General features: G+C 43.2%; 1 protein-coding gene across 2 annotated transcripts; it reads right to left on the reverse strand.

Moving 5' to 3' along the window:
- Window positions 1-43,106: 43,106 nt before the first annotated feature.
- On the reverse strand, window positions 43,107-115,785 carry MEI4 (meiotic double-stranded break formation protein 4). Of its 2 annotated transcripts, none has more exons than XM_033936087.1 (5): window positions 115,452-115,785; window positions 86,001-86,237; window positions 72,268-72,398; window positions 50,594-50,725; window positions 43,107-44,269 (listed from the first exon to the last, which is right to left on the reverse strand). In XM_033936087.1, the coding sequence occupies exons 1-5, from the start codon at window positions 115,474-115,476 to the stop codon at window positions 44,012-44,014; spliced, it is 783 nt and encodes a 260-aa protein (XP_033791978.1). In that variant the 5' UTR covers window positions 115,477-115,785; the 3' UTR covers window positions 43,107-44,011. The 2 variants fall into 2 exon arrangements, with proteins under 2 accessions (XP_033791978.1, XP_033791977.1); XM_033936086.1 differs by having other exon boundaries at window positions 43,113-44,269; window positions 71,827-72,398; window positions 115,452-115,781.
- Window positions 115,786-144,179: the final 28,394 nt, after the last annotated feature.

Consider the following 144,179-nt stretch of genomic DNA (forward strand, 5'->3'; position numbering starts at 1 on the left):
TGAAGAGTTCTCAGCCCAACCAAGAAGAGAATGATGTGAAGCCATGAAACTTACAATTTTGTGGCAAGGTGGTGCTTATCGAGAATGAGGCCTCCCTCTGAGTCACCACGGTCAGGGACTACACCCAGATGAATCAGCCCCAGGGAGAGTTCTACGAGCAGGGGTTGGAAGTTCTGTGCTTTCCTTGCAACCAGTTCAGGCACCAGAATTTTATGCCAAATTCTTGTATTCCATATGGTTCTCAATATGTGAAACACTGAGTATCCTGGACCCCTGAGGAAGAAGTGTTATTCGAAACACGGACCGTGTCAGGTCCTGTTTTCTCACAAATGAGAACCATCTAATAAAAGTTCCTGTATCCTGTACATTATCTCTGATGTTCTTCTTTTGGTTTTGTTGTTCACTGCAGACCTGTTGGATTCTTCTTTGCTTTGCCTTTTGAACCATGTCTCTACCACAACAGACTGTTGGTAGTCTGATTGAAAATTTTACATTGATACAAAATTTTTAACTGACCACAAGATTGATAGTTTTTACAGAGAAGTATGCTTGTCTAGCCCCAAGATTGAAGGGATCCCACACAGTTGATGTTCTTTCATCAGCTCTCAAAGATATTCAAAAAGTTTGATATCAGATGAAAAATTATTAGAACAACAGACAATGATTCCAACTTTGTGAAAGCCTTCTCTGTAATTGGCCAGCATGATGATGATGATAACGAAGATAAAGAAGATGCAAGTGATGAATCAGACTACATTGCTTGAGTACCTGAATGTAAGCCACTTAGGCTATCAGTGGTATATAAATACTTAAATAAATATTCTAGATCAGTGTTCTTCAATTTTTCTACACCTATGGACCGGCGGAAATAAAAGAGTTATTTTGTGGACCGGCACCGGTCCACAGACCGGCGGTTGAAGAACACTGGGCTGTCATAGGCCAGACCCTGCCCATCTCCGCCCAATCTCTACCCCAGACCCCACCCCCGTAATAGTACTAATTGTAACACAATTTCTTCCATTCAATTTCATATATACACATAATATAATCTTATTAACAACACATAATGGTTAACCACAAAATTAAACTACACAAAGCACACTGTATGCTTCTCAACATTAATTTCTACCAGAACACAGATAACACCTATGCAAATATGGGACCAAAAACTAAAAATACTAATATATACAAACAAAACCCTAAGATTCAAGGCTCTGCATGCAGTACAACCCCAGAGAAAAAGAACAGTGCAAAATACAGACAGCAGATGTAAATTCTGAAAATTGACATAATTCAATCACTAAATTCAAAAATAAAATCATTTCCCCTACCTTTGTTGTCTCTCTCCCTCCATGCTAGCCCTTCTGGCCTGCTCCTGCCTGGCCGTTTTATGCTGTCACCTGTGTTATCTTTGGGCAGCCTCCTTTTCCTTACTGACACAGTGCACAAAGCCGCGGGTAGCAGCTCCTCGCGCGTTCCGCGCCACATCTGAAAGCCTTCCCTCTGATGTTGCAACGTCAGAGAGAAGGCTTCCAGTTCAGGCGCAGGCTGCGCGTAGGAGCCGCTGCCCGCGGCTTTATGCACTGCGGCAGTGATGAAGAGGGAGCCGGCCCAAAGATAACACAGCATCGATCGCACTGCGGACCGGCGGTTGAAGATCACTGTCTCAGGCCAGATGCATGTGCCGGCCCTGTGGACCTGCAGGAAATTTCTGCTGACCAGCACCAGTCTGCAGACCGGCGGTTGAAGAATATTGTTCTAGATTATAATGAAAATGAAGATAATAAAATATTCTTCACTATACAGATATAGTGTTCCAGACAGAGATTTCCTTGATCAATATCTTCAGACTCAATCAAAAGATATCAGTAATATTGCAGCCTGGTCTGCTTTGAAGGAACTTTTTAATCAGGCTGAACACGGTACTTTCTGCCAGTACAGTTGCTGAACATCTTTTTAGCTGTGCTGGTTTAATAATGATTCACAAGCACAGTCATTTGTAAAATTTGTTTTACTAAAAGCCAAGTGGATTTGGGTATAGAGCAATAAAATTATTGTATTGATTGTATTTACAATACTTTTAGTTTTTCCTCAAAAAAAGTATTAGGCAATAACAGTTTTTATTTCTACTTAAGTAAATGTTTAAATGTATTCTTCACGGAATTTTTACTTAAGTATTTAACTAAGGGCTCCTTTTATGAAGCCGCGGGAGCGGTTTATTGCATGTAATAGCGCGCGCTAAACTGCCGGCCGCGCTAGCCGCTACCGCCTCCTCTTGAGCAGGCGGTAGTTTTTCGGCTAGTGCGGGGGTTAGCGTGTGATGAAAAGTCCCGTGCGATAAAGCTGCTAACGCGGCTTCGTAAAACGAGCCCTAAGTACTTTGAACAACACTGACTGACAGCTATGGAGCAGACTGGGGAAACGGTCACAGAAACACAGTTGCAGGAGAACTTATACGTGACTAGTAAAAAAAATTCTAGGTTTTTTAGACTTCCAGGTTAGCAAGATCCGAGATTTTCATACCATCAGTAAACATACCAATGTGTAGTTGATTTATCCTGTTATCCATCGAGAACATCTGTTACAAATAAGCACTTTTTTTTCCTTCTAGAAGTGAGTACTTTAATGAATGGCAAAAAGATATGAGGCACTTAGAAAATTTTGTTCAAAATACGGCCATTAAAATAATCTCGGGAGCAAAAAAATATGACCATGTTACCCCTTTGCTCCAAAAGGCCCACTGGTTACCAGTTTCACACAGGGTAACTTACAAAATCGCTCTTTTGGCATTTAAAACAATGCAGACCAACTCACCAGCTTTCATAGATAGACTTCTGATCCCATACGACCCCCCAAGAACTCTAAGATCCATCTCTCAATATAACCTTCATATTCCCTCTTTAAAAATCATTGGTACACGTCGCACCACTACGTTTTCTGTTACAGCCCCTACAATCTGGAACACTCTGCCTTTGTATATAAAAATGGAAAAAAACTTAAAAACTTTTAAAAGCAATTTAAAGTGCTTTCTTTTTAACGACGCTTTTAATTGAACCACTTCTTCTTAACTATTAATTTTTTACTGTTCCCCTGGTCCTAAGTGTTTTTCCCTTAAATGTTCCTCACTTTTCTATTACAAGTGTATTTCTTCCCACTTATCCTTATGTTTCTATGGCAAATAGGTCAACATTTACCCAGTTTGTACGGTCTGTATTCCTGTAGTTTACTATAGGAAAGTATGTTTAATCGTCATTTTTGTGAAATGTTAATACTTTTTACTCTGTACAACGCTTTGAAGTATCGAAAAGGCGTTTAATCAAAAATTGAATAAACTATAAACTATAAACTATTTAGGAAATCTGCAGGTTTTTAATCTCGTTTTGTTTCCCAGGTGTTGTCATTTCAGCCTTTCTTGCTGTTTTAAGCTATGTTATAAATACAGCAGCATAGACCCATCAAATCAATTAATTTTACATTCACAAAATAACAAAAAGTGGAACGAGAGACCCTAGATGTGACAGGGGTTGTCAAATTTAAAAGTTTATTGTATACAAAATATTTAAAAAAAGAAGTCTAAATCATAAATAAAACTGATGTTAAAAAAATTCTCACAATACACTAAGGAGCTCATAATCGAAAGAGAAAAACGTCCAAAAACTGGCCTAAGTCGGGAATTGGACGAACATTGTCCAAATACGTCCAAGTGCCGATAATAAAAACAGGTTTTGGACGTATTTCTAAATGACCTAGGCTTTCATAGTGCCGCTGAACGACCAAAGCTAAACGGGGCGTTTCAGGAGTGTCGAGGGCGGGAGTTGGGTATGACATGGGCCGGCTTAGACTTAGTCGTACAGCATATATAACCGAAAGTTATACAGCCCAGGATCAACGGAACTTGGATGTTGTGACTTAGACCATTTAAAACATGGTCTAAGTCACAAAAACCCACCTAAAGTCACCAGATAATCAGATAAGCACTGCAAACACATAAAACAGTGATCACTGAGCCCCCCATAAAAATATTAATCACACCTTTAAAATTCAGCCTCCAGACCATCATCACCTGGCAGCCTGGCATAGGAAAGCCTAGTCGCCAAGCACAGAGGCAGCATAGGCCATCTTGGAGGTGGGTTAGGGACTCATGGGAGGGAGGATCCATTACCCATAAGCCCCTGTAATCACTGCATTGATACTTAAACATGTGCCCTCCCCTATACACCCCCAAACCCCTTTTTTACTGTTATATAAGTGGATCCTACAGCCATAAGGACTATTAGAGTGGTAGATAAGTGGGTCTAGGGGATTCTGGAGGTGGTTTGGGGGGTTCACCATGATTAAGGTGACCACACGTCCCGTTTTCAACGGGACAGTCCCGTTATTGGACCGACCGTCCCGTTGTCCCAAGCCACCGCTTCGGGACGCTGAAATGTCCCGTTTTCAGGGACAGCGTTCCGAAGCTGTGCGCGGGGACAAGAGGACGGTTGGTCCAGCGCCAAACCCCTGCAATGTTCTCTGCGCCGGGTAATCCTGCTGCTGCCGCCGATGCTGACTTCTGCAATAAACTGAACCCATGCTCTGGGCTCTAACGTGTGCGTGCCGGCTTCCCTTCTCTTCCCTCCGAAACCGGAAGTTACGACCCAGGGGGGAGGAGAAGAGAACGGAAGCCGGCACGCACACGTAGAGCTTCGGAGCAGGAGCACATCACTATTTTTAGTCTCATAGGATTTTAAGTCAGATTTTTAAATCGGAGTTAATGAATGAGTTAGTCTTTCTCCTCAAGTATAAGCTAAGCGAGGCACAACTTGCTTCGGGCCTTCCTCGCTGCCGGGTCTGACTCCTGCCTACTTTCTATTTCCGTGAAGGCAGGACTCGGCAACGAGGAAGGACCGAAGCAAGTTGTAAGCTTCTCTCCATCGCTAACTTATGGAAGATAGGTCAGCGATGGAGGGAAACTTGTGACTCTGCCGATGGGAGGGATGGGAAGAGAAATGATGCTGCTGCACCCAAGGGGGAGAGGGGGAATAGAAAACATGCTGCTGCTGCACCCAAGGGGGGAGGGGGGAATAGAAAAGCTGCTGCATCTGAGGGGGGAAGAGAAAAAGCTGCTGCTGCTGCACCCAAGGGGAGGGGGAGGGGAAAAGAAGTGCTGCTGCTGCACCCAACTGGGAAGAGAGAGGGGAAAAGGAAGACCAGGGAAGGGAGAGGAGAGGAAAGAGATGCCAAGACCATAGGAGGGAGGAAAAGAAAAGGAGCTATCAGACCATGGAGGGGGGAGAGATGTCAGGGTATATGGGGGGAGGGGGAGGAGACAGATGCCAGACCAGGAGGAAGGAAGGAGAGAAAGGAAGAAGAGATGCCAGATAATGGAATGGGAGGGGAAGATGGAAGGAGAGGAAAGAGATCGGAAGGAGATAGAGATGCCAGACTATGGGGTGGAGTGGGAAGGAAGGAAGGAAAGGAGAAGAGAGAGATGCCAGAGCATAGGGGAGGGGGTAGAGACAAAGTCTGTAAGACAGTGATGGGGACATAGGAAGGAGGAACCGAGGACACTAAGGACACAGGAAGGGGCACTAAGGACACAGGAAGGGGCACTAAGGACATAGGAAGGAGGCACTTGAGGACATAAGAAGGAAGGAGGGAGGGAATAAAAAGGGACAATTGTTGGGTCTGAGTGCAGAAAGAAAGAAAGGATGCACAGTCAGAAGGAAATGCAACAAGAGACTCATGAAATCACCAGACAGCAAAGGTAGGAAAAATGATTTTATTTTCAATTTAGTTATCAAAATGTGTCAGTTTTGAGAATTTATATCTGCTGTCTATATTTTGCACTATGTTTATCTATTTTTCTATAGTTACTGAGGTGATATTGCATATTTTAAAGTCATTTGCCTTGACATCTTTGAAACCCCCCAAATATAAATGGCAATTAATATCTTCTCTGCGTATAGTGTGCTTTGTAGGTTTTTTTAATTTTAAGATTACCATTATGAATTAATATGAAGATATTATGTGTACATGAAAAATGAATGGAAGAAGTTGGGGCGGGGCTAGGGTGGGATTGGGGCGGGGCTAGGGCGGGATTGGGAGCGGGACTGAGAATTAATAGATGTTCCCTTTTGATGAAAAAAATAAATGGTCACCTTAACCATGACCTATAAGGTGAGGAGAAGACATGGCACCCTCTTTGTGAAGTTCACAGCAGTGCCCTGTAAGGTACCCCACTATTTAGGTGCCATGTCTGGGTGTTCAGTCCATCACTATGCAGACCCCTCCCATGTCCAACAGGGCTTGTTCTAGGCGTTTTTGACTTGGACGAAAGAAAAGTTGGACGGAAATGTGGTATAAAGATGGATGATTTAGTGGCTTGGACGATCAGATCGGCAAGACGTATAGTTAGACGATTTTTGAAACAAAAAAAATTTTGGATGTATTTTTCGAGTAGGCTGTTTTTTTACTTTACGACTTGCGACTTAGACTCCCTTTCGATTATGCCCCTCCACTTGCTTCCAGACCCGGACATTCACAAACTACAAATTGTATATATCAAATTTTGTGTGAATTCAATAAAATTATACAAACACACAAAAAAGTTTTGCTCCAAGTAAATAGGTTATGTTCTCTTTCAGAACACATGACTTTGCAATGGAATAGACTAATTCATTGATCTTAAATAAGAACATTCTTTGACTGTAGTAAGCACCGAATCAAGCAAGGTTGTCTTCAAAATGCTTGCACTCTATTTTTTTTTTTTTTATTGTCTGTGAAATGTGAGAACTAAATGTTCAGAATGAGTCAGTGATGAGGCCATGGCCCAGGCCGTCTTATCGTTCTTCATCTCCAGTGTACATATATCCAAGAATCCGTGACATAATGTTCATTGGTAAAGGGACTTTTATTTTCTAGAGGAGTGAGACCTGCTTTCCAATGAGCACTCCTGAAAGATTCAGCTTTTAAGAAAGCTTAGCCAACAGGCTCTTACCAGCAAAAGATCTGGACTGAGACCAGTGCTATTTAGCATAGTTATAAATGATCTGGGAATTGGAATGACAAGTGAGGTGATCAAATTTGCAGATGACACTAAACTCTTCAAAGTTCTTAAAACACATGCAGACTGTGAAAAATTGCAAGAAGTCCTTAGGAAATTGGAAAGCTGGGCATCCATAGGGTAGGTGAAATTGAATGTGAAGAAATATAAAGTGATGCCGATTGGGAAGAATAATCCAAATCACAGTTACCAGATGCTAGTCTACCTTAGGGTTCAGCACCCACGAAAATACGCTGAAACCATTTGAAAATTAGTTTGACCTTTAGGAAAAGCCTTAACATCATCTCTGAAATCCATAACCAATAGGAACTGTTTTCCCATTACGCTTTCCTTTATATATATATATATTTTTTTTTTTACAGTCTTATTCTGTATTTTCACAGCCCAACTATAAAATATTATAACCGAAAGTTAGACTTTCTATTTATTTTGTTCAACTATAAAAATAAATGAAGGGCTCAATATTAATTATTAATTAGATTATTATTATTATTAATTAGAACCTAACGGATGTAGCGGTATATAAGAAATAAATTACATTACATTACATTAAAAACAACTGAACCAGGCAGGACAGTGCAACTGAACTGAATATCACCACCAACCACCCCCTGCACTACTTTCTGGTTTCTGTGGAGCAGAGCTTGGGTGGAGCTACCGTGTTCCCCTGAAAATAAGACAGTGTCATATTACGGTAATTTTGGGTCAAAAAAATGCATTAGGGCTTATTTTCTGAGGGGGGTTCTTGTACAACAATTATCTCTCCCTTCCTCTCCTTTACCCCAATTCTTCCTCTTTCTTTTCTTTCCCCCCCCTGAACAGTATTTTTCCTCCTCCTCCTCCTCCATCTCCTTGTGTAGCATCTTTATATCTCTCCCTCCCATCCCCCTGTGCAGCAAACCACCTCCCAAGACCACGAAGCAGCCTGTTCAGAGTGCTGCTACCGCTGCTGCTTTAGGAGGCCTCGGAGCAGAGGTATGTCAGGTCTCACCGGGGTGGGGTGGGGGGGTCGCTGAATTGACGAGTCCGATTTTATCAGTGAATCGGGCAGCACTAGTGTCAGGGATGGAGTTGGGGAGTATCAGGGACATTCGGGGAGGGGGGTTTCGGGGGGGGGGGTGATCTTAACTAGGGCTTATTTTTGGGGTAGGGTTTATATTAGGAACATCTTTAAAAATAATGCTAGGGCTTATTTTCAGGAAAACAGGGTTGTACTCGGTCTGCTAACTAAGCAGTCAGATAAAATTAGGACAGCAAAAAAGGTTATGCTAACTTTATCCACTGAGCTGTCTGTACATAGACTGGGGCCTGGTTAACTTCCATGTGATTGCATACAGCTGGATATTCAATATTGGAGTTTGGACGTAGCCTATCAGTGACTATCCAGGATCAGTTCGGCCCACAGTGGTCAGTGGTTTAAAAAATGCTGACTGCTGTGGTCTGAATATTACCCCAAAAAATCACAGAAGTGCATACAAGCAGGTATTTATTCATTTTCTTTTCCCGATGTGGCGAGATCAACTCAACTCAGAAGGAAGGCTTTTCTAGCTTTAAAATCTCGAGTTGTGCACTGCATCAGTAAGGAAGAGGGAGCCAGCCCGAAGATAACACTGGGGGCAGCATAAAACGGCCAGGTGGGAGCAAGCCCGAAGGTAAAGCACAGTATGGAGGAAGGGAGCCAACAAAGGTAGGGGGAATTATTTTATTTTTGAATTTAGTGATTGAATTGTGTCAATTCTGAGAATTTACATCTGCTGTCTGTATTTTGCACTGTTCAGGAACAAATGCATTTGTTTCTTTTTCTCTGGGGTTGTACTGCATGCAAAGTCTTGAATCTTAGGGTTTTGTTTGTATATATTAGTATTTTTAGTTTTTGGTCCCATATTTGCATAGGGGTTATCTGTGTTCTGCATGTGTGATCAAGGCCAGGTGTTCTGGTAGGATTGAATGTTGAGAAGCATACAGTGTGCTTTGTGTAGTTTAATTTTTTGGTTAACCATTAGTACTATTATGAGGGTGGAGATTGGGCGGAGGTGGTATTCAAGCATTTTCCCTGTCTGTCCTGGTGGGCTCACAATATATCTAATGTACCTGGGGCAGTGGGGGGATTAAGGCCTAGATTAAGGCCAAGATTAACTAAACTCACTGATCCGATCCGATCCGTGGGCGATCCGTGGCCGAGTCTTCCCAGGCGACCAATTCACTACGAGTCATGAACATTAATGCGATCGGAGGCATGCCCCACAGCGACCCCATGGATCGCTGCAGAGCGCTCCTGATACATGCGCAGACCATATTCTCCGCACAAGTGAGGTCAAAACAAGGGGGGGGGGCTTTAATGGAACAGAACACGCTTTAGTCAGAACTATAAGGAACAGAAAATGCTGCAGCCAGGAACAGAACACACTTAACCTGTGGGTTAAAGCACAGGCTCGCTCTGCAGGGACAGGGCGGCAGAGAGCAGGAGAGTCAGCAGAGCTTGCCTTCTTGTGCTTTTTGCACAAGGGAGATGTGTTTAAAATGTTTTATTTTTGTTTTGATACTGGGATTTCAGGGCGGCATAGAGCAGGACAGTCGGCAAGGACGTGAGCAACTGGTCCTCTGCAGTCGCTTCTTTTTGGATTGGCCAGCCCAATTGGTGTTCCTTCTTCTGTTTAGTGAATGGCTGCCTTCCTACTTTGCATGCCTTTTCCCCTCATGTGCGGATCGGATCGGGTGTGGATCGGATCAGGCAGAAGGTTAGTGAATTGGATCGGGGTCAGAGAAAGCTTGCAAACTGGTCGGGACACGATCGGTGAGCTTAGTGAATATAGCCCTAAGTGACTTGCCCAGGGTCATAAGGAGCAGCGTGGGATTTGAACCCACAACGTCAGGGTATTAAGGCTATAGCTCTAACCACTAGGCCACGCCTTCCTTCTATAAGGGAAGACTAAACCTTTATCTCTCTGCCCTCCCAAAATCTCTGTCAGGAGCTGTCGCACTTTAATAAGTGTATGCTTTCAGTGTTATTTTGCCACTGTATCTGAAAAGTTATTTTGTTGTGCCAATTTAAAGAAACAAAATTCTATTTTGACCTCGTTTCAGATCATTGATTAAGCCGTATCCACGTCATTCTCGTCTTGGTTGGGCTGAGAACTTTTCAGCACCTCCTCGTGTTCTTCTCCTTAACATAGAGATGCTAAAAATGAAATGTCTATACTGGGAAATGCTGAATATTCAGTGAGAAACAATTAAATAGCTATTCCTGAGAAAATATATGAAAGAAGCAGCCTGATATTGCTTGACTTCGTATGTTCACAACAGGAAATGAAAGATGATTAGATGCCATTGAGCTAGCAGAATGTTATATAGATCTGTAGACTGGTCTCGGAGCATCCCACTACTTTGTTATCAGAACGGGATACATGGATGAAGCATCTTTTTATCGGTAGATCTTAATCTTTTCCTTGAGCTCTGCTGATGGCACTGCCTTTCTTTTGAATGCTTTCTCAAGCTCATTACCTTTCATCTATACAGAAACACTGTTTTTCCTTGATTTTCTTTTTGTTTTCTTACTTCCAATTGTTAAACGTCATACACTTATTATAAATGCCGGCTTTTTCAGATTATGACTAGGGAAGCCATACAGATGATAACTCGAAATTGGAAAAACTGTGATCATCGTAATTTTTCTTTTTGGTGGGCAAGCTTATGTTTAAACTATAGGTATGAGAAAATGAATGCCGACATACTAGGGCATTCTAAGATATTTAACTTAATTTGGGGTCCATTAACATATTTTGTACAATTGTTATAGTTCTTTTATCCTTCTTTTTATTGGTATAATTCAGGCATATCCAGGGGGGAGGGATATATCTTTAGTGCGATTCCTTGCTGTAATTGTGGGGTGGGGCTTATATTGTTGCATTGATACTGATTGAATTTAAGTGCTTATTTGTTATTGTTACTGATATGAATATTGTGTTGTGCTTTTTGTTAGTAAAGGAAAATCAATAAAGATTTATATAAAAAGAAAGTATGGGGCTCATAATCGAAAGAGAAAAACATCCAAAAACCGGCCTAAGTCGGCACTTGGATGAACATTTCCCAAATACGTCCAAGTGCCGATAATAAAAACGGGTTTTTGACTTATTTCTAAACGACCTAGGCCTACATAGTGCCGCTGAACGACCAAAGCTAAACGGGGCATTTTGGGAGGAGTGTCGAGGGCGGAAGTTGGGTGGGACATGGGCCGGCTTAGAATTAGTCGTACAACATGTATAACTGAAAGTTATACAGCCCAGGATCGACGGAACTTGGACGTTGTGACTTAGACCATTTAAAACGTGGTCTAAGTCACAAAAACCCACCTAAAGTCACCAGATAAGCACTGCAAACACATAAAACAGACCCCCACACACTACCCCAGTAATCCCCGACCCCCCACACCCCATAAAAATATTAATCACATCTTTAAAATTCAGCCTCCAGACCATCATCACCTGGCCGCCTGGCATAGGAAAGCCTAGTCGTCCAGCACAGAGGCAGCTTAAAGTCATCTTGGGGGTGGGTTAGGGACCCATAGAGAGGAGGACCCATGCCCATAAGCCCCTGTAATCACTGCATTGAAACTTAAACATGTGCACTGTCCTATACACCCCCCCAAACCCTTTTTAACTGACATATAAGTGGCTCTTGAAGCCATAAGGACTATTGGGGTGGTAGATAAGTGGGTCTAGGGGATTCTAGAGGTGGTTTGGGGGCTCACTGTGACCTATAAGGGAGCTGTAGGGAGGAGAAGTCATGGCACCCTTTTTGTGAAGTTCACAGTAGTGCCCTGTAAGGTACCCCACTATTTAGGTGGCATGTCTGGGTGTTCAGTCCATCACTTTTCAAACCCCTCCCACGTCCAACAGGGCTTGTTCTAGGCATTTTTAACTTGCACGAAAAGTTAAACGGAAATGTGGTGTAAAGATAGACGATTTAGTGACTTGGACGATCAGATCGGCAAGACGTAGAGTTTAGACGATTTTCGAAAGAAAAAAATTTTGGATGTATTTTTCGAAAACGTGTCCTAGGCTGTTTTTTACTTTGGATGACTTGCAAGTTGGACACAAACGGACTTAGACGTCCCTTTCGATTATGCCCCTCCACGTTTTTAAAAAATATTTGCTGCTTGGGATAACAAATGTAGTCACGAATATGATTCAAAATACAGCGATAAAACTCATACTAGGTCATTAAAAATATGATCATGTCACACCGCTACTCAAATCAGCTCACTGGCTTCTAATTTCACACCGCATCACCTATATAATTCTATTACTAGTATTCAAAATTCATTCGACAGATACTCCATTATTTCTCAGCAAATTCTTCATATCTTATACCCCTTCTTAAACACTCAGATCTTTTAATCAAAACCGCCTAGTTGTTCCAACATTTAGACAGATATTTCTAGATTCCATACATTTTTTCAATGCAGGGCCCGGAACTATGGAATATGTTGCCCACTCATCTTAGGCTTCAATCTTTCCTTATTACTTTTAAGAAAGACCTCAAGACTTTTCTAGCTACTGATGCCTTTACTTAGGCAATTGATTCTAAAATTCGTAATTAGAACATTCGGTCAATCAATTAACTTGCCCTTTACCCTTATGTGTTACCCTTACCCTTACTTTACCATCAAAAATATTAGTTCTCTCTTTCTCCCTTTGTATTATGTGATGTTTTATTAATATTTTAATTTAAATGTCATTTGTATCTACAATGATTTTATTGCAAGCCGCTTAGTTGTAAAACGATTTGCAGGACATCAAGAACTAATTAACTTGAACTTGTTTCTTTAAAGCCCACCATACCTGACTGAAATGTCTTGACAAGGATGACTAGTTCATTCTGGTGAGCATAGCCTTTATATTTTGAAATGACCCGATGACAAGAAAAGCAAGGAGTTCATTCCTCCCCTGGCAATTTGTGACCCGCATCTAACTTAATATGCTTAGCCAAGATAGTAGAAAGGGTGATCTTCATTCACTTGAGAGACAGAGAGGGCCATTTTTGATATGACATCCAAATCTGAGTTTGGATGTTATGCGGGAGATGCACAAAAATTCCATGCCAAACATGCCCATTTTCAAAATTGCAAAACATCTATCCTGTTTTTTTTTTTTTAAATGGCCATTTAAAACATGCCCAAAAGAAAAATGCACAAACCAAGACATTCAGATGTAGGAGGGGATAACATTTTTTGTAGACTGGCCACATAGATGTCCCAGCAGTGGGGCACCTTAGGTGGCATTGCAGTGAACTTCACATAAAAGATCCCAAGTACACACTTCACCGTAACTCCCTTATATTGCATGGTGAGCCCTCCCAAACCCACCAAATACCTACTCTATGCAACTGTGTATCACACCAATAGCCCTTATGCCTGCAGGTGTCATCTATAGCAGTATTCTTCAACTGCTGGTCCGTAGACATTTCCTGCCGGGCCGCATGGCCGTCGCATGCATTGGGCCCCAGACAGTATTCTTCAGCTGCTGGTTCAAGGTGCGATCAATGCGGCGTTGTCTTCGTGCCAGCTCCCTCTTCCTCAATGCTGCAGTGCATAAAGCCGTGGGCAGAGACTCCTACACGCATCCTGCGCCTGAACCGGAAGCCTTCTCTCTGACATCGCAATATCAGAGGGAAGGCTTCCAGATGAGGCGAGGTGCCGCTGCCCACGGCTTTGTGCACTGCAGCACTGAGGAAGAGGGAGCCGGCCCAAAAATAACACTAGGAGGAAGGCCAGAAGGCAAGGCACAGCATGGAGGGAGATGACAACGGTAGGGGGAATGATTTTATTTTTTAATTTAGTGATTGATTTACATCTGCTGTCTGAATTTTGAACTGTTCAGGAAGAAATGCATTTGTTTCTTTTCCTCTGGGGTTGTACTGCATGCAGAGTCTTGCATCTTAGGTTATGTCTGGATATATTAGTACTTTTAGCTTTTGGTCCCGTATTTGCATAGATGTTATCTGTGTTCTGGTAGGAATGAATATTGAGAAGCATACAGTGTGTGCTTTGTGTAGTTTAATTTTGTGGTTAACCATTATGTGTTGTTAATACGATTATATTTTGTGTGTGTGTGTGTGTGTGTGTGTGTATATGAAAAATGAATGGAAAAAATGGTGTTACAATTATGGGCGGAGTCTGGGGCAGAGATTGGGTGGAGATGGGCAGGGTCTGGTCCATGACTTAGCCCAGTGTTTTTCAGGTGCCGGTCCACAAAATAATTATTTTATTTCCTCTGGTCCATAGGTGTCAAAAGGTTGAAGAACACTGATCTATAGGATGGTGGAGTATGTTTTTGGTGGGCTCACACCTTTCACCACAAGTGTAGTAGTTAAAGAGGGATATGAGCCTGGGTCCCTTCTGCAGTCCACTGCATTGACCACCAGGCTACTTCAGACACCTGCTTGCTAGCCTGGGACAATCAGGCCTTAGGATTAGTGGGGATGGGTGGACCCGCTATGCTTGATTGGTCCAGGCTTCTAGAGCCTGGGCCAATCACACCTTAGACTTAGCGGGGATGGTCCAGGAAGGGGCGGGCTCATCTCATTTCGACGAGGCGGGCCTGTTGGCTGGATGGCAGCAAGACCCGTCCAGCCGGCCAACATTTAAAGGTTAGTTGGGGGGAGGGAGGTTAGTTGGGGGGAGGTCGTTAGCATGGGGGGTCCGGAGGGGGTCCAGATTTCCGGCAGGAGGAGTTGGGCACCCTCCTGCCGGCGATTACTAGTTTTTGGGAGGAGGGGGTTCCGGGGTTCCGGCAGGAGGAGTTGGGCACCCTCCTGCCGGCGATTACGAGTTTGGGAGGGTGTGTTCCGGCAGGAGCGGTTCGGCACCTTCCTGCCAGTGATCAGACAGGCAGCCGCAGCCACTATACTTATAGCGGCAGAGAGATCCCTTGCCGCGATAAGTATAGCGGCCGCGTCTACTTACAATGTAGACCAGCATTTTGCTGGCCTACATTGTAAGCGTCTCTTCCTCTACTAGGGAGACGCGTAGGGCCGTCTTGCTTAGGCATCTTGTGGGCCTCCCTGGGCTCCAGGAGGCGCCTTTAATATAGGCGGCCTGCCTAGGGAGCATTTTTTTTTTAAACGTGCATCCCAATTGGCTGATTAGACAGCTGTAGGACGCCTACAGCTGCCTAAAATTGGGACGCACTTTGTAGAATCAGGGCCAAAAAGTACACCAGCGTGTGACCCGGACCGGAGTCACCTTGCAGGAACTGGATTGAACAAATGGAACTCAAAATCAAAACACAACCACATTTGTACAGATGTTCATACTGCAACTTTACTCATCAAAATAAAGGTAAAGATGATCCAAACAAAGCAGGTAGTGCTGTTAGTAAAGTCTCATCAAAACTCCAAGGAAAAAAAAAACAACTTAGCTAACAGTTCAGGGTTTTCCTCTTTTCCAAACACTAGTCAATATTTCTCCTGAGGACTTGGTCTCCACAGAACTACTGTCCCTCAGGATTCTCACTGCCTGCTCTCAAGCAGGTGGTAATGCAAAAAAAAAAAAAAAAATATATATATATATATATAGTTCTCTGCTCTGATACTCTCAAAGATCACAGTTCCCAAAACAGAAGCCTCCAGCAGCTTCAAAAGCACCGCTGGGCAGTGGAGAGTGTCCAAGGTTTGCCTTTCCAAAAGCTTTACAACATAGCCTTCAAATTCCCTCCCTGGGTGTTTGCAAACCTCTCAGCTTCTTAAATGCCAACCAAAAATGCAGAGTTTCAAAAACAAAGTCCAAAACAAAACTCACAGTCTTAGGCTTCTTTCGGGCACCTGGTGATTAAGCCTTCTTCCATTGGTTCAGGAAATTCTCCAAACTCCTGTGGCAATACTCCTTGTAGATCCATAGGAGTTTCTTCATCCGATATTGGCAGATCCAGGGAGTCACCAGCTTCTACAACCTCCATAGGTATACAGCTATCATCCCTGCTTGGACTGGGGAGTTCATCGGGAGAGAGAGACCTCAACTATCTCCCTAGCTTGCTCACCTGCCTGTTCCAAGCTGCTGACTTTTCAAGTGAGGGACCACGCCCTGATCTAGCTGAGTCAGCCTGAAACTGCACGGCTCTTGAGCTCCCCTGGTGGTGACCTGGATACAGAATACCTTGAGAATTCTTAGTTCTCCCGGCTCCCCATGGTGGATGATCGGGAAATCACTGGGACCAAGGCCAGGACGGATCTTGCCTGGTCACAAAGTGTGGAGTTGTTGGCTAGGTCATTTGTTCCCATATGGATAACATCAGCTTTAGACTTTTTAGTTTCTTCCTTAATTATAGTATTTGTTGGGTACTACTAGTAGCCAAGGATCCTGGGATACACGCCACTATTTTAGGCTCCTTCTCTTGCATTTCAATGTTAATGCCTCTGATGATAGAATCCCCTAAAAGCAATAATTTATTGGCTTGAAGTTTCTTGCTCTTCCTTTGTGAGTGCTTTTCTTCATAAGTTACCTTCACCGATTTCAGTTCTTTCTTGAGCACTGCAATGCTCTAATGGAGCAAAGGAATTCTGTAGGTGCAATTGTGAGGCTGTATGTTTCTGTGTCACGTGTCGCAGTCTGCCTGACCCAACTGTGATCCATTTATTCCTTGATTGCATTATTCTTTGAGGCAGTGGTGGCAAATTGGTATGGTTCAGTGGAGTGTTGGAAGTTGCTTTGATTGCATTCAATTCCTGCTTAAGATTTCTGAGCTCCTCCTTAATACTAGAAAGCTGAAGACAGATGGGGCAAGCCCTAAGTCTCCAGATGTGCGCCTTATGAGACCAAAAAGAAACTGTTAAGTACTATGGGTGGCTTTGAACCCCATAGTACTTAACAGTGTGGATTTGAACCCATGATCTGTGGAAGGTGAAAAACTACTGAGCCACAGGAGCTTTTGATTAGGCAGCATTTCCTATTATATTTTTAGTGACATTCTGCCATCTAGGTGCATATTGATGATGTCACAATGATGTAAAGATTTTGCAGCATAGCAATCTAGTTGCATTTCTTTTTGAACCATTTTAGAAAAAAAAAAAAAAAATCCAAAAGAAAAGTGCACAAAACAAGCCATTGGGATGGAGGAGGGGCCAGCATTATTAGTAGACTGGCCCAACCTACATCCCAGCAGAGCAGTGAGCACTCTAGGGGGCGCTACATTGAACTTCTCATAAAAAAGCCCAGGTGCACATCTCACCGTAACTCCCTTATAATGTACAGCATGTAGTGAGCCTTCCAAAATCCATCCAAAACCTACTAGACCAGTGTTCTTCAACCTTTTGACACCTATGGACTGGCAGAAATAAAATAATTATTTTGTAGACCGGCACCGGTCCGTGGACTGGCAGTTGAACACTGGGCTAAGTCGTGCACATCTCCACCTCAGACCCTGCCCCCATAATAGTACTAATTGTAACATTTTTTTCATTCATTTTTCATATATACACACAATATAATTGTATTTACAACACATAATGGTTAACCACAAAATTAAAATACAAAAAGCACACTGTATGCTTTTCAACATTCATTCCTACCAGAAAACGGATAACCCCATGCCAATGCAGGACCAAAAACTAAAAGTACTAATATTTACAAACAAACCCTAAGATGTAAGACTCTGCAAGCAGTACAACCCCAGAGGAAAAGAAACAAATGCATTTCTTCCTGAACAGACAAATCAATCACTAAATAAAAACAATAAAAGCATTCCCCCTACTGTTGGTGTCTCTCTCCCTCCATGCTGTGCCTTGCCTTCTGGCTTGCCCAAGGGGTAATCAGCTCATAAATCCAATCTATAGTCCAATTATCCTGGGCGAAATGTACCCAGTAAATGCTAGCGTCAACCCGCTCTCCCTTTAGTTTTCAGGGACACACCATCACGTGCGGGAAATCAACCTGAGCCCCCAAAGGCCTTTCAATCCCTTTGCTAGCCATACCTGGCCAGGACAAAACTCAAAAACCGTGGTCAATGTATTTGGGATCAAGGGTGAGAGGGGGGGGGTTAAACCCAAAGGAAATGACCCCCTCCCTGGCCACAGTCAAGCAGTTTGCTCCATACTGGGGGAGGGACAGAGCTGCCTCCCAGGAACTTCAGGGGCCGCGCCCAGTCTGGCCCCTTTCAAAAGGAAAATGGCTCTTTGGGCTTTGAGATGGCGAGGGGAACGCGTGTAGTTCGAAGGAGCCTTCGTGCCCGGCTCGGTCAGGTAGGCCCCAACCTCTGCATTGAACGCCGACTGCCCGCCTTTGGTCTCCAGCTTCCTGAGGGCTGTGGGCAGCGGCAACTCGCTCCGGAAGCCTTCTCTCTGATGTTGCGATGTCAGAGAGGCTTCCGGGTCAGGCATAGGCCGAGCGTAGGAGCCTTTTCACACTGCACTGCAGCACTCAGGGTGCCGGCCCGATGGATGTGCTGGCCCTGCAGACCAGCAGAAAATTTTTGTGGACCGGCAGTGGTCCACGGACCGGCGGTTGAAGAACAGTGTACTAGACTCAACTGTAGACCACATGTATAGAAAGTGGGATTATATATAGTTCAGTGGGATTATGGTGGTTTTTGGAAGGCTCAAATATTCCACCATAAGTAGGGTTACCATATTTTCTTCCACAAAACCCCAGACACATGATGTCACTCTGTTCCGCCTCCAGCCCCACCCCATCCCAGCCCCACCCCATTCAGCCTCCAGCCCTGCCCCATTCTGTCCCAGCCCCGCCCCCACACAACCTCCTCTCTTCCCTAACAAGCTCCAGGCATGGTCATGTAGACAGGAAAGCAAAGATGCAAATGGAAGAAAAAATAGCTGACACGGTAAAACAGGGAAACAAGACATTTTTTTGATATATTAGTGATAGGAAGAAGTGCAAAAGTGGCATTATGAGACTCAAAGGTGAAGGGTAGGAATATATAGAAGCTGATAAAGAAAAGGCCGAATTGCTTAACAAATATTTCTGTTCTGTGTTCACAGCTGAAGTGCCGGGAGTGGTACTGCAGAAGACAACCGTGAATAGGAATGGAGGAGTAATAGACCCTAATCGATTTTCAGAGGGTTGTGTTCATGAGGAGCTAGCTAAAATAAAGTTAGACAAAGCAATGGGGCTGGATGGTGTACATCTGAGGATGCTGAAGGAACTTAGGGAAATTCTGGTAACTCTGCTGATTGACCTTTTCAACAAGTCTTTAGAGTTGGGAGTGGTATTGGAGGACTGGAGAAGGGCGGATGTGGAAGTAAGGAAGAAGTAGGGAATTACAGAAGTCTGACTTCTGTGATAAGTAAATTAATGGAAATGCTTTTAAAACACAGAATGGTGAAGTATCTGGAATCCTGTGGATTACAGGACATGAGGCAACATGGATTCACTAGAAGTAGGTCTTATCAGACAAATCTGATCAATTTTTTTGACTGGGTGACCAGAGAATTGGATAGAGGATGTGCAGTAGATGTGATGTATTTAGATTTTAACAAAGCTTTTGACAGTGTTCCACACAGACATCTAATAAATAAACTGAGTGCCCTCGGGATGGGCCCCAAAGTGACAGGCTGGGTCAGGAACTGGTTGAGTGGAAGGCAACAGAGGATAGTGATCAATGGAGATCACTCCGAGGAAAGGGATGTTACCAGTGGTGTGCCTCAAGGTTCTGTTCTTGGGCCTGTTTTTTTTTTAACATTTTTATAAATGATATTGCTGAAGGGTTGTCGGGTAAGATTTGCCTCTTTGAGGATGATACCAAAATCTACAATAGCGTGGACACACCAGATGGTGCGAATAACATGAAGAAAGACCTGGCAAAGCTTGAAGAATGGTCTGAAATTTGGCAGCTAAAATTTAATGCTAAGAAATGCAAGGCCATGCATTTTGGCTGCAAAAACCCGAGGGAACGGTACAGTTTAGGGGATGAAGAACTTATGTGCACGATGGAAGAGTGGGACTTGTGTGTGAATGAATGTGATCATCTTAAGGTGGCCAAACAGGTTGAAAAGGTGACAGAAAAAGCTAGAAGGATGCTAGGTTGCATAAGGAGAGGTATGGCCAGTAGGAAAAAGGAGATATTGATGACTCTGTATAAGACTTTGGTGAGACCTCATTTAGAATATTGTGTGCAATTCTGGAGGCCGCAGCTTCAAACAGATAAAATGAGGATGGAGTCAGTCCAGAGGAAGGCTACTAAAATGGTGTGTGTTTTCATCATAAGGCATATGGGGACAGACTTAAAGATCTCAATCTGTATACTTTGGAGGAAAGGCAGGACAGGGGAGATATGATAGATACGTTTAAATGAAAAATTCAAAAAATGTCACTCACCACCAGTGGGTTACCACAATAAGATCTAACATTAAGATTTAAAACAGGTAGAGAAAGAGCCTCAAAATCTTATATCACGCAGCAATTTTTGATGATTTTCAGCTGGCGTTCTTATTGTTATTGGCAAAAAACTCACACCCGTAAAACAATGTTGAAAGATCTAAAGAGGGTATAACCCACTACTGTGCACAGTAATAATTTTTTTACTTTTCAAATCATTTTAATACTTTTTATCATTTTTATAAATAGTTTATAAGTTATCAAGCTTCAAACTATAAAAATGTTAAAAAGCTGAAAAGGGCAGAAGCAAACTACTTAGCTCTGGCGCCAGAGAACTCTGCTAGGAGGCAGCAGCTGGTATTCAATCCACTTCTTCTTTTCAACAGCATTTAAATACCTATGTAATATAAATGTGTATGAATCGAGTTTCTTTCATTTGAAAGGAAACTCTGCAATGAGAGGGCATAGGATGAAGTTAAGAGATGATAGGCTCCGGAGTAATCTGAGGAAATACTTTTTTTACGGAAAGGGTGGTAGATGTTTGGAACAGTCTCCCAGAAGAGGTAGTGGAAACGGAGACTGTGTCTGAATTCAAGAGAGCCTGGGATAGGCACATGAGATCTCTCAGAGAGAAAAAGGGATAATGGTTACTGCGGATGGGCAGACGAGAAGGACCATTTGGCCTTTATCTGCCGTTATGTTTCGATGTGCGGATGTGTGTGACATCATCCGTGTATGCTCAGAGGCTCTCCAGATGCAGCCTTAGCATGTTGGGGCTTTCCAAAACCCGGACAAAATATTAGGTTTTGGAAAGTCCATCCTGGAGCCCAGACGGTCCTCTACAAAGAAGACATGTCCAGGTTTCCCCAAACGACTGGTAATCCTAGCCATAAGATTAATAGAGTGGAATATGGGCCTGGGTCTCCATCTCTATATTTCACTACACTGCCCACTATGCTATTCCAGGAACCTTCTTGCTGCTCTGCTAGGACTGACCTTAGCATCTGAAGCTATCATAAAGGCAAGTATTGGGGGGGGGGGGGTCATCCCTCCATCCCTCCAGTGGTCATGTAGTTAGTTTGGGCACCTTTTTTGGCACTTATTTATTGTCAAAACAGGTCTGGCCCCAAAAGTCTAAACTGTGTCCTGGACATCTGAGACTTAGAGGAGACATGATAGAAACCTTCAAAATCCTGAGGGGCATAGAGAAGGTGGACAGGGACAGATTCTTCAGACTGTGGGGAATCACAAGTACAAGGGGTCACTCAGAGAAATTGAGAGGGGACAGGTTTAGAACAAATGCGAGGACATTCTTTTTTACCCAGAGGGTGGTGGACACATGGAACGCGCTTCCGGAGGTTGTGATAGGCCAGAGCACGCTACAGGGTTTCAAGGAAGGTTTAGATAGGTTCCTAAAGGATGAGGGGATTGAGGAGTACAGATAGATGTAGAGGTAGGTTACAGAAATGGTCAGGAACCACTTCACAGGTCACAGACCTGATGGGCCGCCGTGGGAGTGGACCGCTGGGCGCGATGGACCTCTGGTCTGACCCAGTGGTGGCAACTTCTTATGTTCTTAAAAGAGAGAAGATTTTCTGTTTTGAAAATGGTCATGTTTGCTGCTGGATTTCTGTGCGTGTTTTGCAAGAAATCCAAACTCAGATTTGGTCGTCATTTTGAAAATGTCCCTCTACATCACTTAGATTTTGCTCATACGGTGCAGTCAATAGCAGAATCACATCAAGCAACCATTTAGCCTATTATTGTAAGATTTGATCCATTGCCTTTTCTGTTGAGCATAATAGGGGGTTGAATAGCTTTCTGTCAGTTATATATTTCAGTGATTCAGATGCCTTTCAGAGAAAAGTCATTTCAGGTGAGAACTTTAAACTTATCAGGCTATTTTCCAACTAGCGGGGTTAGCGCGTTGGACATTTCATCACGCGCTAACCCCCGCGGCTGGCTAAAAAACTAACGTCTGCTCAATGTCAACCCCTACCGCAACTTGCTAAAAGGACCCCTATACCTTGAATGTTATAAGAGAGCACACTAGATGATAACAGTTTGATTTTCTTGGAGCTGTTATTTAGATATATACTACATGCAAATGGCATAGACCTGAGGAAATATTTGTGTGCTGATATGCTCTAAAGAAAGGTCTTCTGAATTAAATCTAATCTAGTTTTAATTATTCGATTTTATTTAATTATGCTTATATACTGCAGATCTATAGCTGCGTTGTTAAGGAAAGTTTTTTGTATCTCTGCCTTTGTGTTTTTGAGGCTTTGATCCATTTAAGCTCATTGTTTGGCTATTGTCCCAATCAGCTACAAAGCTCTAACATACTTCCCTGTCTTCATAAGTAGCCTTTCAGCTGCAGGTTTCAACTATACCATTATAATTATAGCTCTCACACAGGATTGCCCCGGCTTGCACCTTTTATTTCTATTTTATTTACAGAGCCTGGTTTACCCTGATCAGTCTGTAGGCTTTTATCTTTTAGTCTTGGTGCACAACCTCTATTCTACAGTCTCTGCATTTCTCTCATGCAGTTATCTTTGCATTTCTGCTCTTCTCTCTCTTTCTCTCACATACACACACAGAAACATACCTACTCAACAGCACATACCCAGACACTCACCCACCCAATCGTCCTCAGCTGTTTACAGAAGGACCGACACATTCATTTACACACAGACAGAAGCAGCTCTGTAACACATTTCTGTGCTGTACATTTGTAATAATCCTATTTCTATATAATATACCTGTTTCCAAGCCACACCCACCTGTTGTCTTATTTTGCTACAATCTCATTGGCTCTAAAGAGTGAACCCGACTGGGAGAGAGTGACTAGTGGTGTGCCCCAGGGCTCGGTACTTGGGCCGATCCTTTTTAATATTTATATCAATGACCTGGAAAACGGAACATCCAGTGAGATCATCAAGTTTGCAGACGACACAAAACTCTGCCGGGCAATCAGATCGCAGGAGGACAGTGAGGAACTCCAGAGCGATTTGTGTCGGTTACAAAAATGGGCGGAGAAATGGCAGATGAAGTTCAACGTGGAGAAATGCAAGGTAATGCATTTAGGCAGTAAAAATAAGGAATACGAGTACAGAATGTCAGGTGCAACTCTGGGGAAAAGTGAACAAGAAAGAGATCTGGGTGTACTGATAGATAGGACCCTGAAGCCGTCGGCACAATGCGTGGCAGCGGCAAATAAGGCAAATAGAATGTTGGGCATGATAAAGAAAGGAATCTCGAGTAGATCGGAGAAAGTTATAATGCCGCTTTATAGGGCAATGGTCAGACCCCACTTGGAATACTGCGTCCAACATTGGTCTCCCTACCTAAAGAAGGATATAAAACTGCTGGAGAGGGTGCAGAGACGAGCAACTAAACTAGTGAAGGGTATGGAGAAACTGGAATATGAGGATCGACTTAAAACACTGGGATTGTTCTCCCTTGAGAAAAGGAGACTGCGTGGGGATATGATCGAGACCTTCAAAATACTGAAAGGAATTGACAAAATAGAGCAGAGAAGATTATTTACAATGTCCAATTTGACACGGACAAGAGGACATGAAATGAAGCTAAGGGGGGGCAAGTTCAGGACTAATGTCAGGAAGTTCTGCTTCACACAGAGAGTGGTTGACATCTGGAATACTCTCCCAGGGGAGATTATTGCGGAATCGACAGTCCTAGGTTTCAAAAGCAAACTAGATGCATATCTCCTTGAGATAGGCATATAAAGATATGGTTGGCTATAAAATAAGCCAGGTGAATACCTAGCAGGGCCTCCGCGTGTGCGGATCGCCGGACTTGATGGACCGAAGGTCTGATCCGGAGATGGCGCTTCTTATGTTCTTATGTTCTTATGTTCTTATGAACCCAGGAACAAAGAAAGATGAAAAATGACACATGGCCATTCTGGCATGCCAATCACCTTGTAAACACAACTATTTTTTTTAGAGCAACTCAAACCCTTTGCAGGGCCACATTTTGGATTTGTAAGTATTTGGAGGGCCGCAGCAAAAATAGTTAATGTCTTATTAAAGAAATGACAATTTTGCTTGAAGTAAAACTCTTTATAGTTTATAAATCTTACCTCCCCCTCCGAAGGCCTGCATGTTCCCCCTTCTCTGCAGCGTCCTCCAGCTTCCCCCCCCCCTGGTTTCCTGGTCTTAGTTTCAGCTAATTACCGCAGCCTGCAGAGAGGATTACCGGTGCTGTAGCGTTCCTTGCAGGCTGCCATCGGCCTCCGCAGCACGTTCCCTCTGCCATGGTCCTGCCCCTCCTCTGATGTCGGGGGCAGGATCACAGCAGAGGGAACGTGCTGCTGAGGATGACAGCAGCCTGAAAGGATAGCTACAGCACCGGCAATCCTCTCTGCAGACTGAAGGTAAGAGTAGGATTCCAGGGGGGAAGCCGGAGGACGCTGCAAAGAGCGGGCAGCATTAGTACAGACCGCGGGCCGCAAAGTAGAACCTGGTGGGCCACATGTGGTCCCCGGGCCGCGAGTTTGTGACCACTGTTTTAGAGGGACCCACCAGTCTTGACTAATAACAATTTTTAAATATATCCCTTAAGGAGATATGGGAGGTAACTAGTTAAACAGCATTCATAAGTTATATCAGTCATTAGAATGAGAACATTACCACATGGAAGGAATGGATTACTTTGGATTATTAAATTTCCCTGGCACATAATATAACACACTCTTATATACAACTTGCTCAGCAGTTTACAGTGATAATTTGCAATCTCTAAAATCTGTCTGCCCTGCTTTAGGGGCACCAGGTCTACTCTGGTCTCTATTGCAACCTACTTTTGGGATGCCCTATCTTCCCAGTTTTGGTGATATCTTTTAAATATTTCTTGATCCAAACCATGCTTTTTTGAGTTACTGCCAGCCTTCCCCCAGTTTCCAGTTTAAAAGGTGTAATATCTTCTAGTTAAGGTGGAGCCCATATTTGTGGAATATATTAGAAAAGCACTGAAAACCTATTTGTTTCAAAAAAAATTTTTTTTAAATAAATCTTTATTGATTTTTAATCTAAAAACAGTGCTAAACAAATAAAAGAACAGTAGATATTACATACTATTATCTGTACTGGTAACATATATAACATTCCAGATTTTCAGATTTCCTACATTTAATAATCAAGTTCAAGTTTCAAGTTTATTAAAAGATTTTTTAAACCGCTTAATCAGGTTTCTAAGCGGTGTACAATATAAAATTACATAAAAACATATTAAAACGTAAAAACATATAAAAACAAGGGATACTGGATAAAATCCAAGTGTCATAATAAAGCACAGATAAAACGTTTGGACCTACTTCAAACAATAGGAAAGTGGGGAAGAACTACAATCGTTATAGAAAAGTACAACATAAAAGGAAAGTACAATACGTTAGGGTAAAAAGTAACAGTTTACTTTAATTTTGTCCTTAAAAGGACAGTTGTTATCCAAAGGTGTCCTGGAACAAGAATATTTTTAGTTTTACTTTAAATTGTTTTAAATCGGATTCACCACGCAAGTGGTTAGGCAGCGAATTCCAGAGAGTATGGGCAGTGACGGCAAAATTATTGGAGCGCAACGTATTAATCAATTTTAAGGAAGGTATAACGAGAAGATTCTGAGACGTTGAACGAAGAGATTTTAATGTATTATAGGGAATTAAAAGTCTGTTGATAAAATCTGGTTGGTTGTTTGATTTTGTTGTGAATTTTAAAAGTAGGATTTTATAACTGATTCTGTGTTCAACCGGTAACCAATGTGCGCTAATCAAAAGGGGTGAAACGTGATCGTATTTCTTTGCGCCACAAATGTCACCATCAAAATTTATTTCCCTCCCTCCAACCCCCTCCCCCATGGATGTGTAAAAGTACATGAACAGAAAGAAAGATAGGTGCAGCCATACCTCTTTGTTATTAATTTATTTAATTTTTCACTTGAAATTGGTCTTTTTTCTTTTTGTGATCCACACTGAACTGTATAGTTGTGGAATACAAATATCTAATGAAATATTTAAAAAATGCCTTTACAAAATTACTCTAAATGTACATAGTTGGCAAGTTTTGAAAATTGCTTCCAGAATGACTTTATTGATTTTTTAACAACCTAAACACATCCAGCTTTTTTATGTACAAAAAATGAGAACCGCTCCCAATTATCCTGATAAATAGGGAGATACAAAAGTCTTAACTTAGGCTTTAAAAAATGATACGATCTGTGAATGAGTAAGGCTCATTAGCACAGCATTGCAATGTTGCTGATAGCCCAAATATTAGGAGGTCTTCAGCTTTAGTGGGCTTTAATAAATCAGTAAATAGGAACTGTCAAAAGCACTTATAGTGACATATGAGTGACATGTATTTTCTTACTGCAGTAGCTTCAATTAATGCCATAAATGTTTCTCATGCTGTGATCTAGATTTGTTTATTAAGTCTTGCTTCCCATCTCTGAATGTCTACTATAATCTTCTGATTTATACATAAGAAGTGTTTCATAATTTAAAAAAAAAAATTTCCACAAATCTTCAGTTAATATATCACAAAATGCAAACAAAATTAGAATGAAATATATTTCTTTATAACTCCTTCTCTTCTACCTTCTGTATGCACAAAGATCTATTTTCATCAAGTAAGTGAAGTTACAACTATCTAGGAAAATAACTTGCACAGGTAAATGTGTAGCTAAATCTGATTGCACAAAATCTGTGCAATTTGTTTTTGAACTGCACTCACAGCTGTGCTGCCAAGCAATGCACGCTACATGCCGAGTCATAGAAACATAGAAGATGACGGCAGAAAAGGGCCACAGCCCATCAAGTCTGCCCACTCCAACAACCCTACCCCCTTGAATTTACCCCCCTAGAGATCCAAGGGGGTAGGGTTGTTGGAGTGGGCAGACTTGATGGGCTGTGGCCCTTTTCTGCCGTCATCTTCTATGTTTCTATGACTCGGCACGTAGCGTGCATTGCTTGGCAGCACAGCTGTGAGTGCAGTCCAAAAACAAATTGCACAGAGTCACGCATAGGAATAGAATGGGTGGCTCGGTATTTAGGGCTCTTTTTATGAAGGCGCGGTAGCGGCTTAACGCGCGTAATAGCGCGCATTAAACCACCGGCTGCGCTAGCCGCTACCGCCTCCTCTTAAAAAGCAGGCGGTAGTTTTCCGGTTAGCGCGGGGGTGAGCGCGTGATGAAAAGTCACGTGCGTTAAACCTGCTAACGCGCCTTCGTAAAAGGAGCCTTTAATGTGCATTCCTTGGCAGCACAGCTTTGTAAAAGGACCCGTTAGTTATCGTGGCAGGGAGATCCCTTGCCGCAATAATCTCAGCGGCAACCCGATTCTCCTGTGACCATGGATGCCAGTTAGAGAATCAGGTTATTAGGTTGATGTAGGCATCTGTCCGTGAGGACAGGCGCGATTCTCTATAGGACGCCCCTATGCAATTCTCAAAAGCTGCTTAGGCAGCTTCTGAGTCTGGGCGTCCTATACAGAATGCGTATGCAACGTACATATCATCTATTCTAGTGTATACATATGAAGGGAATTTTAAAAAATAAAGTAAAATTCTGGAATCTCTCAGGGCACATCCGGAATCTCTTTGGAGCGCACCACTGTGTCGTGGCACACGGTTTGAGAGACACTGCCATACATGCTTAATTAGGACACAGACGATCACAACCTAAAAAGCAGCTCTCACTACTTAGAAAAAAAGGATAAAACAGAATTTAATTAATATTCCTTGCAATGATTGAGAGATCCTGTCAGTGGTTGCTATCCCATGTTATTATGTTATTGTGAGATCATAAGAACACAAGAATTGCCGCTGCTGGGTCAGACCAGTGGTCCATCATGCCCAGAAGTCTGCTCTCGCGGCGGCCCCTAGGTCAAAGACCAGTACCCTAACTGAGACCAGCCCTACCTGCATACGTTCCGGTTCAAGAGGAACTTATCTAACTTTTTCTTAGATCCCTGGAGGGTGCTTTCCCCTATAAAAGCCTCCGGAAGAGCGTTCCAGTTTTCCACCACTCTCTGGGTGAAGAAGAACTTACTTACGTTTGTACAGAATCTATCCCCTTTTAACTTTAGAGAGTGCCCTCTCGTTCTCTCTACCTTGGAGAGGGTGAACAACCTGTCTCTATCTACTAAGTCTATTCCCTTCATTATCTTGAATGTTTCGATCATGTTCCCTCTCAGGCTCCTCTTTTCAAGGGAGAAGAGGCCTAATTTCTCTAACCTCTCGCAGTACGTCAACTTCTCCAGCCCCTTAAATAATAACATTCTTAGGGACTGGATAGATGACTTACATCTAAACTGTGTATTTATTACAGAAACTTGGTTATTTTCAGATGAGGAACCTACAATCAAAGAGATTTGTCCAATGAGGTATAAATCAGTAGTTCTTTGTACAGACAAAAAGAAAGGAGATGGACTTGCATTTATAGTAACATAACATAGTAACATAGTAGATGACGGCAGATAAAGACCCAAATTGTCCATCCAGTCTGCCCAACCTGATTCAATCTAAAAAAAAAAATTTCTTAGCTATTTCTGGGCAAGAATCCAAAGCTCTACCCGGTACTGTTTTTAGGTTCCAACTACTGAAGTCTTCGTCAAAGATCACTCCAGCACATCTACACCATCCCAGCCATTGAAACCCTCTCCAGCTCATCCTCCACCAAATGGCCATAAATAGACACAGACCGTGAAAGTCTGCCCAGTACTGGCCTTAGTTCTTCAATATTTACTATTATTTTCTGATTCTAGATCCTATGTTTTTTTTAACTCCGTCACCATCTTCATCTCCACCACCTCTCTCAGGAGCACATTCCAGGCATCCAACACCCGCTCCGTAAAGAAGAATTTCCTTACATTGCTCTTGAGTCCTCAACCTGAAATTATGACCTCTGGTTTTGCCATTTTCCTTTCTCTGGAAAAGATTTTGTTCTATGTTAATACCTTTCAAGTATTTGAACGTCTGAATCACATCTCCCCTGTCCCTCCTTTCCTCTAAGGTATACATATTCAGGGCTTCCACTCTCTCCTCATACATCTTTTGGCATAAACCTATCATTTTCGTTGCCCTCCTATGGACCACTTCAAGTCTTTTTGTGTCCTTCACCAGATACGGTTTCAAAAATTGAACACTATTCTACAAGTGGGGCCTCACCAATGACTTGTACAGGGGCATCAACACCTTCATTCTTCTACTGGTTACGCTTCTCCTTATACAGCCCAGCATCCTTCTGGCAGCTGCCACTGCCTTGTTGCATTATCGCCTTTAGATCTTCGGACACTATTACCCCCTCTCCCCATCTGTGCATATCAGCCTCTCACCTCCTAGCATATACGGCTCCTTATGACTATTAATCCCCAGATGCATTACTCTGCATTTCTTTGCATTGAATTTTAGTTGCCAGATATTAGACCATTCCTCTAACTTTTCTAGATCCTTTTTCATGTTTTCCACTCCCTCCTCGGTGGCTACTCTGTTACAAATCTTGGTATCATCAGCAAAAAGGCAAACCTTTCCTTCAGCAATGTCACTCACAAACATATTGAACAGGATTGGCCCCAGCACCGAACCCTGAGGGACTCCACTACTCACCTTTCCTTCCTCTGAGCGACTTCCATTAACCACCACCCTCTGGCATTTGTCTGACAGCCAGTTTCTAATCCAGTTCACCATTTTGGGTCCTAACTTCAGCTCTTCAGGTTTGTTCAAGAGCCTCCTAAGAGGAACCTGTTAAAGGCTTTACTGAGATCTAAGTAAATTACATCTAGTACATGTCCTTGATCCAGTTCTCTGATCACCCAATCAAAAAATTCAATCAAGTTCGTTTGACACAATTTACCTTTGGTAAAGCCATGTTGCCTCGGATCCTGTAACCCATTAGATTCTAGGAAGTTCACTATCCTTTCTTTCAACAACACTTCCATTATTTTTCCAACAACCGAAGTGAGGCTTACTGGCCTGTAGTTTCCCACTTCATCTCTGTGACCACTTTTGTGAATAGCGACCACATCTGCTCTTCTCTAATCTCCAGGAACCACTCCAGTCTCCAGAGATTTGTTGAACAAGTCTCTATGAGCTCCCTCAGAATCCTGGAATGGATCCCGTCCAGTCCCATCGCTTTGTCCACCTTCAGTTTTTCAAGTTGTTCATAAACACTTTCCTCCGTGAACGGCGCAGAATCTACTCCATGTTCCCATGTAACTTTGCCAGACAGCCTCGGTCCTTCTTCAGGATTTTCTTCTGTGAACACAGAGCAGAAGTATTTGTTTAGCATGTTTGCTTTTTCCTCATCACTCTCCACATATCGGTTCTTAGCATCTTTTAGTTTAGCAATTCCATTTTTCATCTTCCTCCTTTCACTGATATATCTGAAAAAATTTTTGTCTCCCTTTTCTACATTTTTAGCCATTTGCTCTTCCACCTGCTCTTTTTCCAGACGTATCTCTCTCTTGGCTTCTTTCATTTTCACCCGGTAGTCCTTTCTGCACTCCTCTTCTTGGTTTTTTAAAAATATTTGAGACTATAATAGACAAGGAAGAATAATTTGAGACTTTTAAATTTTCCAAAATATCGTATTATATCACCTGTTGAAATTGCAAGAGAATACTTCCGTGAAATATTGACCATTCCAATGGAAAATCTTCCTCCAATAGTGAGAGCACAATACTTGACTATTAAGAGAGCTCCAGGGGTATCAACCCCAAAAGAAACTCCAGGAGATAAAGTAGTGGACATGAATTTGTCAACATTTTTGGAGAGTTCCCTGGAAGTTATTAAAGACAGAACAACCCTTTTGATAACTTTTGCCTTGGAGAGTGATAGAGTATGTGGCTCATAATCGAAAGAGAAAAACGTCCAAAAACCAGCCTAAGCCAGCACTTGGACGAACATATCCCAAATACGTCCAAATGCCAATACTAAAAAAGGGTTTTGGACGTATTTCTAAACGACCTAGGCCTTCATAGTGCTGCTGAACGTCCAAAGTTAAACGGGGCATTTTGGGAGGAGTGTCGAGGGCGGGAGTTGGATGGGACGTGGGCCGTCTTAGACTTAGTCGTACTGCATGTATAACCGAAAATTATACAGCCCAGGATCGATGGAACTTGAACGTTGTGACTTAGACCATGTAAAACCCTCCTAAAGTCACCAGATAAGCACTACAAACACATAAAACAGACCCCCCACACACTACCCCAGTGATCATTGACCCCCCTACCCCCATAAAAATATTAATCACACCTTTAAAATTCAGCCTCCAGACCATCATCATCTGGCCGCCTGGCATAGGAAAGCCTAGTTGTCTAGCACAGAGGCGGCTTAAGTCGTCTTGGGGGTGGATTAAGGACCCATACAGAGGAGGATCCATGCCTATAAGCCCCTGTAATCACTGCATTGATACTTAAACATGTGCACTCCCCTATACACCCCCAAAACCCTTTTTTACTGGCATATAAGGGCTATTAGGGTGGTAGATAAGTGGGTCTAGGGGATTCTAGAGGTGGTTTGGGGGCTCACTGTGACCTATAAGGGAGCAGTAGTGAGGAGAAGACATGGCACCCTTTTTGTGAAGTTCACATCAGTGCCCTGTAAGGTACTCCACTATGTAGATGCCATGTCTGGGTGTTCAGTCCATCACTTTGCTGACCCCTCCCACATCCAACAGGGCTTGTCTAGGCGTTTTGGATTGGACGAAAAGTTGGATGGAAATGTGGTATAAACATGGACGCTTTAGCGACTTGGACGATCAGATCGTCAGGACGTATAATTAGACGATTTTCGAAATAAAAAAAATTTTGGACATATTTTTTGAAAATGTGTCTTAAACTGTTTTTTACTTTGGACGACTTGCAAGATGGACGCAAACGGACTTAGACATCCTTTTCGATTATGCCCCTCCACATTCACAAAGGAGAAGGAAATAATTCTTGGCCTTGAGACCAAGAGTCCTAGCCCTGGGTGGTACATTTCTTTTGAAATTTCCAGCAAAGTGTTTTCTTTTACATCAAAATAAGATTTTTTTTTTTTTTTTAGCCAGCTGTTTGAATTCATAGGGGTAAAGGAAGGGTTGGTAACTATAACTAATAACGTATAACTTACCACATCTTAGCATGTGCCGGCTGTAAGTTGGGTTGAATTTGATGCTACTCAAATGTATTTTTGTGCTTTATTATATAGTATTTTCTTTTGACCTCGTTATTATTGTGGGCTAAATATTAGAAGTATCTTTAACTTTTGATATTGTTTTCTTATTATTGATGATCTAATCTGTGTCAAGTTTGAATATTATACTTGATTTGTAAAATTAAGTGTTATTAAAAAAACAACAACCCAGCAGAGAAATTCTGGGCTGCCAATTAAAATATAATACTTTGACAGATATTCTAACATATATGCTATTCTACTCCTCACCCAAAAAATTATTATTATTATTTTAATTCTATCTATTCATATAATTTGATTTTAGGTGATAATACTCTACACTTGGAACAGAAAAATGACGCTATTGTGAATGGAATGTACTCTTTTCTATCCAGTCTCTTTAGTCACCTTCTATGTCTATTCATAATAAGGGACATCAACTCGATCTGATAGCTTGGTCTTCTAAAACATCTTTAAATATTTCCATTCCAGATTGCCACTAATTCCAAGTTCCTTGGTCAGACCATTTATCGCTTAGTTTTAATTTAAACTGGAGTCAATTCATCAAGAAAAATAATGCTGCAACTATTCACTTTGAATGTAGAATGAAAATCGATCCCACTTATTGAATTGGATATGTAGTTATCCTTTTATATAAAAAAAAAAATTGGCAGTTAGTACAGAAGTTTTGGATACATTAGCATCTGTACGTACAAATGTACAGATTAATAGACCAATTAATAAGTGGTTCATTGAAGAACTACAAAAACTGAAAAAGCAATGTAGACAGAACGTAATTGGCAATTATATCAGCTGAGAATAAGATTAAATGGAGAAGAGCAATTCATAGTCTAAGTGCTTTGAAAATGAGCTCCAATGTCTCTGTATCACTCTATGATGAAACTGCACCTTGAGAAGGGCAATTAAAATGATGAAGGGGATAGAAAGGCTTTGATATGAAGAAAGCCTAAAGAGGGTAGGGCTCTTCGGCTTGGAAAAGAGACAGCTGAAGGGAGATATGATAGAAGTCTATAAAAGTCTGCATGGCGAGAAGTGGGTTAATGTGAAACAAGTGCTTACTCTTTTAGAAAATACAAAGACTAGGATATGCTTTATCTTTATCAAAAAATTGATAAATTATTAAATCATGGTACAACTAAGGGCTCCTTTTACAAAGGTGTGCTAGCGGCTTTAGCGTGTGCTAAATGCCACGCGCGCTAGCCACTACCGCCTCCTTTTAAGCAGGAGGTAGTTTTTCAGCTAGTGCGCGCTAATCGTGTGTGTGCACTAAAAACACTAGCGCACCTTCGTAAAAGGAGCCCTAAATCCAAGCAATGAACAATGGCAAAATCAGTAGACTCTTTGGGGTCCTTTTATCAAGGCACGGTAGGGGTTTAACACGTGGAATACCGTGCGTTAAACCGCCTGCCGTGCTAGTCACTAACACCTCCATTGATGAGGCGTTAGTATTTTGACTTGCCGTGGGGGTTAGCGCGTGATGAAATGTCCGACACGCTAACCCCCGTAGTGCACCTTGATAAAAGGAGCCCTTTGTTAACCGGATCTCAATTAATCAGAACTCTCAAGCAACCTAAAAAAGATACTGTAATACTTTAAAAAAAATGAAAATAAAATAAATTTCTAGTAGAAATTTAAGTATAAACTTGGCACGCCACACCTGAGTAGTTTATGGTATGGAACAGTATGGGGTATAATATTAGTAAGGCCTACTTTTAATAACTCTCAAACAAACATAAACTACATTTATCTGGCACCTATCTATCCCCTTGGGTGCCGGTTAACTGAGAGTCTACTGTATATAGAAATTTGAAATGGAACTCCATAATTTAAAAATAAAAGCACATCCATTTCAAGATCACTCGCACATATAAAACAATCTAACAAAAGCTATAAATGCTAATACAAATCAAAAGCTAATATAAATAAATGAGTTTTTAAATTTACTTTAAACTGCTTCAAAGATGTCTCTAGACATAAGTGAGAAAGTGAGCCATTCCAAGAACTAAGTGCTAAGAAATAGAATGTAGAATTACATGCCGTCTTCCCAATGTGCCTGGGTTGGTGAAGGGAAAACTAATCTATGATCATTTAATGATCAAAGTACTCTAGAGGGAAAGTACACAATTGTGCAAAGTAATCTGGAGTGTAGTGCCCGAAAAGTTAATAACAGGACCTTAGATTTACCCCCCTCTCCTTTCATCAAGCCATGTAGAGTTTTGTATTGCCGGCTACTGTGGTAAAAGCTACGATGCTCATAGAATTCCTATGAGCATCGGAGCTTTTACTGCAGCGGCTGGTGAAAAAAAAACTCTAACGCAGCTTGATAAAAGGAGGGCGTTAATGTGGTATTGTGTTGGTAGTCAATGTAACTGTTCAAACAAAGGAGTTACTGAAGCATGCATTTAGCTTTACATAAAAAACAGGCTGCCATATTCTCCATAAAAAGTTACGTCATATATTTAAAACAAGTAGGGGAAAATATTTTTCATTTGATGTATAGTTGAGTACTGGAACTCATTGCCAGAGTAAGCAGCTAGGTTTAAAAAAATTTTGGACAAATTCCTCAAGGAAATGTCCATAAAGCATTATGGGGAAAGCACAGCTACTTTTTAGGACTTTACCAGGTACTTGTGACCTGGACTGCCTATGTTGGAAACAGAATACTGGGCCACTAGCTAGATGGACCCTTGGTCTGTCCCAGTGAAGCAACTCTAATATTCTTCCCCATACATATAGGCCATTGTTTTAAAAACACATATATGTGAAAACAGCAACATTTACATGTATATATCACATACACATTTACGTAAATGGTGATTTCAGGAAGCTAACTAGAACGGGTGAGCTCTCAAAAAGCAACACCATGCAGAGATTTCAAAAGAGTTTGGTTGGGGTGGCTTCAGCAGGGCTAAAATTTACACATGTATTCTCCATTTTACAAAGGGAGAATATACATATTGGAAAAATATTCCATTATACAGTACACCAGCTCAAAGGATTGTATAGAATTATTTTTATTAGATTTTTACAATCAATTTGGCCAGAGCTTTACTTCCAAAATATAGGTAAAAAAATAACAGGTTTAAATTTAGGCTCCTCAGTTTTAGGCACCTAAACTTGGTTATATCAGGTATTGTAACACAAAAAGAAGACTTCTCAGAAGAAAGGTCACAAACTTATTTTTAGAAAAATATTCAGTTACTGTAAAGGACACTTAGGCATACACTCAGAATATGTGTAGTCCGACCAACAGCCAAAGCTCCTATAGCCGAACCCACCGTCCCATCACTGTGTATGGCTATTAAGTGTTGAAAATAAAGTGTTCTTCTGAAATATCTGACTAAATTTTTCAATGGCAGGAAGGAAAAAGAAATCCTACTTAACTTAAATTTGTTAGGAGGTCCCGACATGGGCCATGTTTCGTGGTTTTTTTCAAGGAACCCAGAGGGAAGAAATGGAAAAATTTCCAATGCCAGAGAAAAGCAAGGTGATGTAGACAAGGAGATAATTCATAAATTTAAGAAACAGCTTCGTGGCATGATGCCGAAGTTTCCAATCTCCTTGTCTACATCACCTTGCTTTTCTCTGGCATTGGAATTTTTTCCATTTCTTCCCTCTGGGTTCCTTGAAAAAGACCACGAAACATGGCCCATGTCGGGACCTCCTAACAAATTTAAGTTAAGTAGGATTTCTTTATCCTTCCTGCCATTGAAAAATTTAGTCAGATATTTCAGAAGAACACTTTATTTTCAACACTTAATAGCCATACACAGTGATGGGACGGTGGGTTCGGCTATAGGAGCTTTGGCTCTTGGTCGGACTACACATATTCTGAGAGTATGCCTAAGTGTCCTTTACGGTAACTGAATATTTTTCTAAAAATAAGTTTGTGACCTTTCTTCTGAGAAGTCTTCTCTTTGTGTTACATATTTTGCTTTGACTTCTCAGCCCTGAAAATTTAGTTTGTACAATCATCCTCACCTCTCCTATTTTTGACTATGTCAGGTATTGAACATTTTTTAAATTTATTGTTTACAACAGGCTAAATTACATAGAAAACTATAAAATATATTATGAAGCAACAGAAGCCCTTTTTTTCAATGAAGCAAAACATTTTTTTAAAGGTTTTTACCTTGATAGTATCTTTTCCAGTAGATAGGGATGGTATGCTGAACCATAGGGTTATCCATCTGTGCTCGTGAGCATATTACAAAAGATGTCTATCACAGTTTTTCAACTCCTCCTCCTTCTCCATGATCTCTACTGCCCCCTTCAGTTCATACCAAACTGGTGACAGCCCTACAGAAGAAGACAGGAGGATAGATACAAGGAATTCCCCCCAAACAGGTCTGATCTGCTCAGATGAAGTTAAAACAATCAACGAGGAAACAGTAATGGAGTTAACACATTAATAAACCTCTAAGAGGAACAATGAATTCAATAAAATACAAGTCAAGGAAGAAGCATAAACAGCTTGAACATTTATGGAGCTCAGCAGTCCTCGCTTGTAATCATATATACAATTTCTACCTAATCCAACAGTCTGACCTGACAGTGAATTCTTAGCTATGGAGCTGACCATTAAGTTTGAGTCAGAAAGCAGGTGCATCAGATAAATCTCTGGGCGGGTGGCTCAGCATACCATCCCTATCTACTGGAAAAGATATTATCAAGGTAAGAACAATCTCTTTTTCCAGTGCAATAGGGATGGTGTGCTGAACCATAGGGATGTACCTAAATAGTCCCCAAACTCTAGGGTGGGATAGATGAATCTGCGCATAGTACTGAGGACCCGAAAGCAGCATCTTCCTGTGCTGCTATGTTCACCCTGTAGAAATTGGTGAAGGAATGGAGAACCAGATTGCTGATTTACAAATCTCCTCAGGTGGAATTGCCTGAGTTTCGTCCCAAGAAGAGGCCACTCCTCTTGTGAAATACATCCGCAAAGAGACAGATGACTATTTGCCAGAATCGATGTATGCAGAGGATATCACTCTACAAATCCATCTAGAGATGGGGGCTTGGAAGCTGGCTTTATCGTCTTGCCTCATTGGTTAACATGAAAAGATGATCCAAGTGCAAGAGAACTCTCCGGACATCCAAAACATTTAAGGCCTTGTCTTCCTTCTTGGACCCTGTGAGATGAAATGCTGGCAGTCTAACCTCTTGGTTCACATGAATCACCAAGATGACTTTTGGTAAGAAGGAGGGACCCTTACGCAAGGTCACTCCTGCTTCCATGATATTGAGGAATGATTCTCTGCACAACAGTGCCTGCTCATATGAAGCCCTGCAGAGTCCTTCCAAGACCATATTAAGATTCCATGATGGAAATGGATCTTGAATCGCCAGCATTAATATCAGGGCACTTTTCAAGAGCCTGATAATGTCTGGAAGGGCCACTAGAGAAGCTATTTTCTCTTAGCTCCGGAAGAGTGAGATTGGGGATTTGCCTGGCTCTAACTTTTCTCTGCTGAGCCAATGCTGAAACATCTCCTAGCATTAGCATATGCTGAAACTGTCATTGGCTTTTAGGTTCTAAGGAGAGTAGCAATGACTACTTTTGAATATCCTTTTTGGACTAGTGAGCAAGTCTGGGAGCACCTGGAGTCTGAGAATTTGCTCCTTCTGCAGGCAGGTACAGGCAAGATCCATGTACCTCGGGCATCTCATCCAATCTGGTGCTACTAGAACTACTGTACCTGGGTGATTTGCAAGTCAGCGGACCATCCAGCCTATCATGGACCAAGGTGGGAACATATAAAGTAGCCTAAACTCTGACCATGGGTGAAGCAAGGTGTCTAGTCCTGTACTATCAGGGTTTACATCTTTGACTGAAGAACCGGGTCACCTTTTGTTCATTACAGCCGCCATGAGGTTGAACGTTGGATGGCCCCATCATCTCATATTGGTCTGGAACACTTTCAGGAACAACAACCACCCTCCTGGAACTAATGTCTGTCTGCTGAAATAATCTGCTGGAATATGAGAGCCACAGAGATCGCCTGCAGGTGAGTTTCTGCTGAACAGTACAACACTTTCACTTCCTGCTAGAGCAGAGCACTCCTAGTGCCTCCCTGCCTGTTGGCATACCGTAGGCCACTGCAGTGGCATAATTGGAGAAGACTGACTGCTTTTCCCTTTGACTCTCAGTTCCAGCCTGATAGACCATTTCCACTGAGATTGAGTTCATTGTCCTTGAACTGGGTGACTGCTGAAATGAGCCCCCTAGCCAAACAAGCTGACATCCGTTGTTAGGATGACCCAGGAATCGATCCAGAGAAGGATTCCCTCCACTAGCTCATGCTACTTTGGGCTGCCGCTTTCCAAGGGAGTGGAACTTGCAGGGAGTCTTTCTGAGGCAACCAGCAAGGCAACAATGCGTCCTGGAGGGGACACATATGCGCCTTCACCCAGGGCACCACCTCTATTATGGCCACCATTGACCCAAGGACCTAAAAGTAATAGCATGCATTAGACACTAGCTTGATCAATAGGTCTGTAATTTGACCACAAAGCTTCCATTTGCATGCTGCTGGGAGAAAAACTCGACCTTCTACCCTGTTGAATAAAATCCCCCGATATTCCAGGAACTGTGCCAGAACTAGGTGACTGTTTGAAATTCACAATATAGCTCAGCATTTGCAATGTATCCCCCCAACTGCTGCTAATGCTTTTGCTCCTTACATTCGGGACGGTGCGCTGATGAGCCAGTCATCAAAGTACCGATGTACTTGCCAACCTGCTCTGTGGAGATGAGCAGCCACTACCACTATAACTTTGGTGAAAGTTCGGAGTGCCATTGCCTGCCAAAAGGGAAGTGCTCAGAATTAGTAGTGACTCTCCAACATAGGAATATGAAGGTAAGTTTCGGTTAAATTCAGGGTGGCCAGAAATTCTCCTGGCTTTACAGCTACGATGACAGACTGAACGGTCTTCATTTGTAACTGAGGAACTCTCAGGGCAGCGTTGGAGATTCAGGTTGAGTCTATACTCTGAGCCTTTTCTGGGCACAACAAAGTATACTGGGTGTCTGTTTGAGCCCACATCTTCAGAAGGAACTGGTTCTATGGCTTGAATATCTACAACCTTTGGAACGGTGCTCAGAGTTTTGCCGCCTTCTCTGGATGGTCCGCTGGTGAATTCACAAACCAGTCAGAGTTTGTGTCCCTCTCTCCATCTTGTAATCCTCTAATAATCTCCAGGACCCAGCTGTCAATGTTATTTGGTCCCAGGCCTCCATATAGTCTGAGAGCCAACCTCCAATCTTCAGATAAGCAGCTTTTTGGCTGGCATTATGGAGCAGGAACTGGTTCCTGGAGAATTTCTGTCTGAAACCTTGATAGGTTCTCTGGTTAGAGGTTTCTGTTGAGTACTGGTGAGTGCATGACCAATGAAGGGACCCCGGTTCTAGCTTCTCGGGGTCTGTTGTCTGGTAAAGATCTTAGATGGCAATCTTCTACACTGGCCATAAGGTCAGCTAGGCTCTTCCAAAATAGCATCTATCCCCTGAACGGGAGCCTTCTCAGCATTGCTTTGGAGGCTGAATCACCCATTCTATTGTCTGATCCAAAGTATACAATGGGCAGAAATTGAATATGCAGCCTTTCACCATGACTCTGATTGTATCATATAGAGTACATCTGCCACATAGCCTACTCCAGCTAACACAAGCTGCGGCAGAGGCACAGCCTCTGCCAAGTTCTGACTTCGTAACCTGGAATGACAGGCACACACCACTAAAGAGGCCGTGGCTGCAGCCTTAATCCCTAAGGCTAGAGCCTGCAGTTTTGCATATCCTTTAAAACTATGTCTCTCTCATTTGACAGGGAAGTACGTTTGGTCACCTGGGCTGCCAGGAAATCCACCTTTGGAAGGGTAAACAGTTGTTGGAATTCCTGATCCATGGGATACAGCTTTTAGTCACCTATAGGGAGCTTTCAGGGGTCTCCCAGGGCTCTGTAACTGGAATACTCAGGTCCAGGTGCCACAGAAAAGATGTGGGTTGATCCCAGACCCCACTCAGAAGAGAATGCTGTGAGGATGGGGTTTGCAGGGAGTCTATCTTTAATTCTCGAAGGGACTCAGTAATGATCTCCAGTAACACCGAGGACTTAAAAGAGTTGGTGAAAGGAGGGAATCTTTCCCTAGTCTAAGGCCAATATCGCTTCCTGGTCCTCCATATGAGAGGATACCTCTCCCACCAGGGAAGCCTCACTTTGGGACAATAAGGGGATTAAATCTGACCCCCTCATCATCTGAGTCCCTGTATGATGGACCATCAGACTCAAGAATAGCCTCCATTCTCAGGGAAGAAGTGCTCTGAGCATTAAGAGGTGTCTGTGCACTGGTCTGCTCACCAACAGACTTAACAGACAAAGTTCTGCCTTTAGCATAAGTCTGCCAGAGGATATTATTGAACTCTGGGGTAAAAACCTGAGTAGGCAACTCTCCTGCTCCCACATAACAGAGTAATTGCCTTTTCTTAAGCTGTAACACATCTGCCCTTATGGTATGTAGGACTGCTGTCCTGGAGCTCCAGAAAGGGTTTCTTTTCTCCCGATGGGACCCTTTTTCTTTTCTCTGGCTGTAGAAGACTAAAGAGGGGCTAAACCAGAAGCTCCCACCCCTCCTTCCCATGTCATGCAGCATTAAGGTGCTCTTCAGCCACCCATATAACAAATAAGGCATAAAATAGGGCATTAGGGTTTTGAAGACTCCATCTCTTATCAGTTTTGAGGCAAAACAAGGTGTTTTGGAGAAGCTATAGAACTTAGAAAAAAATTTTGAAATCCAAGACAGCCGTTTTGGCACCAAAAATGGATTCCAAAACTTCAGGGATGACTAAAATATTACAAAAATAGGATTTTAGAGGCAAAGGACTAAAGACCTAAATGGTTTTTGTCATCTACCATGGAATGAATCGTTTGAACTAATGCTGAAATCTGATTTGACTTGGTATATTGACATCTTGTGTAGGGGGGATGTTAATGGTGTTGTCCAGTTATGTCTATGTTACATGTGGAAATCACAGGGAACGTAAGATATTATGTATGTGATATGTAAACCGCATAGTTGTATGTAGCATATACATTTTTAATAAATAAATAAGAAAAAGTCAAAACACACTTTTCAATACCCCCCCACCTGATTTTCCTTATTAGCTGTCACAGCCTGTACTCACAGATCATGTGCTAGGGAAATGGTGCAGCAGCCTGCTTCAGTTCACTTAAAGTGTAGCTGGATCTGGAGAGGTTCTCTACCTCAAACTGCTGGTCAGTTCCCACACTGAAATCTTTGGGCAACCAGTTGGACCTTGGTCGGACTGAGCTCTACCCTGACATACAATGTGGAAAGGGGGGGGGGGGGCAAAGCTGCAGCAGGTACCTGGAGTGCCCAGGTGGACCGCTATTGATGCCTAACAGCCTGCACTCAAGCTCTTGACCAAGTCAAGGAAGTGAGCAAGTGCTTAGAGCCTGGAACCCTGAGCTCTACAAATCTTCAGCAAGCTAGCTGTATAGATTCCCAAGGGATACACCTGCCAGCTGTAGACTTAGATTTAAACATCTGCTCCATTACGAGGAGGCAGAGCAGTCCCTTTGAATCAGGATCCCTGACATTGAGAAAAATCTGTGAATATGCCAAAAAACACTGCAAAATAATAAAGAAATAAACAGAGCAGATCAGAAAGACACCTTTGTGCTTGCTTGCAGAAGGAAGAACTGAAGAGGGCAGCAGAGATCATGGAGAAGGAGAAGAGTTGAAAAGCTGTGACTGACATAAGAAGTTGCCACCACTGGGTCAGACCAGAGGTCCATCGCGCCCAGCGGTCCGCTCCCGCGGCGGCCCATCAGGTCTGTGACCTGTGAAGTGGTTCCTGACCATTTCTGTAACCTACCTCTACATCTATCTGTAACCCTCAATCCCCTCATCCTTTAGGAACCTATCTAAACTTTCCTTGAAACCCTGTAGTGTGCTCTGGCCTATCACATCTTCTGCAATATGTTCGTGAGCATAGATGGATTACTCTATGGTTCAGAATACCATCCTTACTGCACTCGTTTATTTATCCAATTAAAAGAGGACTTTCTGCTCATGTATATGTGTATAAAAATCCTCCTAATACACTGCATACAAATGCACAATTTCATAGACATGCATTTGTATGTGAGATGGCTTTAGGTGTCTTTTTGAGAGGTTTTTGGGTGGCCTATGGGCAGAATTGTGAAATACACTTCTCCCTCCGAATCCGCAGTTTCAGTTATTTGCGATTTGTTTTTAAAAAAGCGATTTTAATTTTTTGGGCTATTTTTAAGCCCTCTGAGACGCCCCGGAACCTTACCTGGTGGTCTAGCGGGCTTTCAGGGTAGAAGCAATCTTCCTATGCTCCTGCCCTGTGCAGATCACTCATAGGAAATGGCTGCTGTGAGTGATCTGCATGGGGCAGGAGCGTAGGAAGATAAGCCCGCTAGACCACCAGGAACGGTTCCGGGGAGGGCTTAAGGTAAGGTCTGGGATTCCAGGGGAAGGCGGGGGTGGGTTAGAACCATCCCGAATATTATTCACATTTTTTTAATATTCGCGGGCCGGCTCTGCCCCTAACCCCCGCGAATATTGAGGGAGACGGGTATGCTCTTAGATTATAAAATATGCATCTATGTGTATGCTTCAGCTAGGCACCTTTTCATCTGCTTCTGAGTGACTGAAAATGTCTGCAGATGTATTGTAGCCAGAACTTTAGCATGTTTTGGGTTGCTATTTTAGGTGTCTATGGGACCCTTTATAAAGCAGTGCTAAAAAGTAGCCTGCAATTGCCCCAAAGTGGGTCTTTCCTATGCACTGAGGCTACTTTTAGCGCTGCAGGTAAAAGGCAGATTTTTCTATTTTTCCAATAATGGACATGTGCTAATTTCCCCTTTAGTGTGTGTTGCCGTTAATACATGAGCTCTTATCACTTATTTTGTAGGTGGTATGGGCTCACACACTATGCTAATCAATTAGCATGTCACAATGCCCATGTGTTAACTGATTAGCATAGCTGTGTCCATTCGCCACCCCAGCACTAAAATATAAATTTTATTTTTTAGTACTTGGATAGCACATGCCAATCCCGAAATTAACACAGGATGCCTGAGCTTGCTCTATGTTACTGTTTTTCAAATTGCGGTAAACATGCAATAGTGCTTACTGCAGCTTAGTAAAAGGACCCCAAATGTGTTCCTATAATACTCCAAAACAGCTAACTACATGGCCTGCACATTTAGGTGTCATGCAATAAAATTAGTTTATATTATGCTATTTAATGACCATCCATTAAGCATTTAGAAGTTCATGAAGCATGATAAGCTGAGTGAAAACCCCGACTTCTTCACTTCAAAAAATCCTGAAAATGTTGCTGTATAAATATTGCGGATCAACAGACTAGACGGGCCATTTGGCCTTTATCTGCCATCATGTTTCCATGTTTCTATCAGTTTGCATGTGCGAGTTAAAAAGAACTCCTAGTCTCCATATATATAAACAAAACAGTGGAAATTCGTCAGATAAATTAAGAATAATCTGATCTAATTTCTGCAGAAATGTCTTTATTTCTTCATATTTAGAGCTAGATGTATTCTTTTCCTCAGTTCCACTTTGAATAATCTGTTCCAATACCATGCACAGGGAGAATATATTCTCATAGCGTGCGATGTCATACTTGGTCTGATTCTACAATTAAAAACAGAAAACACAAGATAATGATAGTATGAATAGAGACAAGGGATCATCTTAAAAATCAAAGGTTCCTTTTACAAAGCCATGGTATCAGCTGCTGCTGTGGTAATCACTCTGACGCCCAAAGGGATTTAATGGGTGTTGGAGTGTTTGCTCATGGAGACTGCTACTGTGGCTTTGTAAAAGGAAGAGTAAATTCTAAGCAATTTCTTGCAGCACATGCAAACACATTTTTCATATTTAGTTTGTGTGTATTTAATTTTAATTTGTATTTTATACTAGGGTTACCATATTTTAAAAAAGAAAACCCTGGACACATCCCCGCCCAGTTCAGCCCTCCAATCACACCCCCAGAAAGCCTCCTCTCTTTGTGATGAGCTCTGGCTGCATCTGGAGGGCCTGAAGCATGTGCAGATGTGTGTGACATCACCCACGCATGCTCAGAGGTTCTCCAGGTGTGGCCACAGCTTGTAAGGGCTTTCTAAAACCTGGACAAATGCCAGGCTTTGGCAAGTCTGTCCGGTAGACCGGACAGTCCTCTAAAATGAGGACATGTCCAGGTTTCCCTGGTCGTCTGGTATCCCTAATTATACATTACTAATGCCTTGATGCTTTCAGTGTTAGGCAAACTATCAATTTTTTTATAATTCAATAAATAAACAAAATGATAAATACATCCCCTTCACCTTCACTTCCTCATGACCAAGGATCCTCTAAGATTATCCCATGTGAAATTTTACAGATGTGGAGGGACATTTTTGATATGATGTTTAAATCTGAAGTTAGATATCGCCTGGAAGATGTCCAAAATCTAACAGCAATAATCAAAAAACATCTAAAATATATGGCATGTTTCAAAAATCACTGAGATAAACATCTGGGAATCGGAGTCTACAGAAGGTGTTATTGTTCACTGGTAAATGTTGCCACATGTCAAACATGCAAACATCTTCTGTATGACCGGATTTGGAGAACATTAACCATGACGTAAAGATGGCACCGCGGTGGTGAAATGATTTTCTTGTGATGTGCCTATACAGCACTACCCATGGAGAAATGTTTCTTTGTAGGAGTTAGGAGTTATAGAGGAAGAGAGCTAATTACAGTAAAGAAGATATAAAAATAGAAAGGGGTGAGAGGAGAGAATAGAAGAGAAAGAGAGAGTAGAGGAGAAGAGAGAGGAGGAAGGAGAGTGGTACAGACAGAGAGAGAGAAAGGAGAAGGAAGAAGAAAGGGTCAAGAGACAGGAGCGTGGACTTAGTGCTTACAAACGGGGAAAGTGTTTCTGATGTTACAGTGGGTGATCATCTGGCATCCAGTGATCATTGCATGATACGGTTTAATATTAAGATGGGTATAGAGAGGGCTCATTAAAAAGCAAAGGATCTAGACTTTTTAAAAACTAACTTTGTTCGGATGCGGGTTTATGTCAAGGAATTGTTGTCTGGGTGGGAACATCTAGAAGGAGTGGAAATGCGGTGGGCAAAATTGAAAGGAGCGATTTTAGGGTGACAAACCTTTATGTTAGACAAGTAAGTAAAAGTAAATGAAGGCCACTTTGGTTCTCAAAAGTAGTAGCTGAGTAGTTAAGGAATAAGAGGTTAGCTATCATAAACTAAAAAAGATTGCAGAAAGAGGAAGACAGACAAAAATGTGTGGAAAATTTAAGAGAGGCTGGTCGTGTAGTCAGGAAAACAAAATGGAAGAAAAAATAGCTGACAAGGTAAAACGGGGAGACAAGACATTTTTTTAGATATATTAGTGATGGGAAGAAGTGCAAAAGTAGCATTGTGAGACTCAAAAGTGAAGGGGAGGAATATGTAGAAGCTAATAAAGAAAAGGCCAAATTGCTTAATAAATATTTCTGTTCTGTGTTCATGGCTGAAGCGCTGGGAGCGGGACCACAGAAGACGAATGTGAATAGGGATGGAGGAGTAATAGACTATGATTGATTTTCAGAGGTTGTGTTCGTGAGGAGCTAGCTAAAATAAAGGTAGACAGAGTGATGGGGCCAGATGGTGTACATCCGAGGGTGCTAAAAGAACTTAGGGAAGTTCTGGTAGCTCCGCTAACTGACCTTTTCAATGAGTCTCTAGAGTCGGGAGTAGTATCAGAGGACTGGAGAAGGGCGGATGTGGTCCCTCTCCATAAAAGTGGAAGTAGAGAATTACAGGCCAGTAAGTTTGACTTCTGTGGTAAGAAAATTAATGGATACACTTTTAAAACAGAGAATGGTCAAGTTTCCGGAATCTTGTAGATTACAGGACCGGAGGCAACATGGATTCATTAGAGGTAGGTCTTGTCAGACAAATATGATTAATTTATTTGACTGGGTGACTAGAGAAATGAATATAAGAACATAAGCAATGCCTCTGCTGGGTCAGACCTGAGGTCCATCGGGCCCAGCAGTCCACTCACATGGCGGCCCAACAGGTCTAGGACCTGTGCAGTAATCCTCTATCTATACCTCTCTATCCCTTTTTCCAGCAGGAAATTGTCCAATCCTTTCTTGAACCCCAGTAGCGTACTCTGCCCTATTACACTCTCTGGAAGCGCATTCCAGGTGTCCACCACACATTGGGTAAAGAAGAACTTCCTAGCATACGTTTTGAATCTGTCCCCTTTCAACTTTTCCGAATGCCCTCTTGTTCTTGGATAGAGGATGTGCGCTAGATGTGGTGTATTTAGATTTTAGCAAAGCCTTTGACAGTATTCCATACAGACATCTAATAAATAAACGGAGTGCCCTTGGGATGGGTCCCAAAGTGACGAGTTAAGTCAGGAACCGGTTGAGTGGAAGGTGACAGAGGTTATTGATCAATGGAGATCACTCTGAGGAAAGGGATGTTACCAGTGGTGTGCTTCAAGTTTCTGTTCTTGGGCCTGTTCTTTTTACCATTTTTATAAATGATATTGCTAAAGGATTGTCAGGTAAGATTTGCCTCTTTGAGGTCAAAACCAAAATCTGCAATAGAGTAGACACGCCGGATGGTGTGAATAACGTGAAGAAAGACCTAGCGAAGCTTGAAGATGGTCTGAAATTTGGCAGCTAAAATTTAATGTTAAGAAATGCAATGTCATGCATTTGGGCTGCAAAAACTCGAAGGAACGGTACAGTTTAGGGGATGAAGGACTTATATGCATGACGGAAGAGCAAGACTTGGGTGTGATTGTATGTGATGATCTTAAGGTGGCCAAACAGGTTGAAAGGGTGACAGCGAAAGCTAGGATGCTAGGGTGCAGTAGGGAGAAGTATGGCCAGTAGGAAAAAGGAGTTATTGATATTCCTGTATAAGACTCTGGTGAAACCTCATTTAGAATATTGTGTACAATTCTGGATGCTGCACCTTCAAAATGATAAAAAAAGGATGAAGTCAGTCCAGAGGAAGGCTACTAAAATGGTGTGTGGCCTTCGTGATAAGGCGTATGTGGACAGACTTAAAAATCTCAATCTATATACTTTGGAGGAAAGGCAGGAGAGGGGAGATATGATAAGAGACATTCAAATACCTATGTGGCATAAATGCGCATGAGTCGAATCTCTTTAATTTGAAAGGAAGCTCTGGAATGAGAGGGCATAGGATGAAGTAAAGAGGTGATAGGCTCAGGAGTAATCTAAGGAAATACTTTTTTACAGAAAGGGTGGTAGATGTGTGGAACAGTCTTCTGGAAGAGGTGGTAGAGACAGAGACTGTGTCTGAATTCAAGAAAGCCTGGGATAGGTACGTGAGATCTCTTAGAAAGAGGAAGAGATAATGGTTACTGCGGATGAGCAGATTGGATGGGCCATTTGGTCTTTATCTGCCATCATGTTTCTATATTCCAGTAACACTGTTCGTTACTGAATACAGTCTGTTCTCTGGTGATTTCTAGGGTACAGGGTGGGGGAGGGGGGGGGAGTGTGTGGTGTCTCTTTTGATGCCACCCATCCACCCTTTCCCAGAAACCTGATTTCACATACTAAAGAGCTCAATCTTATAAACCAAAATCCAGAAACCTAAAAGGTGTACTAACCCTGCCTCCTCAAGGAATGAGCAGTCAAAGGATAGATACAGTGGACCCAAGGTTATACAAAAAAGCAATTGGAAGTGTGGGAAGGGAAGGTAAAGGAAAGATATATGTGCAATGAGTTGAGAAAAATTATTTTATAAAGCTTAAGAAAACAGGAAATAAAGAACAGACATAGAAGGATATTAGAAATGGAACAAGACAATTTGATATAGATAAAGCACAAGATGTGAAAAGCATATTCATAAGAGATTTTTTTTCCCCAATAGTATCAGACTAAAAATCAGTGAAGTAGGAAATCAGAACATTATAGAATGGAAAAATCAAATCATATTGTATAAATGGAGGCTCATGTTACAATAACCTTTTTTTGCAGCTAATTTGGACTTATTTGGAAGCAAGGATGGAGAGAGGGGCGTTAAGATACCCCATGCTAACTTTCATTCTAACCCCCTCCCCTGGCTTCCATATCTACCAACCTGTGGAAACTTCAAGATAGCAACACCTGTATTTGACATTCCCATCTCTGTTCCTTTCTATTAGTCTGTTATATACCCCTTTATCCACATTGTCCAGCATTTCTTTTTTTTTTTTTTTTTCGCCCTCTCCAAACTCCTCCTCTCTTCCCTTTCCAATTCTTGGCCGGCACATTTGATCTAGAAGCTAGAAGGATGTTAGGTTGCACAGGCAGAGGTATAGCCAGTCGGAAAAAGGAGGTATTGATGCCCCTATATAAGATTTTGGTGAGACCTCATTTAGAAAATTGTGTACAATTCTGGAGGCTGCACCTTCAAAAAGATATAAGGATGGAGTCGGTCCAGAGGAAGGCTACTTAAATGGTGTGTGGTCTTCGTGAAAAGGCGTATGGGACAAATTTAAAGATCTCAATCTGTATACTTTGGAGGAAAGGCGGGAGAGGGGAAATATGATAGAGACTTTTAAATACCTATGTGGCGTAAATGCGAATGAGTGAAGTCTCTTTCAATTGAAAAGAAGCTCTAGAATGAGAGGGCATAGGATGAAGTTAAGAGGTGATAGGCACAGGAGTAATTTAAGGGTGGTAGATGCGTGGAACAGTCTCCCGGTAGAGGTGGTGGAGATAAGAGACTGTGTCTGATTTCAAGAAAACCTGGGATAGGCACGTGGGATCTCTTAGAGAGAGGTTACTGAGGGTGGGCAGACTGGATGGGCCATTTGGCCTTTACCTGCCAACATGTTTCTAAACTAAACTAAACCAAACCTTAAGTTTGTATACTGCATCATCTCCATAAAGATAGAGCTCGGCACAGTTTACAGGTAATTCAATAAATGAGGGAAGGACATAATAAGAAATTAGAGGTTAAGAAGAGGATAGCTAGGTTTACATTTTAAATAGATAGCTTTACGTTTTGGAGAAAAGCCAGGTTTTCAGATGCTTTCGGAATAATTGGAATGAGCCTAGGTTCCGCAGCGGGGCAGGGAGGTCATTCCAAAGCTCAGTGAATTTGAAGAAAAGGGATTTCCCTAATTTACCTGCATACATGATGCCGTTTAACGAGGGTAAAGATAGTTTGAGTTTGTGGGCGGATCTGGTAGTGTCTGGTAGGTCTCGAAGAATTCCAGAATAGTGGGATTAGGGGAGGAAGAATGCCATGTAGGATCTTGAAAATTAGGCAGGTACATTTAATCACCGGAAATCACCGGAAGCCAGTGAACTTTTGACAGAAGCGGGGAAACATGATCGAATTTGCTTTTTGAGAAGATCAACCTAGCCGCAGTGTTCTGGATCCGCTGAAGTCTTTGAAGATTTTCAAATCATATACAAAAGAAATGAAGCTGTTTCCAAAAGGAACAAAAAGATTAACTTCAGCTGAAGTGGTTCTAGAAATAAGCATCCACAAACAGCTTAGTTTTTAACATAAAACAAAACCACAAGATAAAACTAAATTGTTAGTCTCGTAACAACCTAGTCTAATTTGTGGTTTCCAATGTGTAACAAAACTATCCTAACATACACCCTAAATTTCGGTTCACATATTTGTGCCAAAAAATAGATTTCAGAACAGAATGTTTCAAATATACACTTTAAAATTTTTTAATGTACTAATTGACATTAGAAAAAGACTCAACAGTATGGGGTCCTTAAGGTGCGCTAACCAATTTAGCACGTGCTAAATGCTAAGGCATCCATTATATCATATGGCATCTTGGCATTTAGCATGCGCTAAATCAGTTAGCGTACCTTAATAAAAGGACCCCTATATTTTTAAAAAGTCATTCTGATTTCCATGCTACAGGACAGATGTACTGTATTTTAAATATTTTTATTACCTGGCATGTATGTAACAACTCATCAGCAAAATGGTTTATTTCACAGAAAAGTAGCTCTACCATGTGTTTTTTTAATAAGCTGCATCTTCCCAGCACAACAAGACAATTAATGATGTTGTGTTGCAACTGAAACTGTTTATAAAAAAGAAAAAAAAATATCAATGTTGTCATCTTATTTTTATTAGAACATATTCATTAAAAATGCTCAAATAAATTCTCTCTTAAAACACCAGAAACGGGTGGCATCATATAGATGCATATTTATTATGGCATAATGGTTCTACTACTACTACTATTATTTCTAAAGCGCTACCCGATGCACATGTACAGAGTCACAAAGAGTAAGAAATAGTCCCTGCTCGATAAAGCTTACAATCTAAACAGGCAAGACAGACAAACAAGAAATCATGGATATAGTTAAGGGGAACAGTTAATTAGCGGGCTGGGTTGGAGGGCAGAGGAGTAGGGTAAAGGATTGAAAGCTATATCAAAAAGGTGGGTCTGCTTTTAAACAAGGGAAGGGCCTGAAACTTCCTCTCAGACATCAGAATTGACGTCAGGAAGGCTTGTGGGCTGGTGCCTGGACCTTCCTTTCCTTCAGTTGCAACGGCGGCGGGCAGGAAGCAGCAGCGGGGGCTGGGTGTTTGAATCGATGGTAGGCCAGCTTCGGCACTGAAGGGAGGGAGGCAGACAGGCAGGCTGACTTTGGTGCGACATGGAGGGAGGTAGGCTTGCTGGCTTCGGGAGAGGGGGTGGGACAAAGGCTGGAAGGCAGTGAAGGGGACATAGGAAGGAGGGAGGGAGGATGGAAGGAGAGAAAGAGGCAGAGAAAGGGGGGGTTGTAAACAGAAAAAAAGACTAGAGAGAAAGGCCTGGACCAAAGAGGAAAGACAGGCGGCAGATGCAGGACTATGCGAGGTGCAGACAGAGGGGGAGAGACCCTGAGGAAGAGCAGAGAGATGCAAGTTCATAACAGAGGAGGGAGACCTAGTTGGATCTTGGGAGGGTAACAGAGCGAAAAGAGAGAGAGACCTGGACCTAAAGGGGATGGGGCTGGATTGTGAAAGAAATGTTGGATAAGAAAGAAAGGTCAACCAGAGACTCATGAAAATCACCAGACAACAAAGGTAGGAAAAATAATTTTTTTTTTTAGTGATCAAAATGTGTCAGTTTTGAGAATTTATTTCTGCTGTCTATATTTTGCACTATATTTGACTATTTTTCTATAGTTACTGAGGTGACATTGCATATTTTAAAGTCATCTGCCTTGACATCTTTGAAATCCCCCCAAATATACCATATTTTTCACTCCATATGACACATTTTTTCCACCCCCAAAAAGGGGGTGGAAATGTAAGTGCGTCTAATGAAGCGAAGATACACATTTAAGCCTGCTGGTACCGCCACTGCATATTTTAACCCCCCTGCTGCCGCCGCATATTTTTAAACCACCACCCCCGCCGCCACATATTTAAAAAAAAACCCACCACTTCTGCAACTTTAATCCTACCAATCCGCATGCTGCCGTCATACCTGGTGGTCTAGTGAATTTCCTGGCCAGAAACGGAGATCAAGAGCAAGCCCTCTGCGCTCCTGCCTGGGCCTGCGCCGATCTCCGAATGGCTAGTCAGCTCTCGTGAGAACTGACCAGCCATTTGGAGATTGGTGTGGGCCCAGGCAGGAACGCGGAGGACTTGCTCCTGATCTCTGCGCTTCTGGTCTGTACGCCACTGGCTGGTAAAGATGGGAGGAATTAAAAAAGGTACCGGAGGGGGGATGATTAAAGGTACAGGGAGAATGATTAAAAAAAGGTATTGGGGGTACGTGGGGGATGATTTAAGGTACTGTGGGGCATGTGGGGTATAGGAGATGATTTAAGGTACTGGGGGCACATGGTGCTATGGGGGATGATTTACAATGGGGACTGTGTGGGGCCTACCTGTCTGCCACTAGGCCTGCCTGCCTGTCACTAGGCCACCGGGGGGAGGGCAGTGTACAGAGCCTGGAAGGGAGGGGGGTCAGGATGCAGAGCCTGGCAGGGAGGATTTGGTTCAGAATGTTTTTTTTCTTGTTTTCCTCCTCTAAATCTAGGGTGCGTCTTATGGAGCTAAAAATACGGTAAATGATACTTAACATTTTCTTTGCGTACAGTGTGCTTTGTGGGTTTTTAAAAAAAAATTTATGGTTACCATTATGAATTAAAATATTATGTGTACATGAAAAATGAATGGAAGAAATTGGGGGTGGGATTGGGGGAAGGGCTAGGGCGTGACTGAAAATTAATAGATGTCCCGTTTTGATAAAAAAATTAAATGGTCGCGCTAATCATATCTCCCCTCAACCATCTCTTTTCCAAGCTGAAGAGCCCTACATGTTTTAGTTTTTATTCATACGAGAGGAGTTTCATCCACTTTATCATCTTGGTCGCTCTTCTTTGAACCTTTTCTAGTGCTGCTATATCTTTCTTGAGATAAGGAGACCAGAATTGACCTCAATACTCCAGATGAGGTCACACCATGGAGTGATACAGAGGCATTGTAACATTCTTTGTCTTGTTAACCATACTTTTTATTTTTTTTTTTAATTATTTATTTATAAATTTCAAAATTTAACACAAGAATCCTCTTGTTACAGCAAATCAGAGAAAATACATACAAGAAAATTATCCATTTGTTACACAACATAATCCAGTAATTCTTAATAAGATAACATAAAATAAAATAACAATAATTTCAATGTTGTGAATAATTTATCCTTTCTTAGACCACAATAACCTCCTAACAGGACAAGATATAAAGAGAAAGGGAGTTCTCAACCTATGTAATTAATTAAAAGGAAAAAGGCTTAACATGATTCAAACCAGTCAAAAAATAAAATTACAGCCATCACACTTATGTAAACTTTTTAGTGTCCAGAAAGATACGAAGCTGCTCCGGCATAAAGTATACATATTTAGTACCAGCATATCGAATCAGACACTTACATGGATAGCTTAACAAGAAAGTAGCTCCCAATTTTAATGTTTCGTCTCTCATATTTAGAAATAATTTCCTACGTTCCTGAGTAGATTTTGTAACATCAGGAAAAATCCATATTTTTTCTCCCAAAAATAAATTCTGGGAAAAACGAAAAAAAGTTTTCATAATCATATTTAAGTCTTGTTCAAAGACCAATGAAACTAAGAGAGTACCACGGTACTGAATCTCTTCCTGTGAAGTTTCTAATATCCCAGTAATATCTTTTAGATCCAATTCCTGTGGTTTATCCAACTGTTTGTCAGTATTGTTTTCTGGTCTTCTAGGAAGATAGTATATCTTATTTATAGGTGGAATCAATTCTTGAGGAATTTTAAGATTTTCCATAAGGTATTTTTTGAAAACTTCAATTGGTGAAGAAACAGAAAGTTTAGGAAAATTTAATACCCTTAAATTCAATCTTCTATTGAAGTTTTCCAGTTGCTCTATTTTATTCTGAATAACAGTTCTGTCCTTAATCATATTAGCTGAAATAGCTTGTAATGAGGATATTTCTTTATTCACTTGATCGAATTTCCTCGTTGTTTCTAATTGGTTATTTTGGACTAAATTAGACAAGTCATCAAGTTTACTCACAACTTTTGAAGTATCGTCTGCTGATTTTGTAGCTGCAGCTTCGAGTCTCTGAAGCACTTTCCAAATATTGTTCAGAGTCACTTCTGAGGAGTCGGTTCTCTCCGCTCCTAAAATCGATGTTGACTCGGCGTCCTGGGCTGCGTGGTCACCCCCACCGCAAGACAGCATCGAACTGCTCAGGTTCTCAGCAATCCCGCGCTCCTCGCAGTCCTGCGCCGGATTCGGTGGTAGCCTGGCTGCTTGAGGGGAAAGCGATGTCTCGAGTCCCATGGCTCCGGCGTCTCCATCCGTCGGTGCTACAGCGGGTAAGTTTCCCCCTCCAAAAAAGACCGGTGAGCTCGTGAGAAACCGGTCCATCTGTAATTGCCCGAGCTTGGTGGGGTCTGCTCGGAGAATGCCCTTGCGCTTACTATGAGGCATATTGGTATTAAATCAGGTACTACAGCCAATTTTAGTGACAGGTTACAGATCACCAACAGCAGGTTTGCAATTTCATGTTTGAGTTAATTTAGCACCCTCTGATGTATACCATCCAGTCCAGGTGATTTATCACTTTTTAACTTGTTGATTTGGCTTAGTATATCTTCCGAGATTTGTTTCAGTTTCTCCACATCATCACCTTTGAAAATAATTTCTGGTTCAGCTAGATCTTTTACAACTTCTTCCGTAAAGACCAAAATAAAGAATTTGTTTAGTCTCTCCACTATAACCTTATCCTCTGCTTATGGACTAGGCCTTTAGACCTTCTACAGGAGTTTACTCAGTATCTGAATTTATGCCATGAGAACATCAAGCTGGAAGTACATTATGATGAGAGTAGAATCACTTTTTTGGATGTAGTGGTCAAGATCACGGCGTCTCAGTTTGATACGTCAGTACACTCTAAGGAAATGGACAGGAACTCATTGTTGGCGTTCTCCAGCTTGATCCTTAACCAATGAAGGAAAATATCACCTTTGCGCAATTCTTGAGGTATCTAAGGATATGTAGTACCAATCAGATGTATTACAAAATAAACTGCTATCTAGAGGATATCCTTCAGGAATTGTGAGAGCAATGTTTAATCCATGGGAGGACTTGATTAAATACAGAGAGCATCAACAATCTAAACTAACAACCCATGGTTATCAAGTATCATGTACTATAGCAAAAAAGATGCAGGCAAAATTTATTGTGACAATAAAAATCTATTGAAATAAAACACCTTTTACCAAACAAGGGTCTCAACACGGTCCGTGTTTCGGACAAACCTTCGTCAGGGGTCCATGGTAATAAAGTGTTAGGAAAAATGCCACAAAAAATGTAGAACAAAACCAGTCTAGTTCACCAAAAATCGCCAATTGCTGTAAAGCGTCACGAAAGTGAAGTTTTTTTAACCTATGAAGCCAAACTGAAGGTTTTTTCCTCTACTCTGTGTGTGAGTCACCCAATTCTCCAGCTTTCCTAATCTCTGAAAACATTTCTTCATCTATCTGCTCATTTTGTCCTGGGGGACGGGAGTATAACCCTACCTTTATATTCCTTCCCTTCACACATGGAATTTCTATCCATATAGATTCTACACTGCTATCTATGTCATGCAGAATGTTTATTTTATTTGATTCAATTCCCTGTTTAAAATATAGCGCAACCCTCCCTCCAATTTGATCTACTCCCATTGATTGCCCTCCGTCCACCAGGTTTCTGAGATGCCTATTATATTATATCTACCTCACCATTCAGTGCTATATACTCTAATTCTCCTACTTTATTTTTTAGGCTTCCTACCGTTATTATTGAAGTGTAAAAAAACCCCCAACCATCCCTTTTTCTAGAAGGGTCTAGGTAAGAAAGAAGTCAGGCATATTTGCATGGTAGGACCTTTAGATTCTAAAGGCCCTACCATGCTAATAGAGCCTGAGATCTTTGAAACTCCTAAGACAGACAGAACCTTAGGGCCTCTAGAAACAAGGTTTCAAGTTTTTATTAAAATTTGATTTGATCGCTTATCTTTTTTACTAAGTGAAATACAATTAATTTTAAAAAAGCATAAAAAGACATACAAATGATGATTTGTTAACAATACATGAGATGAACAATACAAATACACAAACTAACTGGTACACAAGGGTAGAGGGGATAGAACTACAATCTGCTTTTAGAGGAAAAAGAGGTAACATACTCTTATATGGAATAAGGATGTGGTGGTAAAAAGCAAAAAAGAGTGCAGTGCTATCCGTTTAAAAGGACTTATAGGCTGTAGGCATCTTTAAATAAAAAGCTTTTCAAGTTATTTTTGAAACGCGCCACATTTTCTTCCTCTCTTAAGTACGTCGGCATAGCGTTCCAGAGCTGAGGCACAGTCATAGAGCTGAGGCGCAATCACGGAGAAAATATCTTATTGTCATGCCGTATTATTTTTACTTTTGATTCATAGACCAAAATGAATGCGAGATAGTGGTTCTTTTGAGGACAGGGTTTTAAATGATAAAAGTAAAATTTTGAAAGTAATTCTATGAGTGACTGGGAGCCAGAGAGATTTTTCTAACAACATATCATATGTGGATACTTATCCCATACCAATGGCAGATTTGGATAAGTAACACCAAATCTTAGACCACACCCCAGAGGATTTGAAAATTATAGGAATAAAATGTTTCAAATGGAAAACTTTGGTTTTCAAAGCCAAAGGAGGCTATTCCAATGTATCATACTTCATAGTTATCTAGAGCCAGGACAACCAAATTACTTATCTGTAGCAGGCATTCTTCATATACAGCAGGATAAATGTCCTCACAGATGGTTGACAAGATCCAACTGAGCGAGCATAGAGATTGACTAGAAACTATTGAGAAATAGGCACTTTCCTGCTTATTGCTGTCACATTAGACAGGCTTTCAGTCTCTCAATAAAGATGACGCCTTATAGAGATGTTTGAGAATGTGAGGCCTTGCATCAAATTGCCCAAGCAGAACACCTGCTACAGGTAACTTTTTGTTTCTAAAGTTCTTACAGATGGACTCCTTAGCTAGAAGGTTGCCTTTATCAAAAATAAAGAAAAGGGCAAATAACTCAACCCAAGTACTAATGTTGAGTGACTAAAAAAGGATATGACAACTGTTATAAATAGTCACTCTATGTACCTTTACAGAAAAATTCCAACAGATCTTAATCAACTGTTTTTGAAACTTATGCTCAGAGACATGAAGGCGAATGTACCGCCTCACCACCCAATCATCGCATTGTTCAATACAGTGTCAGAATGAAAGCAATAGTCATTATTGAATTTATTGAGTTTCAATAACAGTTGATTAAGATCTGTTGGAATTTTTCTGTAAAGGTACATAGTGACTATTTATAACAGTTGCCAGAAGGTTGCCTTTAGGCAGAAGAGATAAAAAGACAAAACAAAACACAAGTTGCTTCAATATATATCAAATACACTTCTCATGGAAAAAAAAAAGCCTTTTCAATTTTATAGTGTTTTAAATTTCTTATTTGGAAGGCAGTCAGAAAAAAAAAATGTGCCTAGGGTGAATGGAGCCTAATCCCTAAATAGATTCTTCAAGACCAACTGAACAAACTCATCATATCTGAAGTCATGTTCTAAACAATAGTGAGATGTGAACATACTGTGTCAAAGCCCTACAAATCTCCTCCAAGCAGGCCAATCTCAAGTAGATTATCAACACCTCTGTACCCCACATATTAAGAGTCAGATTCAGTAAATGGCACCCCAAATTAGACAGTGTTAAGGGGGGGGGGGACACGCCTGGTTCAGCAGCGGGTCAGACTCGTCACTGTGGCACCGAAAGCCATGGACTTGCTGCGGCCTGAGAGCGAGGGACGAGCGGGGTTCTGGCACAGAACGGATTTCTGGCGAGGGCCAGGCGGGTGCAGCGATTGCACGCTGCCAATCCAGAAACCTTTCCTCTGACGTCAGAATTGATGTTGGGGGTAAGGCTTCTGGGCCGGCAGCGTGCAATCGCTGCACCCGCTTGGCCTTTCCCTTCCTCTACTTGCGGCGGCGGGTGACGAGTAGCAGCAGTAGTGGCGGCGGCGGCGGCGGCCGAGAAACCCTGATCTAAGGTAATGGGGCTGTGAATGTGTATTGGTTTAGTTATTCACACCCTTTTTTCCAACCTACCTTTTGAGGGAAAAAGTGCATCTTATGGAGCAAAAAGTACGGTAAATTCTCATGCCCAATCACTGGCATTTAGGCGCATAAATCCAAGTATTCTATAAAACTGTGCTTATTTTCTAAGAATGACCCTGACCTGCTCGTCCCTTCCAAGGCCACACTACCTTTTGAGTTGCATGTTATGACTAAATTATAAATTTAAAACAAACCTTAGAAAATATTTCTTCACTCAGTGTACGAGTATAATTAAGCTCTGAAATTCACTACCAGAGAATGTGGTGAAAGCAGTTAGCAGGGTTTAAAAAAGGTTTGGATAATTTTCTAAAAGAAAAGTCTATCAGCCATTAAGATGGATTTGGGAAAATATTTCTAGGATAATAGCATAAAATCTTACCAGGTATGTGTGACCTGGATTAACCACTAAACAGGACCTTCAGTCTGTCTCAGTATGACAATTCTTGTGTTTTTTAGCCTGTTCGTTTAACATTTTTGTAAACAATATTGCTGAAGGGCTTTTGTATAAGATTTGCCTCTTTGTGGATGATACTAAAATCTACAATAGAGTAGACACCCCTGATAGTGTGAATAACATAAGGAAAAACCTAGTGAAGCTTGAAGAATGCTCTGAAATTTGGCAGTTAAGATTTAATGCTTAGAAATGCAAGGTTGTGCATTTGGGCTGCAAAACCCTGAGGGAATGATACAGTATAGGGAGTGAAGAATTTGAGTGAACAAATTTTAATGAATGAAAGAGAAGCAGGACTTGGGTGTGATAGTATGTGATGATCTTAAGGTGACTAAAAAGGTTGAAAAGGCGATGGCAAAAGCTAGAAAAATGCTAGTGTGCATAGTGAGAGATATGGCTAGTAAAAAAAGAAGGTATTGATGCCCCTGTATAAAAACCTGGTGAGACTTCATTTAGAATAAGAACATAAGAATTGCTGCTGCTGGGCCAGACCAATGGTCCATCGTGCCCAACAGTCCGCTCACGCAACGGCCCTTAGGTCAAAGACCAGTGGCCTAACTGAGACTAGCCTTACCTGCGTACGTTCTGGTTCAGCAGGAACTTGTCTAACTTTGTCTTGAATCCCTGGAGCGTGTTTCCCCTATAACAGCCTCCGGAACAGAGTTCTAGTTTTCTACCAATCTCTGGGTGAAGAAGAACTTCCTTACATTTGTACAAAGTCTATCCCCTTTTAACTTTAGAGAGTGCCCTCTCGTTTTCTCTACCTTGGAGAGGTGAACAACCTGTCTTTATCTACTAAGTCTATTCCCTTCATTATCTTGAATGGTTTGATCATGTCCCTTCTGTCTCCTCTTTTCAAGAGAGAAAAGGCCCAGTTTCTCTAATCTCTCAATGTACGGCAACTCCTCCAGCCCCTTAACCATTTTAGTCGCTCTTCTCTGGACCCTTTCAAGTAGTACTGTGTCCTTCTCCATGTACGGTGACCAGTGCTGGAAGCAATATTCCAGGTAAAGGCGTACCATGGCCTGGTACAGCGGCATGATAACCTTCTCTTATCTGTTCGTGATCCCCTTCTTAATCATTCCTAGCATTCTGTTTGCCCTTTTCGCCACCACCGCGCATTGCACGGACAGCTTCATTGACTTGTCGACCAGTACTCCCAAGTCTCTTTCCTGAGGGGTCTCTCCAAGTACTGCACCAGACACCCTGTATTCGTGTATAAGATTTTTGTTACCGACACGCATCACCTTACACTTATCCACATTAAACCTCATTTGCCATGACGCGGCTCATTTCTTGAGTGTGTTTATGTCACATTGCAGGTCTTCGCAATCCTCCTGCGTCTTCAATACTCTTAAAAACTTCGTATTATCTGCAAATTTAATCACCTCACTCATCATACCAATTTCCAGGTCGTTTATAAATATGTTGAAGAGCACTGGTCCAAGCACTGAACCATGCAGCACTCCACTCGTGACGCTTTTCCAGTCCGAGTATTGTCCATTTACCCAAAATCTCTGTTTCCTATCCGCCAGCCAGTTTTTGATCCATGCGAGTACATAATCCTCGATTCCATGTCTCGCAGTTTTTCAAAGTAGTCGTTCATGCGGAACCTTGTTGAACGCCTTCTGAAAATCCAGATACACAATGTTGACCGGGTCACCCTTGTCTATCTGCCTGTTTACTCCCTAGAAGTACAGCAAGTTCATCAAGCAAGATCTTCCTTTGCTGAAGCCGTGCTGGCTGATCCTCATCAGATTGTGTCTGTCAAGGTGAGCAATGATGCAGTCCTTTATCAGCGCCTCTACCGTCTTTCCTGGTACCAAGGTCAGACTCACTGGTCTGTAGTTTCCCGGATCTCCCCTCGAACCTTTCTTGAAGATTGGCGTAACATTCGCCACCTTCCAGTCTTCCGGAATCCTTCCTGATTTGATCGACAGATTGGCTATTAGTTGAAGCAGTTCAAGAGGAAGGGAGCCGGGACACGAGGCGGACTGTGGTGGCGTCTTTTGCTTTCTTTTGGCAGGTTCTTTTAGCTCCGGAGGAGGAGAGGGGAGGAAAGCCGGATAAGTAGAGGGAAACATCAGGCAGGCAGATCGGGGTCGCGGCGAGAGCTAGCTCCGCCCACCCCCACGCATCACAGGTCGCATCGGCCCGGGCTCCCCTTTAAGAGGAAGGGAGCCGGGACACGAGGCGGACTGCGTCGTCGTCTTTGCTTTTGCTTTCTTTTCGCAGGTTCTTTTAGCTCCGGAGGAGAGGAGAGGGGAGGAAAGCCGGATAAGTAGAGGGAAACATCAGGCAGGCAGATCGGGGTCGCGGCGAGAGCTAGCTCCGCCCACCCCCACACGTCACAGGTCGCATCGGCCCGGGCTCCCCTTTAAGAGGAAGGGAGCCAATGGCGCCCAGTCGTTCGGCGCGCGGCGAAGGCGAGTGGCAAAGGCGCTCGCCTTAGCGAGAGCGCCTTTGTGAAGGAGCCTTGAGAAGGAGCCCAGGCAGCCCAGCAGCAAACCCAATTTCTGAAAAACATAACTTTAACTTAAAAAAAAAAAAGTACTTTTCTTCTCTTCTCTTCTCATTCTCTCTCTCTACTCTTTCAGCTTCTCATTCTTCTCTCTCTCGCTACTCTTTCAGCTAGCTGCACGTCGGAAACTACTCTCAACCACCGAGGGACCATAGGAGCAAGGAGAAAGAAATGGAGGCTACAGGAACCCTGCAGAGCTACCCAGTTTACTGCATCGAATGTCATATGTCTGACTACCTCCCCTCCGGGAGGCGGGCATACATATGCAGTCGATGTCAGGAACTGGATAGCCTGAAGAAGGAGGTCGGGAGACTGCAGGTTCGAGTACAGGAACTGGAGGGACTGTGCACCATAGAGGAGCAGTGCTGGGAAACTGAAGACACCACCAGAGAGGACCACGTCACGGAACAAGTTAGAGAGCTCGAGAAGTTCATCGAGGAGGCTTGCAGGATGGTGGAGGCACAGGACGACCAGCTCATCAGGACAGATTCAACAGTCGGACGACAAAATCCACCAGACACCATGGAAGTAGGGCCTTGCGGGGAAACTGGACAGGCAGATGAGGAGGAGACCCAACAGAACAGAGAGGAAGGACTAGGTGACTGCGCCATTGACACAGACCTGAGACCAGAGAGACAGTTGAGGAAGGGGAGATCTGCTATCGTAGTAGGAGACTCGATCCTGAGAGGAGTGGACAGACAGTCACATAGCAGGAGGGAGAGAGGACCGACTAGTGACATGTCTCCCCAGGGCAAGAACAAAGGACATCATCAACAGAATTGAAAGGATCCTGGAAGGGGCCGAGACAGAGGAGACAGGGACTACAACAGGAATGCACTAACTGATCATTTCAGGATCCTGGGGAGGAAACTGAAACTGAGGGCATGCAAGATAGCCTTCTCGGAGATCTTGCCTGTACCGAGAGCAGACACACGGAGGCAGAGTGAACTACAAGAAATAAACGGTTGGCTCGGGAGATGGTGCGAGGAGGAGGGTTTCCTTTTTGTTCAGAACTGGCCAACTTTCATGGGAAAGAACAAACTCTACAGGAGAGACGGACTGCACCTGAGCACGACTGGGACGAGAATGCTGGCACGCAACGTCCAGAGCATCATAGACTTGGCTTTAAACTAAAGAAGAGGGGAAAGCCGACAGTCAATCTGACACATCGGACAATTGTATCAAATAAGGATACTGAGCAAGGACACTGTAAAAGAGGGCATGGGACTGAGTGGAAATTTTTGGAAAAAGGACCTAAGGAAGCAATACAAGGGCCTAGGGCCAGGGGCATTGAGCAAGGACATTGTAAAAAAGGGATCGGGGCCGAGTGGGACTTTTTGGGAAAAGGTCCTAAGGACGCAATGCGGAGGACCAGGGCCAAGGACATTGAACAAGGGCACTGTAAAGGAGGGCTCAGGACTGAGCTGAAATTTATTGAAAAAGGACCTAAGGATAGATCGCAGGAGTCTAGGGCACAAATGTCATTGGTAAGCAGGACTAAAAGAGAACAACAGATCCCAGAGGGACAACCAAAAATGGGGAACAGGCTGAGGACGAAACAGATACACCACAGAAGGAGGATGACCGAGACGAGGCTTGGGAACTAGCATCTTACAAGGGGGACGCCAGGAGTGCCAAACCACGAGGAAAACCAGCAAGAAAGGCGAACAACCGGGACTTACATTGCTTGTACACTAACGCTAGGAGCCTAGGGGCTAAAATGGGAGAGCTGGAAGTATTAGCCTGCAAAAAGGGCCTAGACATAATCGGAGTCACAGAAACGTGGTGGACTGATGAAAATAAATGGGATGTGGCCTTACCAGGGTTCAAACTCTACAGGAGAGATAGGTCACACAAAAAGGGTGGAGGAATAGCGCTATATATAAAAGATTCCATACCTTCAACCAGGATGGAAACAACAGTAAGAGCGGACGACTTGGAGTCATTATGGGTTAAACTACCAGGAGGAGCAGGAACAGACATAAAATTGGGTCTGTACTATCGCCCACCTGGACAATCGGAAAAAAATCGATCATGACCTGGAGGCCGAACTGAGGCAGTTATGCCAAAGCGGAAGTGTGGTGGTGATGGGGGACTTCAACTACCCGGGAATAGACTGGAGCATCGGGCACTCACACTGTACGAGAGAGACCAAATTCATGGAGATCACGAGGGACTGTTTCATGGAACAGCTGGTCATGGAACCAACACGGGGAGATGCCACTCTTGACCTAATCTTCAACAGACTAGGGGGACCCGTTAAGGAGGTGGCAGTACTAGCCCCACTAGGAAACAGCGATCACAACACGATCCAGTACAGGCTAGAAATTGGACCATCAAAGGTGAAAAGAACCACAACGACAACACTCAACTTCAAAAAAGGAAATTATGATGCCATGAGGAAACTGGTGGGAAAAAAACTCATCGATACCACAAGGAAGATAGAGTCCGTAAAAAAAGCCTGGACTCTACTCAAGGGCACGGTGCACGAAGCACAGAACCTGTGCGTCCCCAAGTGCAGGAAAGGGTGCAAGAAAAATAGAACAAAAAACCCAGTGTGGATAACAAATGTAGTGAAAAAGGCGATAAGTGATAAGAAGGCATCATTCAAAAAATGGAAAAAGGACCAAACAGAAGACAACCAAAAGGAGCATAAAAGACACCAAAAGGAGCGTCACCGAGTGGTTAGGAAAGCAAAAAGAGAATATGAAGAAAGACTGGCAGGGGAAGCAACAAACTTCAAATAATTCTTCAGGTATGTCAAGGGGAAGCAACCAGCTAGGGAGGAAGTAGGACCCTTGGACGATGGAGACAGAAAGGGAGTGGTAAAAGAGGAAAAGGAGATAGCGGACAGGTTAAATGGGTTCTTCATGTCAGTTTTCACAATGGAGGACACAACCAACATTCTGGAACCCAAGGAGATCGGAAAAGGAGATCAGGATGATAATCTGGTCCAACTAGAGGTGAGCAAGATAGATGTCCTCAGGCAGATAGACAGGCGAAAGTGCGACAAATCGCCAGGACCGGACGGCATTCACCCAAGGGTACTCAAGGAACTAAGGAACGAAATAGCTGAGCCACTTCGACAAATATGCAACCTATCCCTAAAAACTGGAGAGATTCCAGAGGACTGGAAAATAGCAAATATCACACCCATCTTCAAGAAAGGCTCAAGGGGGGACCCAGGAAACTACAGGCTGGTGAGCTTGACCTCAGTACCGGGAAAGATGATGGAAGCACTGATTAAAGACAGCATCTGGGAACACATCGAAAACAATGGGCAGCTAAAGTCGAGCCAGTATGGCTTCTGCAAGGGCAGGTCATGCCTCACGAACTTATTATACTTCTTTGAGGGGGTAAACAGCCAGGTGGATAGAGGGGAATCCATAGACATCATTTACCTTGACTTCCAAAAAGCCTTCGACAAGGTACCACACAAAAGACTGCTGAGGAAGCTATGGAACCACGGGGTGCAAGGGGAGGTCCACCGATGGATCAAAAACTGGCTGGCGGGCAGGAAACAGAGGGTTGGAGTAAAGGGCCATTACTCAGATTGGCAATGGGTCACGAGCGGAGTTCCACAGGGGTCGGTGCTGGGACCGCTCCTGTTCAATATATTTATTAACGACCTGGAGGCGGGAACAAAATGTGAGGTTATTAAATTTGCGGATGACACTAAACTATACAGCAGGGTCAAAACCATGGAGGACTGCGAAGACCTCCAAAAAGATCTGACAACGCTGGAAGAGTGGGCCAAAAAGTGGCAAATGAGCTTCAACATAGGGAAATGCAAGGTCATGCATGTTGGAAAAAAGAACCCGATGTTCACTTACAAGATGGGGGAATCACTGCTAGGGGTGAGCAACCTTGAAAGAGACCTGGGAGCGATGGTGGACACAACATTGAAGGTGTCGGCGCAGTGCGCCACAGCCTCAAGGAAAGCGAACAAAATGTTGGGCATCATTAAGAAAGGTATCACGACCAGGACGAAGGAAGTCATCCTGCCACTGTATCGTGCAATGGTGCGCCCGCACCTGGAGTCCTGTGTCCAGTACTGGTCGCCCTACCTCAAAAAAGACATGGTGATACTTGAGAGAGTCCAGAGAAGAGCAACTAAGCTGATAAAGGGTATGGGGGACCTCTCATATACTGACAGACTGAAAAAGCTGGGGCTTTTCTCCCTGGAAAAGAGAAGACTCAGGGGAGACATGATAGAAACCTTCAAGATCATGAAGGGCATAGAAAAAGTGGACAGGGAAAGATTTTTCAAACTAAGGGGAACCACAAGTACAAGGGGGCACTCAGAGAAATTGAAAGGGGAAAGGTTCAGAACAAACGCCAGGAAGTTCTTTTTCACCCAGAGGGTGGTGGATACATGGAACGCGCTGCCGGAGGATGTGATAGGTAGAAGCACGCTACAGGGCTTCAAAGAGGGTCTGGACAGGTACCTGGAGGACAAAGGGATTGAGGGGCACAGGTAGGAGTAGAGGTAAGGTTATAGGGACAGGATTAGAGGTAAATTATAAAATTGGTCAGAGACCACTGTTCAGGCAGTGGGCCTGATGGGCCGCCGCGGGAGCGGACCGCTGGGCGAGATGGACCTCTGGTCCGCCTCAGCGGAGGCAACTTCTTATGTTCTTCTTAAGTTCTTATGTAGCTATAGCCCCTTTCAGTTCCTTGATTACCCTTGGATGGATGCCATCTGGTCCTGGAGATTTATTGTTTTTAAGCCTATCAATCTGCCTGGATACCTCTTCTAGACTGACCGTCAACCCTGTAAGTTTCCCGTCTTAGTTTCCTGCATATAGCCTGACGGCTTCCGATATGTTGTGTATATCCTCTTCGGTAAATAGAGATGCAAAAAATGTGTGCAGTTTGTTGGCGATGGCTTTGTCCTCCTTTAGCACTCCCTTTATTCCCTGGTCATCCAACGGCCCCACCACTTCCTTCGTGGGTCGTTTCCCCTTAATATATCAAAAGAATGGCTTGAAGTTTTTTGCTTCCTTGGCTATTTTTTCCTCGTAGTCTCTTTTGGCCCATCTTATCGCCTTATGGCACTAGCTTTGATGTCGTTTGTGCTTTTTCCAGTTTTTGTCCGTTTTTGACCTTTTGCATTCCTTAAACGAAGTCTTCTTGTCTCTGATCGCTTCCTTCACCGCTACAGTGAGCCACGCCAGTTCCTTGTACTTTTTCCTCTTGTTGATACGCGTATAATGCTGGAGACCGCACCTTCAAAAAAAGAGAAATAAAATGGAGTTGGCTCAGAGAAAAGCTACTAAAATGGTTGGTGGTCATCTTAAGGTGTATGGGGACAGATTTAAAGATCTCAATATGTATACTTTGGAAGAAAGACAGGAGAGGGGAGAAAATGATAAGAGACTTTAAATACCTATGTGGCATAAATGTGCATGAGACGAGTCTCTTTCATGTGAAAGGAAGCTCTAGAATGAGAGGACATAGGATGAAGTTAAGAGCTGATAGTCTCAGGAGTAATCTAAGGAAATACTTTATTTACAGAAAGGGTGGTAGATGCGTGATATATTATCTTCCAGTAGAGGTGGTAGAGACACAGACTGTCTGAATTCAAGAAAGCATGATTTTAAACAGTAAGGACTGTTAGCTAAACAGTAAAGTCTTATGTGTGGGTTGTGAAAAACAGTTGGAGAGGTTTCTGTCTAATATAATGTTGGATAAGACGGATATTCCTGTTCTAAACCAATGTAAGTATTTATTTGGGTCTTGTTAGTGTCTACTTTATCATCTAAGCCTCATACATTAAGACAGTGGTATCTAAGGCATACTTTAAGCTTCGTTTGTTACAGAGGATGAGGGATCATCTTACAATGGATCATTTTTGCACGGTAATTAGTATGTTACATTACATTACATTAATGACTTCTATTCCGCCTGTACCTTGCAGTTCTAAGCGGATTACATCAAAAAGATAACTGGTCATTTCCAGGAAGAGGAATATAATTAAAGACGTAGGGCCTAATACATCAAAACAATAGCTGGACGTTTTCAGGAAGAGGAATACAATTAAAGGCGTTAGGTCTAAATCAAGTTTTAAAGGGAGGATACTAAGAGGGGGAGAGAGGGGAAAAGAGAAGGGGTTAGGAAATTAGGATGAATTTCTTGAATAGTATGGTTTTGATTTTGATTATGTTATCAACCTATGTATGATATTAGTACCATTAATTATTTCTATAGCGCTACCAGACGCACGCAGTGCTGTACAGTCATAAAGAGTAAGAGAATTGATACTGTAATTCACTTTACCTTGGTTTACCCAATTATGTGATTCATGCTTTACAAATTGCACAGAATGCTGCCACCAAAAAGCCTGCTGAGGAATTGCATGAAAAATTATATATTTTGAAAGAAAATATTTCTGGGTTATCCTTCTGTGTTATATATGTTTATACACACCCAGTTGAAAATTTAGCCATTGCTATTAATTTATGATGTTTTTGGAGACATTTTCTAATTTAGATGTCTTGCTGGTCATATGAATGAGCTCTTAGGAAGACAGACATTTTAGAAACTGTATAATCAAAAATCTTGGATGTCCAGTAGAACGGGTTTGAGACGGCAATCTTTCAGACATTCAGCTGCGTATTTTCAAAACATTCTCTTATTCTTGGATGTCTTTTCAATTAGGGGCTCCAGCTTTTGGATATTCAACTCTGGATGTCCCAATTCAGACTTAGATGTCCTATCAAAAATGGCCTCTCACATGTCCCTTCTCACCCTCACTCCAACGTTGTCAATGATCTCCTGCCACCTCTTCCTACTGCTGCTACTGTGCTATCTTTTTAGACTCATATTGCCCAGCACCCATTTCTACCTCCTGTGGGATATAAGGGGAATATTATTTCTAATTTTTGTGAGGAATTGGAACAGTGCTATTCTCCATCACCCTTCAATTCAATCCCTGACTGTAGCCCCTCTCAATACCACAGCTGTCAAGAGAAAGTAAGTTTTAAAAGGAAGATTTACATTTTATGGAATTCCATGCTTCCACAACCTCTTTCCCTTTCCCATCTTTCTAATGAAATACTTTATTTATCCCTGTGACTACAAGGTTGGAAGAAAAAAGCAGATACCCAAAACTGGCCCAGCTCAATTAGCAATTACAATACATTCCTACCCAGTGATTCTTAGGCTCGCTTAGTTGTGGAGCGCAGCTAATATATTCAAATCATGTCTCCAAAAATCTGAAAATTACTTTTCTTGATTTATTTTCTTCCTAGTTTCACCTGTCCTGCCACTTTCATCCCTCCCAACCTGATTCTTTCTCCTCAGAACCCTTTTCTCAGCCCTCTGATCTTTGAACCCCACAGAGTTCCTCTCCCTGTCTTCATCTATTTTTCTTTCTTCAGTCCATCCCTCACCCACTTAATCTTTGCATTATAGCCCATGCCCATCCAGCTAGAATTCAATTCAGCTCTCTTCTTCCTTTCATAGTCCATGTGTCTTCCCTCAGCCTCTCTTTCCCTCACAACCCATCTAGCTCTCAGTGCATGTGTACTCTTTGCTTCCTCATTCCTTTCCCAGAGCCTCCCTCACAGCACTTCTCCTGCTCTCTAGGGTAGACCTAAGGCAGGAAGCCTGTCTGACCTGCACTGCAGCTCTTCTCTGTTCCCTATTAGCCAATTGATCAGACATTTCTTAGCCAGCCCACAGGCTGCAGGGGAAAGCAGGAAAGGCAGTGTCTATGTAGCTACTGTTCCTACCTCCTCCTGCAGCCCATTGATCAGACATTCATTAGCTAGCCAATAAGATGCAAAGGAAGCAGGACCAGTAACTTAAGACACACCAACTTCTGCTCTGCTTTTCCATGCGGCCTACTGACTAGATAAGGAATGTCTAACTAATGGTGTCTCCTAAGTTACTAATCCTGCTTCCTTTGCATCTTATTGGCTAGGTAAGGAATATCTGACCAATAGGCTGCAGGAGGAAGTAGGAACAGTAGCTACATACTATACACACTGCCTTTCTTTCTGCTTTCCTCTGTAGCTCTACAAACTGAAGATTTCAGCTCTGATGTCTGAGCAGTGCTGGAAAGAATATGGGGGGTGTTGTAGTACCCACAGAACCGACACCTATAGAAAGATTCCTGCTTCCCCGCCATGACTCGGATCTCTAAGTTTTTGAGTCAAGCAGTGCCATAAGTTTGGATTGGTCTTGCGGTTTCAAGTCTTTTGAGACTTGAAACCATGAGACCAATCTGAACTTCTGACACCATGCAGCTCAGACTTGCAGAGAGGTGAGTCAAACTGGGGAAGCTGTAAGCCCATTGTTTTGTTCTGCAACCAAAGCCAGGTGAGGGGAAAGAGACTGGGTAAAGCCAGGGATGGGGGGTACATAAGAGAAAGCAAGTAGACTGGATGAAAGCTGTGGGTAGATGAGACAAAGAGAGAGAGACTAGCTGGGAGAAGACGACACACTGTTGTATTTTGCCACTATTTGACGAAGCACATGGCAACATACAACAGTGCATGTTTTGGTCCTCCGAATGTTACAAAATATAAAATGTGGCCCCTGATTTTAAAAAAAGGTTGGACATGTCTGGTGTAGATGTATCCTTGAGACTAAGGCCCTGATTCTCTAAAAGTGCATCCCGATTTTAGGCAGCTGTAGGCGTCCTACAGCTGTCTAATCAGCCAATTGGGATGCACGTTTTTAAAAAAAAAATGCTCCCCAGGCAGGCCGCCTATATTGAAGGCGAGGCCCGCAAGACACCTAGGCCCTGATTCTGTATAGGACGCCCAGGAGAGGCGTCCTATTCAGAATCGGCCTAAACTAAACCCCGATTCTGTAACCGGCGTCCATGTTACAGACACGGGTTAGAGAATTGGGTTAGATTAGACACGGCCCGCTACACTTATCGCGGCAAGGGATCTCTCTGCCGCTATAAGTATAGCGGGCCGTGGCCCCCTGACCGATCACTGGCAGGAGGGTGCCCAAACCCTCCTGCCCGAAGACGCACCCCCCTCCCCGACACTACCGACCGCCCCCCCCGACACTACCGATCGCCCCCCCGACACTACCGATCTCCCCCCCCGACAATATCGGTCACTGGCAGGAGGGTGCCCAATCCCTCCTGCCCGAAGACGCACACACCCCCGGCGCTAACAACCCCCACTCCACCAAACCTGTTCTTACAGATGGGTCTTGCACGTCGAGCAAGCAGGCACGCCTCGTCGAAATGAGGCGGGCCCGCCCCTTCCCGGCCCATCCCGCCGAAGCCTAAGGCCTGATTGGCCCAGGCTCTAGAAGCCTGGACCAATCAGGCCTTAGGAATAGCGGGTCCGCCCATCCCTACTAAGTCTAAGGTCTGATTGGCCAATCAAGCCTTAGATTAAGTGGGGATGGGCGGACCCGCTATGCCTAAGGCCTGATTGGTCCAGGCTTCTAGAGCCTGGGCCAATCAGGCCTTAGGCTTCAGCGGGATGGGCCGGGAAGGGGCGGGTCCGCCTCATTTCGATGAGGCGTGCCTGCTTGCTCGACGTGCAAGACCCATCTGTAAGAACAGGTTTGGTGGAGTGGGGGTTGTTAGCGCCGGGGGGGGTGCGTCTTCGGGCAGGAGGGATTGGGCACCCTCCTGCCAGCGACCGATATTGTCGGGGGAGGGGGGGGGCGGTCGGTAGTGTCGGGGAGGGGGGTGCGTCTTCGGGCAGGAGGGTTTGGGCACCCTCCTGCCAGTGATCGGTCAGGGGGCCACGGCCCGCTATACTTATAGCGGCAGAGAGATCCCTTGCCGCAATAAGTATAGCGGCCGCGTCTACTTACAATGTAGACCAGCATTTTGCTGGCCTACATTTTTAAGCTTCTCATCTATTAGGGAGACGCGTAGGGCCGCCTAGGTTCAGCCTAAGGCCCGCCTAAGGCCCTTAGACGAGCTTAGGCATCTTGCGGGTCTCCCTAGGCTCCCGGAGGCGCCTTCAGGCCTGCCTGGGGAGCATTTTTTTTTTAAAAAACGTGCATCCCGATTGGCTGATTAGACAGCTGTAGGACGTCTACAGCTGCCTAAAATCGGGACGCACTTTTAGAGAATCAGGGCCTAAATGTGCACAGACAATCTCAAGAAGAGGAGAATGGAAGAAGAGTGTGCAACCCAAATTTTCCATGCAGAAAAAAAAAGCTGAGATCCCTTAGATTTAACGGGATGAAACCTCTTGCTGTCTTAGGGATCAGAAGTGCCTGTAGTACAAGCCTTAGTTCTTTTCCCTTGATGAAGAATAAAGTCTTAAAAAGAGATTTTACTTCTGCATATTATTCATCAGGATAAAGTCCAATCTGCAGAGTGTAAAAACAAACTGAAGTGCCAAGCAAACCATTGCGGGTGGGAAGTCATTCATGCTCAAAACTATACACTTAGATCTATGCTCTGATACAGCTGTTCCAACTCAGCAATATAGACAATAACTGATTATGTACCTGATTCAATTCTACTTATTAATAGGAAACAGTTTTGTCAACACATATGAAAATAGAAAAAACGTTGCTTACCCTGTTGATGTCACAGTTAATTAAAATATACTGTATTACATTTGTTTCAAACTCTCTTAATTTCCTTAAGTGAGTTGTGAGAAGATAGTCACAGAGAGATGAATTAGTTAATACATCAGACAGAACACAAACTGCTTCCGTTTGTAAAGCTGAACATGGCGATTTTGGATTCTTACAAAATGTAATCAAACCATCAAGCAATCCAAAAACAGAATCTGATATTATAGAAAAGTCATTTCCATAAGGCGAAATATTTGTTAAAACATTTCCTGTTTTTGTCATTTTTCTCAATCTAAGAAGATGTTGTAAAAATTGTGTGCTAGTTGAAATAATTGTTTCATTGTAATCGTAATGGGTTTCCACAGTAGGTGGCAAACTAAACGAGAACTTAAAAGATGGCAGGTTTTTGTGACATTGACTAGAATGTCCAAAACTTTGCACCATTTCTGCTGGTTCAAATCCATCTTCATCAGGTATATCACAACCAGAATCATTTTCTGGCTGACTTGAATACTGAGAGTTTCCATGACTTAGACACACAGATGTAGAAGTGGAAGCGGGAGCCGAGTCTCCTGAAACAAAAGGACACAAATGGTATAGTTAGGAAAAAACTTCATTTGAGAAATTGACATACACTAATTCCACAACAGTAAATAAATAATTTGATACATATACGCTGTGGCAGAGTAACTTAAATTTGCAAAAGGGTCATATATTGGCTTGTTAACTGAAAACTGTAGACAAGGCTCTCTTGGATAGGCAGATTAGATAGGTTTTTGTTGGCCTCACTTTTCTGTTTCTTGGTGATGGCAGCAACTAAAGTTCTTCCTGATTAGTGGACTGCTACAAATAGGTGAAGCTACAACTTTTTAAAACTTGTTACAGAAAGCTGAGATGTTTGTCATAGAACACACACAAACACTCTTTCTCCATGGTGTACAAACTATTTTTGCTTGCATGTAATAATCCCAAGATAGCAGGAAGTTGACCTATGAAGTCAGTGCTATTTTCACTCTGCACAGCATACCTGGCATACCCCCTTGAAAGTCAGGTTTTTAGGATATCCACAATGAATATGCATACACTTGATTTGCATAAACTGCCTCCATTATACTAAGCCAAATTAACAAGTTAAAAAGTGATAAATCACCTGGACCGGATGGTACACATCCCAGGGTACTGAAAGAACTCATATATTAAATTTCTGACCTGCTGTTTAGTGATCTATAACCTGTCACTAAAACCATCTGCAGTACCTAAAGATTAGAGGATGGCCAATGTGATGCCAATTTTTATGTTTCAAATCTTTTTTATTAGTGAATATCAACGCTAATAAGCAACCGACAGATATCCTGTCATCCAAAAAATAAGCCAACAATAACAGCAAATACAAACACCCCCACTTTCTAACCTTCTACATCACAATGCTTGGCCATACACTGTTAGAATCTCTCTTCCTCAATCCCCCCCCCTCCCCAGGTATTGACATGTTATCCAGAGGGGCATACCCCTCAACAGCAACTCTGGCTGAAGCCACCAACGCAAGCTGCACCGTGATTCCTTTGTCCAGGCCAGCTGCATCTGAAGGCGATCTGTCTGCAGGGACCAGCGTGACAATAGGGCGTCCTGTAGTGGGCGCTTATGAGCTTTTGCCCAGGGAACCACCTCTATGGATGCTGCCATGAACTCCAACACTTGTATATAGTGCCACACTGTATACCCTAGCATTGTCAAGAGGTCTGCAATTTGTCTCCAAATTTTCTGTTTGCGTGGCTTGAGATGAAAAACACAGCCTTCCACCATACTGAACCAGATCCTCAAATACTCTAGGAATTGAGACAGTACTAAGTGGCACTTCTGGTGGGACCGAAGGTGCAGAGTTTCCAGATTAACTCCCGCAGGGAATCTGTAATAACTTCCAGTAATGCAGTAGGTTTGAAAAGTCAGTGCACTGACAGGTCCTCTCGATGAAGAGCCATCACTGTCTACTGGCTAGCAACCTCTGCTTGAGACCCAGAGTCTCCTAAAAGTGAAGATTCACTCTAGGACAGCAAAGGCATGAACTTCTACCCTCCCGTCTCCCTAGTCCTTCTCCGACTGGTCTTCTGGTTCTATATTGGAAACCTTATCTGAAGGAAGCATGCTATGCAAGGCCAGACCCTCTTGTGCACTCACAGGCAAAACTTCCATAAGCGCAGGCAGACTATGACAATTTAAATAAGCTGTCATAAGAACATAAGAATTGCCGTTGCCGCTGCTGGGTTAGACCAGTGGTCCATTGTGCCAAGTAGTCCGCTCCCGCGGCGACCCCTAGGTCAAAGACCAGTGCCCCAACTGAGACCAGCCCTACCTGCGTACGCTCCAGTTTAGCAGGAACTCATCTAACTTTTTCTTGAATCTCTGGAGGGTGTTTGCCCCTACGACAGCCTCCGGAAGAGCATTCCAGTTTTCCACCACTCTCTGGGTGAAAAAGAACTTCCTTACATTTGTACGGAATCTATCCCCTTTTAACTTTAGAGACTCAAAAAATCAGGGGTAGAGCCCTGAATAGGAAGCTAGAAGACCACTTCAGGAATTCTCATCGTCATCTCTTGTGCTTTCTGGTGTCCACGTGCTTGCGTTTCACCAAATTGCTCTCTAAGGACTCTGGGAAGGATTTTCTCTTTGGTAACCAAGCCCCATGCAACTCCCCAGCCCTAGAGATACCAGAGCATGCTAAGCCGGGGACCCTTGCCCCACTCTCATGTGTAACGCTGCACAATGACACTCCTCAGTCAACCATCCAGAGCATATCTGGCATGATACAAGGGTAGAAATGTCTGAGGAGTCCATAATGATCGATTTTAAGCAAAATTGAGGTGTTTCGAGGCATAAAAACATAAGAATTGCCACTGCTGGGTCAGACTAGTGGTCCATCATGCCCAACGGTCCGCTCATGCAGCGGCCCTTTGGTCAAAGACCAGCGCCCTAACTGAGACTAGCCCTACCAGCATACGTCCTTGTTCAGCAGGAACTTGTCTAATTTTGTCTTAAATCCCTGGAGGGACAGACTCCGGAAGAGCGTGCCAGTTTTCTACCACTCTCCGAGTGAAGAAGAACTTCCTTACGTTTGTACGGAATCTATCCTCTTAACTTTAGAAAGTGCCATCTCGCTCTCCCTACCTCGGAGAGGGTGAACCTGTCCTTATCTAATAAGTCTATTCCCTTCAGTACCTTGAATGTTTCGATCATGCCCCCTCTCAATCTCCTCTGTTCGAGGGAGAAGAGGCCTAGTTTCTCTAATCTTTTGCTGTACAGCAGCTCCTCCAACCCCTTAACCAAACCCTTAACCATCTTAGTCGCTCTTTGCTGTATCCTTTCAAGTAATACCGTGTCCTCCTTCATATACAGCGACCAGTGCTGTATGCAGTACTCCAGTTGAGGGCGCACCATGGCCTGGAGATTTTTGTTACCGACATGCATCACTTTACACTTATCCACGTTGAACCTCATCTGCCATGTCGATGCCCATTCCTCGAGCCTGAGTGTCACGTTTTAGATCTTCGTAATCCCCCTGCATCTTCACTACTCTGAATAACTTCATATCGTCTGCAAATTTAATCACTTCGCTCGTTGTACCTATGTCTAGATCATTTATAAAGATGTTGAAGAGCAAGGGTCCAAGCACCGAGCCCTGCGGCAACCCATTGGTGACGCTCTTCCAGTCCGAGTATTGTCCATTTACCACCACTCTTGTTTCCTATGCTTCAGCTAGTTTTTAAACCACGTGAGTATTTCACCCTCGATTCCATGGCTCGCAATTTTCTGAAGTAGTCGTTCATGCGGAACCTTGTTGAACGCTTTCTGAAAATCCAGATATACAATGTTGACCGGGTCACCTTTGTCCAGCTGCCTGTTTACTTCATCAAAGAAGTGCAACAAAGTTTGTCAAACAAAGATCTGCCTTTGCTGAAGCCGTGCTGGCTGGTCCTCATCAGACCGTGTCCATCAAGGTGATTAATGATGCGGTACTTTATCAGCACCTCTACCATCTTTCCTAGTACCGAGGTCAGACTCACCGGTCTGTAGTTTCCCGGGTCTTCCCTCAAACCTTTTTTGAAGATCGGCGTAACATTCGCCTCCTTTCAGTCCTCCGGAATCTTTCCCGTTTTGATCGACAGATTGGCTATTAGTTGAAGTAGTTCAGCAATGGTCCCTTTCAGTTCCTTGATGACCCTCGGATGGATGACATCCGGTCCCTGGGATTTATCACTCTTAAGCCTATCAATCTAACTGCATACCTCTTCTAGACTGACCGTTAACCCTGTCAGTTTCCTGTTTTCACTTCCAGCATATAGCCTGATGGGTTCCGGTATGCTGTGTATATCCTCTTCAGTAAATACAGACGCAAAAAAACGTGTTCAGTATATCGGCAATTGCTTTGTCCTCTTTTAGCGCTCCCTTTATTCCTTCGCGGGTCATTTCCCTTTAATATATCAAAAGAATGGCTTGAAGTTTTTCGCCTCCTTGGCTATTTTTTCCTTGTAGTCTCTTTTGGCTTCTTTTACCGCCTTATAGCACCTGCGCTGATATTGTTTGTGCTTATTCCAGTTTTTGTCCATTTTTGATCTTTTCCATTCCTTAAATGAGGTTTTTTGTCTCTGATCGCTTCCTTAACCTCTACAGTGAGCCATGCCGGTTCTTTATTCTTTTTCCTCTTTGATCCCTTGTTGATATGCAGTATATATAGATTTTGCGCCTCGGTGACCATATCCTTAAAAAGAAACCAAGCTTGCTCTAGCGTCTTTACAGTGTTAATCCTCTTCTTAATCTTCTTCCCCACCATGCGTCTCATGCCTTCGTAATTCCCTTTTCAGAAGTTTAACACCGTGGCCTTCGTTCTGAACTGATGTTTCGCCCCTATTTCCATGTTGAAGCGGATCATATTGTGATTGCTGTTTCCCAGCGTCCCTTCTACTTCTACATCCTGTGTCGGTCCTCGCAGCCCATTTAGAATTAAGTCCAGAATAGCATTTCCTCTTGAGTTTTCCTTGACAAGTTGTTCCAGAAAGCAATCACCTCAGTTTACAGGAACTTGGTCTCTCTAGCACAGCCGGAGGTGCCTAGGATCCATTCTATCCCCGGATAGTTGAAGTCGCCCATGATAACTGTGTTGCCTCCCTTTCAGTTGCGTTTAATCTCATCCGTCATTTCTCCATCAATTTCTTCATACTGCCTGGGGATCAGTAGTAGATGCCTATCCTCGTTTACGGTCCATTTGTTCCCAGAATTTTGACCCATAGAGACTAACTTATCCGTCTGTTGTGGCATGTTCTCTCCAGTAGATTCAATTCCCACTTTGACGTATATGGCAATGTCTCCTCCTTTTTTAGTCACTTTGTTTCTGCAGTATAGTTTGTATTCTGGTAGCACTGTGTCGCAGACATTTTTATCAGTCCACCATGGTTCTGCGATGCTGATGATGTCAACGTTATCCTTTTGTGCCACAGCTTCTAATTCACCCATCTTATTTCTAAGGCTCCTTGTATTCGTGTAGATACACTTGAGTTTGCAGCCTGTTCCCTTCTTGCATGTCCTTCTCTTTTGTGTTCCTTTCAGTCTGTCTTGTCTGCGAGCTGGTTAGTCTTCCCTTCCATCTTCCTGCACAGTATCCTCCGGTTTCCGAATCATCGACTCTCTCGGTCGACTGTCGGCTTTCCCCTTCTTCCTAGTTTAAAAATTCTCAACTTCTCTCTTGATGTTGTTTGCAAGTAGCCTTATTCCGTCTCTGCTGAGGTGGAGTCCGTCCTTCCTGAATAGCTTGCTCTTCCTCCAGAACGTCGTCCAGTTGCACATGAAGTGGAATCCTTCTTCCTCACATCAGTGCCGCATCCACGCGTTGACTGCTTGCAGCTCCATCTGTCTCCTCTCTTCAGCCCTGGGTACCAGCAGGATCTCCTAGAATGCAATCCTCTGAGTTCTGTTCTTCAGCTTCATTCCTAGCATCTGGAACTGGTCCTTCAGTACTTCTGTTGTAGTTCCTGTTGTTCACGTTGTTTATCCCCACATGGATCACCATCGCCGTATCTTCTTCTTCCATACTGTCGATAATTCAGTCAATGCGGCTCACTATGTCTTCTACCTTGGCTCCTGGTAGGCAGTCGATCCAGTCTTCCTCCTGCTATGTGACTGTCAACTTGTCTGATAGAGTCTCCCACGTCGATTGCTGTCCTCTCTATCTTCTCTTGATTCTCCAGCCGCAGGTCCGTGTCCCTGGTGTATGCCTATCTCTCCAGCCGTAGGTCCGTGCCCTTCGTTCCTATCCATTTCCTCTCATCCTGGCGATCGACTTCTTGTGGGTTCCCTCCGCTGTTTCCAGATCTTGCTGCTGTGTACCCCATTTCCTCCTGGTAACTGTCCGTCTGGTGGTTCACACTCTCTGTAGGCGTATCCCGGCAGTTCTACTGTAGCTGGTATTTTTCCACGGCCTCCCTGTATGCCTCCTCTATGAAGTTCTCCAGCTCCCGGGCTTCTTCCTCAATGCTGTCCTCCGTCTTGATGATCTCTGCATCTCTGTCTTCTTCCTCCACTGCTTGAAGTGTCCTCCAGTTCCAATATTCTGCCCTCCAGACTTGCTTCTTCAGGCTTTCCAGTTCTCCGCATTAAGCGCCTATGTAAGACCGCCTCCCAGAAGGTAGGTAGTTATACATATGGCAGACGGTGAAGAAAATTGGGTAGCTCAACATCCTGCTTCTGTCTGCTGCTTCCATTGCTGCCCATTTGGCAGATGTCTTCTGTGTCGGCTGTGGATGTCTTATGTGTCTGCTATGGATGTCTTCTGTGCCTGCTGTATTCGCCTGGTTATGGCCTCAGTGTCCGCCTGGTTGTGGCCTCAGTGTCCGCCTGGTTGTGTGTCCTTTGTGCTTGCTTTATCCTCTATGTCTGCCTGGCTGTGTGTCCTTAGTGCCTGCTATGTCCTCTGTGCCTGTTGTGTGTCCTCTGTACCTGCTATGTCTGCCTGGTCGTGTGCCTCTGCACCTGCTGGGTCCGCCTGGTTGAATGTCCTCTGCACCTGCTGTGGTCTCCCTCTGCTCTTCTTTAGTGGTGGGTTGTCCCTTCTCTAAGCTCTTCGCAAAGGCGCTCTTGACGAACAGCTGAGCGCTGTTGGCTCCTCCCCTTTTAAGGGGGAGCTCCGGATCTGCTGCAGGTGATGTCAGGGGTGGGCAGAGCTACCTCTCGCCACAGCCCCTCTGCCTCCTCTGCTCGACTCCTGTTCTCTCCCTTCTGCCTCGCTCCTCAGCCCGACTTCTCCTCCCTGCCCTGATCTCAAGGCAAGCTGGATGTGCGTGTCGTTGACCCCTCCCCTTTTAAGGGAGAGCTCCAGATCTGCTGCAGGCGATGTCAGGGGGTGGGCGGAGCTACCTCTTGCCGGAGCCCCTCACCCTCTGCCTCCTCTGCTTGGCTCCTGTTCTCTCCCTCCTGCCGATAAAGGCTTTTAAATTAAAATCAGAAAATCCAAGAGGCCACAATAGAAGCATTTTGGGAAAGCTACAGCAAATCACCAAAAAGTAAGGGAAGGGGATTTGGGAGACCTTATATCTAGCCCCCAGAAACTTCCAAAACTGACATTTAGAGAACCCCCCCTGATTTTCCCATAGCTGTAATGTGTTGTGCTCTGCTGTACTAGTTCTATAGCCTGCTTCAGCTATTACTGTAGCTCAATAGTGGAGAATATACCCTTGCCTCAAACAACTATTTCCTCAATCCAGGACCCTTCAATCCTTGGCCTGCCAGTTGCCTCAAACAACTATTTCCTCAATCCAGGACCCTTCAATCTTTGGCCTGCCAGTTGGGCAAATGCCGAACTGAGACTTCAGGCTCCCATGAAACCGCATGCCGCAAAGAGGGGAGGGAAATGCAGCTGGTACCCTTCAAAACCCTCCTGGACCACTGTGGGGCCAAACAGCCTGTGCTCAAGCACATGATAAATCAGGAGCAAGTCTTGTTTCCAGAAGAACGATTCTCGAGTTCCTTAATTGCAGGCTGGCTAGACAGGTTCCTTTACGGTTGCCCTGCCAGCAGCAACCAGCTCAGAGGGTCTGTGTCCTCTCCCTGGCATTGCTGCCCCAGGGTCACTGGGGACCTCTTGAGCACTTCAAACCTTAAAATTGGATAGAAACCCCCCCCCAAAAAAAATAATAAAAACTTCTCAGAAAGATACCTTCCAGCTCACCTGCAGAAGGGAAAAAAAACCTGAAGAGGGGCAGTAGAGCCCACTGAGAAAGGAGGCAGAGCCAAAGAAAAAGTACTGAATCCTTCTGCAACAGGTTGCGATTTGGGGGATTGAACCAAGTTGTCAGAACTTGTATGCTTTGTGTTAACAGAAACGGCCTTAAACTGTAAGCTCTCTTACATAGGGTAATATGTAATTGCATAGGGTAATTGAGCCTGGATTTGAAAAACTGAGTAATTTAACATTCAAATCCAATCAACATCAGGCTTGGGTCTTTAACATCAAGCATATATGCATATTAAAAGTAGAACAGGATTCTCAAATAAATAATGTAAACTTAGAAGCGTGGAGAGCATTTTCAATAGGACATTTTGAGAAAGACGTCCAGAAATCCAGTGACTTATGTAGATGTTTTGTCCCTTAATACGTCTATCTTTGTAGCTATTCTTGAATATAAAAATGTCCACATGAAAAATGCACAAAAGAAAGCTTTTTGGACGTTCAAGCAGTCAGTATTCTTAGCAACTGTTCACAGACAGAAGAACAAAGCAGAGGGGCACTCTACAAGAACGTCATATAAAAAGTCCAAGGTATACGTCACTATAAGCTGCTTATATTGTACTTACCATGATCATGTCAGTTTAATCGTTAAAGTCTGCTTCTTCAAAATGCGCATTATTCGATCCCTACTTTCTATCTTGGACACTGACTCTATTACTGTATTGACTCATTCTTTAGTAATCTCCCACCTAGATTATTGTAACTCCCTTCTCAATGGCCTTCCCCAAAAAGAATTACGTCGCCTTCAATTACTACAAAATACTGCAATAAAACTTATTTATAAAAAAGGCCGATATGACCATGTTACTCCACTCTTAAAAGAAGCTCACTGGCTCCCTATCACCCACCGTATCACCTATAAAATCATCTTACTCTGCTTTAAAATTAAACAATCTCATCAACCTTCATTCCTTGACAAACTCCTGATACCTCAATGCTCCTCCCGCACTCTAAGATCCTCTGATCAAAAACTTCTTTTCATCCCCCCTCTAAAAGATTTCTATTATACTCGTAAAACAAATTTTGCTGTAACTGCCCCTACATTATGGAACTCCTTGCCACAATACCTCCGCGGCGAACAACAACTTGTTAAATTTAAATCTTGTCTAAAGACTTTCTTATTTCATGACGCTTTTAACCTAACCTAGATTTTCTACTATCTATTTTCTCTCTCTTCTCTTTTATTTCTATTTTCTCTCCTCTTGCAAGCAATTACTACTACAATATGCCCTCACCTTCACGTTTTTTCCCTACCCATTCTTCCCTTTTCTTCTTATTAATGTAACTTTTTCCCCTCCTCCCTTACTATCCTCACAGTCAAGTCTGTCTGGTTTTTGTCATTTATGTCCCACTTAAATATTTTATCCATTCTTCCCTTTTTACTCCCTCTTTTAAATTATATTGTTAACCGGCCAGATATTTGTTTTATGGTCGGGATATTAAAAACTAATAAACTTGGAAACTTAGTCTTTAAGCCCGTTACATTAACGGGTACTAGAATAGATGTCTTGTCTGTCTGTTTTTTTTCTTTTCTTTGTCTCTCTCTCCTTGCACGCTGTCTGTCTGTCATTTTTTCTGTCTGTGTCTCTCCCTATGTCCTTAGTGCCCTCAGTGCCTCCTTCCTATGTCCTTAGTGCCCCTAGTGCCTCCTTCCCATGTCCTTAGTACCCCTTCCTATGTCCTTACCTTAGTGCCCCAGTGCCTGCGTACTGTGTCCTTAGTGCCCCCAGTGCCTCCTTCCCGTGTCCTTAGTACCCCCAGTGCCTCCATCCCGTGTCCTTAGTGCCCCAGTGCCTATCCTGCTTAGTGCCCTCAGTGCATCCTATGTCTTTAGTGCCCTCAGTGCCCCTTTCTATGTCCTTAGTGCCCCCAGTGCCTCCTTCCTATGTCCCCATCATTATCTTCCAGACTTTGTTCCACCCTAACCCCCGATGCCAGCCTGCCTGCCATCCCCTGAGCAGCATGTTTCCATTTAACCCCCCCCACCTCCGATGTCAGCCTGCCTGCCTGCTTCCCATCCCCTTGAGCAGCATGTTTCCATTTAATTCCCCCTGATGCCAACCTGTCTTCCTGCCTCCCATCCCCCTGAGCAGCATATTTCCATTTAAACCCCCCCCCCCACCGCCCGATGCCAGCCTGCCTGCCTCCCATCCCCCTGAGCAGCATGTTTCCATTTAACCCCTCCCGATGCCAGCCTGCCTGCCTTCCATCCCCCTAAGCAACATGTATCCATTTAACACCCCCCCCGCGCCAACCCTACCCAGCACACCCGAAACCCCCGTTGACCCTCCCAGACGACCCTCCCAACGCTAGACGGCCGACAAACCTCCCAGCTACAGCAGAGTCCAAGGCACAGTAAACACGCTGCTTCGCGGTCTTCTACTGGCCTAATTTCCTCTGCCACGTCTCTGAAGATGTCATCAGGGACGCGGAAAAGGAAATTAGGTCAGTTGAAGGACGCAAAGCAGCGTGTTTACTCTGCCTCGGATGCTGCTGGAGCCGGGAGGTTTGTGTTCGTCTCGTGGTGGGTCGGCTGGGAGGGTTAACGGGGGTTTCTGGTGTGCCGGGTAGGGTCGGCAGTGAGGGGGAGGGGGAGTCGCGGCGTGTTACCTGTCGCCGGTCCTTAGACGCGTGCATGCGTACTCTTACCTGCCACAGCCCGACAGATCAGGGATCATGGAACACGGGGTAAAGCTTAGCATTTTATATAGGATGGTGAGCCGTCCAATATTCACCCAAAACTTACTGTACCCACCTATACACCACAATAATAGCCCTTATGCCTAAAGGTGTCATCTTTATGTAGGTATAGTAGGTTTTGGAAGGCTCACCATACAATATAAGCAAATTCTGACCTGGGACTTTTTTTTTTTAATTTCTTTATTCATTTTAAAGCTATACAACTCTATAAAAGCACTTAAATATAATTACAATTATAATCTATGACAAAAAGATATATAATCTCCCCCATAATTATATTCAAAAAGTACACTCAGACTGAGAAATTGAAAAATATATTCCAACCCGCCCTCCCACCCACCCTGGACGTGTATGACCAAAGGGTATAATCTCCAAGCACTCTTTGCAAATTTTTATCAATGGCTCCCAAATCTTCAGAAACTTCTTATAATGTCCCTGATGTATAGCCATATTACATTCCATCTTAAAAAAATGACAGAGAGACTCCCACCAAAAGGAATAGTTTAGTCTATCCTAGTTTTTCCAATTCCTTAGAATAAGCTGTATGGCAACCCCTGTCATAATAAAGATAAGTTTATTATTGTGAGATGATATTTGGCTTTTAGCTCTCATCAGAGTGCCAAATAACACAGTGTTACCAGGCCGTTCAGTGGTATAAATTAATATAGTATCTGGATTTTTGAATAAGAAACCAAAAACTGGTCTTCGTGACATTTGGAGCATTGAGATAAAGCATCAGATTACTGCGTCTCAATGGCCACGAATCTGGACTTGGAGGATGAGATGTACGATGTCTGCATCTATGAGACAAACTTGTTTTTTTTGTTGCATAGAGCAGTTTGGACCCCAGTTCAGTTACAGAAATTAGATAGTTCCAAGTCTAATAGGTGTTGGCACTGTCATCTCAAACCTGGGACATTAGATCATTTATTATTTTATTGTCCCTTGATACTTCAATTTTGGAGATCCATTTGGGATCAGATAAACAAAGTAATGGAAAATCCAGTGGCATTAACATACTGACCTGGGACTTTTAATGTGACATTCACTGCAGTAACCCTTAAGAGTGCTCCTCTGCTCTGCTGCGGAAATGTATATGAGCCATGTGAAGTTGTAAGACAGGCTGGAAAGTACTGTTTCTTTTTCACATAATTGGGTGATGGGAGGGGGGTCGGTGACAGCTGGGGGAGTAAAAGGGGTCTTGCCTTAATCCCTCCAGTGGTTATCTGGTCAGTTTGGGTACCTTTTTGATCCTTATTCATTTTTAAAACAGGTCTAGCTCCAAATGTCTAACTGGTGACCTAGACATTTTGTTAAAAGTTTGATTATCCCTGCAGAACATCCAAGTCCTAAGCCCACCCAAAACACACCTCTAAAACCCTCTCCCCTTAAGACTTAGATGCACTGGAGAGAAAGTGACCAGAGCGATGTCTAGAAAGTCTATTTTGAGAATGTCCACTTGGACATTTTGCCTAGTAAGATATCCAAGTTCTGGTTTATGCTGACTTTTGGGCATCTATTTTTGTTTTTTTAATGAGCCCCTTATACTACATCATTAAGCCCTTTTCTTCCACATCTTCTCTTCATAATAAGGAGAAAGTTATATTTATATTTTTATTCTAATACTAGTCTTTTAGCCTGTTACATTAACGGGTGCTAGAATATATGTGTCTTTGTCTCTCCCTCCCGCTGACTGTCTTTCTTTCTGTCTCTCTCCCTGCCCCTGTGGCTTTCTTCCTTTCTTTCTCCCTCCCGCTGTCTGTCTGTCTTTCTATCTATCTGTGTCTCTCAGTGCCCCCTATGCAGCAGAAGAAGCATTTCTCTCCCCCCTTCCCTGTGCAGCAGCCACAGCGGCATTCCTTCCCCCTCCATTTTGCTATGCAGCAGCAGCATTTCTCTCCCCCCTTCTCTGTGCAGCAGCCATAGCGGCATTCCTTCCCCCTCCATTTCGCTATGCAGCAGCATTTCCCCCCAACCCACTTCCCTGTGCGGCAGCAGCAGCAGCATTTCCCTCCCCCTCCATTTCCCTATGCATCAGCATTTCCCTCCCACCACCCCATTTCTCTGTGCATCAGCATTTCCCTCCCCCACTTCCCTGTACAGCAGCCGCAGCATTCCCTCCCCCTCCATTTCCCTGTTCAGCAGCATTTCCCTCCCCCACCCCACTTCCCTGTGCAACAGCAGCAGCAGTATTTCCCTCCCCCTCCACTTCTCTGTGCAGCAGCAGCATTTCCCTCCCCCCACTACCCTGTGCAGAAGCTGAAGCAGCATCCCTTCTCCCTCCATTTCCTTGTGCCTTCTCTGACGCAGGTGCGGCTCGTGAGAGGACCTGCGGCGGTGGCTTTTAAACTTAAAAATAAACGTCGGCCGGGCGTGAAGTGTAAGGGAGCCGGCAAGATCACACATCACCTTGGGATCTGCGAGAGAGGGACCGTTCTATGAGCGCATGTGCACTCCTGCAGGCCTCGGATCTACAGATCACGCAGGTAAAAGTGCGCATGCGCGCTTAGCGTTTTATTATGGTAGATTATAATTTAGAATTCCCGCTCTTCTCACTTGTTTCCTAGTTCAGTACTTAATGCTTTACATTTTTAAAGGTCTCAGGCATGATATCAAGTTATTCTCAACAGTGAGAAAGTGTGATCATTTTATGTCTCAAATAGTATGAACTTAGTCCAATAAACTTAGCACTAACTAGCTCCAGAAATCTTATGTCAATTCTACTATAGAGCTAGTTAGTGCTCAAACTTCGCGGCATCACATATAAAGATAAGAGGATATTTCTTCAGATATAAATACAACTTTTTTTTATATAAATATAAATTTTTGTATGGACTTTCAGAAAGTAGCTGAACATAAGTTATAACCAGCTACCACACGTCTTCATCAGTCCACTTTATTGTTTATTTTTAACAACTCTTTAAAATTAGCTCTTAAGCTTCAAAAATTCATCATAAATTTCATTCAAACTTCAATTATGTTTTCTTTCATTTCAATTCTTCCATTAAAATTCAGTTTAATTCATTTCATTTCATTGTCCTTGTCATAAATTTGACCACAATTATTTAGCTCAAATAGTATGAAAACATGCAAACAATGAAAAGAGCAAGCTTTAATCAAAAATAATGAACATGTCAATTTCACATATGAAAAGTACTCTGAAAAAGTGATCACACGTTAATAGTAGCACATATACACTTACCATTTACAGGACATATTTTTCTCAAAAGAAGTTCCTGCCTTAACCGGAGAACATCACCTTTTAATCTTTCTGTTTCTGTTCTCCAGTTCAGTTCCCGTTCAGATATAACTTTGGACAGATATTCTGCATACTCTTTGCTGCTTTTTTCTGATGGTTTACAGCGTATAATTGCTATAGCCAAGGCCAGCTTTGATGTCTTCAAATACCATGCTTGGACTTCCTTCCAGTCTTTAAGTCCTATAAAACAATTAAGATATTCAAATAAATGAAGAGAAGCCCTTATCTTCAGATTTCTAAGAAATATAACATAACCTAAAATTTTATTTGTATACTGCAATACACCGTGACATTCGATGCAGTTAACAAGAGTTAACTGAAAAAAATCCAGGCAAGTAACATAGGACCATAGTAAGGTTGGAGTCGGATACAATAGAAGTAGGGAAATACAGGAGAACTCAAGAAGTGAACAGAGGTATAGTCTTGAGGAGTGTGAAAGACATGCAAAGGGGGCATAGGGTTTAGTGATCTACTAGGAATTTGTTGAACAAGTATGCCTTACAAGCAAAGACCATGTTGTTACGTTTTACCTCACCACCAATAAAAGCCAGAAACAAGATGGAATCCATAATACAGGGTCACATTTATGATTTGGCCACCTATGGGAACGTAAGACATGTCCTTTGAGATGTTTTGGCCTGCCTCTCCTTCTAAGACAGGATAGAAGAGGAGCCATGGGATATGAAGGGGAAATTGGATAAGGGAATGCGCTAGATGTAGTGTATTTAGATTTTAGCAAAGCCTTTGACAGTGTTAAAAAATTTTATTTACTTTTATCCAATTTATACCACTCAGGATTTTGTAGACTTTAATCATAACCACACCCGCAGCCTCATCTGAGCTGAGGAACCCTAGCTTCTTTAGCCTTTCCTCATATATGAGAGGAATTCATTCCCTTTATCATTTTGGTCACTTCTTTGAGCTATTCCTAATTCCACTATATCTTTTTTGAGATTTGGTGACCAGAACTGAACATAATACTCAAGGTGAGGATGCAGCATGGAGTGATACAGAGGCATTATAACATTTTTGGTCTAATTTACCATCCTTTTCCTAATAATAATTCATAGCATTCTGTTTGCTATTTTGGTTCCTGCCATATACTGGGCAGAAGATTCCAGTGTATTATCTTCGATGACACCCATATCTTTTTCTTGGTTGCTGACTCCCAATGTAGATTCTGGCATCTAGTAACTTTGATTTGGATTACTCTTCCTAATGTGCATCCCTATAGAACAAGAATTATAAACCCGCAGAGGGCTAGATGCACTAAACACGGTTGCTATTGGCCAATTTTTTTTACCGATTGTGAAACAGTGATTGGACGTTCCAACAAGTTTCTATGTAAATGATTTGCATGGAGGTTCACCATAATCCCTGTTGGACCAGTTGTTCCGAGGGTGACTGGACATATGCGTAGAGTCGGAATGAAGAAGATCGAACAACTGAGTGGCAGGGGAAGCCCCAAACAGCCTCCTGCCACTCAGCCATTGGAACTTTTTTCTTTTTTAATGGCATAGACTTTGTGCATGTGCTACACATGCACAATATCTGCCTCATTTAAAAAAATGTCCGTGCTGGCCTCCCTGTCGTTGATGACCCCTCCTGCCGACCTACCCACCCCGGAACCAGAATGTTGGCAGGAGAGAAACCTATTCCCTCCTGCCATGGCAGAACCTCCTCCCCCCATATGCTAGCTAAAATAAGTAGGAGAGATGCCTACTCCCTCCTGCCCACCATGAACCCCCCCCTCCTGGGGTTCTGCTCTCTCAAGTTTTCAAGTTTCAAGTTTTTATTAGAGCTTGATAAATCACTTATTTAAATTCCTAAGCGATGTACAATAAAAATTAAGAAATGGGGAGTGAGTACAATAACGGAAAACAGACTTACTAGTTAGATTAAACATGAAAAGTGAGGGATAGGAGGAAAAGTTACAATTTCAATTCATAGAAGGAAAGTTAACACAGGGTTTTCTTCATATCTCTCTCTTCGTACCTCCTCCGCTGCCATCCCGCTGTCTATCGGCGTACCCCAAGGCTCTGTCCTGGGCCCTCTCTTCCATATATACCCGCTCTTTTGGTACACTGATCTCCTCTCATGGTTTTCAATATAACCTCTATGCTGATGACTCCTAGATCTACCTCTCCATGCTGGATATCACTCCGGGAGTTCAGCCCAAATTTCAGCCTGCCTGTCAGACATTACCGCTTGGATGTCTCGCCGCCATCTCAAACGGAATATGGCTAAAATTGAGCTCCTTATCTTTCTGCCTAAACTTGCTTCCCCCTCCCGTCATTCTCTATTTCAATGGATAACACTATCCTCCTTCCTGTCTCGTTGGCTCGCAACCTTGGAGTGATCTTTGACTCCTCTCTCTCCTTCTCTGCTCAGATCCAACAGACCACCAAATCCTGTCACCTCCTCCTCTATAATATTACCAAAATCCGTCCTCTTCTCTCTGAATACACAACCAAAACCCTTTTCCATGCTCTCGTCACCTCACGCTTAGACTACTGCAATGTACTTCTCTTGGGCTTCCCACGTGCCCACCTCTCGCCTCTTCAATCTGTTCAAAATGCTGCTGTGCGACTCATTTTTCGTGAGAGCCGCCATTCTCACATTACCCCTCTCCTCAAGACACTTCATTGGTTGCCATCCATCTCTGAATATAGTTTAAACTCCTCTTGCTGACTTACAAGTGCGTTCGCTCTGAAGCCCCCCATATCTTTCTTCACTTATCTCCCCCTATGCTCCTCCCCGTGATCTCCGTTCATCGGGCAAGCACTTCTCTTCCACTGCCAACTCCAGACTCCGTCCCTTCATTCTTGCGTCGACGTATGCCTGGAACAGGCTACCTGAATCAATACGTCGTGCTCTCTCCCTAGCAGCGTTCAAATCCAAGCTAAAAGCCCACTTATTTGAATCTGCTTTCAACTCCTAACTCCCACTCACTGCTGTCAAATACCTATACCCACTGTTTTATTTCATCTACCATAATCTCCCCAAACCTGAAATGTCCTGTCTAAATTAGATTGTAAGCTCTTCTGAGAAGGGACTGTCTATTGTATGTTAAAATGTACAACGCTGCGTTCACCTTCAGCGCTTTAGAAATAATAAACAATAGTAGCAAGGCTCTCCCCGAACTGACCTCTCCATCTCCTCCCCCCCCCAAAAAAAAAAAAAAAATCAGCAGGAGGGATGCCTACTCCCTCCTGCCACCAGATGTCTCCTGAAATCCCCCACACCGCCCCAACCCCCCCAAACCTGGAAATTAGTCAACAGAGGAGGGATGCTCAGTCCCTCCTGCTCCTCAGGCCTGCCACTGCAAAATGGTGGGCCGTCCCTTTCCTGGTGCATCCTGGGATGCACAGGAAGGGGCCTGATGCCCTGATTGGCTTAGACACACGCACCGACCTAATTCTGGCATGCAAGTTTAGGGCATCGATCGGATGCCTACTTTTAATATTAATGACCTTATTTGCATGCCAGAATTGGAGAATGTAGGACCGCAAGTAAAACCACACGGTGAGCCTGTTTAGAGCATTGGGTTGGCAAATACAAACGGTCACTAAACCAGTGAAACCGGTTTAGCTACGATTGGAGATTTTAGTGCATCTAAACCAGAGTGATTCAGCTCAAAACAGGGAAATTAATTTTGAATTTCTAAATGTTATGGGGGGGGCATAGAGCCATAAATGAATAGAACAAAAATTTAAGATTTAAAATTTTCTTAAAATGAGGATACTAACTTCCAGAAGTTATAGATGTCCTTAAAAATAGCTTAACCTGAAGAGAGTGGCTTCTCCAAAATTTTCTAGCCGTTAACAGCAAGACTAGAGAGCAGGGAGGAGTGGAGATAGACTCATGTCTGTCAACAATCCAGACAATCCATTTCTCTGGAATCTTCTTCAGATGTTATCTGAAGGCCTCACTGGTTGTTTTCTGAGCATGTTTCATTTTTAATAAATTATTGTGGCTGTTGGAACACTTCATTTTGTTGTCAGAATGTTAGCCTGTATCCCATAGATGCACATCCTGTGGCACTTGGGTTGGTTCTTAGTGACCTGCTAGAAAATTTAAAAGTGGAAAGCAAAGTGACCCACAAAGAAAATAAGACTTTTGGAAAAGGACAGCAGGATGCAGCTGCTCTGGGACCTGAAAGGCTGTCACATTAGTACATGGAACAATAGGAACAACCTTGATTGTTGCTGAGCTGCCACCAATCAAGCAATAGGTGGAATTAGGAATTACCCCTTGTGTTTTCTGACATATTTGGCCAGCCTTTGTTGAATTTTTCTATAGGAGCAGGAGACAGTCTTATTAGTAATCATGAGATGCCAACATGCCTGTTCTGCCTCACCAATTGCTTGAATGATTTTCCAAAGGCCAGAGCCCTCTACCCCCAGGGAAAGCCACCAATTGCTCAATACACATTTTTTGCCAGTTCTTACTGCAAAATGGCAACAAAAACCTATTTAAAGCGCTTTTCAGTGATCCTGCCTTATGTATATAGACTGTCAGTTTGGTGATTTTTAGCATACATTTAAAACACACACAAGAAAGGTTTGTCCCTCAGACAAAATATGATCTTGAAAAAAATTTTCTTGTAAGAAATTTGTAATAGAATGAAGTGCTCAGCCTAAGTGACATATTTACTTAGATCCTATGTCTGTTTGGCATTAACCTTCAAACTTCACCTTTGCGAAAACGTCTAAGCTATCCACTAAAAAGCATTAACATTTGTGAAGAAAGCCCCACAGTTCAATGAAGAATGGGTGCTTCAATATTTTATGGATACTGTTAATGGTAAAGCAGTATGTTTGGTTGCCTCAGATCGATTAGATCTATGAAAAGGAGTTCAACAACAGGCAACACTGTGAAAAAAGCACGTCGTCATTTTCAACAAATTGAAAGGTGACTTGAGAAAAAAGAAAGTTGAATATTTAAAAAGAGAAGTCTCTCCACAAAAAGTGCCCACGCATGCCAGCTGCAAAATAGAATTAAGAGCACAGCCTATATATTGTTCAGCCCCCGGCAGCCTCATGCTAGTTTAAGACATGTGTTTAATGTTATTCTCATTTCAAAGAACTGTAATGCTACAGTCATGTCCTGCTATGATGTGTGAGCAAAGTATTGTGTGAAATGTAGTCTCATATATACTGCAGCCACTCCTGCTTACCCATATAAGCTTTGTTCTAGTGGTCTTTATCCTGACCCTTCCCTTTTCCTCTTATATAAAGTTGAGTCTTGTCTCACTGCTGCACTTCCTGGTCACCTCTACAACCTTTGCTCTGATGGCTCTGCAAAGGTATGACCTCTCTCTGCTACCTGTTGCCAAGCTCTATACCTACTTGTCTCTACTCTTCTCTCCCCTAGCCTTCTGGGTACTCCCTGCAAATTCTTTGGGCTCCTTTTACTAAGGTGCGCTAGCGGTTTTAGCGCGCGGTACAATACCGCACGCGCTAAACGCTAACGCCTCCATAGAGTTCGAGTTTTATCCTCCCCCCTCTTCCCTTAATTAATTTGTTTTTAATGATGTAATTATTAACTTTCCTCTCCCCCTTTCCTCTCAAGCTCATGTTCATACCGATACCTCCAAGATGCTTTCGTTAGTGAGTACCAGGCGATATTGGACCTGGTACTCGCTAACTGAGAAAGCGTCTCGGAGGTATCGGTAGGAGATAAGCTAGCCTCCAGCGATCACAACATGGTATGGTTCAACCTCAGGAAAGGTTTCACTAAATCAAGTACGATAACAAAAGTACTCAACTTTCGAGGCACTGACTTCAATCGCATGGGAGATTTCGTTCATCAGGCACTACAAAACCAAGCTGTGACCGATGATGTGGAAGTTATGTTGTCAACCTTGAAATCTACCTACACGTAGCAACAAACCGCTACATAAAATCAGTAAGTAAACGGCGAAGAAACAATAGACCCCAATGGTTTACCGCAGAGATCTCAGAGCTCGTTAAAGAAAAGAATCGAGCATTTATTTCCTACAAACATTTGGAGAAAAGGGAGGCCAAAATAGAATATATGGCCAAGTCTACAGCTGTCAAAGCGGCAGTCAGAGAAGCCAAGCTTAGAGTTGAAGAAAACCTAGCAAAGAATATTAAGAAAGGGGACAAATCCTTCTTCAGGTATATTAGTGACAGAAAGAAAAACACAGATGGGATAGTACGCCTTAGAAAACCAGAGGGAATTTACGTAGAATCAGATTCAGATAAAGCCGAACTACTAAATGAATATTTCTGCTCAGTCTTCACCTGCGAGGCTCCGGGGTCCGATCTACAGTTGCAAGCAAAGCAAAGCTCGGAAGACCCATTTCGGAATTTCGAGTTTACACCCAGGGACGTCTACGACGAACTAACAAGACTCAAGGTGAACAAAGCCAAGGGACCGGACAATCTACACCCCAGAGTGCTCAGGGAGCTGAGTGACGTCCTAGCGGAACTGTTATCCGTACTCTTCAATCTCTCCCTGAGTATAGGAAGAGTCCCCTTGGACTGGAAAACAGTTAACGTTGTTCCTCTGCACAAAAAGGGGTGCAGGGCAGAGGCTGCGAATTACAGACCGGTGAGTCTCACATCGATAGTGAGTAAACTCATGGAAACACTAATCAAACGCAAATTAGATACGATCCTGGACAAGGAGAATCTACACGATCCCCACCAACATGGATTCACCAAGGGTAGGTCCTGCCAATCCAATCTCATCAGCTTCTTTGACTGCGTAACAAGAAAGCTGGATTTAGGAGAGTCCCTAGACGTCTTGTACCTGGACTTCAGTAAAGCTTTTGATTGCGTCCCCCACTGCAGGTTATTGAGCAAGATGAAATCGATGGGATTAGGTGAAACTCTACCCGCATGGGTCAATGATTGGCTAAGTGGTAGACTTCAGAGGGTGGTGGTTAACAGTACCCTCTCTGAAACGTCGGAGGTGACCAGTGGAGTGCCGCAGGGCTCGGTCTTGGGCCCGATCCTTTTCAACATATTCATAGGAGACCTGACACAAGGGCTTCAAGGTAAAATAACATTGTTCGCCGATGACGCCAAACTATGTAACATTGTAAGTAACAGCGATTTATCCGACAATATGACGCAGGACCTGCTTTTATTAGAACAATGGTCCTTGATCTGGCAGCTGAGCTTCAATGCTAAAAAATGCAAGGTCATGCACCTTGGCAACAATAATCCGTGCAGAACGTACACATTGAATGGTGAGACCTTGGCTAGAACTGCAGCAGAACGAGATTTAGGGGTGATCATTAGTGAAGACATGAAAACTGCCAATCAAGTGGAGAAGGCTTCATCCAAGGCAAGACAAATGCTGGGTTGCATCCGTAGAAGTTTTGTTAGCTGGAAGCCCGAGGTCCTAATGCCATTGTACAGAACCATGGTGAGACCTCATCTGAAGTACTGTGTACAATTCTGGAGGCCACATTACCGTAAAGATGTGCTGAGAGTTGAGTCGGTTCAATGAATGGCCACCAGGATGGTCTCGGGGCTCAAGGATCTCTCGTACGAGGAAAGGTTGAACAAATTGCAGCTATACTCTCTCGAAGAACGCAGGGAGAGAGGAGACATGATTGAGACATTTAAGTATATCACTGGTCGTCTCGAGGTGGAAGATGATATTTTCTTTCTTAAAGGGCCCTCGGCCACAAGAGGGCATCCGCTGAAAATCGGAGGCGGAAAACTTCATGGCGACACCAGGAAGTATTTCTTTACTGAAAGAGTGGTTAATCATTGGAATGATCTTCCATTGCAGGTGATCGAGGCCAACAGCGTGCCAGATTTTAAGAATAAATGGGATGCCCGTGTCGGATCTCTAAGAGGGTAGAGTTAAGGGGATGGGTCATCAGAGTGCGATCTCTCAGAGGGCTAAGGGGGAGGGTCAATAGAGTGGGCAGACTTGATGGGCTATGGCCCTTTTCTGCCATCATTTTTCTATGTTTCTATGTTTCTAAGTTTCTATGTATTTGTAATTTGTCTATTTAATGTTCACATTTTCCCCCCCCCCTACAAAAATTTATTTTAACCTTTTATTTTTAGCATTGTAAACCGGCCAGGTGTACATAGAAACATAGAGTATGACGACAGAAAAGGGCTGACAGCCCAACAAGTCTGCTCACTCAAGAATCCTCCCTCCTTCGAGAATCCATTTTTAAAGCATTCCTCTAGAGCGACCCCACCTGTCTGTCCCATCGTCCCTTGAAGTCGAGCGTGGTACTGGCCTCGACTACCTGACGTGGAAGACCATTCCATTGATCAATTACCCTTTCAGTGAAGAAATGTTTCCTGGTGTCCCCATGAAATCTTCCCCCCCTGAGTTTTAGCGTGTTGCCATGGGACCCTTAAGACAAAAGATTTCTTCCTCCACATCAATGTGGCCTGTGATGTATTTGAATGTTTCTATCATGTCCCCCATTTCTCTGCGCTTTTTGAGAGAATAAGCGCAGCCTGCTCAAATGTTCTTCATATGGGAGATTTTTTTAGTCCCGAGATCATCCTAGTGGCCATTCGCTGAATCAACTCCATTCTCTTCACATCCTTTTGATAATGTGGCCTCCAAAACTGAACACAGTACTCCAGGTGAGGTCTCACCATTGATTTGTACAACGGCAGTATAACTTCAGGCTTTTGGCTGATAAAGCTCCTTCTGATGCAGCCCAGCATTTGTCTAGCTTTTGCTGTAGCTTTCTCCACCTGATTCGCAGCTTTCATATCTTCCCGGATGATTACTCCCAAGTCCCGTTCTGCTACAGTTCTGGTTAGGTTTCCACCATTCAGGGTGTATGTTCTGCATGGATTTCTGCTACCAAGGTGCATTACCTTACATTTTTTGGCATTAAAATTTAGTTGCCAAGTACTGGACCATTGTTCTAGTAAAAGTAGGTCCTGCTCCATGGTGCCGGGCATGGTTGCACTATCAGGTTCTGCTACGCTGCTCACAACATTGCATAGTTTAGCGTCATCGGTCAGTATATTAAAATTAATTAAACTTGAAACTTTTGTTTAGCGCACGCTAAAAAAACGCTAGCGCACCTTAGTAAAAGGAGCCCTTTGACTCAGAATCATTTACATTTCCACTTCCATCTCATCCATATGCAACTATAGTCCCGGAAAAAAGACCAGCCTTTTTTTTACCTGGGGCCATCTGACCACATGCATAAACAATTCAGCATTTCATCTCTGGAACTCGGAATACTTTACTATTTCCTCACCTCTGCCACAAACCTTCTGTTCTTCAAATCTTCACCTCCAGCTGCAATATTAAAAAATCTGCCAACTGTGAGTACATCTCCTACATTCATTTATTCAATAAAGTATATTTCAGGAAATTAAAGGACTTGTGACTTGGTTTAACTATCTGTTGAATATACCACATGTCACCGAGAGAGTCTTCGACTGAAGCAGCACTTATATGGATACAAACTATATATGTGCAATCTTACATATTTAGCAGCCAGAAATAAGAACATAACATAAGAATAGCATTACTGGGTCAGACCAATGGTCCATCAAGCCCAGTAGCCCGTTCTCATGGTAGCCAATCCAGGTCACTAGTACCTGGCCAAAACCCAAGGAGTAGCAATATTCCATGCTACCGATCAAGGGCAAGCAGAGGCTTCCTCATTATCTTAATAACAGACTATGGACTTTTACTCCAGAAATTTGCCCAAACCTTTCTTAAAACCAGCTACGCTATCCGCATTTACCACAACCTTTGGCAACGCTTTCCAGATCTTAACTATTCTCTGAGTGAAAAAGTATTTCCTCCTATTGGTTTTAAGAGTATTTCCCTGTAGCTTCATCGAGTGTCCCCTAGTCTTAATAATTTTTGATGAACATTGGGCAGAAAGTTAAATTATATTTTCTACAATGACACCAAGATCCCTTTCTTGAGTGATAACCCCCAAGGTGGACCCTAGCATTCGGTAACTGTGATTTGGGTTATTCTTCCCATTATGCATCACTTTACATTTGTCCACGTTAAATTTCATTTGCCTCTTGGATGCCCAGTTTTCCAATTTCCTAAGGTCTGTCTGCAATGTTTCACAATCCGCATGTGTTTTAACAACTTTGAAAAATTTAGTGTCATCTGCTCAAATTGTGTTGCATCTTCAAGAACTTACTTAAACCTACATTAGCCAAACTTTAGAATGAAACACAGAAACATGATATTATACCAGGAAGTGATGTCAGAGGGAGAGCCGAGGCCGGCGCAAGCAGCAGGTTCGAACTGCTGCTCACATTGGGAAAGAGCTTAGGAGGTATGGGGCGGGGGAAGTGAAGGCAAGGGAGGGGTGGAAAGGAGCTGTGGGACAGAGAGAGAAGCAGTTCCAGCACCCCCACAAAGATGGTGCCCAAGGTGGTCTGCCTCCTCCACCCCGCCTTACTGCGCCACTGGCAAAACCCATATCCTGCCACTATCATCTGAAAAGGAATTCTCAAGGAAGCTAATGCTTTGCTCAAGAACTTGATAAATCCTCTGGCATCTAAAAACCTTACTGTAGGTAGTTCTCATCTTGACTCTTTTAAAAGATCATTGCCTTAGATATTACTGGACATGTTTAGGACACCTGAAGAGAGAATTAGCTCAGCTAGTGTCCACTAGTTGATTTCCCTCAGAAGAAGAAATCTGTGGAAAGCCACTCGCCCACAAGCTTCTGCATTCCCTGGAAAAGAAAGGGCATTATGACTCTGCATGGACATCACAAAAGAGGAGAAAAATATAGAAACTACACATGTATCATTGCCTAAGGTTTTGCATCCACAACTGAAATCTCTGGAGCCCAGAGGAAGCATTAGGGAGTTTCATCAGAGTGTACATGGACAAGAGATCTGGAAACCCAGAAGCATCGGCCTTTTTTTCTTTGTGAACAGAATTTCTGATATATTTCATAGTCTGAAGCAGCAAAATTAGTGGTTCCAGCATTCAAACAAACTTTGAATGAAGCCATCCAACTTTCTTTTCTGACATGCCTGCATGGCTACTTGACTGAATGATCCCATCCATCATAGAGAGATTTGCTGCTACCATCCTGTTAGATCATTAAGGCAGTATGAAGCTGTCAGAGACCTAGAAAAGCACATCTGAGAGTTGAATGGCAGAACCATGAGAAATATCTTACATGATTAAAAAAGTACCATATCTCCAATGCTCTTCTAAAGGAGTAATGGACATCAAATTTGTGGATGACTTAATCAACCAAATATTAATCACTGCTGTGACCAACCTTACGTGTGTGAGAGACGCACCTACGAGTCCTCTTAAAACTCTGTAACTAAGGCCACAAAAGAAAATGCTCAGCACTCATCCAAATTCTTTGTTACATTTTTGTAAGTGATAATGCTGAAGGGCGGTCTGGAAAGCTCTGCCTCTTTGTGGATGATACCAAAATCTGCAACAGAGTAGATACTCCTGATGTTCTGGAAAATGTGAGGAAAGACCTAGTGAAACTTGAGGAATGGTTTGCAATTTGGCAGCTAAGATTAAATGCTAAGAAATGCAAGATCATGCATTTGGGTTGAAAAACCCCAAGGGAACGGTACAGTTTGGGGGTGAAGAATTTTTGTGCACAAAAGAGGACCAGGACTTGGGTAGAATAGTAAGGTGACCAACAGGTTGAAAAGACGAAGTTGAGTGCTAGGATGCATAGGGAGAGGAATGGCTAGTAAGAAAAAGGAGGAATTTATAAAGACTCTGTATGAAGCCTCTGGTGAGACCTCATTTAGAATATTGTGTATAATTCTGGAGAATGCACCTTGAAGAAAAAAGATAAACAGGATAGAGTCGGCCCAGAGGAAGGCTACTAAAATAGTTGGTGGTCTAGGTCATAAGGCATGTGGAGACAAACTCAAAGATCTCAATATGTATATTTTGAAGGAAAAGCAAGAAAGGGGAGATATGATAACGATGTTTAAATACCTATGTGGCATATATACGCATAAACTCTACACCAAAAAGAAAGCACAACCCCATGTGTAGTAAAGCAAAACAAAAAGAGTTGGGAAGGGACACCACACATCAGCCACCGAGACAATCAATTTATTTCAAACATGTAAGTGATAAAAGCATATACATATAAATGGCTAATACGCAAGGCAAGCTTCAGAGAGTCTTTAAATCCTTTCTGTACTGGACCCCAACACAGTCCGTGTTTCGGCTTATAAAAGCCTTCCTCAGGGGTGAATAGATAAAATCCAGTAGATGGCACCAGTGTACTTGTAAAAACCAAAAAGGAATGCTCTCAATCCATGATACAAGATTAGCATTTTGCCCGAGTTTGAAGGAACACTCTGAACTATCAAGTCGAGTCACCGCCAAAAAGCATGAAGCCAGTCTCTTTCAAATGAAAGGAAATTCCAGAGTGAGAGGGCATGGGATGAAGTTAAGAGGTGATAGGCTCAGGAGTATTCTAAGGAACTATTTTTTTTTTACAGAAAGGGTGAAAGATGCGTGGAATAGTCTCCCAGTAGAGGTGGTAGATAAAAAGATTGTGTCTGAATTAAAAAAAAAGCATGAGATAGGCATATGGGATCTCTTAGGGAGAGGAGGAGATAATGGATGCAGCGGAGAAGCAGACTAGATGGGCCATTTAGCTTTTATCTGCCTTCATGTTTCTATGCTTTATCCACAATGAGGGGAACTGACCTAAGTGAACTAAATCCAATAAGCCACCTTCCTGGAAAAAGGAAGAGGGCTACCTGGTCAGAAAATTCATAGCTCACTAAAATGTTCAGGAGATTATCAAAAAGCAGTTACAAATGAACATAAGAATAGCCTTACGGGAGACTATCATTACCTGACTGGTGAACGCGACTGAGGGACCGTTTCCTGTCCTTCGGGGACGCAGCATTTTGGAAAGTTGCCTGCTAGTGATTTTTGGAGCCAACCCCCGTGCAGGCACCTGCGGGGAAGTCAGGACCGCGTCAGGGTCCTTCCCTTTTCTCTGAAGAGACACTGTCCCCGCCCCATCCCCACGACCATTGTGCCCGCCCTGTCCCTGCAATTACTGTCCACTGCCTCCTTCCTGGTGTGAGGAAACATGGGCGACCATGGATAGCGTGGTCCAGAAGCCCCCTCCCGCCCAATCACCGCATCCTGCCATCTTCCCTCCCTCCACCTCACCTTAGGTGCCGAGTCCGACTTTAATTCTTCTTCTCCCAGCTGCACGCTTTCGATAAGCCACGTGTGCGGCTGCTTGAGCTGTTGAATCTTCTCCTCTGACACAACTTCCTGTTTCCGGTTATGTCAGAGGAGAAGATTCAACAATTGAAGCAGCCGCGCACATGCGGCTGGGAGAAGAAGAATTAAAGTTGGACTCGGCACCTAAGGTGAGGTGGAAGGAAGGAAATGGCAGGATGCGGGATGCAGCAATTGGGTGGGAATGCTGGATCATGCGATCCGTGCTGGCTTCACTGCGGAGGCAAGACCATTCACCGCTCCACAGTGCGGTGAATGGCCTTGTCTCCGTCCACACAGTGACCAGTAATATTTCTCTCCCCGTTTCAGCGGGTTACCCGCGGCTAGCCATGGTAACGACCATCGTGTCATTCTCTACACCAGGCCCCTTGGAGCCACATGGAGTCACTGGAGTAGTTAGGTATATAATTGCTTATTTTCCTTTTTTTTTTCTACTTTGAGACTTGCATATTATCTTTATTTGGATAATGGGAAAGAGAAAAGCGAAACTTAAGAGCTCAACTCTAGTGTTAATGGGCCCGATTGACCGCCATTTATTACCTCTTAATATAAATCCTATGATGACTAATGCAGCGTCAACATCCATGGCATCTCTCAGTCCCTTGGACAGAACTCCCCCACTCCCTCCAGTGACTTCTGAGGCCAACCTATCAGGTAGGCCTATAGAGTCTCTAGTAGAATCTCAGCAGGGTTTGACATCAACTCTGAGTGTTGGAGTGATGCCTAAAGCCATCTCTTTTCAAGAGGAGGCCTTAACCGTACATGAGACTCAAGAGACTCCTCAAGAAATATCCCTTAAAGCCCTTTGGTTGATTAATACTTGTGTAGAGGGATTGTTAAAGTTAGTAGCTATTCAGAATCTAAATTTTTCTCAGGAAGTAATTCAGAAGCTGGAAAATAATGATACAAATGTGAAGATTTTGGATAAACGTCTTGCAGCAACTGAATCTCATGTAATATCTCTGCAAATATTTTCAGCATCAGTTGTAAAAGATTCCCACACAGTACATTTTAAGTTAGAATAAAATATCTGCGTTTAGTAAATTTTCCAAGGACTCATTTACTATTACTGGAAATTTTGCTTAGGAAATACTTTAAGGAAATCCTTGGTTTACTTAATGCAGATTTATTACCTATTTCGACATGTTATTATGTTCCACAAAAAAAGAAAATTTCTTCTGGATTAGGATTGAAAGAACTTGCCCCCACAGAATTTGACCTTACGGGTTTTTTGGAAGACTCACAAGACACTATTCTGACTAGAGCCACATTACTTGTAAAATGTTTAAATGAGTCTATTTTCAAAATAAAAATAAGAAGTTCTTTGGGGACAATGTTCTGGTTTTTCCAGATGTTGCTAAGGCAACCCAGTTTAAAAGAAAGGCATTTCTGACACTAAAACCTCAAGTCTTGGCAGTTGAAGCATCTTTTTACTTAAAGTTTCCATGTAAATACTCAATTAAATATCAGGATAAAGATTATATTTTTTTGGGACCCCCTTACAATTAGAGCAATTTTTACTAGTTCAAGAAACTCATAAGACATAAACTGAAAATTACTGCCTTTCTGGAGTTAATTTAATGACACCAGTATGATTTGAGAATTTAAAAACTTTTCTAAGTATTACTTAGACTTTATTTACTATTTAGAATCTCTTATTTGTGATTATAACTTCTTTGGGTTTAAAATGATAATCTCCCTAAATATGGGCTTGATTGAAATTAATGTTGTTTAAATATTTCTATAGTTGTATTTCTTTTGTTGGAAAATTCCATTCTTATATTCTGTATAGAGAATTTTTTTGAAAATTACAATAATAAAATAATAATAAAAAGAATAGCCTTACAGGGTCAGATCAATGGTCCATCTAGTCCAGTAGCCTGTTCTCATGGTGGCCAATCCAGGTCTGCAGAGGTGCGCTGCCACTACCACATCACCTTGGTGAATGTATGAGGGGGACATCACAAGCCCAAACGGAAAGGCTGAGAAATGGAAATGCTGCTGGAGAGCATGAAATCTCAGATACTTCTGATGTCCCAGGAATATAGGGATATGAAGATAAGCCTTTGTCAGATCCAGAGATGCCAGAAATTCTCCCGGAACCACTGCTGTGATAACCAAATGCAATGTCTCCATACATAAGTGCAGGACCCTCAGAAAGGCATTGACCGCCTTGAGATCCAGAATGGACTTCCAGTCTTCTGAGCATTTCTTTGGCACGATGAAGTATAAGGAGTATCTGATGGAGTCCGATTCTCTTTCAGGAACTGGCTCTGTGGTTTGAATGACCAAGAGATGCTGCAGTGCTGCCCAGACCTTTAACTCCTTCTCCAGCTTTCCTGCTGGAGAATCCAGAAATAAATCCAGGGGGGAGGGGACAAAAGAAGGAGATCTCCAGGAATGAGTGTGTGATGTCAGTTGTATGCAGGATTGAAAAGTGCCTTCAAGGACAGGTAATCTCCTGATCACACCAATATACGCTATTAGTTTACTTGTGCTGTTTGAATATCACATACTAGAAATCAGTTTAACATGCTGCTTTGATCTTTGTTGCAGACCTTGAAAGCGGACAGCCACTTTTTGTTACACAGACTTTCTGAGCCAGCAGTTCGCGAAACGCGTTAGAGCCCAGAGAAAGATTCAAATAAGTGTGCTGTTTAATACCGTTATAACCAGTTTTGACATACTGAAACATTGAGAAATGTTTATACATACGTATGAAGCTAACAACTGTACCCTAGTGCAATGATTAAGACTTCAAGATTCCAGACGTTCAAACACCGGGGCTTTCCCACTGTCTGATCTGAGAGAAACTCCCTTCTGAGCACTCATACACAGTTGTTAATTGTGTTTAACAACATCGCCAGTCCTTGGTTTTGAGGATTCATTCATATTTGGGACTAGGCAGTTTGATGTACCAAGTTTTCACCCATCCCCATTTATTATTTGGGTAAGATTGTGCATCAGACACATCCATTTGCTCTGAAGGATAGTTATTGTGTGAAAGGTGTATTTCCTTTTATGTTCTTAACCTTTTGTAAATGAGGTTTAGTATGCAATATACGGTATACTGTATATATTTTTAATGTGCTTTGCTTCAATAATGAATTATTAAACATCTTTTTTCTTTTCTATTATCATCAAAAAGGAGTCATCTTTAGCCCAAAAAATATTTTGGATGTGCTTTGCTTAAGTAATCCACATATTTTAAGCTTGGAGTCCTCTAAAACTCAAAAATAAAAGGCCGATCACCTATAAATGAACGTGTAAGTCACGTCCACCTAACTCGAGTCTACCTAGCACCAGCTCACACTCAAAAGTAGACCTGGCTTTGCAACACCTAGATTTTAGGCGTTAGGTAGACATGTTAGCACGCTCCGTGGTATGCGATTCTGTAAATGGATGTCCACATCAAACCCATGCTCAAACCACGCCTACTTTTTAGGCGCTGCTTTTTCCGATGGGCATCCATGAAATTGTGGACATCTATTTGTAGAATCATGCTCAGCGTTTGGACGTCTAAGTTCCAATTAATGCTTGTTAAAGTCATTAATTGCACTCATTATCCACTTTATTTGGACGCCTAAGTCGATGGACGTCTAAATTGTGGATACCTAAAGTTAGACGTCCTTTACTGAATCTGAGTTGTGCCTGACTTCCATCTTGCAGCTGCAATAAAGAGAAAGGAATTTCTGCCTCAAATTTTCTCCATACTCACTAATCTTCCAGATCTTCGGGCTGTAAGTCAGATAGACCCCAAACGAAACTTCCACCCCCTCAGAATCTCACCACACAACTGGGGGTGGGAAAACCCAGTCTGTGCCCTGATACCCCATGGGTTCTTACTCAGGGCGCATACAACCTGCACTTAAGCCTCTGACAAGGTCAGGAGGCAAGCTTGCTCCCAGGGATATGGACCCCAAGCTAATTATATATGGTTGCAGTAATCGTTTGCAGCATCTCCTAGCCAAATAATTCAGTGTACAAGAAATAAAGACTAATGTTGAAAATGCGAAATGCTTCTGTAACAATTATTTTGCAGCAGTAGTTCTAAAAAGAATGGGTGGAACCAAACTAACACTCCCAGAAGATGTTAGATGAACTCTGCAGTGGACTGTTTTGAGCAGTATATCAGGAACTGGCCTATTCTGATGGCAGTTTGTAAATAAAATTGAGAGAAAATAAATGGCACTGTTACAGCCAAAATCCTCAATATTGGGCTTAAGAGAAATGTTGAAGATATGCTGAGAATCGTGTAACCCATTTCTAAAGCTGTTTTATTGCTGATGCTGTTGAAATTTGGAAGGAACTGAGTGAGCATTTAAAAACAGAAATGTACAATGACAGAATTAAATTACAAACATTAAAAAAGGAATAGGATAAGCAATATCTCCAGCTCATTTTCTTGCAAATATTGTCAATGCCTGAGACCAGAATCAAATTTTATGACATGGGTATTCAGGAATCATCCATCTGTAATGCCAACTATAATACACTTCAAAGTTAAGGGGGAGCCATTCAAAAAATGTATGTTTGCCAATGATGTTTTAAAGGACGTTATACTAGTGAACTAGTGGAGGTCACTTATTAAGCACTTGGATTTAGAAACTGTTGAAGTACTGTATTTTTCGGACCACCTGTAAAGGAGGAAAACCCAAGAAAAAAAAAATTTGGTTCAGAATTTTTTTTTCCTGGTTCTCCTCTACATGTTGGTGCGTCTGGTAGCAGGCAGCTCTACATCCTGCCCTCAGAGTAAGTTGGTGCCTTAGTAGGAAGCAACAGTTTCCTTTGAGGGCAGGTCACTACAGAACCATCAACACGCTGCAGCTGGGAGGTCCTGCGCTGCCTTAGGAAGGCCAGATTCATGCTGCAGTAGCAGTGCAAGATGGACAGGTATTTGCTTTGGGAGGGAGCGAGATGAGATTAAATTTTGGAGGCTCACCCAGTTTGGTCTTAAGCCAGCACTAGATCAGCTGTCTGGCTACACCCCTGCCTTCTGGCCAGAGACTTTTTACACTTTATCCCGTGCACAGATGTTGATGTGTGCGCTAAACATGGCCGTAAATAGTATTTTTTTTGTGTGTTATGCTCTTCTGGGCCTGGCTCTAAGCATCGGCCTCTTAGGTTCACCGAATCCTACAGGCTCGCGCATGACCTGTCCCTCCCTCCAAGTCAACAAGGTTACTGGGCGGGCCTATGGAGAGAAAAAAATGCAGTGCGTGCTGCCGGCCAATAAATGCAGGGTGGCTGGGTGTTTTTTCCCTTGCTTTTGAACCAATGAGTGATGAGTGGGCGGGGCGATAGAATCTGTGCATGCAGCACTGTAGCGTGTTGGTCAGCTTCAGGGAAGTGAGAATTCGGTTAGGTGCGGAGAGCTGGAAAACTGGGCAGAGGTAGGCACAAGGTGAGCACGCGATTATGGAGGGTGACGGGTAGGAATGAAGTAAATAGATCAGAGTGAGCGAGACCTTGCTGGACCACTGGCAAAATACGGTACCGGGGGGGGGGGGGGTGTTAAGAAAAAATTTGTATTTGCTCCATAAGACACACCTACTTTTCCACCCACTTTTTTGGGGAAAAAGTGCATCTTATGGAGTGAAAAATACGGTAATAATTTCACTTTTAAATAGTAGAAGCTTTGTCTGCTTGCATAGAAAATAATAATCTTGTCCTTCAGTCTCTTTCATTCCAGACTGAGAAATTATTAAGGACCAGATAAAGCAGGAAAGCCTGGGTTTTTTCCAGATTAAGAACAAATAAGTGGATGAAGATGAGTGAGCTACAGAAACAGTATCTTAAGTTTTTCATGTGTGAACCTGGCTGATAGTCTAAAGCTTTTTAAAAGATATTTTGTTTAATCACATCAGTTAACATGGATATTTAAGCAAATACAAGAATGCATATGCTATAATGTTATTGTTTTGGTTAAATAAAACTATTTAAATTGTTAAGGTAATGATTATTTTTCTTCTTTTTGAAATTAGACTACAGAAACAAATATGTACTTCTGTAATGTAGTGGCAGTAGCTATTTGTATTTTTGAAATAATTTAATTCTTGGTAGCTTAGAATACAATCTACTCTGCATCCAGTTCTCATAATGGCACACTTTTTATATATTTTATGAATTTCTGTTTTGATTGACTTGAATCCCATGTTTGTTCATATTTTGCTGCGCTTAATTGAGCCATCTGCTTTCTATATCTTAACAGTATTTTTATGAGCTAGTTATTTTCTGATATTCTGATGTTATTTTTAATGAGTTAATAGGGGCTAGTAAATTAGCAATCTGCCTCCTAGATTTCTATTTGCCTACTTTTTTCCTTGATGATTTGAGAATGTAAGGGATGTTGAAAGAGGCTGTTTAAAAAGGGAAAGCAGGAACGTTTAAGGTCAAGAAGAGATGTGAAGAAACAATATGAAAATCTACTGTAATGTAAAACAGTGAAAAGAAGTTACTGAGCGACTGAAACAAATGGTGCTAAGAAAATTATGAGACGCGGAACAGAAGAGAGGTACAGGACCATAGAAATACAGAAACAAAGTGATAAAAGTTATTGACAATAGGGCATCCTTGGTAGATTAGAGAGGTGAAATTGAATGGTGAGAAAAGAAAAAAAAAAGGAAGTATGAGGTTAATAAAACTTTAAAAATGAAATTTAAATCTAGTATCATAAAAAAATAACACTATTAATAATAGATTTTTGTGTGGATGGATATAAATTTTTTGTGTGTATGCACAGCCTTCTTTTGTAACTATGCATGGATATTCCTTTGAGTGTATAAACCAGTTGTGATGTTTCTGTGTTTGTTCATGCCATCAGAATCTAAGAGAATATATTGCCAATTTGTGGCTATTGCCATTATTATATTCTCCCCCATTTCCCAAGATTAGCATGCACTAATTGGAAATAAAAAAACGAGCATGCAGCAACTGCTTTAAAGATGCACTAAAAGGGATTAGTATGCACTAACTACAGGTATTGTATGCTCATGGGATTTAGAGTGTACTGAATGCAAAATGAACACATTGTAGAAAGCCTGTTCATAGCCAACAGTGAGATTCAAGATAGAGGAACAGATAAAGGAACAGAACTTGAAGAGAGAGAAAGGAAGGGCAGTGAAATGATGCAGAGAGTAGGGCAACAGACGGGGAGATGGAAGGAGAGGAGTGTGGGAGAGATAAGCATAGAGGAAAAAGAGGTAAAGACAGGAGAGGAGAAGGGAGAATGAAATGAACAGAGGAGTGGAAATGGAGAAGGGAGAATATTTTATGGAAAATTGTCAATGCACCCAGGTTTCGGTGGGCAGGAGAGCTTGGTGGTGTGACATTCATCATACCGACTCTTTCTCTATCACTTTTCTCAACCTTTTCAAGCCAAGTACCCCCTAAGCCTATCAAATACCAACCAAGTACTCCCGTTCAAGCTCAAAATGTTAATTATTATTTATATTTGGGGGTTTTCAAAGAGGTCAAGGCAGATGACTTTAAAATATGCAATGTCACCTCAGTAACTATAGAAAAAATAGACAAATATAGTGCAAAATATAGACAGCAGATATAAATTCTCAAAACTGACACAGTTTGATCACTAAAGTGAAAATAAAATCCTTTTTCCACCTTTGTTGCCTGGTGATTTCATGAGTCTCTGCTTGCACTTCCTTCTGACTGTGCATCCAATATTTCTTTCATTTTGTTTCCTGCATGCTTCCTCTCCTCCAGACCTCATTCCATTCCCCAACCAACATCTCTCTCTGTCCCTCCATGAGTCCAACTTTTTCTTCCTGTCTCCCTGCCTCCCCGCCCCACCCCCAAAGCTGACCTTGCCACCCGACATACTCCATTCCCCACCAACTTTTTCTTCCTCTCTTCCTGCCTGTCCTGAAGCCACTGCCGTCACTACCGCCAATTCCTACCTGCCCCATCCCCAAAGCTGACCCTGCCACCAGACACACTCCATTCTCATCCCCGTGCCGCCGCCACAACAACAACATGGACGGGCCAGGCATGTACGACTGCACACAGCCAGCCCATAGGCCTACCCCCAACGTCAATTCTGACACTGATGAGAAGGTTCCGAGCCAGCCATATAGCGATTGGCTGGCCCAGAACCTTCTCTCCGACGCCAGAATTGATGTCAGGGGAAGGCTTGTGGACTGGTCGCTTGCAGTCACTGCATGCACTTGGCACGTCCCTGTTGCTGCGGCGGCATGTGAGAATGGAGTGTGTCGAGTGGCAGGGTCGGCTTCGGGAGTGGGGCAGGGAGGAATCTGTGATAGCTTCGGGGGGGGGGGGCGGGCAGACAGGGAGAGATCCCAGCCCGTGTAGCCCCTGAAGTACACGTACCACAGGTTGAGAAACACTGCTCTAGCATAATTGAAAATGTACTTCAAGTGTAATTTCAGGTGCAAAAATTACACACATTTTCACATGACTCTCACTGGCTAATAAAATCAGTTTTGTTGTTGTTATCAGTTTATCCTACAGACTTAATTTGATAGTATTGTCATGATTTTATATTGCCTTTCTTCAGTCAAATTAAAGTAGTGTACAATCAAAAGTTAAAAGAATTTGAAAGGAATGAAAGATTAGGTTTTTACCTGGATAATCTTCTTTCTGTTAATCCTCTCGAGGCCGTACATATGGTGATCAGTCTATTCCTACAAACTGGACTTGCAGAAGTTTGAATATTTACAGCTTTGAGCACCTCCCACATGGAGGCGGAGTCCAGTGTCCCTTTTCAGTTATGTCCCAAAGCAACTGAACTCCACTTAAACAGAATACAAAGAAGGAGGGGAATGGGGAATGACCCCGCATACATTACACAATTTAGTTCTGCTCTGTAACTCAGAAACAAGAATTAGAATAACAATGAACAGAAATTTGTATTGAACCAACTTGCTGAGTGCAACTAGCACTAACAATAAGGGATCCATAGGTTAAAGAATACACGTACAAGATTTCTTCACATATAGCCATCTGACAGAAAGGAGAAGAGCTCCAGGCCTGGAATCTAGAAAAGGCAGAAAAAGTAGGCAAAACAGCATATACTGAGGGCAGGCCATATGGACTCCTAAGAGGATTAACAGAAAAAAAGATTATCCAGGTAAGAACCTAATCTTTCATTCTGTTACATCCACTCAGGAGTCCTTACATATGGTGACGTACCAAAGCAATGGCTGACATCTAGGGAGGGAAAGAAGAGCCTGCACGCAAGACTGAGGACCCAAAAGCAATGCCCTCTGGAGCCGCCACATCCATGCTGTAAACCTGGAAAAAGTATGCAGAACATACTGCAGGAGAAACTGCCTGAGATTTTGCTCATGAAGATGCAACACCCCTGGTGGAATGCGCTTTGAGACCAGTGGCTGTTTACCACAGGCAATGTATGCCGAAGATATGGCCATCTGAATCCATCTAGCCTTGGATGTCGCCTGTCATGCTGGGACTGGCTGGAAAGCATGAACAGTTGGTCTGAAAGGCGAAAGTCATTAGCCCTGTCCAAGTACTGGAGTAAAGCTCTCCATACATCAAGCTTTTTCAAAATTCTATCCTGCTTTCATGAGCCTGTAGGTTGAAAAATCAGACAGACGAACCTCCTAGTTGACATGAAAATCAGATACAACCTTCGGAAGAAAGGAGGGAACAGGCCGGAGAGTGACACTTGCTTCTGTAATTCTAAGAAAGGGCTCCCTATAGGAAAGAGCTTGCAGCTCTGAGATATACAGCACTGAAACAGTAGCCACCAGAAACATCGTCTTAACTATGAGATCCAAAAGGGAAGAATCTTCAAGTGGCTCATATGGGGCCTTAGCAAGGCCCTTTAAGACAATGTTAAGATTCCATGAAGGGAAAGGATAGCAGGAGCAGGACCTAAAATAGTAACATAGTAGATGACGGCAGATAAAGACCCGAATGGTCCATCCAGTCTGCCCAACCTGATTCAGTTTAAATTTTTTTTTTTTTTTTTAATTTAATTTAATTTTTTTTTTATTTTTCTTCTTAGCTATTTCTGGCCAAGAATCCAAAGCTTTACCCGGTACTGTGCTTGGGTTCCAAATGCCAAAATCTCTGTTAAGACTTACTCCAGCCCATCTACACCCTCCCAGCCATTGAAGCCCTCCTCTGCCCATCCTCCACCAAACCGCCATACACAGACACAGACCGTGCAAGTCTGCCCAGTAACTGGCCTAGTTCAATATTTAATATTATTTTCTGATTCTAAATCTTCTGTGTTCATCCCACGCTTCTTTGAACTCAGTCACAGTTTTACTCTCCACCACCTCTCTCGGGAGCGCATTCCAGGCATCCACTACCCTCTCCGTAAAGTAGAATTTCCTAACATTGCCCCTGAATCTACTACCCCTCAACCTCAAATTATGTCCTCTGGTTTTACCATTTTCCTTTCGCTGGAAAATATTTTGTTCTACGTTAATACCCTTCAAGTATTTGAACGTCTGAATCATATCTCCCCTGTCTCTCCTTTCCTCTAGGGTATACATATTCAGGGCTTCCAGTCTCTCCTCATACGTCTTCTGGCGCAAGCCTCCTATCATTTCCGTCGCCCTCCTCTGGACCGCCTCAAGTCTTCTTACGTCTTTCGCCAGATACGGTCTCCAAAACTGAACACAATACTCCAAGTGGGGCCTCACCAATGACCTGTACAGGGGCATCAACACCTTCTTCCTTCTACTGACCACGCCTCTCTTTATACAGCCCAGCATCCTTCTGGCAGCATCCACTGCCTTGTCACACTGTTTTTTCGCCTTTAGATCTTCGGACACTATCACCCCAAGGTCCCTCTCCCCGTCCGTGCATATCAGCTTCTCTCCTCCCAGCATATACGGTTCCTTCCTATTATTAATCCCCAAATGCATTACTCTCAGAAATCTTGTCACATCTGGATGAGCCATCAGGGAAACCTTGCGACTCTGTTCCAGGAAACAAGAAAGCCCAGCCACCTACACTTTCAGGGAGGCTACCGCCAGGCCTATCTCTAGTCCGACCTAAAGCCAGGATGACCTGAAGCCTATAGTGGCTCCACCTGCTCCTTTTCATACCACTGTTGAAAAGCCTTCAATACTTTAACATAGGCCACCATAGCAGATAGCCCTGAGGAGAATAGCAATAACTATGTCTGTCAGCTTTAAGAAACTACTAAAGACTCAATTATTTGTCAATGCCTATATGTAAGAGGTATAAATGATTCAATGCTGCCTTGAAAATGTGACTGCTATATGTACGCAAACAGTGAATGATGGTCATGTTCATATACTTATTGATATGCAGATAGTGTTTTATGTCTGTCTATTTTATGGAATTTTATAATGGTTTTTGATCCTGGAAACCGCCTAGACTTAAGGCGGTATATAAATGTATTAAATAAATAAATTTAAAAATTCTTTTAGCCCACTTAGATGTAAGAAATTCACATGAATACATACATAATATCCCTTGTGAATCAGAACCATGCCATAAGACCAAGTGCTGTGGATTCTCCATGAGGTCTGGCCCTTGACTCAGAAGCCCAATGAAGAGGCAGCTTGAAGCTCTTGTTCCACTGCAGATGCACTAGGTCAGCATATCATGGTCAGTAGGGGCAGTCTGGGGCCACTAGGATCACGAGACCCAGATGAGTTGCGTTACTGCGAATGACTCGGCCAATCATGGGCTGGCGGGGTGGGGGGAGAGACATAGGACTGTGCGGCCAGGGCTGGACCAATTCGTCCAACCCCAAGCTTCCTGGTTCCTCTCTTCAATTGAAAAAGCACCTTGCTCATGACCCTGATAAGGTCATATAAGGCGTTTACCACGTAATCCACCCCTTCCAGCACAAGCTGGGGGCAGGAATCCTCCTCCGCAGAGGGCTGCCGTTGCAGTCTGGTGTGGCAGGCTCGAGCAGCAAATGAAGCAGCAGCAGATGATCTCCACAGCAAGAGCTTCAAACTGCTTTTTCGAAATTAAGTCCATCTTGCGGTCCTGAGCATCTTTTAGCATAACACCCTCTCACTCGAGAGAGCCGTACGTTTGGTGACATGACCCGAATCCTAATTCAATCCCAGGTCGTTACATTCTTTCCACAACCTTTGCTTGAGGTCTGGTTAGGACAGACCACATTCCACAACTCCTGTTTCAAGACAGACATGGCTACAATGCTGACTACAATATCTATATAATTTTTCATAACTCAACACACAGGATCCAAGAGGCAGGCACAGCTCCGAAGTCTCAATGCGTGGTTGAGATAATAGTGTAGGAATGAGGGATTTAGATTTGTTAGAACTAGGCAACCTTTTGGGAAATATGGAACCTATTCCAAAAGGATGGACTCTATCTTAACTGGTATGGAAGCAGGCTGCTGGCGCTAACATTTAAAAAGGAGATAGAGTATAAGAACATAAGAATTTGCCTCCGCTGGGTCAGACCAGAGGTCCATCACGCCCAGCAGTCCGCACCCGCGGTGGCCCATCAGATCCACGGCCTATCAGGTTATCTTCATTTAGCCCCATTGCCCATCAGGTCCATGACCTGTCAGGTTAGCTTGCTTTAGCCCTAGCCCCCTTGTTTTTATCTATACTCTTTCCATTCTCATATCTACCCCTATCTGTATCCCTCAATCCCCCTATCCTTCAGGAATCCATCCAATCCCTCATTGAATCCCCGTAGTGTACTCTGCCCGACCACTTCCTCCGGGTGCGCGTTCCATGTGTCCACAACCCTCTGTGTGAAGAAGAACCTCCTGGCATTGGTTCTAAACTTGTCCCCTTCCAGTTTCTCCGAGTGCCCTCTTGTGCTTGTGGTTCCCCGTAGTTTGAAGAATCTATCCTCGTCTACCTTCTCCATGCCCTTCATGATCTTGAAAGTTTCTATCATGTCTCCCCTAAGCCTCCTCTTTTCCAGGGAGAAAAGCCTCAGCTTGTCCAGCCTGTCAGCGTATGAACAGTCCTCCATATCATTTATCATTTTCGTAGCTCTTCTCTGGACCTTTTCAAGCATCGCCATGTCTTTCTTGAGGTACGCTATGGGGATTCAGTACTCCAGATGCGGACGCACCATTGCACGATATAGTGGCATGATGACTTCTTCGTCCTGGTTGTAATTCCCTTCTTAATGATGCCCAGCATTCTGTTAGCTTTCTTCGAGGCCGCTGCACAAATAAAATTGGGGGGGGGAGGGGGAGGGGTGAAAGCAGACAGTCGCCCAAGAGCAGATGTTATCCTTGGAGGATACAATTGAAACACAATATTTAGGGATTTAGGGAGTCCCAACACAGAGCTTTCAATAATGGGGAAAGAAAGTCAGGAATGTTTAAAAGGAGGACAGGGTAAAGGACTCAAATTATCCCCATCATCTTCTCAGCACCCTGTAGATCAGTGGTCTCAAACTCAAACCCAGGGCCACATTTTGGATTTGTAGGTACTTGGAGGGCTGCAGAAAAAATAGTTAATATCTTATTAAAGAAATGACAATTTTGTATGAGGTAAAACTCTTTATAGTTCATAAATCTTTCCTTTTGGCTAAGTCTTAATAATAATATTGTAATTTATAGCTAAAGAGACATATGATGAAGATACTGTTTTATTTTACTTTTGTGATTATGATAAACATACCGAGGGCCTCAAAATAGTACCTAGCTTGTGGCCCCCGGGCCGCATGTTTGAGACCAATGCTGTAGATACAGGCAATCCCTGAGTAACAGATATCTGACTTAAGTAACGACTCGTACTTAAGAACGTGGCTGTGGCTTCATTTTATTTCACTGAGCAGTATTTCCAGTGGCATAGACTTCTACACTTCTCCTTTAGCAGATTCAGGAATGATCCATGGCCACATTAAGAACAATATGTGGTTGTGCTGTACCTTAGAAGAACACTGGTAGGGACAGTTGGCCCTTTTGTCAGCTGGGAGCAGAGGTAAGTAGCAAGAATCTTAAAATCTACAAGTTCCGAGTTACATACAAATCCGACTTAAGAGCAGCTTTAAAAATCTGACTTAAGAATGACTTTAAAAACATAACTCGTTCTTAACCCGGGGACTGCCCGTACAAGGAAAAACAGAATTTGAAGGGTCTGTACACAAATTCTAGAAGAATAAAAAATAAAACAGGAAAGTTAGAGAATATAGTACTGAATAACGAGGTAGATATAAATAGGCATCTCAGAGACCTGGTGGAAGGAGGACAATTGGTGGGACACTTACCTAGGTACAAATTATATTGCACAGACAGAGTAGATCAAATTGGAGGGTGTTTGTACTATTTGTTAAAAAGGAAATTGAATCAAGCAAAAACATTCTGCATGAGATAGCAGTGCGGAATCCATATGAATAGAAATTCCATGTGTGAAGGGAAGGAACATACGGGTAGTGTTATATTACCGTCCCCCGGGACAGAATGAGCAGACAAATGAAGAAATGTTTTCAGAGATTAGGAAAGCTTGTAAATTGGGCAACAGTATAATAATGGGTGATTTCAATTAGACTACCACCTACTAGAAAAATGTTACAACAGGAAGTGCTAGGGAGGTAAAATTCCTAGATATAACTGTTGTTCTTCTTCCCTCTGTGCTTTGACTCAGTTTCTAGGACAGAGGTTGGCAACCTGTGGCTCTTCTTGCATGTGGATGTGGCTCTCCAGGCCCCGACCCTTTAATCTCCCTCCCAACCCTACAATTCCTACCCCCCCGGGACTAACGAGATACTAGGTGGTCCAGCGAGGGTCTCTGTGGCAAAAGTGTGGCCCTCTCACTCCTGCCTCCTCTCGGCTGCCTTCTAAACTAGTTGCCATGTGCTGACTAATCTCACTATTCTGCTACAGCTTTACTGTACAGTCTTTACCATGGATTTTCTCAGGTTTTGTACTAAAAGCAAGGACTCCTCCGAGTTACATTGGCAATTGTAAGAGGCTCCTATTCAGTTAACCCTTACTTATGTAATCTGTGTTACCAGCCAGACTCTCTAGTTCTTGAGCAACTTTCTTTAATAACATGAAGTAAAGAATAACACTCACAATTGATGACTTCAAGGCAGAATCTTCTCACTCTACCAAGTTTCCCTATTCAAAAAGGGAGCTGAGAGTGTGTCTACACCTTGTGGAAATAACACTGTTCTCCAAACTTAGATATAAAACTAAGATGTTAGAAATAAAGGCAGAAAACCTGATGGGAGAACAATGCTAAACTCAAGTTCTCATACAGCCATGCGGTCTTACAAAATATGGCAACTGTTCTCGCTCTGACTGAACAAGAAATTTGAGTAAATGCCCACATAAAATGGGGGCAGAACATGCCGCAACCTCTCGCTGCTGTTCACGGCATTTCCTGTAGTACTGCGAGCTGCTGCGAGAAATTGCGGCATGTAATTTTAGAAGCCAGCTGTAAGGAAGGACCAGCTCCTGCCACAAAGACTCCTGCTGGATCTTGGTAGGCCTAGGGGTGGAGGGAATTGTGGGGTTGGCAGGGAGATTAAAGGGTTGAGGCCTGGAGAGGGGAGAAAACTTTGGCTATGGGTTGGGAGGAGGGAGGGACGAGAGGTGCAGAGACCTGCAAGGGATTGGAGGTGGACAGAAGCTACACCTTGCGGCTCTTTGAAAATCTTGGGTCAAGCATTTTGGAAAAAATAGCTTTTTTGCATTTTCTGCCTTTTTTTTTTCTCACTTCCTTTCCTACATCTATCTTTGGTTTTGACCATTCCCATTCAACTTTCTCCATGTGCGGGATAGTCATCACTCTCTTTTCTTCCCTTCCACTCCATGCATCTTCATCTCATCTCTGTCATCATTCCCTTCCATGTACCAAATTTCCCTTCTCATCCTTCCCATCTATCCATGTGCAGCATGTCCCTTCCCTCAAGTCCATGTACATCTCCTCCCTTTCTCTTCTTCCATCCCACCCCTACACTGCACATCCTTTCCCTCTTTTCTTCCATCCACGTACATCTCTTCCCTCTTCTCCCCCTTCCATTCATACAAATCTCCTCTTCCTTTCCATTCATATACATCTCCACCAATTTAAATCTCCTCTTCCTGAATCCATGTGCCACATTGTCTTCTCTTGTCCTCTCCTCTACATTTTTATGTACAGCATCTCCCTCTTCGCTTTCTTACGTCACCCCTTCTCTTTCTGTGTGCCCGCGTCACTCAGTCCCTTCCCTCCCTAAATCCAGCCCTTCCCCATCACCTACCCGCCTTTCCTTCTACTGTCGCCATCCTCCGCCTGCCGCTGCTGCGCTTCTAAGTCCGCATCTGCGAGTGCAACAGGAAACGCTGCAGGCCCCAAATCAATAGTAAATCGAGCACAGAGCAGCCTCCCAGCGTAAGGGCAGAGAGAAGGCCCCGCAAGTCCCGCCCTCTCATACGCGTTCCAAATGCGTGGGAGGGTTGGGAAGCGCTCCAAATGCGTAGTGGGGGGGGGGGGAGAGGAAGTCCTCGCAAGCCCCGCCCTCTCAAACGCGTTCCAAATGCGTAGGGGGAGGGGGAAGGAAGGCCCCGCAAGTCCCGCCCTCTCAGACGCGTTCCAAATGCGTGGGAGGGGCGGGACCATCTGCACTTATGCTGCTGCTGCTGAGCTGGGCGGTGACTGAAGAAGGTAGGTAGGGGGAATCCTATGATTCGCCTTCGATGAACAGTTTACCCCGGTGTGCGGCAAAACCTGGTCAATTTTTGTAGTTTCCTTGAGGGCCTGGCGCCGTTTGCTGCTCCCTGTCGACAAAATCAGAATATACGGTATTACTAAAAAAAACAAAAACCAAACAGCAGGGCCAAGTTATCAATTGGGATGCACGATCACATGTTGTAATGTTGTGCTTTTATAGAAAGTAGCTTCCACTGCAAATAATGGGGAGGGGGGCACGGCACACAGTATAATGCATATTAAGCACATTGATACTCATTACCGTGTATCACTAATTATTAAATTGTTTTTTTTGCACTTTTTTTTCTGGAAGAAAAACTAGAAAGAAAATCAATCTATTGTAAACCGCTTTGATCCTTTTTGGTTGTATATGCGGTATATAATGATTTTCATAAACATATAACATGCCAGTAAAAAGTTATGGCCGGGTCATCATTGAGACGTTTAGTACGTCAATACGTTGGAGTCCTTTAAAAATATGGCGGTTCTTCCGCCCCGGTAACATACTGGAGTCATAAGCTGTGACACTTGTCTATCGCTTTATTGCGCGAGGCAAGTGCTGTTTTTTGGTAAGTCCTGGTCTGTATGGCCAAGACACATAGTATTTACGTGCGTTTATATCTTAGGTTTTATATGTTCTTTAATTCAATAAATATTAATTCATTTAACCTTTTATATTTTTCAGAATCTCTGAGCCCACCGCATGATTGTTTTCATCTATTATCGCTGGTCCCCTGATGCAGGGGCGAAACGCGCGTCGGGACCTGCAAGCTAACAGATAAGTTTGCTGAGTCTCTTAACAACTTAGTAGACGTTCACTTAAAATATTTTTACATGATATAACATTGGTCTACTTTTTACATGCGATGATTGGGCAGTGAGGTGTTTGGTCCTGGGGTTTATCCCCAGTACTCCCCTCCATGATTCTGAGCATAAAAATTTGTAGACTCATCTATATCACCAGCACAGCTCATTTATAAAAATCATTTATTGAGTGATTTCTTTGTTACAACAGTAAAAAGTTATTAGCTATCACAATTCAATATTGGCTCCCCTTTTACTAAGCACTACCACCCCCCCCCCTTCCCCCCCCTTTTTTACAAAACTGTACTGTAGTTTTTAGCATTGTCCATGGCGGTAACAGCTCTGATACTCGTAGGAATTCTATGAGTGACGGAATGTTACTGCCGCCTCTGGCGCTAAAAAACATGCTACAGTTTTATAAAAGGGTGGGGGTAATCTCTGACTGCAGAATGTAGTGCCTCTTGGCTTGCTCCCGCCAGATCTCAGGAGTTGGCTCACTGCTCTTCCTGATAGTTCAGCTTGGCTTCATCACTGGAAGTAGAACAAGCTTCATCTGGCAGTTTGGCTTGGTTCCTAGATCTCTAGCTTAGGTGCCTCCTCCCTCCTCTGCCACATGGCCTCATCTTGGGGGTTAGAGTGTGGCTCTCTCTGGATGCTGCTCCAAAGCTCATAAAATTACTATGAGCGCTGGAGCACTTCGCGCTCCAGGCTGTTGTATAAACTTCTACCGTGGGTTAGTAAAGGGGGGGAGACTAGTATTTCTTACCATATGGCTCCTTTTATCAAGCTGCGCTTGAGGTTTTTAGGGTGAGCCAGCACGGTAAATGTTTCGATGGTTATAGAATTCCTATGAGCGTCAGAGGAGTTACCTTGCTGGCCCACGCTAAAAACCTTAGTGCAGTTTGGTAAAAGGAAGGGGGGGGGGTGGATAATTACGAGTACATTGTTAAAAATGGCTTGTATTTATGATGACCATTGTAATTTCAAACCGTTCTTCAGATATGTTAAAGGGAAGCAGCCGGCTAGGGAGGAGGTGGGACCGCTGGATGACGGAGATAGGAAGGGAGTAGTGAGGGAGGAGAAAGAAGTGGCGGAAAGAATAAACATGTTCTTTTCATCAGTATTTACAAAAGAAGACACATCCAACATACCGGAACCTGAACAAATCTTCAAAGGAGACCAAGCAGAGAAACGTAGACCAAGAGAGGACGTACACAGGCAGATAGAAAAATTAAAATCTGATAAATCGCCGGGTCCGGACGGAATCCACCCTAGGGGATTGAAAGAACTAAAGGAGGACATAGCGGAACTATTACAGCAGGTTTGTAATCTATCCCTGAAAACAGGCGTGATCCCGGAGGATTGGAAGATAGCCAATGTTGCGCTCATTTTTAAAAAGGGATCGAGAGGTGATCAAGACCGGTAATTCTGACCTCGGTTCCGGGGAAAATGGCGGAAGCACTGATAAAAGATAGCATCGAGGAGCATCTAGAGAGGCATAAACTTATGAAAACAAGCCAACATGGCTTCTGCAAGGGAAGATCGTGCCTGACGAACTTATTGTACTTCTTCGAAGGAATTAACAAACGGATGGACAAAGGGGACCCCATAGACATTGTATACTTAGACTTCCAAAAAGCCTTTGACAAGGTACCCCATGAACGCCTACTTGCGAAACTAAAGAACCATGGGGTGGAAGGAGACGTACACAGATGGATCAGGAATTGGTTGGCGGGCAGAAAGCAAAGGTTGGAAGTGAAGGGCCACTACTCAGACTGGAGGAAGGTCACGAGTGGTGTTCCGCAGGGGTTGGCACTTGGACCGCTGCTATTCAATGTATTTATAAATGATCTAGAAACGGGGATGAAGAGCGAAGTAATAAAATTCACAGATGACACCAAGCTATACAATGGGGCTAGGACTAAAGAGGACTGCGAAGATTTACAAAGGGACCTAAACAAACTAGGGGAGTGAGCGACGAGATGGCAGATGAAGTTCAATGTAGAGAAGTGCAAAGTCTTACACGTAGGAAACGGAAACCCGAGGTACAGCTACACAATGGGAGGGCAGTTATTGAGTGAGAGTTCCCAAGAAAGGAACTTGGGGGTAATAGTGGACATGACAATGAAGCCATCGGCACAATGCGCAGCGGCTGCTAAGAAAGCAAATAGAATGCTAGGAATAATCAAGGGTTTTACAAGCAGAATGAAAGAAGATATCCTAACGTTGTATCGGGCAATGGTGCGCTCGCATCTGGAATACTGCGTCCAATATTGGTCGCCGTACCTAAAGAAGGATATGGCGATACTCGAGAGAGATCAGAAGAGAACGACGTGCTTGATAAAAGGTATGGAAAACCTTTCATACGCTGAAAGATTAGAGAGACTGGGGCTTTTTTCGTTGGAGATAGAACATGAACTCGCAGGCCTTGAGCATGCGCAGATGCTCAAGGCCCAGCAGAAGAGGAGGCCGATCTTCGGGCACCGGCACCAATGCACAGGACATGCCGGTGCTGGTGTCCAGATGACGGTAAGAAGCGGCTGGGGGTGCCCAATCGCGTCGAGGAGGGTGCCGGATCGCGGGGGGGGGGGCCTTCGGTGGGAGCAATGCCGGTTCTCATGGGGGGGAACTTATCAAAGCGAGTTTCCATTATTTCCTATGGGGAAACTCGCTTTGATAAACGAGCATTTTGGATTACGAGCATGCTCCTGGAACGGATTATGCTCGTAATCCAAGGTACCACTGTAATTGGGAAATCAGTAGGCTATTTCTTGAAAGAGTTCTTATTCGCCCATTCTTTGTCTCCTCTTTATTTATAGGCTTCATATAGTAAAAACCTACCCCCTCTTTTATTAAGCTGCACTAAAGGATTTTAGCACGGGCTGGCGAGGTAAGTGCTCCGATGCTTATAGGAATTCCATGAGCGTCGGAGCATTTACCGAACCAGCCTGCACTAAAAACCTCTAGCGTAACTTGATAAAAGCCAGCCCTAATGTGATTATAAATTATTGTGGGATTTTCAGTGTGAACCTGAGCGTCCAAGTATATCCCACCCAATCCTTGTACAGTATACTCAAAGGCTTACAGATGAATAGGCATAATAAAACTACATAATTAAAACATACATGACATAAAATACCTGAAATAATGCTCCAGGAGAGAATTTCTACATAGAAACATGATGGCAGATAAAGACAAAATGGTCCATCCACTTGATGTGAAGTGGGATTAAAGCTACTAGTCTATAATTCTTGACATCATTCACTTCTCCTTTTTGATCTTTTTGGATGGGTGTTAGAATGATTTTTCCTTGGTTTTTGGGGAATATTCCTTTTCAGTGTTCTCCCCAGAAGTTTTTTCCAGCCGGGTGGGGCAGGATGGAGAAATGTGGTGGTGGGGAAAATTAAATGTGCAATATTTTTATTAGTTAATTGTTATTAATTATTTTTCAATGCTCAATATGACTTTCTTTTTTAAGGTTTGACACTTAGGCAGTGCTCCAGTAGCATTTAAGCCACCCTTGAAAAAAAAGTAATGCAGATCCTCTTATTCCGAATAACTACTGGCCAGTATCAAACCTTCCATTTCTTTCAAAACTACCGTACTTGAAAGAGTGGTAGCTGCGATAGCAATTTTGTCACAGCAAATGCACTGAAGCTCATAGGAACTGAATGGACTTTGGTGCATTTGCCATGTGAGAATCGCTACTGTGGCTTTGCAAAAGGAGCACTTACTGAGTGTATTACATAGTCACCTAGACCAGTGTTTCTCAACTTCTTCAAGCCAAGCACTCCCTAAGTCTAACAAATACCAACCGGCAGGGGGGTGCCGGATCGCGAGGGGAGGGTACCGGATTGCAGGGGGGCACTCGTAAATCGAGCCACGCTCGGTTTCCGAGGTGCCGATTTTGGGAATGTTTTGCTCGTCTTGCAAAACACTCGCAAACCGGTGCACTCGTAAACCGAGGTACCACTGTACTTGGTATTTGATGATGCTCAAATTAAAACAGGATGCTGGGAATTAGTAAAAAAGGGATGGTTAACAATACTAAGAATGTCATAATGCTCCTGCATTACTCCATGGTGTGACCTCATCTGGAGTATTGCGTTCAATTCTGGTCTCCTTATCTCAAGAAAGATATAGTGGTGCTAGAAAAGGCTCAAAGAAGAGCGACCAAGGTGATAAAGGGGTTGGAACTCCTCTAGTATGAGGAAAGACTAAAACGGTTAGGGCTCTTCAGCTTTGAAAAGAGATGGCTGAGGGGGAGATATGATTGAAGTCTACAAAATCCTGAGTGGAGTAGAATGGGTACAAGTGGATCGATTTTTCACTCTTTCAAAAATGACACTCTTTCAAAAATGACACAGATTTTTCACTCTTTCAAAAATTTCCCTATAACTAGATGAAGTTATAGGGAAATACCTTTAAAACCAATAGGAGGAAATTTTTTTTCACTCAGAGAATAGTTAAGCTCTTGAACGCATTGCCAGATGATGTGGTAAGAGCGGATAGCGTAGCTGGTTTTAAGAAAGGTTTGGACAAGTTCCTGAAGAGATTCAAGACAGTTAGACAAGTTCCTGCTGAACAGAACGTACTCAGGTAGGGCTGATCTCAGGGCACTGGACTGCTGGGCACGATGGACCAGTGGTCTGACCCAGCAGCGGCAATTCTTATGTTCTTATCTTCTTAGCGGTAGCATAGAATATTGCTACTCCTTGGGTTTTGGCCAGGTACTAGTGACCTGGATTGGCCACTGTGTGAACGGGCTACTGGGCTAGATGGAAGGCTATTCTTATGTTCTTTTATTCACTTGGTATTCATTCAGTATTCATTCTGGCAGCATTTATACTATTTGTTTTTGGAACTAGCTGTTGCATCAGAACTTAACACATGACAGCTAACTTGATAAATTACTGTCGCTGTTATCTATGTCACAAAATCAGTAGCCGAGAAAACATTTCTTACAGTGGTTGATAATATCACCAGACAGGTTGAAAAGTTAATATTTGGATATTGGAAGTTACAGAACAGCCTTCATTTAATTATACCAGAAATCAATGTACAATGCACCGTAGCCTACTGTAGCGTCAAACACATACCCAAATACTGTACATAAAAAGTTACTCATGCATGACATAAATAGTATTCATAATAAATGCTTGTAACATGACCGTATATGAAAATGACTCATAATCAAATTTACAACCAAGTAAGATAAAGCTTGATAGTGTTTTTATGAGGCTCATTTTTCTTAGCCTATATCTCCATCTGGTTGAAGGAGTTGTTAATTTAAAAATAGATGTGCAGGGAAGTGTTTTTCTTAGTTTTGATCTATAGTATACATTCTGAAATACTCAGTGTTTTGTGACTTATCTGTTATTTGTATTGTTATAATGAGAAAGATGATTGTTGTTAGAAACCTGCTGTGAGATGTCTGGCTGGCTGGAGATTTGTATTATGAAGATTTCAGCAGAAAACAGTTCCTTTTATTCTTGATATGACTTATTAAATTCTTTGTGCAGCATAATATCACAAATCAATGAAGATCATAGTGTGCAATGTACTACTACTACTGCTGTTATTTCTATAGCACTACCAGACACACGCAGCACTGTACAGAATCACAAAGAGTAAGAAAACAGTTTCTGCTCGAAAGAGCTTATAATCAGTCAAGACAAACGAACAGGATGTCATGGCTACAGTTAAGGGGAACGGTTAATCAGCTGTCTGGATTGGAGGACAATCAAGCCATTGCGACATCACTGATGAGGTTGGTCCTTATTGGTGGAATGAGGCATTATGACATCACAATCTCAGCTCTGCTTCCCAAAGACAAACAGGATGTCATGGATACAGTTAAGGGGAACGGTTAATCAGCTGGCTGGGTTGGAGGGCAGAGGAGTAGGGTTAAGGATTGAAAGCTATATCAAAAAGTGGGTTTTCAGTTTGCTTTTAAACAAGGGAAGGGGCTTGACGGACAAACTTGGGTAATTTATTCCAGGTATTGGGGGCAGCTAGATGAAAGGAACGAAGTCTGGAATTAGCAGTGGAGGAGAAGGGTAATATTAAAAGTGACATATCTGAGGAATGGAGTTCTCTGGGAGGTATATAAGGAGAGAGAAGCGAGGAGAGATATTGAGGAGCAGCAGAATGAACACACTTGTAGGTCAGCAATAAGATCTTGAACTCTATGTGATGGCAGATAGGGAGCCAGTGAAGTGACTTAAGGAGAGGGGTGACATGAGCGTAGCGAGATTGGTAGAAGATGAGTCGCGCAGCAGAGTTTTGCACAGATTGCAAGGGGAGAGGCGACACTGAAGGATACCAGTTAGGAGTAGATTGCAGTAATCTAAGCGTGAGGTTACAAGAGCTTGGACAAGGGTCCGGGTAGTGTGCTCAGAGAGGAAGGGGCAAATTTTGGTGAAACTGAAGAGATAGAAGCGACAGGTCTTAGCAGCTTGTTGGATGTATGTAGAAAATGAGAGGTCAGAATCGAAGACGACTCCAAGATTGCGAGCAGAGGAGACTGGAACAATGTACAGAGAAGAAGAAAGGAAGAGGAGCAGAGGTTTTAGGAGGAAAGAGGAGCAGCTCAGTCTTGGACATATTTGGTTTCAGATGTTAGCAGGACATCCAGGTAGCAATGCCAGCCAAGCAAGCAGAGACTTTTTCTTGGACTTTAGGTGAAATTTCAGTGTAGAGAAGTAGATCTGGGAGTCATCAGCATAAAGGGTTAATCCATGGGAGGAGATCAGGGCACCGAGGTAAGAGGTGTAGAGAGAGAAGAGAAGAGGTCCTAAGACAGAACCCTGGGGTAAACCAACCACTAGCAGGGTAGCAGCAGAAGTGGACCCACCAACGCATACATTAAAGGTGTGTTAGGAAAGGTAGGAGGCAAACTAGGAGAGGACCGAATCACGGAATCCAAACGAGGACAGCATATCAAGGAGCCTTGCGAGGGAGCCAGAAACGCCAAGTAATTCACTTCTTTTCTCTTCTTTTTTCTTTTTTCTCTTTCTCTTTCTCTCTTTTTCTCTTTTCTCTTTTTTCTCTCTCTTACCCACAGCAGGAGCACACCAGCACTTCACGAGAGCGATGGAGGACCCAGGATCCCAGAGGTACTTTTCGGTATACTGCACAGAGTGCAATATGTACGACTACCTCCCCTTGGGAAGGCGGGAGTACATATGCAGTCGGTGTCAGGAACTGGAAAGCCTGAGGATGGAGGTCGGCAGATTGAGGGCCAGGGTCCAGGAACTGGAGGGACTGCGCACCACAGAGGAGACGAGCTGGTCGACCAAGGACACAGACGGAGCAGGCCCCATTGTGGACCAGGTGAGGGACCTCGAGAGATTCATCGATGAGGCCTATAGGAAGGTGGAGGACCAGGACCAGCAGCTGCACAGACGGATGTCGGCAGACAAGACCAAGGATCCACAAGGCGAAACCACGGAAGGACCTAGCGGAGGAACCACGCAAGAGGAGGAGACCGCGACTCACCGGGACCCCGAGGGAGAGACGCCGCACTACACCAAGGACACGGACCTGAGACAGAGGAGGTTGCTGAGGAAAGGGAAATCTGCTATTGTGGTGGGAGACTCGATCTTGAGAGAGGTAGATAGTCACGTAGCTGGAGGAAGGGATGACCGGCTAGTGACTTGTCTCCCAGGGGCCAAGACACGAGACATCACTGATAGGATTGAGCGGATCCTGGACGGAGCAGAGACAGAGGAGACTGCGGTGATAATCCACATCGGAACGAATGATGTGAGCCGGAGGAACTTCAGCATGGCCACACTGACTGACCAGTTCAGGGTCCTGGGACGAAAGCTGAAGCGGAGTACCCAGGGGATTGCATTCTCAGAGATCCTGCCTGTACCGAGAGCAGATGCAAAGAGGTAGGCAGACCTCCAGGCCGTGAATGCATGGTTGAGGAGATGGTGCCAGGAGGAGGGCTTCCACTTTGTGAGGAACTGGACGTCCTTCTGGGGAAAGAGTAAACTCTACCGGCGGGACAGCCTGCACCTGAGCACAGCGGGAACTAGACTACTGGCAGCCAATGTGAGAAAGGAGATCGAGAGGGCTTTAAACTGAGGAGAGGGGGAAAGCCGACAGCTGATCTGATGTTGACGCTTTGGACAACGGTATCCAGAACAGATGCTGAACGGGATGACTGCAAGGAGGAAGTAGAGAGACCGGTGGATCTTATGATCAGACAGCGAGGGAAACATCAGGTAAAGGGAGCTTGCTGGGAGGAGACTAAGGGGCATGGAGTCACAGGGGGACTGGGTGGCACGAGGGCGAAAGCTGAGGGCAATATAGGGGTGCCACAAGGCGAAGGGGATCAAACTGAGGCTCAAGGGATGATAGCCCAAGAGGGGGCAGGTAGGGCTAGAAAACCCAGAGGAAAAGCGGGGAAGTGGGGTGGCGGGAAAGTGGGGAAGCCGAAAGCTACGAGGGTAAAGGCTGATGGCAAAGCAGAAGCACAGGAAACAGGAGAACTGCCCAAAATTCAAGGGGAGGCGGCCCAGGTAAATGCGGAGATGGAGGAAAAACGACGGGACCTGCGGTGCTTATACGCAAATGCAAGAAGCCTCATGGCCAAGATGGGTGAACTAGAGGTCATGGCCAAGGGGGATATAATTGGAATTACAGAAACATGGTGGACAGAGGAGAATCAATGGGATGTGGCGCTGCCGGGGTACAAGCTCTACAGGAGGGACAGGACCCACAAAAAGGGGGGAGGTATAGCAATATATATAAAGGACTCTATCTACTCGGTCGGGATGGATATGGCAACGAAGGCAGAGGGGCTGGAATCGCTATGGATCAAATTGCCGGGAAACAAGGGTGCAGGCATAAAACTGGGGCTGTACTATCGCCCACCTGGTACGCCAGAAGGAGTCGGACACGACTTGGAAACTGAACTGAGACAGGAATGCGGGACTGGAAGTGTAACAGTGATGGGGAACTTCAACTACCCGGGGATAGACTGGAGTACGGGTCACTCCAACTGCACTAGGGAAACAGGATTTGTAGAAGCTGTGAGGGACTGCTTCATGGAGCAACTAGTCAGGGAACCGACGCGAGGGGGTGCTACTCTTGACCTCATCCTAAATGGATTAGGGGGGCCTGCAAGAGAGGTAGAAGTGGGAGGACCACTAGGCAACAGTGACCACAACACGATCAGATTCACATTAGAAAGGGGGACACCCATAGTAAGGAGGACCGCAACAACTGCGCTCAACTTCAGTAAAGGGAACTATGTTGCTATGAGGAAAATGGTGGGGAGGAAGCTCAGAAACATCTTTAGGATGGAGACTGTAGGAAGCACCTGGACCCTATTCAGGGACACCCTGCAGGAAGCACAAAGAATGTACGTCCCCAGTTTCAGGAAAGGCTGCAAGAACAAGCGGTCAAAGGACCCGGTTTGGATGTCAACAGAAGTAAAGAGGGCAATAAATGACAAAAAAGTATCCTTCTGGAGATGGAAAAAGGACCCAACGGAGGAAAATCACCAGGCGCACAGGAAATGCCAAAAGGAATGCCACCGAGAGGTTAGAAAAGCAAAAGGGAAATACGAAAAGGGACTGGCCAGGGAGGCGAAAAACTTCAAGGCATTCTTCAGTTACGTTAAGGGGAAGCGACCAGCGAGAGAGGAGGTGGGGCCGTTGGACGATGGGGATAGGAAGGGAGTGATTAAGAAGGATAAAGAGGTAGCTGAGAGGTTGAACACGTTCTTCTCGTCAGTTTTCACGAGAGAAGACACATCTAATATACCGGACTCAGAGGAGCTCATGAGTGGGGAACAGGCTGAAAAATTGGAGCGCATAGAGGTAGGTAAGGAGGATGTCCTCAAACAGATAGACAGGTTAAAATGCGGCAAATCACCGGGCCCAGACGGGATCCACCCAAGGGTTCTGAAGGAACTAAGACAAGAAATAGCGGGCACAATCCAACATGTTTGCAACCTATCTTTGAAAACTGGAGAGGTACCAGAGGACTGGAAATTGGCGAATGTCACACCCATCTTCAAGAAGGGATCGAGGGGTGACCCCGGGAACTACAGGCCGGTGAGCCTGACTTCAATAATAGGGAAAATGGTGGAAGCTATGATCAAGGACGGCATTTGCGAGCACATCGAGAGAAATGGCCTACTGAGAACAAGCCAGCACGGATTCTGTAAGGGAAGATCATGCTTAACGAACCTTCTGTACTTCTTTGAGGGAATAAGCAGTCGGGTGGACAATGTGGAACCCATAGACATCATTTACCTCGATTTTCAAAAGGCTTTCGACAAGGTGCCACCAGTGTTCCCTCTAAGCGGGCGGGTGTTGTGAGCAAACTTTTTTCACTGTGAGCTAAAAATATCGGGCGCCAGCAAGTTATGAGCCAAATAAATATGTTGTCAAAGTTGCTGATACATGAGGACGAGGTATTCAAAGGAATTTTAGGCCTACACGCTAAATTAAATAACGTTAAATAATATTTTTAAGAACACAGAAATTGTAGGGATGAAATGATATCTTAATAAATGTTTTACAACAAATGTAGTTATGTCTGTTACATCCATATGTGTAAACTGTAAATTAAAAACAGTCCAGAAGACAATACGTTTGATGCTTTCAATTTCTAGACCAGTGTTTTTCAACCTTTTTTGGGCAAAGGCACACTTGTTTCATGAAAAAAATCACGAGGCACACCACCATTAGAAAATGTTAAAAAATTTAACTCTCTGCCTATATTGACTATATATAAAGTAATTCTCTTGAATAGGAATCAAATAAACACAAAGAAAGTATTTTATAATTACTTTATTATGAAATAAAAATTATAAAAATTATAAAATACTTTATTCAGTGCGAAACCTGGGCCTGTTTGGCTGAACACAAAGCTGATATTCTGGCTGGAATGGAAGAAAGACACACACGTAGCTCTTCGTCAACAGCTCTCAGTCTCTCTCTGTATTTGGTTTTTATAGCATACAAAAATAGACAAATATACCCTCCATCCTTTTTATTAAACCACAATAGCAGTTTTTAGCGCAGGGAGCTGCGCTGAATGCCCAGCACTGCTCTTGACGCTCATAGGCTCCCTGCGCTAAAAACCACTATTGCGGTTTAGTAAAAGGGGACCATATTGTAAAATATAGACAGCAGATATAAATTCAGAACTGTGCATAGTAAGTGAAGGGAAGTTTTCATCTCTGGGAATTTACCCAGTTAACTATTAAGTTATTTGGGCAAATTCCTTTGAAAACTGTGGTAATACTGCCTCCACTTTGCTAAATTTAAAATAAAATCATTTTTCCTACCTTGTCTGGTGATTTCTGGTTGCACTTTCTTCTTCTGACTGTGCATCCAATCTTTCTTCCCTTCTATCAGCCTGTATGCTTTCTCTCCTCCACACCTCATTCCCTCCCCCAACTTTTTCTTCCTCTCTCCCTGACCTTTCTTTCTTTTTTTCTGTTTCTCTTCTTTCCTTCTGTTTCCCTGCCTGCCCCCTTTCTTTCTTTCTCCCAGCCTCCTGTCCAGCAGTAACTCTCTTCCCTTCCTCCCCTCCCAGCAGCATCTCTCCGTCTCCCTCTCCAGTAGCAGCTGTCCCTTTTTTTTCCTTGCCCAGCAGCTTCCCAGATTCCTTTCCCTCCTCCCCTCCCAGAAGCATCTCTCCTTCTTCTCCTTATCCAGTAGCAGCTGTCCCTTTTTTTCCTTGCCCAGCAGCTTCCCAGATTCCTTTCCCTCCTCCCCTCCCAGAAGCATCTCTCCTTCTTCTCCCTCTCCAGTAGCAGCTGTCCTTTTTTTTCCTGGCCCAGCAGCTTCCCAGATTCCTTTCCCTCCTCCCCTCCCAGAAGCATCTCTCCGTCTCCTTCTCCCTCTCCAGTAGCAGCTGTCCCTTTTTTTCCTAGCCCAGCAGCTTCCCAGATTCCTTTCCCTCCTCCCCTCCCAGAAGCATCTCTCCTTCTTCTCCTTATCCAGTAGCAGCTGTCCCTTTTTTTCCTTGCCCAGCAGCTTCCCAGATTCCTTTCCCTCCTCCCCTCCCAGAAGCATCTCTCCTTCTTCTCCCTCTCCAGTAGCAGCTGTCCTTTTTTTTTCCTGGCCCAGCAGCTTCCCAGATTCCTTTCCCTCCTCCCCTCCCAGATGCATCTCTCCTTCTCCTTCTCCCTCTCCAGTAGCAGCTGTCCCTTTTTTTTCCTGGCCCAGCAGCTTCCCAGATTCCTTTCCCTCCTCCCCTCCCAGAAGCATCTCTCCTTCTCCCTTTCCAGTAGCAGCTGTCCCTTTTTTCCCCTGCCCAGCAGCTTCCCAGACTGATAGTGGTTTTCTCCCCTCCCAGCAGCTCTTCTTACTTCCCAGCGCAGCGATTCACGAAGGCAGCCTCGGGTCCTTTGTTGTGTCGCGCCGCCTCTGAGGAAAGAGGAAGTTGCATCATCAGAGGCAGCCGCGACTCAGCAAAAGCCCCGAGGCTGCCTTCGTGAATCGCTGCGCTGGGAAGTAAAGGAGAGCTGCAGAGAGGGGAGAAAGCCACTGTCGGAGGCTCCCCAAGATCTCTCCGGCCCAGCGCACGCTTCCGATGCTGATCTTGCAGAAGTTCAAATGAGTCAATCTTGCCGGTCCTGCGCTGTGACGAGAAACTTGTGCGCTGCGACCTAATATTTTGTGCGCCAGCGCACGCCAGCGCAGCTTAGCGGGAACACTGAAAGGCTGCTTAGGAAGCTATGGAATCACGGGGTGGGAGGGGATGTGCACAGATGGATCAAGCACTGGTTGTCGGGTAGACTGCAGAGGGTCGGAGTAAAGGGCCAATATTCTGACTGGCGGGGAGTCACGAGCGGTGTGCCACAGGGATCGGTGTTGGGGCCGTTACTCTTCAACATATTCATCAATGATCTAGAAAAGGAGGCAAAGTGCGAGGTTATAAAATTTGCAGACGATACCAAACTGTGCGGTAGAGTTAGGTCCAGGGAGGAGTGTGAGGACCTGCAAAGGGACCTGGACAAGCTGGAAGACTGGGCAAACAAATAGCAAATGCGCTTTAACGTGGAAAAATGTAAGGTCATGCATATAGGGAAAAATAATCCGTTGTGCAACTACAAATTGGGGGGGGACATTGTTGGGAGACAGCGGTCTTGAGAGGGACTTGGGTGTGCTGGTGGATGCATCACTGAAGCCATCTGCACAGTGCGCAGCAGCCTCGAAAAAAGCCAACAGGATGCTGGGCATCATAAAGAGGGCATAACAACCAGGATGCGGGAAGTCATCATGCCATTGTATCGAGCGATGGTGCGTCCACATCTGGAATATTGCGTTCAATATTGGTCGCCGTACCTCAAGAAGGACATGGCGGTACTTGAGAGAGTCCAAAGGAGAGCAACGAAACTGGTAAGAGGGCTGGAACACTGCCCATACGCCGAGAGGTTGGATAGGCTGGGGCTCTTCTCTCTGGAAAAAAAGGAGGCTCAGGGGAGATATGATAGAGACCTTCAAGATCATGAGGGGCATGGAGAGGGTGGATAGGGACAGATTCTTCAGACTGAAGGAGACAACAGGTACGAGGGGGCATTCGGAGAAACTGAAGGAAGATAGGTTCAAAACAAATGCAAGGAAGTTTTTTTTCACCCAAAAGGTCGTGGACACTTGGAATGCGCTACCGGAGGAAGTGATCAGGCAAAGTACGGTACAAGGATTCAAACAGGGATTGGACGGATTCCTGAGGGATAAAGGGATCGTGGGATACTGAGAGAGGTGCTGGGATGTAACACAGGTATAGAAAGCTAACCAGGTAATAAGTATAGAAACCCAACCAGGTCGTGCATGTGCAAGACCGGAGGGTTAGGACTTCGATGGGAAGCTAGGACTTAAATGGGAAACCAAGGTGGCAAGGGGACCCCTTCTGGAGATTCAGACAGGTCGTGACCTGTTTGGGCCGCCGCGGGAGCGGACTGCTGGGCAGGATGGACCTATGGTCTGACCCGGCGGAAGCACTGCTTATGTTCTTATGTTTAAATAGTTTCCTGTCATTCTTAAATTTGGTTCTCTCATCATTCCAATTTTCAGATCATTTATACATTTATTAAAAAGGACTAGTTTCTATACTGATCTTTGCGGCATATTCTCACAGATGGATGACTTCATCCACAGAGCCTGGTATGGACAGTGCAAAAGTGTACTGTCACTTTAACTTCTTAGACATTTCAAGACTGCCTATACAGTGCATGCGTGAGTACCTTCCCACCCGGCATTGGCGTGCAGGACCATCAGTTCTTAGTTTTCCATGGAGCTAAGAAGATGTGTGTTGGAGTCTCTCCAGTTGTGCTACTTTTTTCCATTTTTGTGCTTCCCATATCATTTTTCTTCATTAATTTACTTTTCTTTGATACTACTTTCTTTTTTCAGGAGTTTTTCCTCAATTTTTACTTTTTTATTTTTGGGTCTGCAGCCCTCCTTCAGCCAGTTCTCCAGCTAACGGCATTGACTCTTTTTCGGTCACAAATTTACTTGACCATTGGAGGAAAGATTGATTCCTTTGATCTTGCATCAGTGGTTTTTCCTGCGATGTCAAGAGATGTCAAGAGATGCTATCAGTGCAATAGGGCCATATGAGTCACTGATCCACACAATTAGTGTCTTCAGTGCCTTGGTCCTGAGCACCAGGTACACTCTTGTCAACGTTGTTCAAAGTTACAAAAATATTATTTGAAGGCTCGATGTCTGCAACAGGAGAAACTTTTTGAACCTCATAGATATCCTCTACACCTGATGTTGACACCATGTCAAAGTGAGCACTACAATCACCGCATCATTCGGCATCAACTTACTCGGTACTGACACCATTCAGTAAACAGGCTAAGAAGGATTCCCATGCCTCGCCTCATCAAATGACGCCAGCATCTCTAGCATTGAGTAAATCAGTGCATGTCAAACGGTATTGCCAGCAGTCTGTCTCTCCATTGTTACAGGAAGTGTCACTTCTGAGGCGTGCCTCGACTTTGAAGTCACCAATGCCTCAACACCCTGTACCATCGGTGTTGTCCATGGTATTGCATCCAACCAATTAAGATCAACTTCGAGAGCTGCTTCAACAGGAGCTAGCAATGATGCCTCAAATCCAATCAAAGCCAACTGCTGCACCACCTCCTCTGGTACCGGCCCAGCCCGAGCACGGCTCTGAGGCCTTGTGGTACCACATCTGAGTCTCCTCGATGCAAATCCAGGTCCCATCATTGGAGCACTTCCTCCTCATCGACGTGAGACCAGCACTGAAGGAGACTTAGGAGTCCATCTTGATGCTTTCACCAGCACCATGGCCACCATATTGTACTGTATCATTCTCCTTCTGGAGGAACAGTTTTTACATCTCCAGGTTTACAACACAAGGACTCTGATCTGTCCCTTTAGGATTATTTGACCCATGGAGGTCGGATACTTCTCCTCCTACACCTAGACGTAGGTCATCACCATAGAGCCTTTCCTTTGCCAGGTTCATAAGGCAAATGGGTCAAGCTCTTTCTGTGCTTATGGGATCTGAACCAGAACCAAAAGCTGCACTTTTTGATGCACTTTAAGCAACTTCCAAGAAAATGTTTACAGTTCTCAATCCATGACCTCCTAAGGGACTTCATATTGAAGTCCTCTGCATATACAAGTGACTCCATCCAAATTGGATTCCCTTTACAGGGTGCAGTCAAGTCCTGGCTTTAATAAGCCACAATTGTAGCATCAATCTCTTCTGGTTGAATCTGTTTTGAAGAGGTCATCCAGCTCCATATCATATGCCACTGCACCTCCAAGTAGACTGCATATCATACTGCCATGCTCAGGCTGGGCTTCCACTGGACAAATAGTGCATCAGTGCATGAGATAACAGTGGTGGCAGCCTTATTAGTTCTTCCATTTCTATTTCATTATGGACATTTATAAAGCAGACTCTTAAGTTCCCACAACATGCTTTTACATCCCATTTTAGTCTGGCGCCTAATTCCAGATGGGATGGTCTGTTCAGCCAAACAGTTCTAAAAAACCAACTCCCCTTCTCCCCTCTTTATTCTCTATTAGTCGCCAGCTCCCTCCATCCCATTCCTAGTAGCTAGGGAGTCCCATCTGTGAGAATATGCTGCCTGCTTGTCCTGGAATAAAGCACAGTTATTTACCTGTAACAGGTGTTATCCAGGGACAGCAGGCAGATATTCTCACAACCTTCTCTCCTCTCCTAGTTGGCTTCTTAGCTTGTTTACTGAGCTGTGAGGGTACCCATCTGTGAGAATATCTGCCTGCTGTCCTTGGATAACACCTGTTACAGGTAAGTAATTGTGCTTTCACCTTTATTTATTGATAGAATTGTGCATTTAACCCTACTCTGTTTTCTGTCTTTAACCAGTTCCCAATCCAAAACAGAACATTGCTTCCTGTCTCATGTTTTTTTTATTTCTCACAGGAATCTTATTAGGGAATTTGTCAACAGATTTATGAAAATCTAGATTAGTGATTCTAAACCTGGTCTGGGGAGAACCTCCATTCAGCCAGTCCCTCAGAACATCCACAATGAACATTCATGAGAGAGACCTGCATGCACTGAAGGAGGTGTTTACAAATCTGTCCCATGAATACCCACCACAAACACTTGAAAAGCCCCTCTGGCTGGTGCTCCCCTGGGACAGGTTTGTGAACTACTGACCTAGATACATTATGAGCTCATTTTCAAAGCACTTGGACACACAAAGTATCATAGGCTACTATGGTAGTGTTCTTTAACCTTTTTACACCTATGGACCGGCAGAAATAAAGGAGGAGACCCGGGAAACTATAGGCCGGTAAGTTTGACATCGGTTCCAGGCAAGATGGTAGAAGCACTGATAAAGGACAGCATCTGTGAGCACATCGAAAAAAATGGGCTGATGAAAGCGAGCCAACATGGCTTCTGCAAGGGAAGATCATGCCAAACAAACTTACTGCACTTCTTTGAGGGGGTAAACAGCCAGTTGGACAAAGGGGAACCTGTAGACATCATTTACCTTGACTTCCAAAAGGCCTTTGATAAAGTACCCCATGAGCGGCTACTTAGGAAGCTGTGGAACCACGGGGTGGAAGGGGACGTACACAGATGGATCAAACACTGGTTGGCAGGCAGGAGACAAGAGGGCTGGAGTGAAGGGTCACTACTCGGGCTGGAGGAAAGTCACGAGCGGAGTTCCGCAGGGGTCTGTACTTGGACCGCTGCTGTTCAATATATTTATTAATGACCTGAAAACGGGGACGAAATGTGAAGTTATAAAATTTGCGGACGACACTAAACTCTGTAGAAGGGTTAGAACTACGGAAGAGTGTGAGGACCTACAAAGGGACCTAAACAAACTGGAGGAGTGGGCGAATAAATGGCAGATGAAAGTCAATGTAGGGAAATGCAAGGTCATGCATATAGGGAGAAAGAACCCGATGTTCAGCTACCAAATGGGGGGATTAGTATTAGAGGGAAGTAATCTTGAAAGAGATTTGGGTGTACTGGTGGATACAACAATGAAGTCAACGGCGCAATGCGCAGCAGCCGCAAAGAAGGCAAACAATGTTGGGTATTATTAAAAATGGTATTACGACCAGAACAAAAGAAGTCATCCTGCCGTTGTATCGGGCAATGGTGCGCCCGCACCTAGAGTACTGTGTTCAGTATTGGTCACCGTACCTTAAGAAGGATATGGCAATACTTGAGAGGGTCCAGAGGAGAGCAACACAAATGATTAAGGGCATGGAAAACCTTTCATACACTGAAAGATTGGAGAGGCTGGAGCTCTTCTCCCTGGAAAAGCGGAGACTCAGAGGAGACATGATAGAGACCTACAAGATCATGAAGAGCATAGAGAAAGTAGAGAGAGATAGATTCTTCAAATTTTCAAAACATAAAAGAACAAGAGGGCATTCGGAAAAATTGGAAGGGGATAGATTCAAAACAAATGCTAGGAAGTTTTTCTTTACTCAGCGGGTGGTGGACACCTGGAATGCGCTTCCAAAGGACGTAATAGGGCAGAGTACGGTACTGGGGTTTAAGAAAGGATTGGACAATTTCCTGTTGGAAAAGGGGATAGAGGGGTATAGATAAAGGATTACTGTACAGGTCCTGGACCTGTTGGGCCGCCGCGTGAGCGGACTGCTGGGCACGATGGACCTCAGGTCTGACCCGGCAGAGGCATTGCTTATATTCTTATGTTCTTAATTATTTAGTGGACCAGCAAACTACTAAGACTGAAATAAAAACCCCCATCTCATCCCCGTCCCTGTGAGCTCGGTCCTGCAAACCATCTGATCCCATCCGCACAAGCCTCAAATAGTTATGATTTTATATTGAACATATTTGTATAAAAAGAAACAATATTCTGTGCAATTGTCATTTTATAAATACAAATAATACAGAGCAAGGAAACAGCGATCACAATATGATCCGCTTCAACCTGGAAATAGGGGCGAAACGTCGGTCCAGAACAACGGCCACGGCCCTAAACTTCCGAAAAGGAAATTACGAAGGGATGAGATGCATGATGGGGAAGAAAATTAAGAAGAGAATAAACTGTAAAGACGCTGGAGCAAGCTTGGTTTCTTTTAAGTCACCAAGGCGCAAAATCTATATATACCACATATCAACAAGGGATCAAAGAGGAAAAAGAATAAAGAACCGGCGTGGCTCACTGTAGAGGTTTAGGAAGCGATCAAAGACAAAAAAACCTCATTTAAGGAGTGGAAAAGATCAAAAACAGATGAAAACTGGAATAAGCACAAACAACATCAACATAGGCGCCATAAGGTGGTAAAAGGGGCAAAAAGAGACGGAGCTGGGAGGGAGGTGGGGGAGGAGATGACATCAGGGGTCTTGCTGTTCTGCAGATTGTCTGACGGTACTGGTTTTGTATTTTCCTGATGTTTTGCTGTGCTGTTTTTTTTGTCATAAATAAACAATTGCAAAAAAAAATAAAAAGAGACTACGAGGAAAAAATAGCCAAGGAGGCAAAAAACTTAAAACCGTTCTTTCGATATATTAAAGGGAAACAACCCACGAAGGAAACGGTGGGACCGTTGGATGACCAAGGAATAAAGGGAGCGCTAAAGGAGGACAAAGCAATCGCCGATAGACTGAACACATTTTTTTGTGTCTGTATTTACCAAAGAGGATATACACAGCATACCAGAACCCATCAGGCTATATGCTGGAAGCAAAAACGGGAAACTGACAGGGGTTATGGTCAGTCTAAAAAAGGTATACAGGCAGATTGATAGGCTTAAGAGCGAAAAATTCCCGGGACTGGATGGCATCCATCCGAGGGTCATCAAGGAACTGAAAGGGACCGTAGCTGAACTGCTTCAACTAATAGCCAATCTGTCAATCAAAACAGGAAAGATTCTGGAGGATTGGAAGGTGGTAAATGTTACACCGATCTTCAAAAAAGGTTCAAGGGGAGACCCGGGAAACTACAGACCAGTGAGTCTGACCTCGGTACCAGGAAAGATGGTGGAGGCACTGATAAAGGACCACATCATTAATAACCTTGACGGACATGGTCTGATGAGGATCAGCCAGCACGGTTTCAGCAAAGGCAGATCTTGTTTGACAAACTTGCTGCACTTCTTCGAGGGAGTTAACAGGCAGATAGACAAGGGCGACTTGGTCGACATTGTATATCAGTACTTTCAGAAGGCGTTCGACAAGGTTCCGCATGAATGACTACTTCGGAAAATTGCGAGCCATAGAATCGAGGGAGAAATACTCACGTGGATTAAAAACTGGCTGAAGCATAGGAAACAGAGAGTGGGGGTAAATGTTCAATACTTGGACTGGAAGAGCGTCACCAGTGGGGTGCCGCAGGGCTCAGTGCTTGGATCCGTGCTCTTCAATATCTTTATAAATGATCTAGACATAGGTACGACGAGCGATGTGATTAAATTTGCGGACGACACAAAGTTATTCAGAGTAGTGAAGACGCAGGGGGATTGCGAAGATCTGCAATGACATAATCAGGCTCGAGGAATGGGCATCGACATGGCAGATGAGGTTCAACATGGATAAGTGTAAAGTGATGCATGTTGGTAACAAAAATCTCAAGCACGAGTACAGGATGTCCGGGACGGTACTTGGAGAGACCTCCCAGGAAAGGGACTTGGGAGTTCTGATCGACAAGTCGATGAAGCTGTCTACGCAATGTGCGGCGGCGGCGAAAAGGGCGAACAGAATGCTAGGAATGATTAAGAAGGGGATCATGAACAGATCGGAGAAGGTTATCATGCCATTGTACCAGGCCTGACTAGTAAATCCAGACCAATGGAAGGAAAATATAATGGCTATTTTATTTTTCATGCTTGCCCATTCTACCACATAGCTGTCCATTTTTAATAGGCTGCCATGCCCAGGTTCAAAAGAGCTTCATCAGTCCCCCCTTTGGATCCTGGTTTGACTCCTCAAAGCATTATTCACATGTGGGGCTTCAGTGGTCTTACTGTGATTCACTCTGGGGTTGCGGTGGGCATAACCTATCTTATGGATCAGCGTAAGGTTGGTAGTCACGCTCTGCAAACATGTGCTTCCAATGCCAGTTAAACAGGACAAACTACAACACACAACCAGAAAGACAAATGCCAGGCCTAGTAAAATACCCAATAGGCCTTGTACCCATGATATATTAGGCATCCATGCAGTTAGCCAATCAAACCCAGCCCTTATCCTCAACCTGAAATAGTTCCCAGGTCTGCAATGCCTTGTTCAAAGAAGTTATATGTCTTACTGGTCAAAGAAAGAATCAGGAATATAAGGACAACACTCCTGTTCAATGAGGGCACATGTGCCCTCCCTTGGGTCGCAAGGAGATAGTCAAGTGCTATCCCATTTTGAAGGGCTACAATACGTGCTTGATGTAACTCTAATGAAAGTGATTAAGTAACTGCTGGTATTTCATTACCCATAATTTCAATAAGAGTGGATAATTGTCTTATACTGACCTGTTCAGAAATAAGAGGAGTGTTTCTCTTTGGTCGGGTAAGAGGTAATTCAGAAAGGATGCTGAGAGGGGGAAAAAAACCCATTGTAACAGGTCCCTAGCGCTAACTTAACCATGTCCATATAGTGCCTCTAGAGCAATAAAGCATAATTATATTTCAGAAGTATAATTCAAAGAAGGTAAATTAAGGTATAATGGCAATGAATGGAGAGGATCCATTGACGATCTGCAGTGCTGCTATGAATAGCTTGCATGATGTAGGTGTATTTTTAGGTAGAAGGGTGATCAGAATCCAAGTGTTTCTAAACCATAGTACAGGTTTGTTAATTAAAAAAGGAAAAACACAACAGTTGCACACCTAAGAGAGAAATGTGAAATCCAGATAAATTACATAGCTAACATTAACACCTAAACAAAGTGAAACCTCTGGATAATAAGGCATCATAGAACATATGAAAACAAGGACAATATAAAAATAATAAAAATGTAAAGGAAGATGTGGACTGGCTGGTAACTTGTACAAAACTTTTCTGACAGTAGATTCGTAACAGTCTCTCTGCTTCTCAAATTCTCAACCATAGGAATGAACACAATCAAAATCAGTAGTTAGCCACAGCTATTATCTTGCTGTCTTGTGAAGCTTTAAAAGTAGGTATGTGTCCTTTAGATTGGAGTCATAAAAGGTCAGAGAAATATGACTGTCTATAGATTTCATGTATGCAGTCTGGATAGGTCCCCTGTCCGCCTGTTGCAAACTGCAGTCCTCAGCTTCTACCATCTACAATATAATCAGAGACAAACCCACATAAATACAATTTCCAAATGACCAAAAGGCAAGGGGCATCCATCTTCCAGGGGTACTTTTAAAATGGAGTCATAGTAATTCTAGATAGTACAGCTGGCACATATTGTTGTCTGATTCTCAGCCTCCAATGGCACAACGTTTATACGAAGCCAGTATTTTTCTTTATGAATCAGTAATTTGTTCTTCCATCAAATTACCAAAATACAAGTACTATCCAAATTTTAATTTGTGCTCACTCAATGAGGAATATATTAATTCTTGTAATAACATGATTCAAAAATAGCTTACCGTATCTGTAGTTATCTCAGAAGACATTCCAAATCTGGGGACAGTTCAGTGACATTGTAATCACTTACCCATTTGTTTCTGTAATAAACTTTTCATTCACAATTAAAGATATGAAATACCACAACTTTTAAATTGCAAATTCATTAATTTCTAAAGGAGAAAAGTAAACTTTCCATTTACATGAATAAACTACTGTCACTGTATTTCTGATGTATTATTTTATAGTGACAGCCCCTAGGGGTGGGAAAAATAAACATGCCCGAATTCCTGGTATGCTTTTTTTTAAATTAAACAATTTCAGATGTGATACCAAATAAGAGGGTGGAAGTCCAGAAAGGGTTTTATAACAAACACACCGGAATTTAAAAAATACTCTGGCCACAAAGGCAGCCAGTATAATTTGGCATAAAAAGGACTTACATGATCATATGTTTTAAGACCAAAAATTAAGCAAACGGCAATATTTTGAACCAATCAAAGCCTTAGTACAAGCTTTTTCGGTAGTCCTAGACCTATTTCACCTATCATATTAGGACCTTAATTTCTCAGTATTCAATCTATTGCCTCCTCTCTCCTTAAACGACATGCTATAATCTTTTCTACAACTTGCCATCATTCTCTCATAAGGAATTCCATACCTTGAAATAATTTGGAAGGCAAGTATCCCCCCTTTTACTCTTTGGAAATGTGTAAGAAAATATACTTGATAGTTAATTGCGATCATCCTTGGTGCACACACTGGCTCTCCTGTCTCTTTTCTCCCAATTTTCTTCAAACTGTTTTACGAATCCATAAATATCCATGCCTACTTTAAATGTGTGTGCAATTACCCTGTTCATATCTTTATGATCAGGGTATAAGATGCGCATCGCTTTGCCAAATCGTAGGTCCAACTGAATGAAATGTGGAACCCTCGTGTGCAGTTTGCCTAAAAATTTCACTGGCCTGACCCCCCTATGCAAAGATCCAACATCCGCTTAACATCCTCTACTGCTAATGTATACCCTGCCGTGAACATAGCCTCCATCGGCAGCATTCGGTCAATAATACTTTAAAAGTTCCTAGATACTGTTTCCACTTAGAAAACCGACAGACTTCAAAAAGAAAAACTCATTTAAGGAAAGCAAAAGCTCTTAGAAGCAATCAACAAAGCACAGATTAGATATATTGCTCCATGCCAGCACTTGCAAAGAACTAGTTAAAAAACAAACTCTTAAAATCTACCTATGTTATCTAAGTAGGGTAACTATTTGCATACAACAAACAACATTTCTGTTTAACATTATAGAGGTAAGCTAGAAAAGTATCTGCGTAACCAAGTCATCCGGTTTGTTTCAAAAGTAAATACTTGAACTATTATAATTACCAGTCTGTACAGCATTTATAGTAAATGCAGAAAAGCAACCAATAAGCTGATTCTAAAATCTTATCCTAGAAGCATATAAATTAAATACTAAGGAATGAATGAACCCTTCTTTTTTTATTTCTCCCTCTCACATTCCATATGTTTAAGTGAAAAGCAAGATAAGACTCCTAAGGATTTATGACATAGGCAAGTAAATAGAACTTGCACTGACTGTCACACACAAAAAAACCCATTTAAATCTTGTTTCTGATTACTTTGAGCTCTATGTCACTCATTAAAGCATTGAATTGCAAAGATCTCTACACCATGTTAAATGCCTGAGAGGTTGGGGGTAAATCTATTAGTATGTCCCTTTAACAGGCAGCTTAATAAAAAATATACCTGAAATAAAACAATTTGGTTTTACTGGCTCCTGTTGCTCTCAACACTTTTTCTTTGTTTTTTCAAAAGTGTACAAACTACTTGAACTTTTTAGTACAGGAAGCTGATTTGTCAGGTCATAGAAAAGATATCCTAAACTATTCAACTATTATATTATCTTAATTCTGAATAAACCTACACTCTGCTGGGATGTTCAAAGAATACCGGCCCTTATGGTTTAATAATTAGGGACTAGGCTATATACTCCATACCCCTCTACAGCTGATAATGATCTATAAATTAACTCCCTGTATTCTTCAGTATCTTAATTTAATTGTAATTTCTCTATCTGTTGTTATAGATTATGTTTTAAAATTATAGTTTAAAATTCCTCAACTGGCTAATCGCACATCAGCCCCTCCCTATTCACCAAAACTGGGAGTGAACCTCCTGCACTCTCCTTGTATTAATTCTAAGATCTAGACCCAGGACAAAAATCCCTTTGCCCAAATCCAGTTTTTTCTTGTTACATTTACATATATATATATATATATATATATATATATATATATATAATGGCACGTGCTCGAATGCTGTAATGTTATAACTCACATATATACAGGCATCATACAAAAACAGATCATACTATCATTAGATCATATTATTCTGTGTATAATTTTACAGGTAGTAAATGAATATCATTTAAAAAAATAAAGCATGCTTATTTAAAGAATTTATGCTTACAGTTCGCAGTATAAAATTATATATACAATAGCTACATTCATTAACTTAACTACAGTATGCAACTAACATACTTAACAACATAACAACTTCCGTCATGCAGCCACTTCCATGGGATACAAAAAGCCTTAAGATTTGTCATCCAAAAGTTTTCTCTCTCCACGAGGGTAAACATGGCCTATAAAAAAGACTGACTTCTAGACACGAATCCCTGTGTGGGTGCCAAATGAGCAGAGTTTTGGTTCTACTCTGCCCATAGGTGCACTGACATGATGATAATTGTACAAATATTTCAGATAAAATATTGTTTTATTAAAATTCAACAGACAGTCCTGTTTCAAGGCATTCATTTGTACAATGGAGGAACATTAAAAGTCAGAGAGTGTAAATGCAACTTCCCTGACATAACGCCCTCAAAATTCTGTTCTGCTAGGTTCACTTAAATATACCTAATACATGACGACATTTTACTGCCTGCATATAATTGGTCATGAATACTTGATACCATATAAGGCGCTTATATGCATATTGGGGGAGTGTCCGTCCCCCTCACACAGAATTCTTAAAGTTACATTTTAATACTAGCTTATCTAATAAAGAAAAGGTACAGAAGAAACCAGGAAAAAGTATTACAATATAATATACTCACAGAGGAAAAATTATCCATTCACACAGCTTTAAATAATTTCTCTTTAAGAGTCAAACTACTGCTCCCATGTTACTGAGTCATTTAAGAGCATGCACTGAAAATCCCGTGTCTCAGTGAAAGAAAAGAGGAGTGGCCAATCCACTCCGACAAACCCTACATTTTCCTATATGCATCCTCCAGTACAATTTTTAGAGGTAATTATATTTCAATCTGAACCCTTGAATATGAAAGTTCCTACATTATTAGTTTACTAAAATTTAATTCATCATATATGCATTTTGTATATTCAATTAGCATTTCTAACTTTACCCTGCAAAAAAGAGGGAACCCCCCTCCCCTGGAATGTAATCTCTATAGTAAGAAGAAAAGTCCATCTCTATAGCAACCAGGTCAAAAGCCAAACCTTATCTGTCCTGTAGGTCTCTGGAGACCAGACTGGGCACACATTGAAACAATGGAACTTCATAAAACTAAGCTACAGCCTGTTTGTATCTTCTCTGGTCCTTCAACAAAGCTATCAAATTCATTTCTAGGGTCCTAAGAGAATGCTGCTCTCTCCCTGTTTCCAGTGACCTCAGCACAAAACACATATTTAGGTCAATATATTATACCCTGTTTGTCTTATCTGGTTTGTATTCTGGCTTCTCCAATTGTAATTTTATCTAGCCATTTAAACCCTCCTCCTTTGCCCTTGGATAGGTCCTTATCTTATAAACAAACCCTGACTAGTAAATCCAGAGCAATGGAAGGAAAATATAATGGCTATTTTATTTTTCATGCTTGCCCATTCTACCACATAGCTGTCCATTTTTAATAGGTTGCCACGCCCAGGTTCAAAAGAGCCTCATCAGTTCCCCCAGCAACAGTGCTATGCACAAGATGGGGAAGTTCAGTTTGAGGATGACTGGGATGAAATGGGCTCTATTTCATTGCCTTTACACGCCCAGTCAGGGTCCTCTGTAGAAGGTGATGCTGCTTCATCTTTAGGGGGGGTTGGACCTGGATCTAGTGGAGGCCCCTGATCTTGGGTAGGACCCGGCTGTGTGCAGGCTATTTAAGCCCTCAGTGCTTTTGGAGGTGATCACAGAATACCTCCAGGAACTAAAGATGGAGACTCCATAGTTCTCTGGTACACAGTGCTCACTTATGAGCAGCACAAAGGAACAGACCTCCTGTTTTTCCTCTCATCAAGACATTAGCAAAATGCTCACGGACCATTGGGAGGTCTCTGAGGAGCCACATCGGGTGACTAAAGCTATGGCAGAGCTTTAGCCGATGGATGCTGAATTTAACCAGCTTTTTACATAGAAACATAGAAACATAGAAATAGACGGCAGATAAGGGCCCACGGCCTATCTAGTCTGCCCACCTTAATGTCCCTCCCCTACCTTTGCCCTGTGAATAGATCCCATGTGCCGATCCCATTTGGCCTTAAAATCAGGCACGCTGCTGGCCTCAATCACCTGTAGTGGAAGACTATTCCAGCGATTAACCACTCTTTCAGTGAAAAAGAATTTCCTGGTGTCACCTTGTAGTTTCCCACCCCTGATTTTCAACGGATGCCCTCTTGTTGTCGTGGGACCCTTGAAAAAGAAGATATCTTCCTCCGCCTCGATGCGGCCCGTAAGATACTTGAACGTCTCGATCATGTCCCCCCTCTCTCTGCGCTCCTCGAGCAAGTATAGCTGTAATTTGTCAAGCCGTTTTTCGTATGGTAGATCCTTGAGTCCCGAGACCATCCGGGTGGCCATTCTTTGCACCGACTCCAGTCTCAGCACATCCTTGCGATAATGCGGCCTCCAGAATTGCACACAGTATTCCAGGTGGGGCCTCACCATGGATCTATACAATGGCATAATGACTTCCGCCTTACGACTGACGAAACCCCTTCGTATGCAGCCCATGATTTGTCTTGCCTTGGACGAAGCCTGCTCCACTTGATTGGCAGACTTCATGTCCTCACTGACGATTACCCCCAAGTCTCGTTCTGCTACCGTTTTTGCTAGGATCTCGCCATTAAGGGTATAAGACTTGCATGGATTCTGGCTGCCCAGGTGCATAACTTTGCATTTTTTGGCATTGAAGTTGAGTTGCCATGTCCTACACCATCGCTCCAGTAGGAGTAGGTCGTGCATCATGTTGTCGGGCACTGAATCTTCGTCTGTTGTGCATATGCCCACTACATTACTCAGTTTGGCGTCATCGGCGAATAATGTTATTTTACCTCGAAGACCTTCTGCCAAGTCTCTTATAAAGATGTTGAATAGGATTGGGCCCAAGACTGAGCCCTGTGGTACTCCA

Source organism: Geotrypetes seraphini, chromosome 3, assembly GCF_902459505.1.
Source record: "Geotrypetes seraphini chromosome 3, aGeoSer1.1, whole genome shotgun sequence".
NCBI classification, from domain to species: Eukaryota; Metazoa; Chordata; class Amphibia; order Gymnophiona; family Dermophiidae; genus Geotrypetes; species Geotrypetes seraphini.

Bases quoted from the DNA above. Each gene is read 5' to 3' on its own strand.
- MEI4 (XM_033936086.1), bottom strand. From the start codon at position 115,476: ATGGCGACAGTAGAAGGAAAGGCGG. The intron at 50,726-71,826 runs GTAAGCAACGTT...TTTTATAAACAG, and splicing joins TTAACTGTGACATCAACAGG to TTTCAGTTGCAACACAACAT. The intron at 44,270-50,593 runs GTAATAAAAATA...TTTTAATTGTAG, and splicing joins AGTTGTTACATACATGCCAG to AATCAGACCAAGTATGACAT.